Source organism: Molothrus ater, chromosome 3, assembly GCF_012460135.2.
Source record: "Molothrus ater isolate BHLD 08-10-18 breed brown headed cowbird chromosome 3, BPBGC_Mater_1.1, whole genome shotgun sequence".
Taxonomy (NCBI): domain Eukaryota; kingdom Metazoa; phylum Chordata; class Aves; order Passeriformes; family Icteridae; genus Molothrus; species Molothrus ater.
This window is the reverse complement of record NC_050480.2, coordinates 9,254,127-9,398,305: the sequence shown is the minus strand read 5'-3', so window position 1 is coordinate 9,398,305 and position 144,179 is coordinate 9,254,127. Positions and strand designations below refer to the sequence as shown.

At 39.3% G+C, this 144,179-nt stretch overlaps 1 protein-coding gene across 1 annotated transcript; it reads left to right on the top strand.

Moving 5' to 3' along the window:
* Window positions 1-52,410: 52,410 nt before the first annotated feature.
* Window positions 52,411-141,322, top strand: SPTLC3 (serine palmitoyltransferase long chain base subunit 3). The gene is made up of 15 exons (XM_036380410.1): window positions 52,411-52,493; window positions 54,526-54,712; window positions 58,205-58,286; window positions 60,235-60,403; window positions 90,924-91,115; window positions 92,547-92,701; window positions 93,603-93,751; window positions 104,591-104,715; window positions 107,269-107,362; window positions 116,517-116,622; window positions 123,831-124,050; window positions 126,191-126,317; window positions 137,272-137,407; window positions 138,391-138,520; window positions 140,853-141,322. Exons 4-15 carry the CDS (start codon window positions 60,287-60,289, stop codon window positions 140,964-140,966), a joined length of 1,665 nt encoding a protein of 554 aa, XP_036236303.1. The 5' UTR covers window positions 52,411-52,493; window positions 54,526-54,712; window positions 58,205-58,286; window positions 60,235-60,286; the 3' UTR covers window positions 140,967-141,322.
* The last annotated feature ends 2,857 nt before the right edge of the window (window positions 141,323-144,179 follow it).

The window sequence follows — 144,179 nt, the reverse complement described above, 5'->3', positions numbered from 1 at the left end:
AATGAAATGTCAAGCACTGGAACACTCATTCTGGGGATGAGGGGGTGAAGTAAAACAATGCTGCATGTCACATACTGAGGGGAAAACTCTTTTCATCTGCAGCTTCAGGATGGGAATGATGAAATGATGGTGATAAGGGTGCAGTTTGTGGGGAGGACCAAATATGAAGCAGGCTGAAATTAGGCTGCTGGTCAGCTACCTATGCCATATGAAATAAGTATACATGGTTTTATAAGAGCTTCTGAAAGATATGCTGAACTAAGAGACGTTCTTGATGGTATGAAAATGGCAATGCAATTTCCTTCCCTTTGCTTCTGCCTTCTTCTTCTTGTCTCAGTTCCACCTCATCGAACGCTTCCCTTTTGTCGATCATGTGAGAAGCACCATTTTCCTAGCACCTACCAGCATATAAGCCTCTCTCACTTTCCACCTGCTTCCTTTAAGATTAGTTTCATGTTATGATCCACCAAAGTAACCCACCTAACACCTTGCTGCAGAGATTGCAGGAGCAGTTTCACATCGCCGACAAAATCCCATCAAAGCCGGAAATTGTTTTCTTTATGTGAGTGGCAAGGCAATTACCGAGCTGAGTGACATGAGTGAAGGAGTGCATTTACACCAGAAGCTATTGCTACAGCAGAAACTACTGGCAGGAAAGCAGTGACTGACATCCCTTGGCTTATTATTATGGGCCTTGTATAAATGGAATAGAAGCAATGACTGTTACTGCATTTCTAATCAACAAAGTGCTATGCCAGTAATTAAGTTTCGACTGACTTGCATCTCCTTTCTAGGCATTAATTGGAGGAAGATATGCAGATTGCTGGTTAATAATAGAATGTTTATAGTTCTATAATAATTTTCTTCATGTTTATCCATTTGTTTGATTGCTTGTGTGGCAAATATTTGATCCTGGATGTGTCTGTTTAGCCATCAGACTGTTTATAAACATCATTGTTTATTGTGCTAGTGACATCTTAAAGCTCTGCAACTTGCAGAGCCTAATAGCAGCAAATGTAGAACTTTATTTTGCCATATAGATGAAGGCCTTTCAAAGAAAACTCCAGATTGTCCAAGCCACATATGGATGTCAGAGATGGGAACAGTGTGAGCTGCATGCTGAACCTATTTTAAACTCCCACTCATGATTTCCAAATGCACTACTCTGTCAAAGTGTAGGCATAGAGAATTTTGGGTGCTACAGCACTCATGTAAATAAAGGCTCCAGAAATCTGTTTTGTCAGAAGTGTTAATAATGTTGTTACAGTTTGTGGTAATGCAACTAAAATTGGAACCTAATGTATAGGTGCAATTAGATTGTGACTAATTGTAAAATAGATTTATGATGTTTACTGCCCAAAGCCAAAAAATTGACAAAAGCATTTTTATTTTTTGTACAGGGTGACAAAGGGCTTTGTGGGGAGAGGAAATACCCATGTACACATAGTGGCAGACACATGCTTTATCCATTGACCCAAAAGCCAAATCCAAATGCATGTTCCCACACCTTTCAGTAGGTGTTGGTACAGGAGAGCAGCTCTGCACCAGCCCAGGTTTCTGTTTGTTCTGCACCCACTCATTTGCAGCTGTCTGGAATCTGCTATCACTGCATGTGAACAAATTTACTGTATTATTGAATTGGGACCCAAACATCCATTCCCTTTGCCTGGCTTTGTCAGTATATCAGCTTTGCATGGATGCAGTCCTGTCCTCAAGAGTTCTCTAAAGTGTGCCTAGTCCCTCTGTTCTAGTAAACCAAAGATAAAGTATTTGGCCAGAGAGACAGCCAGCCAGTCTTCTTATACAACAAACAGTGTTGTTTGGCTTAGCTAAGCTACTTCCTTGCACCTCCTGGGGAAAGAGAAAACTGCTTGGGAGCAATCATCTTTTATTTATACTGAAGGAAAACACTGTTTCTTATAATAGCAGAGTTCAGGATTTTACATGAAGCCTCTAGACAGTTCTTAATTCACGAGGCGACCATCATGCACAGGAGTTAGCTGGTTTGAAGTTTTGTGCCTTTGGGATTGCACAGGATGGCTGAGTGCTGCCCTCCAGCCTCTTTATCCAGCAGGAAAAAATGAACTTGCTTAATTCTGATTTTCCCCTTGTTGCATCTTTATACAAATGACTCTCCATAAACTTGCAGCTTGTTTTTAATTAGTTTCTGGAAATACTGCTTTGAAAAAACCATCAAGGAGCTCTGGAGATCAAGTAAAAAGCCTTATAGGTGTTTGCTTTTCTCCTACTCCCCATTCCTTTGACATTTTAGCAAACAGATTAATTTTATATTTGAATGCCTGCTGCAATTTGCAGCATTGGGTGAAGTCTGGGTATACCACATTAGGCAGTGGCTTGGGACTGGTGTCAGAGAAGGGCCTCTTCCTAGAAGACCATCTGCTTGCCTGTAGTTCACAGTTGAACTTACAGCCATTATAAGTGCTTGTGACACTTCTTCATTTTGGAGGTACTCAGTATGGATGGGATGGAAAAGTCTCAGGCAGCTGCTTCTGCACTCACGTGCAGCTTTCAGTCTGGGATTGCATGTTGTCACACAGACACTTGGGTTTTGTGCATATATTGCTCCAGGTAAGCGCTTGATGGGGCTGGTAAAAGAAAGCAGATGTATGGGAAAAAATCTGAACTTCAAACAGTGGCTTAGGCTCCCACAGAGAAGTGTCTAGGCAGGAAATACTGTCAATATCCTTCAAATACACTTTAGAGATGATTTTACTTTTTCAGTCTTGTTTCATCTTTTCTGAAAAAAAGAGAACCTCCAAACTGCCTTTGTAAAGGCCTTCCATTATAGGTCACTCCTCTAAATTTGGTTTGAAATTGCTTCTTACTCTCTAGGAAAATTTGATTTCTCAGTATTCTTACTGGAGACAAAGGTTTGAGTTTGTAACTATCTCTCTGAAATCACATCCATGCCACAATAAAAATAGTTTCAGTAAAATACAAAAGCTAAACTAATGAAAGATCTATGTACTTTTATAGTGGTTGAATAGTGGAAGAATGAGGAAGAAGAATGAGGAAGAAGAATGTGTTTCTGAATTAATTGATAGGAGGAATGTGCTCTTGGACTTTGGACAGGAATATTCTCTGCTGCAATTCAAATCTCTTCCTTCTGTGATCCACCAATCTGGATTCCTGTCCTATGAATGCTTTGGAAGTACTACCTTTTTTTTCTTGAGGGTCATTAATTCCAGTTCTGTAGCTTGTGTTTTCTAGGTCTCTGTTTTCTTGACTCTCCTCTACACTCTATCCAGTTGAGCTATAGACATCTACACATAAACAAACCCACAACTGTGATGTTTGAAGTTGAAGCTGCTGAGACACCCTAGGAGATTGGCTGCAAAAAAATCTTTAAATGAGAATTCTGTCTCTGCAGAGGCTTAAATCACTGCAGGGGTAAAACTGATACATTTGTCTAACAGCTTTCAGAAAGAAGGAGCTACATTTTTCCAGGGTGGTCCTATTCAAAAAGATTTCCAAACTAGCATACCTGCAATTAAGCACAGACTTTCATGTAGGTCTTAATGATACTGAATGGTCTTTATAAGGCTTGTTTTCAAAATTATCAACATTCCTGTGAGACCATGGCGTCTGGATGTGTTGTGGTCTCTAAAGTAATATTCTCAAGGATAGAAAAGTACTATTATACCCTGGGAGCTGAAGCATCAGCTGCTCATTTAACTTAAAAGATATCAGTCAGTTTCCAGAACTGTCAGGGAAGGGGGACCACTACCTTAAAACAGTTTAGCCTGTTCTTTATTGCATATAATGAGCCTTGAAGAATTACAGACCTAGCTGAGGCATGCCTGTTGTTATCTTAAAGAAAAATCAAGGAAAAAATAGGGCTTCAGACTCCAATTGCTTCAATCATACATACATCTCTAGCCCAAGTCACTGGACTTTCTTGCTTCCACTTAATCAAAGGGAATTGTGATATAAGCACCACTACATGGTGGTGCTGCATAAAGAAACTGTAAAAAAGAGGGGACCATCTACTGTTGAAAGAAAATGAGTGGTTGTTCTGCTGGGTGTTATGAGGCCTGTTAAACTCAGTGGAGACCAATGTTTTAGGAGAGAAGAAACTGTTAACCTGCTCTCTGGCTAGAACTGGGAATTTTCATTGTTGTGAAAGGAGCTATACTGAAAGCACCGGTGTTTAAGGCTTTTATTCACTGGACGCAGAATTGCAGCAAATTTAGTGTTAAATAAATAAATAAAAAAACAGACTTTGACTGGTTGGATATAACTTTTTGAGCCAACAGACCTGAGCATCTTCTCTGTTTCTTCTTCATCCTTGCCATTAGCAGAAAACATAAAATTTATTTGTCATGGAGCCAGCCCAGCTTAGCATATGTTTAAAATTAAAGTCATTTTCCCCACTCATCTCCCTGACCCAAGTACAAGCTGCTTGCACCATGCTCTGGTAGAGGTAGGAAACACCCTCAGGAAATGTGTGTGCAAAGACAGGACAGATTGTTGATTAAAATGCCTGTGAAGACTTCAAAATGTTGGCCTGGATATTTCTGGTATCTCCAGAATATGCCAAAACACCTGCACATCCTTCCAGATGCAACATACTCTGTAAATGTTTAACTGTGTGATTTCTTTATAAATAACTAAGAAGACTTATCCTTCCTTTTCTCATATCTTCAAGCTTTCTACTCTCTTCCTGTTTATCTGGACTGCTTTCTTCTGCTGCCTGCCACAGTTGTTTGGTGTCATGTAACTTCCTTGCAGTTCAGAAGGAAAAAAAAGGATAATTCAAATATTAACACTTCTGCTGAGACCAGATAATATTTTAGCTGAAACAGCAGCATGAAAAAATTATCTTTATAGTGCAAATCTATTTCAATTCTAGTTTTTAAAGAAAATAAGCTTTCTTCTACTGTGAGGAAGACCTCAGAACCAGGGGAGGAAAAATGCCCACCCAGACCTTTGCCCTACTTTGCCTTTTGGTGTGCTGAGCTGCAGACACAAATAGATGTGTAAATATGAACCAGTCATTCTTTTTCCAAAATCATATCTTGTTTCAGCAGATAATTGTGATCTTCTGTTATGTATCATTTGGCATGTGCATATTCTCCTGTCACATTCCTTAGGTATTCCGGGTATGGTTTTGATGGATGATGTGTTTTGGTCTAGACTTCCCCTTTGATTGAAATTGTAATTCTGTTTTATACCAGCTGCTAAGCATCACAGAAGTAAAATTTCCTGAGTTTGGGTCATCTAAGTAATTTGGAGGGTTTAGTGGTTTACAAGACTAATGCAGGGTCTCTGCACAGGCATTTACAGGATTTACAGGAAGTGATTTTGTAGGCAAGAGTGCATTTGAAAGGTATTACTCCTAGACTGGGTATAAGGGTTTCTTTCTCTTTGCTGTATCTGAATGTTTCATATCTATTGATGTTTCATCTCTTCAGATCTCTGGACAAAAAGCTGAAATCTCTTGTGGTTTCTCTGGAGAGTAACTCGCTTTTCATGTACACCAAGGAGTTTCCTTAGGCTGTGGGTCAACAGAAATCTGCTTTTCAACTTCAAGACAGCTAAAAATGCCAGGGATTGGGGAGAAGCAAAATATTTTTTAAAAGCAAAGGAGAAAAATTGATTTACCCATTACACTTTTGTCATCTGGTCATTGCCTGAATATCTCTGACTGGAAATCACAAAATGGAATTATTTTCCTCATACCAAGGGAAAACACAATACCAAAGAACATTATTTTGTGTTTTGCTATTGTATTGCTATTATACTTTAGTATAAATATATGGATTGAGATGGAAGGTGCTCAGAAGATTCTCTGTCCATGGCTAAGAGTAGAATCTTAGTTGTTGACAGACTGCATTTTGCTGATTCAGAACAGATACATTTCTATAATTTCAGAAGTTTAATCTCTTCTGCAAAAGGCTCTTCCCCAGCCTACTCAGTGTCATCAAGACCTCCAAGGATGAGGCATCCTTCTTTTTTAGGTCCCATAAGTTAATCAAGGAAACTTGCTCTTACAACTCATTTTTAGAAAGGTTTTCATTCCTGTTGTTGCAAAATGTACTGTAGCAGTTTCATCTTTAGTCTGTTTTTCCCTTACATCCCTGAATAACTCTGTCATTCACATTGAAGTTTTGCAAACTTGGTAACTTTTAGAGCATTTACTGTTCTGCCTTGAGAGAGGACACAGATTTCATTCAGCAGAAGTTTAGTGACACCGCCGCAAAATGACATATCAACTTCTAGCTGGCACTTAGTCTTTTTTATAATACATATTTCTTTTACATCAGATGTGTAAATGCTGACATAACCTTCAGGTTTTGGATAATTTGGGTGTGGGTACTGGTGGTGGTGTGAGGAGGAAGGGGTAGTAAAGTCCAAGGGAATGGTTTCCATTGATGCCAGAAGGCTTCGCTTTCATTAACTCTGCTTTCAGTTGAAGCTTTTTCCCCAGAGGGGTGTATGACCTTCTGAGTGCTGCTAAACAGCTGCACTGCAATGCTAGCTGCCAGGTCTGCCTTCCTTGGGATGGACTGGTTGTGCCCTCAGTGTCAATGGAATGGCTTGTCTCTCTTTCCTGGGTTTTCCATAACATTGGAATACAAAAATGCCCTCAAGGCATCCTAAGCTTTGCCAATAGTAAGAGAAAAGAGGAAGGAGAAATTTGGTTCCTCTAAATAGAACTAAACAGTAAGAGATGTAGATGCTTTTACAGTGTTTCTCTGTTACTCTTGTAATTCTTTATGTCTAAAGTACCTTCCTGTACTTTAAAGAATGGCGGCACCTGGAATATTTTTTCCAGATTTGTAAATCTCCTTACAATTACTTCACTGACTTTTCTCTCCTATTTGATTTACCTATGACTTCCTGACAATATTTTTAGCTTGTTCTCAAGCTCACATTGATGTCTCTATGTGAATTAACTGATTAAAGTTTGTCATTCAGAATAAATATTTGCTTTAGGCTTACCTTTTCCCATCCTGCCAGTTTTCACAAACTGCAGCTTGTGTTTTGTCAGCTCAAGAACATAACTCCAAAAGCAAAAAAAGAGAAGAATGGAAATTAAATTATACCTCCAGTAAAAAAAAAAAAAAGAAGTTATTTTCTCAAGTTCTAGTTATCCTTCTGTGTGCCTATTTGTAGTGTGTTTGAGCAGTAGGAATACCCAAGATCTGCAAATTAGCCAGCAACAGCTGCTTACACCAGCAAGGCTGGTTTGTGGCAAGTGTGCTTGTCCTTGGCTGAGAGATGAATCACCACAGAATGGTTTGGGTCGAAAGGAACCTTCAAGATAATCTAATTGCAACCCCTCTAGCTTGGGCAGTGCTACCTTCCACTAGAGCAGCTTGCTCAGAGCTCCACCCAGCCTGGCCTTGAACACTTCCAGAGATGGGACTACTCACACAGTTTATAAATAAGTAACAACAAAAGACCACTGAATGGAGCTGAAACATATGAAAGACCTTATCACATTAAGTAAATGGTAGTGAAGTGCAAAAATGTCACATAGCACCTTGTTTGTCACTAAAGGGTATCCAAAGGACGCTCTTCTTTGTTTTTCATTCCTTCTCTGATCCCTCATTCCCACTAGGTGTTGAAGAGTCTGAATTAACTCTTCATAAACCTGTTTCCTTGGCTGGATAAAAGTGGCTTGGCAGTCAGCAGTCAGGTGGGGAAAGAATGATGTCTGTTCCCCTTTGGAACAGAGATCCTTCACAATGTACCATCAACTTCCAAGTCTCTTTTGGGTGTGGCTTTTTTCCCTGCAGGGCTTTAAACATTTTCATGTTGGTGAGATTTTTTTTTTCCTTTCAAGTCCTTGAGCTTGTAACTCACCTATCTGAACAATCTTAGCTTTGCCTACAATTTTACTTTTCTTACCTTGGACAGATCTGCTCGATTTGTTTTTCATGGCTTATTCTCACAACTCAGCAATTTTCTCAGAAGTTGGAGTCAAGGTTACAGAGCTGTGCTGTATCAGGTGGCCTTGGATTACAGACAGCTGAACCCTTGAGATTACTGGTAGCAAAATGAAGACAAGAAGTTAATTCAGCTTACTTCTAGTAAAAAATCCCAAACAGTTTGGGATGAAGAATCAGAGTGATTGTTTCTTTCCCAGTCATGCACCATCAAAATTCTAGTCTGATTAAGTCTAGGTAATTTGAAGAAGCATCTTTTAATGAATTAGTCCTGAAAAGCAAAAATAGGCCTCGGGTAATTGCTGTCTGATCCATGATCTAGTGCCTGTTGGTGATGCTTGAAAAAGATTCTTGCCTTGCTCAGAGCTGAAGGGGGTGCATAGAGTGGGACACAGAAGTGATGATCGTGGAGTCATGAGGATCCCCCTGTCATGGTTGTTTTCTCTAGGAACAATATATCTTTAAAGAACTGAAATGGATTATGCTATTCTTTTAAACTCTCAAGCTGTTTGATAAATCTAGGCTGAGATACAAAGGGACCTGCAGCAATGTTTAGGCACAGACACATCCTCAGATTAATTTACAGAATGTAGCTAATTACAATGACAGCTTTCTTGCTTGCTTTTTTTTCCTGTATCTTCTGTTTGCAGTAGTCTATGGCTAATAAAACTGTCAATTTTCTTTTACTTCAATAAAAGGTCACCCCCTGACAACAGCCCTGTGCCTCCTAACAGCTACTGCCTTTATTAATATTTAAAATGTACACAGTGATATTTCCAAAAGGTCAGACTTTTAAAAGACATAAAATGTCATCCCTAATTCTTTTCCCTCCCACCCTAATTCTCTGCCTCCTCTTCCCCATCCACCATTTATATGTTCTATTTTAGGTGCAGTATTTAGCATGGCTTGTGTTAAATCGGATAAACATCAAGTGTTTCCCTCTTGCAGTACTACAGAGAGGCAAAAGAGAAATTTGTCACTGATTCACAGTCCAACAAGTTGTGTATGTGGATTCCAATTCTGGCTGTAGCATAGATTCCCTTGAGTTAAATGAGTAATTTGTTCTGTCAGTTCCTGATTTAAGAATGCATTTAAGCCAGGACCTACCTTCAGGCAGGTAGGGTCAAGAGGGTATCAAGGCTTCAGCTGTGAATAAGAGCTTAAACTTTTTCCTCCCTGAGGCTTCTCTTCTTCCCATCTAACATGCAGTCTACAAAATGGAGAAAGTAATACTTCCTAACCTCAGCTCTCTTTAGATGGCAATCTCTCTATTCAGGGTCAGTTTTTCCAAGTATATTTATCTAAACAGAGCCTATTCTGCCTGAAAGAGAATTGAGAAAGGAAAGCATGAACTTTGTATGCAGGTCAGAAAATGGTCACTTTTTCCACGAGAAATATGATTATTAGGGCTTCAGAATGTCATTTGTTGCCTCCTCTGCCCAGAGACAGGATTAAAAAAATCTCTCATTCCTGGTAGGAGCTTGATCATGCTGTTACTTTTTAAATTTCTCCAAGGCTAAAGATTGCCTGTTTTGTGGTGAATCATGGATTCTTCACTCATATTGCCCAATAGGTAAGAAATACCCAGGCTCACAGGAGTCCTGGTGAATGGGTTGCCAGATTCCTTCTGAAATCCTTTCACAGAAGTCTGAATTGCAACTAGATGATCCTAATTAGATAGCAATCCCTATTTTTATTTTTTTTTGTGGAGGTTCTGCTGACACAATCTTTCATCTTCCAGACTGTGACTGGTTATAACATTGACCTATAAGCACTCAACAAAATTAATCTTCAGAACAAGATGAAACATCAAGGAGCAAGCTCTTGTTTTTTCCCACATGTTAGGATTGCATATGAAGATACTTCAAGAACTGATCCCTCACCAGTTACATCATATTTATGTCATCACTGTTCCTCATTCTATCACATACATTTTTTTTTAAATTAGGTTTATTTGTATAGCTGATTACTTTGTCATAATTAACAGTGTCCTGGATCAGACAATCCAAAAATAGAAGTGAAGGGCTGCTAATACAGTCTTCAGTCTCTGATAATAAATTATCCAGTGAAGATCTGTCAGTGCAGGCACTGGGGAAAAATGTGCAATGAACAGAGTTCAAGCACAAGGAGTAGTTGCTGCTGTTCCTTAATGCCCATGACTGATCGACAGCAGGTTGTTATTCAAGTTCTTCCTTCTTTCAAAGAATATGGTGAATTTTTCATGACAGTAGGAGAAAAGTACTTTCTAATGTACTAGGGACTAATGGCTAGTATCCATCAGCCTAATTTTCTATAAGATAATTTTAAGTCCAGCTGAGAGTCAAAAATAAGATTTTGTAAGCCTTCAATTTGGTTTTGGTTTGTTTTAAAGGATTAAGATGATAAAAAAAATAAATGCATTGGTTATGATAGTGTAGTTTAGTTAAAAAATAGTATTTCCTGCTGTGGTTTGTACCTAACTTTGAAGACTGTAAAAATGCACAGGCATCATGGCTGGGTTAAACATACTGCATACTAACTAGCTTGATAGCCTCATAGTTAGTTGTTCCTCTGCCCTGAATGGTGGAATACTGATTTCCATTAGGAGGGGAAAGACTGTTGGGGTAAAGGACAGGCCACCCACCTTGTGTGCAATACCAGATCAGTGCACTTGGTGACCATGGATTGAGAGTCCTGGATCAATAACCCCTTCAGGTGAAGGAGATTCAAACATACATTTCTTGGTTCCCAAGGGTGTGTCCAGCTTCAGGTCATAAGCAGGTGGTCAGAGACAGATGTGGAGATGGAAGGGCTAGGAGTAAACATAGCATTGCTCTCCCAAAATATGACTGCAGTGCAGTAAATGCTGCTTAAAAGACAGAAAGAGCTGTCAGGAGCCATCAAGTGCAAAAAGGATCTGTGAGCCCTTGTCCAACATGTGTCTTCTTCAGGCTACATCCAAGTATAGCAGGCTTGGGGTGTAGGGAGAAAAATGTCATTGAATTGTTAACATTCGCTTCATTTTCAGTTTATTAGAGGGCTTAGGCAACTCCCAGCAAGCCCTTCCTCCTCCACTGTGCTGACTTCTTAATACATTTTTAGGTGTTAAAGTCTTACTGTCCTTTTTACAGGGTAATTAGACACCTAGCTTGAATTGTGAGAATTGTGAGTTTTCCTGGGTGTCCATCATGAGCCTGAGCCAAGGAACTTCTGCAGTAGTTCTGGCAGTTCAGTTGTGGGTAGGTGTGGTGCAGGTTTACTTTGGAAGCAATACAGAAAATTATTGATCATGTTCTAGGGTATTTGGAAGTGATACTTAATGATTGGAAGCTCTGGAGCTTTGAAAATTATTTTGTGTTATCTTTAATAATGGATTACAGCATAATGTGTGAGAAGAAATGCTTTGTCTGTGTGAATTTTGGCCTAAAAGTACTTGGGACCAAGTGTTAGGGAACTGTTCTTAGTATTCCTTGGGGATGTTATAAATACCAGTGTGAGAATTTCAGGCCCTAAAATCTTCAAAAAAAGGAAGTGATGAATAGTGAGTAATGAGCACAGCTGGAACAAGACTGTTTGAAATCAGGAGCACAGTGATGTTTGATTGTGATTTTGGGGAATGTAATCTATTTGTGAGCTTAGCAGTTTTAACTCCCTTGGGTTTTATAGCTCTACTGATTTATCTTTAACTACTTTGCTGGTAGTACGGTTGAAAATATATCTCTAGTGATATGTTCCTAATGAAAGCATAAATAGCTGAGTGAATGTGGCTGGCATGTTCCAGGCAGCAGGAATTTCTGAGCCTGGTGAATGGTGGCAATGACTAGAACAAAGCAAATTAATGATTAGGGATATTTTTGATCAGAACTTCTTAAAGGGCCTAATGTGGCGACAGCGGTGCTTTCGGCAAATGTAATTGTTATTGAACTGGTCTCTATTTTAGGGAAGGAAGCAAGGAAATAGGAGTACCTAAATAGTCTGAATAGCCTATGCTTTATTTTTTTCAAAATAATGCTTGAGTTTATTTTAGCTGAACTGGCTTTTTCAAATACTTTCTTTAGCAAAGTAATGAGTTTAGAATTGTAATGAAGTGCTCCATTTAGAACTAATATTTATTTAAGTCTAATTTTGCACGTTTTACTTTTGCTTAACACTGGAACTTTTGCTTTGTGTTAGGTAAATTGGATTTTGTCTGTCTACCTGTGCTCAGTAAGCTGAAGTATTTTCTGACGAATCAATTAATTCCTCATTGCAAAACTCTACCCACCTGCTCATCAAAGCCCAGGCATTGTCAGGTAGACTTAGCAATCAGTACTGCAAAACTGTTCAGGATTAACAATTAGGTGTGATTAATTCTGTAATCACTGTACCATGGAGGTGGCAAACATATTTATGGCACTTCCCAGCCTGATCCAGAGTTACAACTCGGCTTGCCTTTGTCCCAGCTAAATACCTTTTACAGTAGTGTAGAAGGCCTTTGAGTTTAGCCTAATTGTCTTTCTGATTACACCATAAACTGTGCTAAAGACTTGCTGGAGCCTTAACCAGTGACAGCTTCACTGCACATGCACAGACTCAATCTTCTAACTCCCCTCTTAATCTTCAGGGGCTCTTTAATTCATAATGTATGGGACAGTAGACTAATGAGCATTATCAGAAAAACAGGCAATTGCTTCCTTTTCAATTCATGGCAGAGTTATATCTGTCTAGGCATCATTTTCTTACTTGGGTTTTTTTGCCCCCATACTGCTGCTTCTAAACAAGCATGCAGTTCACAACAAAAATGCACAATCTTTCAATTAAATCTACCAAGCAATGACCCACCTTAAGTGATGTGATTTTTATTTGCAAAAATAAAGTTCAGTGAAAGCTAAGGCCACCTGTCTGAATAGAGCAGCTGAGCCCATCTTACCTGTGGACAGATTTGGTCCTGCCTTTACTGTAGACCTCAATGCTGTATTTACTAGTTTGCCTGCAAAGCAAATTTATCTTGCAGCTATGCTCATTGCTATATAGTCAACATTAATGAAAGCAAATACAATTACTGCAGGGCTCCAGCAAAGGAAGGGCATACTCTTCCCCTTTTCCCACTTTTTAATTTTGCACCTACTAATATTTATTAAAAATAAACAGAACTCTTGTCAGCAGAAGCAGTTTTCTTATGTGATTAGGAAAAAAAGAGGGATCTAAGAGAAGCAGACCAGAATAGAACTGAAAGGTTACTGAAAGCCTATGTGCTCCTGGTTTTGAAAGCTAAGTCAAAATTTATTTTAGCCAGTCCATCTCACTTGGTGTACCAACGTGGAAAATGGATGGTGTTTGCTGCTACCTCCCCAGAAGTGTCTTCTGAGAAAGCCACTTGGGCAGGCACAGACAGTCACTCAATCCACACTCACACCACAGTTAGATCAGTGAAAAAGACAGAAAGGATCTCCTGTTTAGAGTTCCAGGGAGGTTGGTGACAAAAGATGAGAAAACAATGCAGCACCCTGGGTTAAGTGTGTGTGCCTGCAGCTCTCTTCACAGAGAGCAGCAGGCACAACCTTCCCAGGATTTCTCCTGGGGAAGGCAGTGAGAAAGCTCAGAGAACAAGGAGAAAACAATTCTTATCTCTGTTTGCTGCTCCCGTTGTTTGGCACAGGTGGAATGTGTTATGGAGATTGTTTACCAAAAGTGATTTGTTAATTGGACTCTGGTGATGGTTGTTTGGATTGATTGACCAATTAGGTCAAAGCTGTGTTGTGACTGTCTGTAAGGGGTTAAGGGTTTTTCTTTAGTATAGAGTTTAGTATAGTATATGGTGTAGTGTAATATCGTATAGCTTAATAAAGCAATTGTTCAGCCTGAAATCACTGGAGTCATTGCATGTTATTCCCTGTTTTGCACTTTATTCCCTGCTGCAATAAAGTATGGGCTCAGGGGCCAATGTCTGTGGGCACAGGGGCAGTACAAGGGCAGGGCAAAGGGCAGTGACCTATAAAAAACTGAGGTAAATTAACATAGTGCTGCAGAGCACCGTGGGAGAAGCCCCTTTGTCTCACCCTGAGCTGCAGCATTCTCATAACCTGCGGTAGATTCCTCCAGGGCGTTACCCTACAAGTTCCCCTAATAGGCTCAAAGGCCTCCACAACTTGGTGTCTCCTTTCATTGGAGATTATTACTAAAATGAGTCATTTCACTGCCCTATATTCTTTTATTCTACTCAGTCATGTTCCTTATAGGAAACTGTGAACAGCTGAGGGCAGAATGTGGGGGAGAATGGTCAAACTGTGGTGTGGTGATCAAGGGCTCAGGAAACAGTACTTTAACAAGAAGGAAGCCAAGCCAGAGAATGCTTTTGCAGGGCTCATCCCTGTTCCTGGCTTACACAGAACTGGAACTCCAAAAGTCTATATTATTATTGCTAAATTGAAATAACCTGACTGAAGCCAATTTGAAGATTTCTCTGGAGAAAAATTCCTTCCCTGCTCTAGTCAAACCTTCTGTGCTGTAAAGGCTGTCAGAAGAAGGAGCTTGCCCCTGTTGGATAAGTGATGTATCACAAACTCCAGTAATGCAGGAAAGTTTACAAAGGGAAAACCAGAGTGAGAGGACTTTGAAGATTGCTCATCTAAACAGCAAATACTTGTGCTTTGATTCTCTTTGTATCACTTGCCTGAAAGTCAGTCTGACTGAAAAATATCTAAAATAATGATCAGATGTGTAAGGTTTTGGGTTGGGGTTTTTTGGGGTTTTTTTGTTGTTTTTTTTTTAACTTTTGGGGCTTTTTACTTTTTCCTGTATTTCCTGATTTTCAAGGTGCTGCAAACTCGTGGATGATGATGAATTGTGGGTTTATTTATGCAGCTAAACTGGCAGCTCTCTAGGACTAATTCTGTTACTCTGAAATTGAGCTGGGTAGAGCTGCAATGTGATCCTACAGAGCTCTTTGACGAAAGATATTTGACCAAATTTATGAGATATTACTGTGGCATTTCCTCCATTTATAATACTTTGATTTAGTTATTAACTAATGTCTCATTTTCAGTGATTCAATCTAAGTTTTATTGGCAAGAATTACAATGCAGTTGCTAGATTGGGATGCACTTTGCAATAAAGGTAATTACATTCTGTTACAGTATAGTGTCATATATTTTGAGTTTCCCAGTACACGTTTATTTTGATTCCTATCAGAATCTTCTATTTTATTGCTGTTCTGCCTCACATTTTTTATTTCATATATTTTTTATGCTCAACAATTTAGTTGTGTGTCTGTAGTGTTGTCACTGGTTCCCAGATTTACTTTTCTATCCCGGGATATATCACTACACTTATTTTCCTGGTAGGAGTTCAGCTTTGCTCCTTAGTATATCATGGTAAATCACTGTGAAAGAATGACATTTTAGTGAAACTTATCCAGTCTACACATACCAAGTAGGATAACAAGACTTCACCAGCTACTCTGCTCCCTTTAGCTTCAAAACCAGTTCACCTTCTTTTCCTTAAATATGATCAGCTTGCATACACATGCTGTTGAATGATGGAATCTAGCACAGATCAGTCTCCCTGTCATTTATCGCAGATTCCAGTTTCAAGGTCAATTAAAAATTTCTTCTAATAGCTGTAGCAGCTTGGTGGAATTCAGATAATATCAGTTTGAGTTCTGTCACAGCCTTAAAATGTTGCTACCTCTACTTCACATTCTTCCTTTCCTGCATTTCCAACCTGACTTTTCCTCAAAAAAAAAAATTTTTTTGTGGACAAACCTATAGGTTTTAGTTTAGTCACAAAGCTGAAAGCTGGAAGAAAAAAACTTGTTCTGTCTCAAAATTCACAGTGCTTTGCATTTTTAAGAGAACTAAAAATTTAACAGGAGAATTGCTATTTATTTGAGGGTGACTAAACCAATTTATCTAAAAAACAGTTACTGAAATTCAAAATTATAAGAATTTAAATTACATATAAAATTATTTATTTAAATATTTAAATTGTATATTCATATATAATTTATGTTTATAATTTATTTATAATTATATATTTAAATTATATAATTTAAATTATATTTTTCAAAATATTACAAGTCACAATACAGAAAAAGGTTTTTTATTACTTTTTTTTAAACTTTTCCTACTCACATCAAGTAGAAATAGCAAGGTGCTTTAGATTAAGAAGCCCCATATTAAGAAACCCCAAATCATTGTTCCCATTAAAAAATATCACATATTTTCCCACATTCTTACTGTTATCCAGTGCCACAACCCACCTTATATGGTTCACTGTGCTTCTGGTAGGTTACAAGTAACAGAGTTTTGTGTGGTTGGGAACTTTGGAAAGTGAGACTGAGCTTGGTGGGTGCTCTTTCTCCTTTTCTTTGTTTTCATTTAAGCATTTTTAATCATTTGTCCAAGTGTACTGCTCAGAAAAGTAGTGGATCATCAGCTTGTACTGGAAACTGGCAAAATTAGTTTCATTGCTGTTTCATTGTCTGTGTGTAGCTCTGGTGGGGCTTTCACAGCCTGACCTATGAAAACTTTTTCTTCTACCCTGACCTTTTCCAAACAGATGATGCTGGCACACATAAATAGAAAACTGTGCAGATGGGCTTGGTTTTTCTTGAATAGACTGAGAGCAACAAGTCTAGTAAGTGGTACCTTGAATTTTGATTTGAAACTGAATCCCCAGGAGTGGGAAGGTTATTTGACTCCAAACCCACTGAAATGCCAGCTTCCTCAAGAAGATTAATTTGATGGAGGAAAAAAAAAAATCAAAAATCTGCTATTATAGCTTGAAGATTGAACTGAGACAGGCTTTGTCATCTGTAGCTGGCTAGGTTTCTTTCATGTTTGAATTTCACTCCTTGAAAATGCTGAATTAGCCCATCTGTTCACATTTAATTTTCCCTTTCTGCTGGGACTTGACTTGGTCTTCTTGTGTGTCACTCAGGCACATTTCCAAAGTGCCTACATGTAAAGTATTCATTGCTTTCTCCTGAAACAGTAAAAATGATGCCTGCTCTGCTTAGCTAACAACAGCCTCCTAGGATACTCTGTAGTTCAGGGAACATCTGTCCCTGGAATGTGTGCATGCTTCATCTGGGCAATGCTTTAGTGGTGTTAACTGAATTTTTTCCCCAAAGAATTAACTTTAAACTCTTTTCTGGGCAGTGTTGCTATCCCAAATTTTTTAGTTACGCTGAAAATATTCTCACTTTGTGTATTTCCTTTAAACAAAGAGCAATAAGGATAATCACCTGGAGCTTCCATGCACCTTAAACTAGGAGAAATTTTCAGCATCTACACTTGCCAGTGACACTGCTGAGGTGTCTAGGCCAAGTGTTGTCACAGTCCTGCCTTGTCTTCCTTGGGCTGCTTCCAGCCTGCTTTCAGAACTTGATTTGACTCAATCCCTTTGGTTTTAGGAATATTTAGCCATATGCTTCTCTAGGGATCCATAGGTTGTCTGTGGATAACTCTGTTCCCTCTGTCACCTGCATGCCTTACATCCAGCCTCCCCAGGAGCAAGTTGACAGCTTCAGTAAGCCAGAACTGACACACACCTGACCAGAAGTTCTTCCACACTTGAGGATAAGTGTGGATTGAGAACTGTGTGTATGTACACTCCGGCACAGAGTTATTCTGCTATCACATATGTTTCCATGACAGTATGACAAGGCATGTATGTTGTTCACTAGGTTAACAAAATAAGCCTGGGTACTCTGTTCACTTAAACTGTACCTTTAACTGATCCATGAAAATTTTCACCAGTGTCGCCCTGACTTTTTAAGATTTTTTTAAGCTTTTTGATGTTGACATTCTTGTAACGAATTTTCTCATACACTTTTTGTAAATAACTTATTGTTTTGAATTCTTTTATGGAGGAGGAGAAATTTGGACTGTTGGTTTGTCTAGTGTCATTGGAGAGGTGGCACTGTCACCCTCCAATCCACTGTTACCTTTGGAAATCTATAAATGTTAGAGTTAGAAAATAAACTTCCCTTTTTTTACCTTGAGAACAGCAGTGTGTGCACATTGTGTTATTTAGTATCTTATAGTGACACACCAGTTCATATCTTACCACATCCTGGATGTCAATATAATACCAGTTCCTGTGACTGGGAGTTATCTACCTCTACACTACTTTGTTCCTGGTAATTAGAATGACCCCTTGTCAGAGCAAATGCTCTTTTTCTGCTGCTTTTTTTCTGTGCTCAGGCAGACACTTGAAGCCTGGGGACTGTCATCTGGGTTTCCAGAGCTGTGCTGTCAGGAGGCTCTGTGCTGTGCAGTCTCCTGTGCAGACTGACTGCACATTGGCACTGAACCAAGACCTTCCAGAACTGACAGCCATAGTAGAAGATGATGTATTATACCTACTAATTTCTAGATTACTGCACAGCAGCTTACCTATTTAAATTCTTCCTTGGGACTGGGGACTGCCGTGGATTTCAAACAGCTGTTCCCAACCATTGACACTTTCAGGAGGTAATAAAGCTAGCTGCAAATTGACCATTGAATAGCAGGAGGAAAAAAAAATGTAGAAAATCAGCTGTCACTGTTGCACAGAAGGAAGCCCAGCATCCTCTGCCCTTAGTGTGAAGCAACAGAAGTTTGATTTCCTCCCTCTTTCTAGTGAGTTTGAATTTCTAAACTTCTCATGAGAGTCATAAATTGTAAATTGAATTTGAACTTCTTAACTCCAGATCTCCAAAGTATGTGAAGCAGAGAAGAAATCTTTAGGCATAGACAAGTTCTCTTTCCTGGCACAAAGCACTATTGAAAAAGTTAAAAGTAGGAAGCAGAAAAATCTTGCTTTTAAAACCAAAGTACTTAGTATCTGGGCTTTAGCTGTGTACTGCTTCCCAATTCCATTGCCATGGACAAAATGGGTCATTAGGTTTCTTTCTGCATTTGTTTCTTCTTTCTCCTGGGAAATTTTTTATTTCTCATTCTACATTTTTACTCTTTTTACTTACATGACACTTAACAAAGATGTTTGTGCCTTTTCTTCTCTGTATAGCACTGAGGAGAGATGGATTTTGTGTACCTTTTTATATATTTTGAATAGACCCTATCCTGCTCATATAAATTGCAAAACAGTTTTGTTGTAGCTTCTGACAACCTCATTAGTTTGTTACCAGAGGCAATTCATTACAAACCTCACAAAAAAGCAGCCCAAATATCCCTGTGTTGGTGCACCACTGAGAGCCAAAGTAAATGGGAAGAAACCAATCTCCTTAGTTTTTGGGTTTGGTTGGTTTTTTTTTTTAAAGTAGGAGTTAATGAGATAATAGAAGAGGTTATGCAAGAATTTGAAGAACATATGCATCTTGTGTTCATCCTAGTTCTATACATTACTTTTAGCTGAATCAGTGCATGCAGTCCTTGAAGACTGCAGGATCTTGTGGCCTGTGAGAAAAATATCTCCCTACACATGCACGTTTTCTTTGTGAATTCTTACTGGAGAGAAAAAAAATGAAGCAAAGGCCTGAGCTGTGTCTTTTACCAGTGCTGTTGTTTTAAAAGCCAGTTCTTGAGGAAGCCCTGTTGGTGGGATGAATGGGAGTTTAGAAAACAAGCATATGCTAATCAAACAGGAGTGTGAGGTGGATAACTGCCTACTTTTAGCAGAAATTGTAAGCAAAACATCCAGTTAGGATTTACTGGAATGTTTGATGAGGGATAAAGTGCTGTGCTAACACATTTGTATCCCAGTTTGTGGTGTGACGCGTTTTCTGACAATCTAGCCTAATACTTGGAGTATGTTTGCAGGGACATGAGGAAGAAGGTTACAAAAGAAAATTGTACCCTTCTAAAGGTTACGTGCCCAGGCAGTCTCTCCATCACTGTAGAAAGATGCTCCAAATTCCCTCAGTAAGGTTCTGTACAGAGAAATGCAGACAAGCATCTCCTTCCCTCTCTTCTCTCTCCTTCCACCTGCCCTGGGACAATAGATGAAGCTTGAAGAGATTAACCTTCTTAGTTTAAACAGAGCATGGCAAACAGTTCCCAGAACATTAAAGTGACAGAATTGGAAAAAAACCAAAAAAAACTATGAAATCTTCATAAATAATAATGAAAATGGTGAACTGATAATAAAGGCTTTATGCTTATGACTCTGAAGGCTGCCTTCTGCCCTAATGGAAAAGATAATTTGCAGAAGCTAATTTTCTGGGTCTATTTCCAAAAAAAAACCTATAAGAGCACTGATTATTTTTGCTGGTAATCTGTCAAACCACAACTGGAGTGAAATAATTACTTTATTTCATGTAGGCCATCAAATAGTTTTCTCCACATTAATTCTCAGCCACCAGTGATGCTGGTTACATCTGAATCACTGACCTGGAAAAGCTCTGAAAGTTGCTGCCAATTCCCCAGAGCCATCCAGATTCCTTCCCAGTGAGAGGCAATTGTATGGGAGACCAATTAAAATAGCATCTGTGAATTAAATAAATCTATAAAAAGCATCTATTTTTTTTCTGCAATGTGCATGGAAATTAGCGGAGTATTTTTAAATAAATGCCTGATGAACAAATAAGCCTCTCTGGGGAGGAGGGGAGTAGATAAATTTCCTGTATCAGCTTGGAATAATGAAAGAGTAAATGAATAATTGTTGAAGGTTCCACTTGGTATAATTTGAGATTTTTATGGTTAAGATTAATTTCAAATTTTTTACATAGTAAAAAACAAAAATCAAAATAATCTGAATGTCTGAAGAACTAAACTGGCTTTTTAAAATGTCCCTGTTAAATTCTTTTGGTATAATTTTTGCATTTTCCACTTCAATTTGGAGCATCCAAATTCTGTATCATTTGAGGAACAAAAATTCCTGTTTCCCCACACAGCATTAGAGATCTTGTCATTACTTCCAGTTAAAAGAATGATGAATGGTGTCATTACTGCTTGATAGTAGTTTAGGATGGATTAACCTGCAGTACTAAATCAAAATTCTGCTGACATCTTCAGAGATATAGATTCTTTCTTTCTTTTTCTTGTGGTGATGCCTTTTGATTGTTCCTTAGACTATGAGAACTTTTCTAGTTTTCATGTAGACTCATAAATACATGGATTTGATAATTTAGCATAATTTTACTGCTGCTATATTTTATCATCACTAGCCTTGAGTTTTATAGATTTGATCAACTGCTATCCAGAGGTAGGTTTTATGTAGTTTCTACCCAAAATAAACTGGCACAGAAAAAAAAGGAGCTTTGACAGGAAAACTAATCCTGTTCATACTCCAGTTTGTTTACAAACTAAAATAGGCCTTAATTATGTAAGTACTTTTACATAATTAAGTTATACAATTTGACTTTATATCTTGTAGCTCATATCAGTAATGATACAGGAGCAAAAAATGCTCAGTATATCAAAGAATAAGCTTTGAGTGTTCTGATGCAGAATTGCAGGCATGGAAATGGACAGTTTGTAGTGATTAGGAAGTCAGCTGGTAAACACAGGTGTTTCTGAAGCTCCTGCCTCTCTGTAGTTATTTGTCTTGCAACGGGCATTTGCCAATAAATCCATTTTGATGGTGATCCTCGCAACCTCTAATTTTCTTCCCTGCTCTCTTGCCATTTGCCAAAGATGCTTGGCCACTGCTTGCCAAGAGAGAGCAACGCCCTGCAATATGGTCATGTGTGTTATGCACCTAGAGCTAAGGCCCAGGCAGGTCTGGAGCAGATTGTCCTACTGCTTTTGGGGACTTCCAGGGCCTGCTGTGTGACAGATTTTCTAGGAGTTTGTCAGTGAACAGATTTGCCACCCACAAAAGTACAGGCGGCTTCATGCATGTCAGGTCACTTAATGTCAGATTTTGTGCTAGACAAGATGAAGGATAAATTAATAGGTTTACCTTGAAAACACCTTTGCAAATGTGGAAAACATTATTTTTAAACAACATGCATGTTTCTTTAATGTTAGATTGCAGATGCTCTAGATATTCTTGAGCTCTTAAGCTGATAATTGCACTCTACAAACTTGGAAAGTTTCAAGACATGGCACAGGCAACCTGTTCATTTTCAAGCTATTATTTAAGTAACTCCTCTATGCCCTTATTTGATACTGGTTCTGGGAGTATTGTTCACCAGAAAATATCATTCAGCCTTATAGATAAGAACTGTACTTAGACTATCATGTGGCCATTAATCTGCTAATGTTTATCCTTTTGGCAAAATGTGACTTTATCTCTGTTCTTTGCTGTCACATCCCAGTCTCTTTGCTTCCATCAAGCTCTTTATGGCACTCTCTAACAAGTTCTTAACTTTAACAGACATTGGGTCTTTTTCATGCATCAGAGCCCAAAAACTTGGCACCTGTTTAGGTACTGAACAGCACTCTTGGAAAGCTTTGCTCAAGAGGAGCACAGTGAGCTGCTTGCAGCCTGGCACTGCCGTGGTGCTCTCTGGACGTGGGTGTTGGACTCCCAAGGTTGGCAGTGTAGACAGGGAACTGCTGTGTTATTCTCATGGACCTGCATGTGCAAACATGTGGCTTTCTGTGTGATAAATTGCCTCTCTCTCATTCCATCTACCTTGGATGGAATTATCCATGAAATGCACAAAAATTTTGTGCCTTTCTGGCAGAAGATTACGGTAGTAATGCAGTTGGGGTTAAACATAGAAGCAAAATTAAAATAATAATGAAGTAATAAAGCTCTTTGCTTTCTGGCCCTAAATCACTACAACCCTGTATCTACAGTGATCAGGCTCTGTGTTGTTGTCCTTGTGTATTTGTACATAGAGAATACTAGTATCAGCTTCTTGGTTATTCACATTTATTTCCACAAGTTGCAGAGAACTGGAAATGATCCAGTGCTTGCTCCCAACAATAGCACCTTTAACCAGTCTCTATTTGAAGGTTGGCAGTGTAGACAGGGAACTGCTGTGTTATTCTCATGGACCTGCATGTGGCAAACATGTGGCTTTCTGTGTGATAAATTGCATCTCTCTCATTCCATCTACCTTGGATGGAACTATCCATTAAAGGCACAAAAATTTAATGCCTTTCTGGCAGAAGATTATGGTATTCCTGATGCAGTTGGGGTTAAACAGAGAAGCAAAATTGTAATGAAGCTCTTTGCTTTCTGGCCCTAAATCACTACAACCTTGTGTCTGCAGTGAGTTCTGGATCAGGCTCTGTGTTGTTGTCCTTGTGTATTTGTACATAGAGAATACTAGTATCAGCTTCTTGGTTATTCTCTTTTTTTTCCACAAGTTGCAGAGAACTGGAAATGTTCCAATGCTTGCTCCCAACAATAGCACCTTTAACCAGTCTCTGTTTGAACAGATTGTATCTCTGGAGTTTATTTGCTTTTTGCAGACATATTCTCAGTTCTTTCCAGGTCTTCATAGCTAGCATTTGAGAAAGAGGAAAAATAGAAACACATTTTGAATACAGCTATTGATCTTATACTTTAATCTTTGCTGCTCAGGTACAGGTATGCTTTGCATATTCCTTGACAGACACTGAAGATTTATGGAGCTTGAAAGAGTTAACCCTAAATTCAAGCACTTTGTATTTTTTTTCCTCCTGATTTAGGGTTTATTTTATTATTCAATGGATGGACTAAAACTCGCTCCCTCAAACTAGTTCTTAAGAGCACATGTATAGAAATAGACCTATCATCCTATTAACTCAGGGATGAAATCATATTAACATTAATACTTCATAAGAAAAAACACATTCGATGCACAGGTTATGTGTTAGTGCCCTGAATGAAAGGTAATTTTTTTTCCCAAGTTTCAGAGCAAATTAAAGCTTGTCCATGCTTACTATTTTTGACTGATAGGAAGCCAATAGATATTTTTATAGTATTTCTGAAAGAGTTTTTCATAAAGGATTATATATTCTGTAGGGGTTTGCTACTTTTCCTGCAGTATTGCTTGTTATTCCTGGCACTTTCCCCACCACATTTTACAGAGGAGAAGAGAAAACACCTTGTTTTGTGGAGGGCAGTGAGAAAGCTATGGGTGGCCAGAAAGAGGGGGAATGCATTAATTTTGGCCCTCCATTCAGCCCTGTCTTTGTCCATTCCCCCTGCATCTTTGGAATCAATAGCAAGGCTCTTGGGTCAGAGCTATCACAAGAGATCTACCTTTGTGGAGTCTAAATAAATTAGACTCATGGTGTGTCATTGCTTGGGCAATAGGGATGCCACAGTACTACAAATGACTCCTGTTCATTGAACTGCTGAGTCTTTTCTTTCACCCTATTCCTAGTTCTTCTCATGGGACACAGTGATCACTCACTGTTCAAATAATCCATGCATAAAGTTAACATCTAGACTTATAGATACCAGTATGGATTCAGCTCTCCAGTGACACAAATACCAACGTGCTTCCAGTAAAATTTCCTGAATAGACAGTCTTCATGAACAATCTTCCCTCCATCATTCCTTCATGAATTCCTCAACCTTCATTCCTTCTGTCAGTGGAAAAGTCCTTTTTATGTAGAGAAGTAGTTAAGACGTGCATGTGTTGTTAGACATCCATGGATCTTGATTAATTAATTCCCATACTATCTGTCATCTCTCATTCCAGAAATAAATTTCACAATATCAGCTAAAGGACCCCAAAATAGCAAACGAAATGCTGAAAAATGGAGATAAGGAGAACCTTTCACTCACAAAACTTGTGCTGTGTCAAGTGGTGGAGTGCTGTGAGAAATGTGTGTGGCAATTAAGAATTGGTAGACTGTTATACTGCCCAAAGAAAAATGGTTTTAATTAGCATTATTCTTCAGTATTTTTTGAAAAGGGCATATTTGAATATTCCAAAATATTCATACAGTTAAGTGCCTAGAGCCCTGACATGTTTAGAACTGATACTACACTCACATGCAATTTAATCTCTTTCATTTCAAGTTATCATTGAGGGATGTCATGCTTGTGAAGCCAGCAAAGTATGTCTGCTGTGGCCTGCAGGGTGTTGAGAAAAAATGTATATATTTCATATAAGTATGTATGTATGTGTACATATATTTCATATAGAGATATGTGTGTATATATGTATATATATTTTATATTATTATATGAAAGAAATACATAAAATATTTAGCAGGAGCAATAGGAAGCTGACAGTCACCAGTCACAGATGTGGTGACAATAAAAGGTACTAATATTCTTTGCCAGAGGTTTGACTTATGAGAATGAGTGCAGATATCTTAGTAGAACTTCGAAAATTCCAGATTTAATGCTATTGCTCCTGTCTAAATTGTTGGAAGATATAGGTTTGTATGCTGATCACATTTTTATCTTTGTCATTCTTTAATAGTTTAGAAATTCCAATCAGTGATCGCTTTTCTGTTTTTCAACATCTGTTTTTTTAATTAAATCCCTGCATGATTTACAACTCATTCCTGATCAGCTTATCCTCCAAACTGTTGTCAAAACCAGTTAATCTGTTGCCATGTGTAAATAACTAAAGGGGAAGACAAAAAGTCATAAAGCTTTTTTAATACTGTTTGATATGAACAGGTCTAAAACAAAACAACACTACTAAACCTACAAACACTGGTAGTACTGTCTCTTTGCTTTTGATGGCTCTACATCTCAAACCCGTTGGTTATTCTTCCTAAGCACTGTACCATGTAGGCTTAATTTCCTTGTGTAACCTGAACCATTAATCTAAAAAATATTAAAATATTTCTTGCAAGATCATGTTTGAGTGATAATGTTGGTCAGCAGAAACCCCAACACCCAGTCTGATTCATTCCATTTCTTCTTCTCTAAGCCTTTGTGACAGGCTTTGAATAGACACCTTTGAATAGCAAAAATGTCTTTTCCAGGACAGCAGAGGTAGATAGCCATGCTCCAAAATCACAAAAGATTTTGTCAAGAAAGTGTACAACTAGCTAGAGTTGAATAAATACAAGTATATAGAGAAATGTAGAAATGCTTTGCTTTCAAACACAAAGGCATTTCATCTCTTTGCCTTCTTTAATAGAAATGCTGTGTCTCGGCAAGATAATTTTTCTGTTTGTTTGTTTAACTTCTGCCTGTTGCCAGGGATTTTTTTCAATACCCATTATGTTTGTTTTCAGATTGTATAATATTTCTTTTTGCATTAGGCTGTTCAATTATGGCAGGCACACAACAGCAGTACAGGAAAACAATAAAGAGATTTTTACAATGTGGGTAAAATATATGAAAAGAAATGCTATTTTTCTTTTTAGCAGCCTTTTATTAAGCCAGAATTTTCCTCCAGGGGACAGACAAAAGAGATCCTCACAGTCTATTGCAATGGGTATTAGTTGGTTTGGTTCATCTTTCATTTTGAACTTGCTGTGGATACAAATTGAAACCTTTCCAAGCAGCCTGGAATCTTTCAAGCCTCCCAAGACCTGAGCCTCCATCTGCAGCTAATTTTGCAGATGATTCATCTCTTGTCTTCAAAGATGATATGGGTGCAAATTATAATCACATCAAGTCATCTCAGCTTTTTGAGATGTTCAGCTGAATACATATATGCATCTGTCTTCTTTACAACAGAACGAACCAAAACTTTTAACACTTAATCCCCGAGCTCTCAGAATACTGGGTGCTCTGTAGTTGTGAAAAACAACCCAGTCATTTCTGTGCTTTTCCATAACTCTTGATGTCAATACTGAGTGCCAAGTCCATCACAATCGCAATTTGTCCAAGGGTAGAGCATTACAATTGCAAGTTATGATGCAAAAGAGCGTTCAACAGATGCCCAAATTACAGCCAGAGCTGAATCACAGTTCTGAATAATACTGAGCCTACTCTGTGTCCTAGATGGTGAATCTTTGTCTAACATTGGGCAATAGCTGGCTGTTCCTTTGGACCAAGAGAAAGTTCCTTTCACATGAGGAGGAAAAGGGTGTTTGCAGCTTGGTCTGCAGTACACTGCCTTTCTTAACCTTGCCTTTCTACCACCTTTCCAGTTTCCCCTTTCATATTTAGTATACCTGCTGCCCCTGTCTCACCTGTGCTCTCAGACATTGGCTAGGCAGAAATATCAGAACAATGCTTATGCAGTTTTAATGCCAAGTTTAGGGTCCATGTCTGCACTTTTAAGCAGGGTGAATCTCCATTGATTTATTTCATTGTCAACAGTGCCTGACCAGACCATTTAAAATGTAATTTTCATTTTCAGCATTTAGTTGTGTCACCTTCCTGTGTCAACTCTATTACACGCCACAGAAGCTCTGAACTCTTCCTCTTCCTTTCATTGTCACTTCTTGCAGGGGCCTTCCTCTGCTTTGGAGCTGCTCTTTCCCACAAGCTCTGTGCCCTCCTCAAAGGTGTGTCATGGACTGGCTCTCAGGGGATGGGTCACCACCCCAGCCTTCACCAGGGCACAGCCTGGTGCATCTGACATCTCTCTCTGATTCTGCCAAAGAGCAGCTGCTGGTGGGTCACTTCATATGGCTCTGTTGAGAAACTCTGAGAGGTGTTTAGTTTCTGTTGTAGGATAGCTTTGACTCTCTGTGCTAACTTTCAGGAGCAGAATGTTTTCAGCTGCTTCTTCCTATGTAATCTTAATTTTACACACTGCTCTTTTTTTAAAATGCTGTGGATTTCTTCTGTGTTGTTGGGGTGGTTTTTTCCCCTTCCTTCTTAGCTTTTCAGCTGCTAAAGATTTCCTTCACCTCAATGCTGCAGACAGCAAGATCCCCTTTAGTGGTCATCAGAGAGTTTCTGGTCCCATTAATCAGGGATAGAGACTCCATATCAAACTGCCCTGTTGATTTTGTTAACACATCGATGGCAAGATCTCAGGCCATTTAAGCAGTCAGGTTGTTGCTTTATCTTGTTTCAGCTCCCATCTTGAGTGAGCCATTTTTATGCCAGGTTGTTCATTTACAGTAAATCATCAAAAAGTGGTTGGGACAAAAGAGATTAGCATGGAAACTACAGGATGTGGGTTTGAAATTAATATTTTCTGTACAATCAGCCCTGGCATGCTGGTCATACCTCAGTTTTAGCACCTTGTTGTCAGCTTCAAATAATCAAAAATCTTTGCATTTCAATTGTATTTGTGTGTACTTTTGTCTTCATATATGCAGAAATATATCTGTTCTATACCTTATGCATGTTAGAGTGTGGCAAAATGATTGTTTCTCTTTTAAAAACATCATACAGGAAGTATAGAAATATACTGATTTCACATATCTTGGTAGTTCTGTATAAAGCTTACAGCTAGAAAGCACTAGCATGTAGCAGTGAAATCAGAATGCAGAACAGAAACATTTTGTATTAACTTGTAGATTAAATTGGTTGCATAGCAAATGTATTGCTGAGCTCTACATCTATTTGTGTTTCTGCAGTACAATATAACTTCTTAATTCACTCTGCCTCTGAGGAATGCCTCGTTCTACAGGAAAAATGCAGCACTGGATAGTTAGTCTTGAATCTGCTGTTGAGATCATTGACTTAAGGGATAAGACAAAGGAAAGGAGAGGGACCAAGGTGCTTTGGGAAGGGACAGAAAGGAGAAATAGAAAGGGGGCAAAAGTTACTGATCTATTGCTCACTGCAGTTTGTCCTGTATTCTCAGTTATCTCAATTTCTACAGGTCTTGCTGGGTGAGGGGCTCTGTTCTGAGTGCATCTGTGTGTGCAAGGGTGTCTCATGGCCAGAGAGTGGAACTGGACCAAACAATGGGCTCATGTGCCTGCAATGACATCAAAAGGACCAATTGTGTGTGCATCTGTGTATGATTGCTAGTGAGTGTAAGACTGGATTATCAGTATGAGAGGCCTGTGAGCTGGGTTTCAAGGCAACTGTGAGCCTGGGTCAGATAGCAGTGAGACCAGGGGGGCCTGCAAGTTGACTCTGGGAGGGTCCCAGAAGCCCACAGCTAGGGAGACTAGAAGATCCATAAGCTGGGAGTGGGATCCATTTGCATGTGAGTGTCTCTTTGTGAAGTAAACAGAGATTGAAGGATCCAGAGCAAGATGCTGGATAGGCTGAGTGCCTGTGGCCAGTTACTGGAGGGGTATCTAATGTGGATGGAAGAGTGTTTGTGGGCCAGCAGCTGCAGTGGGGATGCTGAGGTGCTGCAGCTGGGGAAAGCAAGGCTTGGGGGCAGGCTGGTGGATAGACTGTCTGAGGCCAGTTAGATACAGATGTGTAGATACACCTGTTAATATGTGTGTGTGTGTGTATTTTCCATCAACAGACTTTTATCCTGTTCAGCTAGAGAGGAAAGCAGCAGGAAGCTGTTGCTGTTGGTATGAGTGCTTGGTGTTTCTGTCTGCTGTGAGCTGTATAGCTGGCCATGTGCCTACACATCTATTGGTCATACACCTGTGTTTTAGGGGCACCAATTTGGCATAGACACTACCTGTGTTTTATGGGCACCTATTTGGGATAGACACTCAGCCTCACTGCTCATGGAACCTGGGAACATGGAGTGCAGCAGCCTGGCTCTATCTGGCTCGTGCATTTGACAGCTCCTAACATGTTTGTCACAAACTCTATGAATGCTAAAAAGCAAAAAGGTATTCACTATATATTTTTCTATTGTGATTGCTGAGAAATAGCAGTAGGTCTTTACAGAAAAAAAAATTGCATAAATTGCTTCAGACCTCCTGCAGCAATAATTTGCTGCACTGTTTGGTGATCACTGAAAGGCTAAGCCAGAAAACAATATTCTGTTCTGTACAGACAAGAACAGACTGGATTTTTTTTTGTGTGTCATAACATCCATTTTGTAACAGGCTGGAAAAATCTGCTGGAAAAAAAATTCTGATGAGGAAGAAAAGTTTGTTGGCTGAAAAAAATGTTACTGAACAAACACACACTCCATTTTGAAGCAAGTTCTTGTGCAGATGATAGACTGCCCTCAATTGGTACACTTAACTTCTGCTGACAGAAGCCCTGCTGCAACTTGCTTATAAAACATAGTGACAGAAGGCTCAGAACAGTCTTCCTTGTTAACCCTAGTGAGTATGTGATGTAACCCCACCAAACCAGCATGACGTCATTTGTTCTGCATTCTCTATTCATCTGTACCTTAGTTCACACAGAGCTTATTTGAGGGAAAAGCTTCCAAACCTCTTACAAAAATCTAGACAGCAGCTCTTGAAATAGGGCTGTGAATGTACTTTACAGGACTCCATTCCATTCACTGGCTTTGTTTTTGTGATCTTGCTGTTTGGTTCCCTTTTGAATAAAAAGAGGAAAATAAATTGATATTTCCAAACCACTACAAGGTTTAATCACACACAAAAAAATAATATGTTGCCATCAGAAGATGAACACCTCACAGAGCTCACTTCAGTACTTGACATCTTCTAGACAAGCAGCTGAAACCTTTGAGATGAGCTGCTGTTTATGCCAGATCTGAAGCTCCTCCTCCCTGCTGTCAGTCTGATCAAGCATAAGTAATGTTGCATCGTGTCTTCTGCAGGGGGTGAAGAGTTAGAAAATTGGCTCTTCTTGCACTGGAATACATTTGGTTATGATCTGTTTCGAGCCTTACTTATTTTTGGGAATGGGCCATGACTAGCTGTAGGTTAGGCAATAATTTGCTGACAGTCTGTCTGTCAGAATAATCTGTAATTATGGCTGTCTTGGCCTGACTCTGATGTCTCAGCAGCTACTGTCAGGACCAGCCTTAGGTAGACAAATCACTGCTGTTGCACCATTGAAACCATTTCAAGTAACACCACTATTACACCCACAGCCTCCAAATGATGATACTGAGTGTCAGCAGGAGGGTGGCTGAGGAGGCAATTTGCATTTAGGAGCATTTGGTTGCTGCTTCTCAGGAGAGTCCATTGCTATACAGACCCAGGCTCCTCCTGAAACCCAAATTCAGTATGTTCACATCAAAATATTTGTTTAGGAACATTTCAGTGGTCAGATAACAGCAGTTGGGTTTCTCTTCTATGTTTCCAGTGTGTCCTCTCATCTGACATTTCTCATAAAAAACCTTTTCCACTTACCCAAATCAAATCTAGATCTAAACACAATCCCCATCTGTCACAACCTCAAAGCCTGGTGTATCCTCCTTACTCCCCCTGTCTCAGAATGGGAAGATCCAACTACATTGTGCCAAAGAATATTTCTCTTTCTTGACGTGTCCCTTCAGGCTGTGATTTACTATTGTTGTTGTTGTTGTTATTGTTATTATTATTATTATTTCTACTGCAACATCTGCAGGCCTGGCTGTGCTGGGAATTGTAGTAATAAGGGTGGTGGCTCTCACCCTTCTAATCTACTGTCAGAGACAAGATAGAGCACACAAGCAGGGAAAACAAAAGCCTGGGGTTAAGGTGGGATGAAGAAGTAAAATTAGGTATTTGACAGTGCAGTACTTGCCTGTTTATTTGCTCAGCTTTAATACTTTTAATACTCACCAACATATACATAATGTTATGAAGGCATAGGGGAAAAGGGAAATTCACTCAACTGTTATATCTATGAATTTTTAGTAATGTTTCATAACTGTAAGGACTTTGTGGTGATTGATCAGTATTGCCTGAATTTTTTCCAGGTGTCTCTGATAGGCATTTGCTGAATGATTTTTATGATGATGCATGTATAATTCAGCTCAGACATATTTTGAGTCTGCCGTTAATCAGATCTGGGGGGAAAAAAAAAGAGCAGTATTGCTTACTTCTAAAATTAATTTAAAGCTTTCTGAATGCCTGGATCACAAATATTCCATATCTAATTACCCAATGCCCTCTTTCAGTGTGTCATTGTCTTACTTTTTTTCCTCTTTTTAATATTATGGAAATGTAAAATAACTTGACCTTGAATAGATACCTTGTGGGGATTCCTTTAATATATGCAGTGAATTAGATGAATGCCCGTTGATAGCTGAAAGAATTTTAGCTCTTCTATTTTGTAAGAGAGCTTTGCACTTCAGAAGAGCAAAGTTGCTGATGCTCATTCATTGAATTTTTATTAATTTGTAATATGTCAAATGAATAAGTGATCTCTCTTACTTCTGCTGATTAAAAAGTTCCATTAAGAACATAGATGATAAATATATATTATATGAAATGAACTGAGTTATAAATCCAAAATGTAGATGTAATGTAATTAATAAACCCACCTTTTCTTCCAACATCATACTCCATTTTTCTAATGTGTAGACACCTATTGTCAGCTTAATTATTGTAAGGTAAGATCAACCTTAATTAATCAAAGGAGAGTAAGACTGTCTTTGTAATAGTTAATTTTTAAAAAGAAGGGGAATAGATATATCTATAGTTGACACAATGCAGATAAGTTCAGATATAAGAAGACAAGAAGATATACTTATAAACTGAGCCAGAGTAACCAAGGATGTAGTTGGGGTTTATGCTTCCTTGACACAAAGAGGGATAACTTGCTGTCTTCATCTCAGAAATAAACATCACTGTGTTGGCTGCCAGATGCACCCAGCAGAAAGCTGATTTAATGACTGGTGTGCAAGGGAGGAAGAGGAGAGGGATGCACCCTAAGATTTCAGAAAAATGGGCAGATGTCAAGCTTATTACCAATTGTTTGAGCTGTCTAATTCCTGTGTAAAAAATTCTGAAATCATAAGCCAAGCCCAGCCACCATGTTAACCAGTTCAAGCAGTCCAGCATCATCAGAGTGTTAGAAGAAATCCAAAGCTTGCTTTTAAACAGATCAGGTTTTGTTTGAAGTGTGGTGTTTGGGCTATGGTTTTTTCTTTGATGGATTCAGACCATCTTGATCCAGGGTCAGTTTCCTGTGAGTGAGAGCACTTTTAGGAAGTCATTAATTAAGCTACAAGCTGAGTTCATTCCTCCGTGTGCAGGCACATTGGCTGCTGCTTTGGATTTTGTGAGATCCATTGGGATCTTAGGACTTGCACCCCATGCATTTGAAGTTCCTGCTTATTCCCACATGAATTCTCCACATGGGGACAAGCAGGATCCACAAACTATGGCAAGCCTTGGAAGAGAAGGCCAGTGCTGGTAGCACCTTCATCCAAAAGCCAAAGGAAGTCTTTTACCTGCTTGATTTGAGAGCCTGGGCAAGGGAAAAGTAAATTCTGCAAAGGGCCCCAGCACCGACTCTGCTCACACCTCATTATTCCCATGTTCTTCTGTCTAGGAGATGAGGTGGGACTGGCAATGTCATGTTTGTGTCCCCCCCTCACTCAAGTGTAGTGTGCTATATAAGGACTTTGGAAATGACATTCCACACCTAGAAACAAATCAGTTTTAAATCCAGGATTGGTGGGAAAGATCTAATTTTCCCTTTTTCAGTGTGTGTATGTATATTTGGGGGAAAGGGATGAGGAGAGAGGTCAGTAAATTCAGACCTTAATGTGGTGGGGATTTTTTGTGTTGCAGGTATTCATATGTTGGTGGTGCAGCCCTCATTTACTCTTACCACAAATCTGGCTGATTCTCTTTTCCTCAGAGTTGAGCTTGATTTATTTTATTTATTATTTTTCCACACAGCTCTAGTGCAGTGTTTTTGTGGCAGTTATGCAAATTATATGTCACACCACCACATATTTTCCACATAATTTGATTTGACCTTTAAAACTAATAAGGGAATTATCATTTTTATGGGTAATTTGTGTTTCATGGTACGAGACAGCGGGACAGGGACTGATGGGAGGAACATCAGAATGCAGGAGTCGTGCTGCAGATAGTACTGGAGAGCTGTAAGTAGGTATCCAATATACAACTGTGGCTGCTGTGAGCTCCTAAAGAGTAGATTAGAAGATACATTGTGGAATAAACTTCCCAGAGGGGAATTTTCTTTCCAATAACCTTCAATGAGCTCTGGGCTAGCCATTGTACTTTTGGCTCCTAATTGTTTCTAATACCTACATTGATACCTTGTAAAATATACATGGATGTGACTAGGGATGTATTTCAGGTAATGTAATACAGGATATTAGTCTTTCCATACAAATGTTGATGGCTTAAATGTCATGTGCATGTCTAATCCCACTTAATCACAACAATATATTGCTATATTTTCCTTAGTTAATCAATTCTGCTGGGTAATCATACACTGTGTAATTTTTCACTTATTTTTGATGCTGCTATAGTCAACTTTTCTATGCATCCACCTGCTAAACTACTTTGAAAAGCAAAATGCTAAAAGCAAACAGAATTATCTATATATTGTCTGTAGAACAAGTGTGATTGCTAATTCAATCACATTAGGCCCATTACCAGTATTGTAACACTCTCCTTTCAGCCTCCTTCTCCCTCAGAAAAACCTCTGGAAAGTTCAAAGTGTCAAGAAAATTGTTGCAGAACTGTGATAAGGCATGACATTCAAGCAGTGAAGACTTCTATAACACTGGCTAAATGCCTTATTAATCTAACTTGTGTCAGTAAGATTTTCTGTGCGTTTGGGATGATGCCTGGCAGGAGCGTAGGATCTTCTGTGTGGGCTGTAGTTTGGGAAGAGGGAGGCAGAGCATTCTTCTCCTGACAGAAAATTAGTATTTCATATGCACTCAGCTGTACTGGGAAGTACCTGTCTACAAAACCCTAGGATGTGATGGGAGGGCTCCCAAAGGGAATAATGTACATCAGTGTTTTGACCGCACTTATCACTTCCCAGCTTCCCTCATTACTTTTATATGATATTTTCTCCTCTTATTGTTTGATTAGTCATCAACAATTTTATTGTGTTTTGTTCCCTTTTTGCCCTCTCCCTGTTCTTCAGTTCCTCTCTAGACTTCTTTCTAACAGATGTTTGCTTGTACTGCCACATTTTGGGTGGGTGGTTCTGTGTCCCACCGCAGCAGAGCCATGTGGAACTTCAAATACTTGAACATGAGGTTCTGCTCTAAGCTTATCATGCAGTGAAAACCAGCCTTACAGTGTTAGTGTCAGATCAGAAATCAAACTAAAGTAAAAAATCACAAGGCATTTTTGGCATAACCTGATTAATTTTGCAGTTACATAAGACCTGTGAGTATCCTGCAAATACTCTTCTCACCTTGAAAAGAAGATTGCACCTGTTCCTCCTCATCTTGCAATGCATTTGGTTCTTTTCCCACGTTCTGCTTCTTTCCTTTTCTGAGCATGCTTTCTCCTTTTCCTTGACACAGCATTATCTTGAGGCTTTTCTTCACATAAGAAATGAAACAAAAAATATGAAAACCATCTGACTGGAACACTGAGGTACCCAGAAACTTCATGCCAAATTCCAGTTTTTTCAAGACAAATTGCAAAAATGCTAAAATCTTGGTAACTATAGCAGCACAAACACCACCGCTACAATATGCCGCAACAGATTGTTCATATGTCATTATTTTTCCAAAGTTCCTTGGCAAACGTTTCCATCAGTAAACAAGTCAAGTGAAAGAATTGTAAAATGGCCAGCAAACCCCTTAGATCTTCTCTAGGTAGTGAAATAAAATTCTGCTACTTATCACTGTTATTGTGTTCCTTAGCTCCTCTTCTTTCACCTGTGCTGACAGACTGCAGTTGTCTTTGTTTCTGCCTTCCTAATGAGGCTTTTGCCTGTCATGTCACCATCTTCTTTATACTGCAAGTTTATCAAAGCAATGTCATGTCTAAATGTTGGGTCACATTCTCACCTGGGGAGGAAAGGTACACAGATCCATTAACTTTGTCAGAAAAATGACAAATTGCATGAACTGCTGAGCTGGCACAGCATGTTGTATGTAGCATGGCAAGCATCAATGGAACTGAAAAAAACATTAATAGTGCCAGTTCACTAAAAAAATGATGATTCATTTTTTCCCATTATCTATTTTTCTTTGCTGCTTAATGTGCTGGTATCATCAGAATTTATTGTTGAATGAAATGCCTGGGGTATGGGCCAATTTATGCTGCGTCTTAACGATAGGCAAATGCTAAAGGTTTGGGAGCTCTTAATTGATTATTACTGGAATAATCTCTTGAAGCTGAAAAATATGTATTTCTACCATGCTAGTACATATGGCATTTGTAAAACTAGAATTGGAATATTGGTGAGTTTATGGAAAAAGTAATCTGATTAACCAACGTTTGAAACTGTTCTCCTGGTTAGAAATGGAGGGTTTTGCCTGACTATAACTACCTGGAATTTGAATGTTTCTTAAAGCTATATAAAATCACAGTAGACTGCACTGGAACATTTGCCTCTTCATGTATTGAAATAACCTGGAAAACTGTTATATTCACTGAAACCAGCAGAAGCTTTGTCATGAGCTTTGAAAAGAATGAATTTAACTTCCAACTCTTAATGGTTTCACTTAGCACATAAAACGATGTTCTCGCTGTGCTTTGACTTTGGCATTGTCTGGAGTTCAAAGTGGCAGGGATGAGTGAAAAAAATTATGTAAGAGAAAGAAATATTTCATCAAACACCCTATGTGATTTAAAAAACCTGAGAGATAAATGTCTAAATGTGTCTTTTACTGATGAAAGGAACAGGAGATATAAGTGGCCACAGATGCAAAATATTATGAATGTATCAATAGAATGTATCTTTAATAATAGAAAAAAAATTAAAATATCAAGATTATGGAGGTCATACAGAAGAAAGGAAGGAGGATTGATTTTTTTTTTTTCTGGGCATGTGAGAAAAGTCCAAGATACTTAGCTATGTTTAATCAAAATGTATAAGCATGACTTAGGACAGGGACTGGAGCACAACAGCCCTTGCTTCTTCTTTATGGCCTCCTCAGTCCTGAATTCTCCTTTCATGCACCTTCTTGGGATGGGGCAGTGAGTGCCTGTGGAGCTGACTGCCAGATGAGAAAAGCTTTTAGATTTGGGAGGGTTGCATCCCTTTCCCTCCCAGTCCCAAAGTAGGAATGGATTTAGTGTTCCATTGCTCAGGAGGTGGTCTTTTGGATTTACTGCAGTGTCAAAGAAATGGGCAGTGTTGCTGAGAAACAGATCTTCTTGTGAAGCCCAGCTGTAGTTTGTACAGGGCATGGGTAACTTGGCATTCTCATAAGCCATGATGTATATCAAGTTGTGTGCTAAAAGAAAATGTATTTTCTTTTATTTCCCTTCTCTGAAAGAAATGTTATTTACTCCAGAGTTGACTTTAGCTCTGTCCCCTGAATTAAAAGAGTGAGGGGGCTTGAGGGGCCTCTGTTGTTCCCACTTGGCTGGCTACAGTGTTTTATCATAGCAGTATCATAAGCAAAAGAAATCATTAAGTTCAAGTCCTAGGCTGTCCCCTCATCCATTTTTAGCAATTTAACACATTCTTCACTTGCTTTTATGCCACCCATCCTTGACTTAGCAAATGTAATGGACTGCTCAGCCAGGCCTTTTTATCAGAGCTTTCAGAAAGCTCCATCCATCCATCCATCCATCCATCCATCCATCCATCCATCCATCCATCCATCCATCCATCCATCCATCCATCACCTTCCATGTGTATTTCTCTGAGTGCCCTTCCGCAGTGCTCATTTCTCTCCGTGCAGCATCACAAAAGCTGTGCTAGGTGAGCTGAATTCTGGGTTGCTGAACTGGTGTCGTGACCTGAGACTCCTGCCCTCACTAGCCTGAGTTATTTATGACATGAGCAACAGGACTTTAACCCTAACTTTCTTCAAGGAGCTTACACAATTCACACGTAATTCCCATAGTGAAATTGAGTTGAACAGCCTGGCTTGCCCTCTTTCCTGCATTTATTCCTGTATACGAAAGCAGTGAGTTCCCAACAGGCTTAAAAAGGCAAGAGTACAATACCAACCCTTCTGTTGATTTATTCTCATCACCCAACAGGTGCCTCATACAGAGTTCAAACTAATAAATGCTGAAAGACAAAACTAACAACCTTACAGTGAAATGTTGTCAGGGACAACTTCTAATCCTCTCTGGTTTTATAGCAGTGAAAAGATGAGAGGGGAAAAAAAGAATAGGAAAAGGAGGGGATGGGCGACAAAGAATAAAATTCTGAAAAAAGTTAGTGCCCCAGAGAGCTGCATAATGATGAACAATTCTTTTTTCAAATTGTGATTCCTTTTCAGTCCTGGAGAATAGAATAGAATCATAACTTCATCAAAATTACTTTGAATAGTCCCATTAATGACACGCAGACTTGGTTTGTCCCTGCCTCAAAGTCTGATAATATTTTCATACCTCCAATTGAATGTATGTTTAGCTTTGTCCACGTCATTTGCACAATGCATTCATACATATCAAATAATCTTCTTTTGTTCTTTGATGTTCAACAATTCAATCTGATGTTAACAATAAAGGGGGGGTAAAAAAGGAGGAGGATAAGAAGAAGGTTTCTTTTCAGTTCAAGCCAGCTAAACAATGGAAAGGAAAGTGTATTATATGATCTGTAGAAAGCAGCCTAGTTCATCCAACTCTAGCTGCAGAGAGTATTTAGAAAGCATCGGCCTTAAATATGATTTATTGTAGTACAATATTGCCTTCATTGCACATATTAGAGGCATTTTCTCCTAGAATAGCTGATTAACAGAAGAAGCTCCCTTAAGAACAGCTGCACAGAGTATTCCTGTCAAGCCTCTACCTTGTACAAATATTTTTAATTAATAGATGCTTTCATCAAATACAAGAAAAAATTAAGCACTAATACTCACCAGAGACCCTGCTATTAGAGTGATTATTTTAGATTTAGTTTCATTTGCAGATGTCATTAATTTATTTTTAATAGATCGCTAATTTAGTTTTGTCTATTTCTTGTTCAGTTTTTGTAGATATTAGCAGGCTGTGCTTCCTTCAAAGCTTTCCCCTCCCTCTTCCTCCAGGCTCTGTACTCTCCACAGTGCATCTGTGTTTAAATTAGCTGGACTGCTGCAGGCTGAGATAGCGATTAATCTGCACATCTGCCACAAGAGAGAAGTTAACAGTCTAGCTGAGGGACTCAAAGCAAAAAACAGCATTACCACTGCAAGTCATCTGTTCTGTTTGGCAATGCAGTAGTTGTGTCACCCAGGAGCAGGCTGCCCTTGAAGTATCTTGTGTTTGAGTGAGTGGCAGTGGTATTGTTGTGCAGTACATAAACCTCCTTTTGTCAGCTTGCATTAACCACAGAATTGACTTGTAAGACATTTGTACTTGGGGAGAGAGGGATGAGCAATGTCCTGCCTGTAACAAAGGAAACATCAGTGCCACAGCACAGAGCAGAGATACCAGACCTGGTTTATTGGAAAACTACAGCAGCCTGTTCAAAGTCCTCTCTTGCTGCAGCTCAGCTGCTTCTGCTTCATAGGTGTTAAGATTTAGGGTGTCTGTGCAAATGGACAGGATGAGGTGAGTCCCAGAGCAACGTGTCCAACAGCTGCCTGTTCCTAGGAGCTCAGACAACCCTTTTCTTGGTGTCAGTCTCAGCAGTTTTAGGCTTGTGCACACAAGAGCACTTCATTGCTATGAACAGGCTAAGAAAGTTGGGGCTGTACATCCTCGAGAAGAGAAAGTTGTGTGGAGACCTCAGAGTAGCTTTTGAATGTCTGAAGGAAGTCTACAAATCAGCCAGAGAGTGACTCCACAGGAACTGTAGTGATGGGACAAGGACTAATGGGTTCCAACTGAAAGGGGAGATATAGGTTAGATATACAGAAGAAATTCTTTACTGTAAGGGTGTTGAGACACTGGAACAGATTCTCAGTGTTCAAGGCCAGGTTGGATGAAGCTCTGAGCCACCTGGCCTAGTGGAAAGTGTCCCTGTTTACGACAAGGGATTGGAACTAGATGACCTTTAAGGTCCCTTCCAACCTAAATCATTCTATGATTCTATGTTTCTACAAATACGATGTATAGGATAGTAAGAGATGGAGATAAATCTTCTTTACCCCTTTTAGGCTAATATGAGAAGGGAAGAAATGGAAAGTTTCTTTGCCTTGGGTTTGATCTGACAATTCTGATTCAGAGGGATGGCATGCCTTCTGTTTTTTTTTTCACTCACACAGGAAATTTAAGAAAGAGCTATGAGATGAATATAGACCTTCTTTGTCCTAATTCTTTGTTGTTTTATTACACGAGCGGATTTCCTAAAGGGCAGTGCCATAGTCTGGTCAGCTCTGCTCCATTGCAGTCAATACCACTTTATCACTGACTTTAGAACAAGCAGAGCACACAGTCAACTACAACAAGACAAGAAACTGCTGACTTTATGTTGATTGAGTGAATATGCTTCTCCAGCAGTGTGTCTCAGTTTCTAGCTGGGGCTATCTCTAGATTTAATTTTAATCAGATCTCTCCTAAAAGGGATTAAAGAGTACTACATTTTTGTTTTACTTCTGTGGGGATAATTTTGACTGGTACCATTCTTAGGCTGAATATGCACCAGCACCTGTAAGATTTAAGTGTTTTTCCTTGTCAGTTTGCTGTCTCAGTCAGGAAACTGAGAATGTTCATTCATAAACTTTTCCAGTAAGTGACTGGACAGAGACAGGTATTCAGAATCATTTTACACATGCTATTAGTACGCGTGTCATAGTAAAAGAAGACTATGAATGAATATTAATGAAATAGAAGAAGTAAATTAGGATTATTGTCTCCAATCTCAAGATAATACTGGATGTTTTTTCTGTCATGTGTGTGATTTATTTTTTACTTCCATACAGTTTTCTCTTTTTCTTTTAAGTGTATGAAAGATTAGGGGTTTTTTAATATTAGTAACACTACACAAAATATGACTTGCTTAAAGAAATCTTTATGAATATACTCCATTTAGAAAACCAGGATGTTTTCTCCAGCTGCATTGTTACTTCTTAAATGGTTCCTTCACAATAAATATTTTCCTCTCCTGAAGAATATGAAAGCAGAGATCCAGAATGATTCCCCTGTTTAAGGAAGGATAAGTGTTTTATGAGATTAACCAAACTGGGTGATCTGTGGGATCTTCCTGCACTCTAAATTACCTCTCTCCTATGATAGCTGTTATTATCTCTTTCACACAGACCCTCTGCTACACAATTCCTGTAATAACCTATGCAATCTTCATCCACTTAGGTATTGCCAAAGATCTGTTGGATTGTGGCACCATGAGAATCTTCCAAGACCATTTTTTAGTCTAGGAACGAGATTCCTGTGGTTTGCCAGTTAATCTGAAATAGTCAAGCATAAGTACATATAGAAAAAAATCTACTCATAGCAACCTAATCTTACCAACACTCCTAAAATGGAGTCTGCACACTTATCCCTAAAATAGGGATAGGTGTGCAGACATGAAGCCAAAGCATAGTTGCCCCTTTTGTGTCTTTTAAGTCAGCTCCAGTGACATTGGGATGTTGATCATGAAACTAAATCGTGATGAGGGCGGAGGTCAAGGAATGCAGTCTGTGCATCCCCTACATCGGCAACTGTGAAAGATTTCCCAATAGAAAGCTTATTCCTGGGCAGGGCTGTGCGTGACTGCAGGAACTCAGGAGCTCTGGGTGTGAGGAGCACTGTCTTACAGACTTTGATAGAGGATGAGGTGTTCAGTCCATATCTAGAAATTTGGTGCTAGTCTGCTGACTTGCAGGCCAGCAGGTCTCACTAGCTTCAACTCAGAAACATAAAAAGTTACAATATTGTGAAGCAGACGGGAATTTGGCAAAAAGGGATGGAGACTCCAGGGAAGAATTGCAAGTTCTAGTTAAAGTGATATGAAAGCAATTTAAAGTAAGAAGAAAAGGTTTGACAGCTCCATTATGAATGCATTAGCTGTAAATATGAAATGCAGCCTGCTTAGAAGAAGCTGTGGATAGTGTCCATCAAGACTGGAATGAAAAGGTACTAATATTGATAGGGATTTTGGGAATATTTCACAGTGACCTTTCCAATACACTTACAGGGAAGGATGTTACTTTTTTCTACTGCTAATGCCACAAGTTATTTTTGGCTGCTAAGGATTTTAAGTTTCATCTAGATGCCAAGGTAACCTTGGAGTATGCTAAGGAGACCTGGCTGTAGTTGTTCCTCTGTGGGTGATAACTCAGCTTCTGAGGAGACACTGTCAATCTCTCTATCAGCCCCACAGGGAGATGAGTGTCTGTGAAGAAGTTGTGCAGCTTCAGCAGAACCCAGCAATCTGGACAATTCCCATTATCCTGACTGTGGAAAACACTTCTGTTTAAATAAATAAGGTCCTACAAGAAAGAGCATGTTGTATGCAAGATAATCTATCTCCTATAAGCAAGATAATGAGACCATAGATTTTAAGAGTTGTTGAGAGTCTGAAAAGAACTTGGTTCTTAGCAGAGATGGTGTTGGTGTTTGCTTGGCGAGTCCCCACTGTGTATACAATAAAATTTGCCTTAGGCTGCAAGCCGTGTCAAGTACTAGGCCAGGAACAATTTTCCTGTGGTTGTTCACCTCACAGATAAACTGCTCTTTAATACATTCTTCTGGCATATAAATGTGGGCTACATATTTTTCCAGAAAAAAACCCTGCTCATTGTTTTCCTTTTGATGCTGCACAAAAAATACTTGCCCTTTTATTACTGCAGATTACTAACCTGCTCACAAAAAATGCACCGCAGTAAACACAAGATTGTATGCATTTGCAGAAGAAATGTGAGTTTCTTATTCCCTCTCCTGTGTCCAAGTGTTGTTGCAGGGTGAAGTGTCAGGGTGGATGGAACCAAAAAGACCTCAGAGTATTGTGAATGTAATCAGTGTCACATCCCTGCTGTTCTGCCTGTTCTTGCTCTCCAGCATGTGAATGTACTCATCATCCTCCTCACAGTCTTTGGCAAGTTTGGGAGGTTGGACTCTAGTGAGACTCCACACAAAGATATTCTACAAAATCATTATCTGTCTCTTCCTCCGATTCTGAGCTCATGCTCATGTTTGACCTCTACCATGTCAAAAAAGAACCCTTCCCAACACTGAGGGAAAAGACAAGATGAGGATTTGATACCATGTGGGCTCTCTCCAAAGTAAGTAACTGTAGATTTTTATTTTCTATCTTTACAGAACCTTTTGCTTAACCATCGTTGCTCTCTTTCCCCTGGAAGCCCAGTTTTGTAAGCCTAGCAACTGTATACTGAGAAACAGTGTGTTAAGGGAAGTAGGGAACAGCAGAAAATATGTTTGATACATTTTAACTTTTCCTTTCTCTTGTGACTTTAACAGTGGTGTTTCGCCAAGCATATTTGTTTAGAATGATTACCTGGGTAACTCTGAGCTATAAATTCCTTTCAACATCTGTTCAGGGGAGTTAATAATTTATTTGATGTGTTAGTTGAGTGAAAGTGTTTCTGTTCCTTAATGGCTGAGCCATAGACATTTTTATCAAGATTCTTGATTTTATCCTAGAATAGTTAATATGAAACTATTTTTCTATGTAGATTGGGAATTTCATTCTGAAAATGCTGATTTATTGTAAATCTTTAAGCCCATTATAGACTAGAAGTGTTCAAAATTATTCTTGATGAACTAATTTTTTTTTCTTCTGTTCCTGAACTGATCAGCTTTTCTATGAATGCCTTAATTGCTCAAAAATTCTAATATTTCCCACTTAAGAAAAGAGGAATTGTTATAAAGTCTTTTTATAAATCCCCTGCTACTGGTTCTTTACATATCTGGTAATTTTTTCAGGCATTTGATTTGTCTGCTTACTCAAGTCTTCTGTTTCTACGCTATGATTAGATAATTTAGTCTTCAAATGAGAAAATAATCTAAATATCTAACCCATAATGACTTGCAATATTACTTTTCAACATGAATAATTATTCACTGACTATTTGCAAAGTATTTAGGATTCATAAACATCTTCAGGGCAGAAAAACATTTGTCATGCAGATACGCATATGCAGTCATTAATAATAAGCCACAAGTAATAACTGAAAGAGCTGACAGTGCTTCTGACAAAATTATTCACTATTTTTTGTGGTATTCAGCCAAGTCTGCCTAGGCTTTATAAATAACTGCTGACTTAGAGATTCTGAAGGCCAGGCAGAACTACTGGGTCATTTTTTTATTTCCTAGGTAATATTGATCAGCTATTTTTATTTCCTAGGTAATATTGATATTCTTCCCTAATTGTGCTGGATGATGATTATATCCATGTGCATTTATTGTTTTAATTCTGCTGAATGTAGATAGATTGAGAAGTTTTAAATAAAATTTAAAAAAATAATAATCTGGCATAGTAGTTGATGAGGCCTAATAAGAAAAAAAGAATCTTTAGTACAGCAGTCACATATATAAATACTGCAGCTCAAGTCATAGTTAAAATATTTTCCATATACTAGGTAGAATGGTTTAGAGACTTTCTTATTCCTTCTTTTTGCAAAATCGTGTAGAATCCTGATGGGAAATAGATTGCAGAGAGCAGTGACAGTCATTTCTCTGTAGCAAATGTGGTTGTTAATGGAAAGAAATGCAAGACAGCCATCTGTTGGCTCGTGCAGAAACCTGTTTGGCTCCCAGTCCCAGGGCAGGCTGCCTGCAGCCCAGGCAGGAACGAGAACGGTGCTCCCTGCAAGGACAGGTGGTGTTTGTGCACAGCTGCAATTCAGGCTGAGCACCAGTGCACCGAGAGGGAAATGTATGCCTGTGAAAATGGGTCCTGGGAGCGCTGCCGACACCTGGGACGCAGGCAGGGCTCTGCCATCAGCACCTTACCAGTTGGACAGAGCATTTCTGCATCTTTCCCCTGATATCTGGTCTCTTCCAGCCAGGTCTTATAAGCTCTTGGAGATTTATATCTCACTCAAGATAGCTCAGCTACCTTTGAAGGCATAAAATCAGCAGGGTGGCTTCTGTGGTAGTGTTGGAAACAAAAAAGTTTTAATGAAAGGCAAAATAACAAAACTTTTTACAGAGAAAAACTGAGCTCCATGCAAGAAGTTGCCCCTGGTAAAAGATCTCACAAAAGCCATTAGTTTCTTTGTTCTCTTCTTTTTCTAGTAAATTGCTTAAGCAGGACTTTTTAGCTCCTGTCCAATTGGCTATCCTTAAGTTTAAAGTGAAGTCCTCCAAGTCCTATGAAGTGTCTTTTACCTAATCAAAAAAAAAAAAAAAAACAAACCAAAAACTTCTAAGCTTTTTTCCTTTTTAAAAACACAAAAGATAGTTTTGTCTCTCCATCAATAAAAAGCACATTCCTATATTTCACAAGCAGCAATTCTGTGCTTCAGGACTATGTAGCCAGGTGCTATCAAGGGTGATGGACTCAGCACTGGTGGCCTTCCTGGGGAGAGCAAATGCACAGCTGATCTCTAAATGTGTGGCAGTGTAGAACAGGAGATTTGCTCATCCCTGGGCTTGTGTGACACCTTCAGATCTACATTGTAAAGAGCACACAAGTGAAAGTAATAATTTATCTTTAAATACTCAGGGTTCTGGTAAAGTTTGAAATAGGTATCTTGAATCTTTATGGTTTGTAGGCTACTGGCTTTTATTAAAAACCTTTTTCATCATACAGATCATTAAATGAAACAGTTAATAAATGGGTCTTTGACTGTCCCAGATCTCCTGACATAGATTTACACAGATAAACAAGACTAGTCACATATCATTGCCATTTGTGCTGAGGGGCTGACCAGCACATCATCTTTCCCATCTGAGATACTCTCCCAGGCTTATATTTTGAACTGGGACTATTTTGAACTATTCCAGGATCTGGGACCATTTAGGTGGGTTCAATTCTCAATAAAAAAGAGGTGACTTTAGTCTGCTGTCTCTCTCCAGATTTTTTATTAGATACAGACAAAATAGTGAATATACTGGCTCTCCCTCTTTCAACAGTATAAAGATTGAGCAGGTTAAATCTCTTTCAAGTGACAATAACATGAGGGAGTGCTCTTGATATGGTACTGTGGTGCTGTGTGTTTGGGCAAGGATTTTGTGAGCCTCTCACATATTGCTGCTGTCAATAGCCAATACAGGTGCATGCTGGTACTCAGGATTAAGCTCCAATCACAGCAATTTCGATGGAAATTTTATCAATGTTCTTATCTGGCACAAACCACAATTTTCTAGAGGTCTCTGACTTTGCTTTTTTTTTTTTTTTTTTGGTCCCTTGGTCCCTGCTGTGGCCAATTACAGTTAATGGTAGGAAAAGTTGAGCCACTGTTGAAAATCACACCCTATACATTTCTGAGCACAGATAGATTGAATTTCAATAAAAATTAGAGTGAAATAAATGGCCCCTTGTTAAATCTAATGTAATTTTAAATGGGTGTAAATTCATTTTGGGGGTTTTCTTCTAAGTCCTTCACATATCCTTTTGTAGATCAGTGAAATCATAAGAAGGGAGTACAACCCTTCTTGTAATCACCCATTGATGTGGCAATATACCCTTAATGCACAGAAATGTTCTCAATATGTACAGGAGGTAAATCTTGTACGAAAAATTCAGCTGGAAAGGCATTCCAGTCTATGTGTATGCAACTATTAGAATAGGAATATTCCTCACATCCTCACATTGCTAATAGAGCCCTCTTAGCTGAGCACAAGGCCCCTGAAAGAATGGAAGGAAAAGGTTTACATAGTTTCAGGGGAGATGCCTGGCAGATTATGTGCTGGATTTGAGAAGCTGGTATTTCTGCTAGGTAAGGTTTTACTCTTGCTTCATCAGCAAATTGTGACAAAAAAGGTCTAGACTGGCTCTGATTTTGTTATATTTAATATGAATTTCATGACTTTGCCTCCATTTTAATCTATAAAGTCTGGATTTTTCCCTTTAATTTAAGTGACCTGGTTTTGAAATTGCTGACTGCAGGTCTCTGGGGGTATTCACTTCCAGAAGCTTCTGGGGAAGAAGGACTGATCCTTAATGCCAGAGGAAGGTACAACTGTTATCCTGCATGAATAACTTCATTCTCAGAGCAATGTGGAGTGGGATGTGGGAATTGATACATCGTGTTTGTGTTGACAGCAAGGGAAAGGTAAGACAGCTTTGACAGACATGGTGATGGGGGCTTTATGTTTACTGAAAGCTAAAGAAAAACTCTTAGAAATTTTGGAACAAAACCAAACCAATTTCTTTAACAGAATAGAATGGTTTCCCAGGAATTCTGAATATGTTTGATTCTGTTAATAACCTTATCCAGCCTTTGCCTTTGACCCCAAAACCAAGATAAGAAGAAGGTTTTGTTGCTCAAGACAGATGAGCTTGTTAGAGCAAGCTAACAGGTGTGGATTATGTCACTACAAATACAGAAGGGGAAGGTGACACTTGAGGTGTTTGCCTCTGGCTAGGTGTGTGAGGCCAGTGCTGTATTCCTGCTTTCTGCTTACCTTACAATAAATTAAACTGACTACTTGTCACTAGGGTTGAAGCAGCTTTTTTTTCTTTTCTTCCTTCCTTTCTTTTACCTCAGGGTAACTAATATACCTTTGTTTTCCTGTGGTAAAGCATAGTGAAAGCAAGACACTTCTGTTTATAAGATCCATGCTATGCATCTGCCTAAAGCTGACATACCTCCCAGAGAAACTGAAGTATTCTGACATTGCTGCTTTTTTTGTTTGTTTGTTTTGTTTAAAAAAACAAAACAACCCTACAACCTAGTGTGTGCTAATTACAGCATCTTGAGCAATGAATGCATTGGTTTAGGTGCAGAATTCCTAATATATGCTGGTGTGGAGGTTCCAATGCTGACAGTAGAATTTCTGTCTTGGAAGTAGTCAATCTCTTCCCATAGGCAAGCAGTGTTCCTTCATTTCCTGGCTGTTACTCAGTTGCATATTTCAATTTGATTCACTCACCTGGCATTCTGCTCTTCTCCTTCCCAGAGGTACCTGCTCAGATTTAGTCACTTTTAAAGCGCTTGTCCAGCTGTGAGCTTCCTGTTTCACTGTCACCTGCTCTCCACTTAAGCAGATATGATTAACTTAGGACCAGCATTTGCTGTCTTTGCACAATTTATCCTTCCACCTCAGAGTGGCAGCCTGAGATTTGCTGGTTTCCTACACTTAAATAGACAAACTCCATTTCCCGTGATTCTTATTTAATTGTTTCTCTTCTCAGAATTAATAGGTGAGATTTTAGCCCTATTCCTGTGCCACTCAGCTTCTTCATTTCACTGCACAAAGGAAAAAAAGTCTGCATATCAATGTAAAAAAAATAATTTCTTAATTCCCACTGCACTCAGGATTTCCTGACTATACTCTTAAAGAAGTTATACAGGATTATTTTAGATACTTTCTAGCACATAGTCTCACTCTTGAAGTTGCTGCTCATAAGGCTCTGTTAAAGGAGAGGCACAGGGTAAAGCTCTAGAAATCCTCAGAGTTTGCATCAGGGACAAACACAAGGGAAAAATCTTGTCAGAATGAAGTCAGCTTCTCCCTTGCTCCCTACCCTTTTAGGTGGCCCAGGCTGGTCCATTCCAGTAATGACAAGGTAGTTTCTACCATGCTGACAGTGATTTAAGTACAAGTGCTTCTCCTGACTTAGCAGTCCTAGCAACTGGATCTTCTCTAGTGTATTGTGAACTCAGCAGCTGTGGAAATTGTGACAGTAATTTTTTTTTCATGCTCATGTGTTTTTGTTTTCTGCCTTATGAAATAACTTATAAAGAAAAAATAAGGTGGACAATTGTTTTAAGAAAACATTATTAGGAAATTTCCAAACACATGAGACAGAAAAACCAACTTCTCACTGAAAATAACTTCTTGGTTTTTGCAAACACTTGATAATACATATTCACCATGCTTTCAAAAGAGAATGGTGATGCAAAGCAAAAAGAAAAATCCCAGGACTCCCTTATAAATAATTTAGTTTCCACCTCAAAAATTCTTCCTTCTTGTTGTGTCACCATTGCTTTAATTAGAGCACTGGAGCTCCTAAGGAAGCACAAATAATTGCAGGACCATGTTTCATGCACATTCCCAGCCATCAGAGGTCAGTACAAGTTTGTTCATCCAAGCAGCTTTAAGGTCCTTTATTCCTCCAGTTTTGCATAGCAGGTTTTTGCTTATCACACAAATGACCCTTCACATCTCTAACACCTTGCTGGGTAGCAAGGTTCTTGGGAACAGAAGCTGATGAACACCAAATACATGCTTAGGCAAATGTCTGGGCTCCATGCAGTGTCCCAGGAAAAGCACCACTTCATGTTTGTTCTAGTTTTGGAAGTCTAACTCAGCAGTTGACAAAGGACTGGAATGGGTGGAATAGCTACACCCAGTGCTCTTCCAGGTTTTGGTTAATTCTTGTGCCTCACTGAGCTCTCTGTTTGACATTAATCCTGCTGGTTATGAAGCTTAAGGTGCTAAGAGTGGCCCCAGGACAGCTACAGCAAAGAGCCTACACCTTGACTTGTATTATTTCAGTGGCTCATTGGAGTCCAGTACTAATGGATCACAGTGAAGTGCACTTCGAAAAAAAAATCTAACTAGTCTTCAGCTAAAGAACATAAAGGTTCAAAGGCCACCTTCTGTAGATTTAGAAGTGATTTTAAAATATATTTATTAAAAAAAAACCAAAAGCCCATGCTATGAACTGCTAAAAATTGGAAAGCTCTGAGGTAAAAAAAGATTGAGGAAGTTTTGAATTTATTTTCCCAAATTAGTGCTTATTTCTGTACCCTTCTGCATCTGTTTCACTGAAAGATGTTCCCTAAGGGAATGTGTATAAAATTTTATTTGGCTATAGAGACAGAGAGTGAAAGTAAGCAGTGAATTTGGTGGTTTAAGTCCCTGGTGCAGAAAGAAGCTGAGAATCTCTGTTATGAATCTGGCAGAGAATGAATTTGAACTTCTTTCTCTCACTATAAAAATGGTCTATCAGTTAAGGGATCTTTGCCCTCTAGAGACAAATTGAAAAGGTAAAAAAGGGAAAAAAAAAGGCAACTAGAGTGGGATTAAGTGTTTACGAAAAACTTGCTAAACAATTTTGGGTTTGTCCCAAAAGAAATATTGAAACATATGAAAGAATTTATGAAATATGATTATTCATTCCCTGGGCAGCAGAAATAATAATGTGAACTGCTTCTTATCTCTAACTAAGGTCTGAAAATGAAATCCAAGTGTCGAAGGTCAGTTGAAAATTAAAAATGCAGTTTATTAACTTGATTTTGTTGGAACACTGAGACTCGGTCTCAAAGGATCATAAAAATTACAAAATGCTGCACAGCCAGAATTACCAAGGCTTCAGGTTCAACATGGGTCTCACTATATTGATTGTTTATTTTGAAGCCTAGTTCCCACAGCTATTTATCATCTCAGCTTTCATTATAATATCATGATTTTATCTCTGTGCCTGTAGAGGACCATATGAAATAGAAAAAGCACTGTACTGAAGTCAGTTTAAAAGAAAAAAAAGTGCTACTAAAATAACTAAATGTAATTTAAAAAAAAAAAAAAAAAGGCACTACTCTCACAAAGTTCCATTGCTTCAGGAGCTGGATCTACAGGAAAAAAACATTAGATCCTGTTAGACTACTGATAAAACTGTGCCAGTTGGAATGCTGAGTATGGGGACTTTCTCCCAGTATCTAGCTCAAATGTGAGTCCAGTAAATACATTTTAAGAGAACTAGCTTTGAACTGACTAGAAAGCCTTCACAGCCCTGCTGAATGATTTGGGACATACCAAAATCCTGTATCTAATAAAATACAGTTCAAACATTATTATGTATGCTGTGAGGTTGGAAGAGAGACTTAGCATGGCAGTATCCTGAGTTTTGTTGCCACATTAGCTCTGTTAACCGAAAAGTCTTTGCTTTTTGCTGGTGTTCATTCAGTAATACTTACCTGTCTCATACCTTTAGGAGATTGCAAAATAACTTGTATTTTACTGACAGTGAGGCTGAACGACAAAGGTACAACATGAGGTCTTAGGAAGGTCATGGCAACCCTGGAAAGAAAATCCCTTAGAATCCAAACTGTAACCACATTTAATAATCATGATCTGAGGAGTGTCATGAGAAGGGTCAGGAATTTTGGTGTAATTTATAAACAGTTATTTTCAGCCTTAACTTCACACTGTCGACAGCTATATTGATTTGATTGGAAGTGTCAAAAGTATGTATGGAACTGTAGGAGGGCAAAGATGTCTGCAGGAAAAGCCTTGGTGTGTGGAGTGACTGGTTTGGTAAAAAGACTTAAGTTAAAGGTGGTCTGTGTTATCAAAAGGTCATGATAGTGAGCAGTGGTTTGAATTCTTGTGAAGTCCACTGACAGTTCTGATTAAGCTTGTGTGGGAAGGAGCAAATGTGTAAATGACTTTCTTCCTGTTCTATAGTATATGAAATCTGGGATTTATCTTTAATTACTTCCTGAAGTTAATTAAAGTATTTCCCTAAGCATCATGTGTAAGGTGGGTTTGGTCTGAGACTTCTTGTGCTTGGTTTCAGGGTTGATATCTAAGTTTCTTATCAAGTTCAGTAAGATAGTGAATTAAATAGTAAGAATATAAGCAAATATAAACTAGGCGTAGATAGACCCAGGTATAAATCTTTATCTGGACAGAGTGCCTGAAGTCAGCAAAGTCCTGTAGAGGCACATGTGTCTTCTTAAGGAGAAGGCCATGACTCACTGCAAGAGTGATTAGAGGATTTTTTTGTTTTCTCTCTAAGATTTTGGTTTTAGACAGAACTAATAATTTTGTGTGTGTGTTTGTTCATTTGTCTTAAACATCAAAATCTGGTCCTGGGTAATTTTGAACATGTTGCAAAGGTGTTACATTTCCCACTCTTGAGCAATTCTAGTTACATCAGAGAATTTTCCTGAGAGATCCTTTAGTCAAACTCAGATCACTGATAGAGCCCCAGGCTTTGGTCTAGAAGAGTGCTACACTGTCTGAGTAAAACTGTCCTAATCTTGAATTTAATTATTCTAATCTTGAATCTAATGATTGTCAGTGTCTCCTGGCCTCAGAAATCCAGTGATAAAGATGCAATTAATTGTCACACTGCTTTAAAAGGCTAAAAACAGTATCATAATTCTGAAATTCTTCCATGACAATGAGTAGCACATCCTGTACACATGTGTTGATGTCAGTTGGCTCCCAGGGCTGTAGAAACTGGTCCCCATGAGCAAGAGCTCCTGCCAGATCTGTTCCACCACTGCCTTACACAAAGAGAGCAGTCCATGGCTCAGCTGTCTGCATCACCAGGACCAGAAATCTTACCAGCCCAACTGGCTGCTAGGACTGGCAAAGGTTGCAGTTTGAAGCATGGCAGATGCCGAGGGAAGGAAGGGAGGAGTAAGGGCTTTTCCCTGGCATTTCTGTCACAGAAGTACAATAGTAAACCTCAATCTGGATAATTTCTCCTGACAGTTCTCAAACCCTGCTCTATTCCTTTCCTCTATGCACCTGTTTTCAATGGCAGCAGTCTATTAAACCTTCCCCCACCCTGCTGGGGGTGATGCTGATCTGTCCTGCACAGACTGGCAGGAGTACCACAGCCATGCCCCGTGGTGAAGGGGATGAGCTGAAGCTCTGAACCATCAACCAGGTGAAGACCTTGCAGCAGCACTGCTTTTGCCATGGTGAGTGCATGGCACTGTGGAGAGGCTGGGGTGGGGGATCCAGCCAGGTCTCCCATGGTTGTGGCACAGTCCAAGGGGCTGAGGTGGTACCAGAAATACATCTATCCCATGGATGAACATAAGCAGGGAACCAGTTCAGGCAGTGGAAACCCTAGCAGAGCCTTTAGTGCTGAGTATTTAATTTTTGCCTGTCTCAGTCATGAGTCATGAGTCACCTCTGTTCCATTTTTAGCAGATAAAAAGAAGAGAAGGAAACCTTATGCAAAGAAATTGTAATGATACAGTAACTGCATGACATCAGCTGCTGTTTGCATAGCAGGTGAGGAGAGGAGCTACTCCAGGTAAGAGACAGTGTCAGATGTCTGTTAGCTGCAGTGAGAGTGCAGGAGCTAAGGGAAATGCACTGCTCTCAGAGCAAGCTGTAGCTGATCACTTGATGGCTTGAAATTTTAGCAGCATTGAAAAAGCAGCTCAGGACCTCTATCCTGTGTAGAAAAGATTGCTTTGAAAGCCACTGCAAGCAATAGGCTGCTAAATGTGGCTGTGATAGTTGCAACAGTTGCCTCCCCAGCTAAGGGATGAATGGCTGGATAGTGGAATGACACCTGTCTAAAAGTAATCTAAGGCTCAACTTGCCCAACTCTTCTCCAATTATATGAAATATGCTTCATTTGAATAGGGATTTGTTTCAAAAGAGAGCTGTAGAGACTGGAAAATAGTAACATTTGATTCCAATTCTTTACTGAGGTCTGACAAGCTTACTGTGCATAATATTAAAGTTAGAGATTACATGGAATATAAAAACAAACAAATATCACAGGAAAGAGACTTTAGTTTTCTAATGTCTTGGCAGGAGAGTTAAAAGACTCCAGTAAACTTAAGGGGGTTTAATGAAAATCTTTTGTGACTGAAGCTGTGTTGAATAGGACCTGCTGCTCTGGGAAACCTTCAATTGATTTTATTTCCTGTTATATGTACCAGCTTTGAACTGAACTCTTGGAGTTGTAGCTCCTGAAACGTGGCAGTGTTTCTGGAATACCAGACTGTGCTCTTAAAGTTTCTATAACAAATGTAGGGTGTTTCACACTTCTGCACTGAACCTTTAATGCAAATAACTTCAAATAGGGAATAACATTTAATCTTGTTGTTAAAATGATAAATATAAGTCTTAAACCAGGTTCAAAAAACACCTTTCTCAGAACTCATGGATTTAAAAAACTCTTGAGATAATTTTGGACAGTTGCCCTTCCTGCATTTGGCAACAATTTCTGGAATGAATTTCTCAATTCTCATTCCCCCTTTTAGTCTCCCATCTGATACTTGGTGCCTCTTCAGAGCTCCATTGACTTCAGTGAGGCATGAAATTGAGAAAGAATTGCAGTGAAGTCTGCTTAAAACAAAATTTCAACTGTTTGTGCCAAGCCATAGGGAGACCAAACTCTCAATAGTCAAAAGAAATTCTCCACAAGTGAAAATAGAAAAAACTTGATCTGAAAAAGCTTTTGAAAGTTTAAATGTTTATAGTTAAGTAGGTAAAGTGAACAGTATTTTGGTTTCTTCCATCTGTTTGACTGTGTAGGGTAAAAATATCTAATGTCAACGTAATAAAGTATCATGAGGCAACTGAACAAAAAATATAAAGTTTTTATAAGGCAACACACCTACCACCCCTTTACTATAATTGGCAAACACAGGTTTTGGAGTTTTGTTTGGGTTTTTTTCTCTCTCAACCTGTGCTTCCCTCAGAGATAGGATGAACAAAACTGAAATGGTGAATAACAGAACTATAGGCAGTGACAAGAGGAAACAAGTCTCCAGAGAGCCCATGTATGGAGTCACATTTAACACAAAAATCTAATTCTGTGGCATGTCTTGAAATGATTTGTTCACTGGCAGTGGGGAAGGCAAATAATCTACTGTATCATGTCAATAAGTTTAGTAATGCTAATAAAAAGGTTTTGAAGCATAACTACTACTTGCATGGGTAGGGCTATTGACCTCACTGAGTCTAATTCAATGAAGTGCTTCAGTGAATGAGTAAGAATTGCAAAACGGAGCCACTTGTTAGATTAAAAAATGGGGTATTTTGCAATGCTACTTTTTATTTTTTTCCCAACTGAGTAGCATTACGAGTTCTCATCTGGGCCTTCATAAATCTTCCAGGCTTCTGAAAGCACTGAAAAATTACATTACAAGAACAATAACCTATAACTTCTGTGTGAAATCACTTCATAATTTCCTGTTCAGAGACTGACATTTCATCATTAAACATAGGTTAAAGCTATGGCTGTTTTGTTCAGTTTTATTAGTAATAATAATAATAGTAATGAGATTTGTCTACCTGGTTAAATATCAATTGTCTTAATGTTCCAGATGTTTGTGGTGGAGAATGCCTTGTCTGAATCAACGTGGTGATGACACGGAGGAGGAACAGATGGCACAGAGCTGCCCCTGCTCCATTCATCATGTCCAGTGGAAACAATGACAATGCCATGCTGGTTCTCAGCAAATGACAGAGCTCTGCAAATTAATCAGCCTGACTGGCAGAGGTCTTGGAAAAGTAAATATCTTGAAATCTTCCTTGCATGGCTCTAGAGGTTACATGGCTAGGGATCACATTGCTGCTGAAAGAAATCAGTAGAGAAATGTGCCATGAAAGAGATTTTTCCTCTACCTAGTGCTTGTAACGCGTTTTTTTAGCCTTTGGCTTGACTGAGTTGTTCTGTTGGCATCACTGGGTCTAGCTATCTAAGCTTTTTTATTTAAGGACTAAGAATTGCAGGTTCAACTTTATGAGAAATTTCCACATAAGAGTGTAGTAATGGCATCAGCCTTGTAATTGCAAGAAGATAGAGCAGAAGCCACTCTGGGCTCTCTTGCACTTGCTGCTGGATTTTTGCAGCAGGCTCTTAGTTGCTATATGGTTATTTTTTGTCTCGGTGTGATATTTTTGAATTTATGTTGGTTTTATCTGATTATGACATTCTAGTCAGATTTATTTTTTTTTTGTATCAGAAGATAAGGACAGAACTGTATCAATTGTGCAATTTATGAAGCCTTAATCCTAAGGAGATAAAGGTCACAAGTTCTACAACTGTCCTCAGGTTAAGTACAAATTTCTAACCAGATTTGTGTATCATATATCAATCAGACACTTGTATCAGGCAGAAAATCCCAACAATTTCCTGCTGCTAGGAGTACTCAAAGCTTGTTGTCACCCAGATGCAGTCAGAAAACTGGTTCTGGTAATATTGCCTAAGAAACCAGGCTGACAGCATCTTTAAATGCTTAAGGTTTTCAAGCATTGTCTGTCATCTTACTGTGCCCCATGAAGAGCAAGGAGGTGCAGAGGTGTCGGGAAGCAGCTGTGCCAGCCCCAGGGCTCTGCAGGGGCTGTGTGGACCTGCCAGACACAGAGGAGCCCTGCCTGTTGTACCATGCCCTGCCCTGTTGCAACACTGGTTGCGTGTGTCCACCTGTGCCATGGCTCTGAGTTGCTCTAGATTATTCTCTGACCAATATCAAACTATTTTGTGTATCCTTCAAGCTGAGCAAGGGCAGTTGAAAGGATCTCTCAGTATCGGTTTTATTTCCAGGTGTAGTGGCACATCCCTACTCAATCCCATGTATGTATTACTAGATAGGGTGTAAAGAAACAAACACAGATGGGGGTTCTTCCATTTAAGGATTTAGGGAATTTAGTCTATAGCTGGTGCTAGTGAAATGTGGATGACTTAAAAGACACCCTAGGGTTGACTGACCAGCTGATGACTGGTACTTGCTTTGTTGTTGTGGTGTCTCCCCATTTCTTCATGAAGTCTTCTACACATCCAAGGCAGCAATTGCCTCCAACATCCATGTGTCCACATACATAAAATGTAAGTATAAGTCATCAATGGTACACAGAATTTATGAGATGGATTTCTGTTTTAAGGGAAAGGATTGTGAGAACAAAAAAGGTGGTTTTTACTGTGTACTTCATTACTGTCATGCTCTGCTGCCAATTTAAATGCTCCTAGAATCTTGGATTTTGACAGAGGAATAGATTTGGATTCCCAGTTTCTTCAGCTCTTGTTTGACATCAGTGTTTGTCCACTCAAAACAAGAATAAAGCTACCTGGTGTCTTTGCTTAGACCCTTGTTTCATGTAATATGTAAATGGGAATCTGTCAGGAGCTGAAATGATCAAAGTCCTGCCATTAGATTGCAAGACCATTTCACAACACTGCTGTAAGTAACTGTACTCTGGAATGAGCAGGAATCCTACGAAATCCTTCCAGCTTTTGACATGACAGTTTTCTGGGATGAGCTCTCATGCTTTCTTGCAACATTTTTTTTTTTAATTGGTAGGTAATGCAGTACTGCTATTATAAATGGGGACACTGTGAATCCAGTATTGTTATTTTAAATGGGGACATTGTGACCACTACAATGACACTGCATGTCTGACTGGGCCAAAAGTCTAATAGAATGTTTTGTCCCTGTTTCTTGAGTGCACCAGCAGAGTTCAGCCTTTTAACCTGTCCTATGTAACAATGGAATTTTTACTAGAAAAGTGATTTTCTTCAAATCTGAGAGATTTGATCAAAACTGAGAGACTACTTAGACAGAGCCCTACCACTCTCTGTTCTCTCTGCTCTGTTGCTAAATCTTGGCTAATTAAACTGCATATATTTTACTTCACTTTTGCACCATACTCCTCAGCAATTTGTCTCAGAGCATTTAAAAAGGACTTAAACCCTTTTCTCCTGATTTCAGTGTGAGTTAGCAAAAATGCAATGGTGTTAACAGGATGATGACAAAGCAAGGAATAAAACCTAGAACCTTGGGATTCATAACCTAGAACCTGGAGATTCATTTATGGTTTTCCTACAGATTTATAGTAATTGTAGTCACATCGTGGAAACTTCACTAGCATTTTTATAGAACATGGTGTCTGCTGGTCTGCTGGTAATCTTAGAAATTCAACATTGTCTTGTCAAGTATGAAGAATGACCAGTACCCAAGCCACTGAAGAGAAGTGCTCATACAATCTTAGTAGGATTGGTGTCCCCTGCAGTTAAATACATGCAGTTCTTGCACAGTCAGCACAGCAGATTATTTCCTTCCATTTCCCAGAGCAATAAAAATAGGGTATTGCTAGTGGTGGTTTTGGTATTGCAAAGCAGACAATTACTGAGTCCTTCCTCCGGTGTCCAGCACAGATCCTCATACATTTGAGTAATAGATTTAGATGCAGGTAACAGGTAACATGATAGATATGTGTATAGAAGTCTGAGTAATAGATGAGATGGCTTTGAGTAAGATAGAGTTCTAAAGGGCACAATGATTTTTGGTTGTTTTTTTTTTTTTTTTCTGGTTTGATTTGGGGTTTTTGGTTGGTTTTCTTGGCTATTTTCTGCCTTTTTTTTTTTGTTTGTTTGGTTTGGGTTTTGTGGGGCTTTTTGTTTGTTTGTTTGTTTAGGTTTTGGGGGAGCTTGGGCAGGTTTCTTAGTGGGGGGGGAGTTGTTTTTGTTGGGGTTTTTTTTTGTTTGTTTGCGGTTTTTTTCTACAGGAGAAATACCAAATTCAGTTTACAGGTAATTTTTGTGTGTTTGGTCAGACTCATCCCTTCTATAAATCTTTTCCTCTGAATAGGATCAGGGGAGGAATTTTAGTCAGCTTCTAGTGGTATTTGTTTTGTGAACCCTGGCTTTTAGGTCATGGTTAACAGATATCCAAATGGGCAGCTCTTCTCCGAGTTTATTTTTTTAATTGCTTATTAAACTCATATTTAAATGTGGCATTTTTTGAAGTTCTATTTGTTTGTTATCTTAAATAATATATACATTGAAAACTAAAATTACCATAACACATTTAACTTCCTATTTTTTTCATGTAAGGACCGTGGTAATTTCATGGGTCTTGAAACAGATAACAAACATAGACCTAGAGCCTTTGCATTATCTGAACTGTTGTTTTGACTGGAGATTCCACTTCCCTCATGAACTTAATTGGGGAGGAAAAAAAGACACATATGATATGTTAATTTTATTGCTTTGTGCCCTGAAAGGTGTAGAGCCTGTTGGGAAGAGCACCTGGCAGAGGTGCTGGCTGGGACATGGGAGGCTGCTAAGGGGAGCAGCCCTACTCTGGTGAGTGTCCTTGTCTTTATCACACCAGGGGGAAGATGATCAGTGACTGAGTGAGCAGATGGCTTGTTTTACAGGAATTTGGTTTGCTGTGACAATCAAGGACACAATTCCCAAAGGAAGAAAGCTCCTGGATGGGAGAGGCTTGCCAGTTGCAGAGAGAATTCCTTGCATTACCTTGTTCCATTTCTCAGCAGCCCATAGGGCATAGGTGTGCAGGATATGTTACCAACCATTTTTCCTGCAGGCTTATCCTCACTTCAGTCTCCTTTTTTCTTTGCAAATATGAGCTCTTAGCCACTTAAGACCAACGATCCATTTTGCCACTATATTTGACATTATTATATTCACAATTCATTTCTTAGTGAGCTGTACTTACAGATGCCTTAATGAAACCTAAGAGAAACTGATTATACAGAAATTAGGTATTCTTGCCTAGGAAAAGCACCAAAAAGATAAAACTTTAAAAAATCTGATTTCTAATGGTGAATCTTGTAAAACTGTGAGGCAAAATATTTTGGTGTTTTACTGCTTCTGTGTCATTTTAATAATTTAAGGGGTACTTTATTTCCCCCCAAAATACTACAGTCTTATTAATTTAAGTTTAGATCACTCTTAAGCAAGACCCAGAATTTTCTAGTACATTGATGATATCTCACTTTGCAAATTACTTCAAAGGAAATATATTTTAGCAACTTAATGTGTGTCTAAGATAAGTTTTCAGAACCAACACAGTGTATTTCCCTGTGTATTTTCACAGTGGTTTGTTTAACATTTCATCTCCTGCATTCCATGTACTCAAGTTCTAGGCTGCTCTTTCTGTATATAACTTACATTTCATTGCCAGGATGCCATAGCAATTTTTTCTAGTTAAAGAACTTCAAGTATTTTTATTTTCCCAGCCTTTCCTTTGAACTGTTTTTCAAAATTGATATAATAATACAGCTTTCCTTTAATCTATCTCCACACTAATTTGAATTATTTTGGGAGGAAGAGATTCTATTAAATGCTACCAGAGAGGTTTCTACGTTTACTTTTTGTCACTAAAATCTGAAGCATGAGAATTTGAGTCAGCAAAGACTGTATATGCATTTTTACAATTAAAAGCCTTTTTTTCATGAAAGAAAGGATGTATGTTAGTTGTCCTAGTAGTTTCACATGTGATTAAAGCCTGACTTGTTTTAAAACTAAATTAATCAGCTTTATAAAAATCCATTTCCCATTCATTGTAACAGCATGCCATTCATCCTACTACTGCCAAACTGAGTTTAAAGGGACAGTTCACTCCAGTGAATACTTGGGCACGTGTCTGTAGTATCTAGCTCCAGATAAATTTTCATTTTATTACTAAAATGCTTTCCATTTCTTTGCTGGTATAATGCTGTGTCTGTCATGCTGCTCATATAAAAAGATATTAAAATAAATTTTTTGAAGCGTTTCTCTGCTTTACTCGGGGCAATACTACTGGTTTTCAGATAAAATACTCTTAAGATGAACCGTGTAATTTTACAGATTACACTGTTAAAATTTTCAAAACATTTTGGTAGTTTCTATGGAGTGACCTCACGCTACGCCGAGCGTAATTCGGAGAAAAGAAACGAAGTTTCTCCCTTGGAGGTATTTAAGAGGTAATGTATCTTTAAGTGTCTCCGCCTCTGAATCCTCCCACTTCTTGATAGCTGCAGCAGCCTTGTTGACTCACAGGAGCCGTGTTCATGCAAGAGCCAGCAAGGAGCAGTAATTTCCAGAGATTTTAACAGCACACCTCCTGCCATGTATTTCACATTCTAGCTTGCTGGGGCTGAAGCTGTATGAAAGAAAGTTTTATGTTTTGAAGAGATTGCAAAAGATAGTTCCTCCTCTCATCCTGGAAAATCCTGACAGACCAGTTGGATACCTTTCAGGTCTTAACCAAGAACTTTATCTTCTCATCCCACTGTCTTTTTTACAGTAGAAAGACCCGAGACACCCTTAAGAACTGAGAATCTGACTAATTTAAACAGATGGCTAATCCCAGTGCTGTGTGCAATGGACATCTACATCACCATCATCATCAGAAACAGAATAACCTCTTAAAAAGTGGAATATCTAAGAAAAATGGAATCACTAAAGGAATGAAGGTAAGGTTTAATTGTTTACCCTAATTGCCTCAATATTGAAAACAAATAGGTAGTTGCAACATTACTTAATAAGCTATTTTTATGATCATCTTAGTGTCCATTGAACAGCTTGTATGGATTAGGCTTGTGTGTGAATTTGTAATCTTGGGACCTAACGCTGCTTTTGTCTCTCCTAAACTGCAGAGAGAGTTGGGAATGCTCATGCAAATGCTGTTCATCCCATGGACTGACTTAGTGTCTAGTTCATATCAAACACAACAAACACAAGTAGTAACTTCCTTCTAAAGCTTAACTGGTGGTGGACTTGACTTCGCAATGTATTAATCACTAGTGGAAAGCTGTTTTGTCAGCTTCAAGTGTGTGTGGAGTAGTTTTTAAAGTGTGATTTGTTGCTGTACAAATATAACAACAGAAGCACGTAGGCAGGCAAAGCTGCCTTTTCATGATGTTTACATTTATGCAGGGATGGCGTAGCTGACCCCCACACTTTACTGATGCCTGCTATCCAGCCTTGGACTGCTTAAAATCCAAGCCAGTTTACTTTCTGTTTTCTTAGGCTGTTCTCTTTGAAGCAGCACTTCTCACATACATGAGTATTTTGTAGAACTGTTGGCATGTAACATCCTGAAGAATGACCAGATCTAAAAGTATACTTTTACAAAAAGAGCCCAAATCTTAAAGGTTGTCTCTCTGTGATACCTGTTCTGACTCGGAGCTTGCTGTCTGTCTTGGAACGTCCTAATTCTGGCTCTTGATGTGATCATTAGGAGAAAGTCTTGTAGTGACTATAAGAAGGCTGGCTTTACAGCACGGTGTGGTAGTGACAGGGGGGATGGAGAAGGGTGCTTGTGGAGCCCGTGCACTCACCTAACCATCCCTGCTAGGTTAGGAGGCTTTGGACAAGGACTGTGGTGAGGGCTCTGCTGTTTTACAAATAAACTGCTATCTTTTATCTTTCTCTAAATGGGGCTCTCACACGCCTTAGCACTCTAATGAGGGCACGCCCAGTGTCATGCTTAATGGTTGTCTGGCTTTAGGTGTCTCCCCTGGTATGAGTATTTCCCAATCACTGGCTTGTGTTGGATGAGGAAAGCAAAAAATCTTGCACAATGATTGAAAAAGACTTTTCTTGGGTTCGCTTCCAGAAACCTAATTCAGTATCCTCTTGTATATCACCTACCCCTCCTTGTCATTTTGTACATTAGCTATTTGCCACAATGAGGTTCTAAGTCCTTGCTTTCCACTTGTGACAGATTTCAAGGACTAAACTTTGCCATTCAGTTATTACTAAATGCTGCAAATAAGTAATTTTGAAATCCCAGAAGGTCATTAATTAGGATTTCCTTCTTAATAAAAAAGAGAAGTAAACAGCTAGAGAAGTAATGACTAATATTACTGAGCATGAGCAAAAAAAAAAGGAAATAAATATTGGTCTGAAAGGGGTGGCAAAGAAATGAAGGAAATTAGATGCACCTACAAGATTAGTGAAGTCTTAGAAGCACCACATGGTCAGAGGAGAAAGTGTTTTACCCTGCTGTGTGACATCTGCCAGTAGCACTGAGCCACTTGTAAATGCCATCCATGGCTGAGGGAAGTGGTGAGGAAGTGAAGGCTTAGAAAGTTCAGGAGGCTTATCAAAGGCAGATTTGGTAAGTCTGGGTCAAGCCCTGTGCTCACAATTACATACTATTTCCCCTTTCTTCCTGCTCCAAACACAGAAAGAAGGAAACAATAACATACAGGAGTCCTGAATGAACCAGGAATCTCACTCCTGGCAGGAATCTCCCCATTCCTGTCTGGTCTGTTTCCCCGCCCCAGCTGCCTCACCCTGTTCAGTGCTTATGCTTGATGCTATTTTACAGGAGCAGATTCTGTTCCTTCCTCCCTGTGTGTTTAGGAGCCTCACTGCTGGAGGTGTGCACACACTCCTCCATGCACTCACACTGGCCACTCCTCGCTGGGGTGTGCTTCCCACTTTGCAAGCTGGGATCTGAGAGACAGGGAATATGGCAGCTTGGTGCACAAGGAAGCCTCCACAAGGCTTCCAGGTTTCTCTTAAATCCAGTCATTCTTCCTTCTTCCTCTTTTGCTCTTCAGCCACCTTGCCCCCATTTCCCCTAACACTGACACACACGTTTATATACTTTACTGCCCATGCAGTAAATTAATTGACCATTAAACACCTTATATAGCAGAAATATAGTGCTAGTATATTCAGGAGATGTGGCTGGTGATGCTGTTTCTAGACTTGTTATAGTTCCAAAACTTTTGGGCTTAGTTACAGCTGTGCTACTTTGCAAGGAGGGGAGGAGGGAGAGATGCTGTGGTTTGGGAGGCAACGAGTGCAGAGACTGCAGTGAGTGAATGGCACAGTGAAGGCTTCTAGGCCTATGCAATTGTCTGACTGGAACATCAGGCTTTGCAGCAATCATCTCTATAAACCCTTTTTTTCCAAGAGAGCCCCCAGGAAGCACTGACTTCAGGAAATGCTGGCTTTGGAAACACTGTTTTTGAAAACACTTGCTCAGGAACAATGTGTTTTGCATCTTAATGATGTAAGAACATTTTGTGTGTCTGTGCGTGCTTAACAGAAATAGAGAAGCAATTCTGATACCACAAAACCCCCTGGGTTTCTAAAGAAAGGATTTTGTTTAATGGGTTGGGAAAGGTAATTAGGGATGATCAAATGTGGGGGAGCAGGGAGGCTCTCTTTGCTTCTAGCAATCTGTGGCACGCCAAGGACAGAAAGGAGGTAGCTGAGTGATAAAGGAGCAGTGAAGCATCCTACCAGAAGAGAAGCTGTTCCTTTTGGGGAAGTGCTAGAGTGCTTTGGGGTGGGACTGCTTGTTCAGATAGCATCTGTGATTGTTTTAAGTCAGGTTCACTCAATTCTAGCTCATGGCACAGACTCTCGATGTACTAATGGAGACAGGCTTAACCATGTCCCCACAGCCATGCTGTATCCTGGTATTCTTTGGAAGCTGGGCCATAGTAAGGCCTAAACTTTGGGAGATGGGTTGTGGATCATGTCTTCTACTTTGTTCATGCTTTTAACAGAGGCAGATGCTTCATATTCTTCCAGAATCCATAGTCTGGGCTTGCCTTTGCCCAAAGCACAATTCAGTACATAACCTATTTATTTATGTAACTGTATTGGCCAGGAGAAGGTATTTTCCTAGTGATGGTTTCTTTGCTATGGTTTCTTTGTTATATTGCTGTTGATTGAGTACCAATAATAGGGGACATTGTATTTTTCAAACAATAAATATGTTTATCTAGTGGGAACTTTTTTCCCTATAAAACACATGCAACAGTTCAATTTCTTCAATAGATTATTTCCTTGGATGCTTTAGCCTCCAAGACATTATAAAGCTATTTGTAAACTCATTATTTTTATGTTCTGCGCTGAGAATGGCAGGGCTTGGAAGAAACGTGTTGTCAACAAGACTATAGGCTTTTCCAAGGATTTCAAGCTCCTGTGTGAAAGCAAGAAAGAACCTGGGATGAGATCCAACACAGTAACATCTGCCCCACTTATCTGATGGCCCAAAAATGTGATAGTCTCCAACAATTGGAAGGTCCAAAATTCAAAAGCTGTTTTTCTTTAACATCTGTTCTGTTACATCTGAATCTCCTCCTAGGTGTTCTACTTAGCTATTTGGTTTAATATTCCTGCATCCAGTCTCAGTCCCTTCCATGCTCTTGGCACCCTAGTTTCTTTCCTCTCTTTCCTGCTTTCCAATGTCATTTATTGCCTAATGACCATCTTAAAGAAAACATTGATTGTTTAGAAAGAGAGTCATGAAAGGAATATGCCATGCAACTGTTCTCATGGCAGTAAGTTTCTTTTATGTTGTAAAAGCCTCCTGTAATTTCTTTGCTCTCTCTTCACAAATGCGGGCAGCACTTCAAGTCCTTTTGCAAACCTGGTGTAAGTGGGGCATTTGAGATGCATACTCAATGTAAATGTTAAAGAGTCTGACAGGAACAGAAATAAACTAATTCCCACAATCAGAGTCAAGCAATAAGGGTTATTATTAATAAGGGGAGAGCAAGGAGAGATAGTTAAGGCTGACCAAGCCTTTCCAGCAGTTTGCAGCTTCAGTTGTGCAGCCGTAATGATCTACCAACATAATAGGATTTTTTCTGAAATATCTTCATATTTTGAGATTGGTTTGGGTAAAAACAATTTGAAAGGGAACTTAATTGAGCCTAGCCTGTTTCACTTGGAGCAGCTCAGCATTTTGGGCATTTTTCATTGTTCATGTGTTCATGGAAAATGCAATTGCAATTTTCCCTCTGGAAAAAGTTGAGATTTGATTTTCAGTCAAATTCTCTGCCAATTACTGTACCTGTTGCTTCAGCTGCACCACAGATATGATCTCCTCATCCTCAGCTCCTGCCTTCTTTTCTCCTTGGTTTCAAGCCTGAGAAATGTGTTGCTCTGCACCTGCCCTCTCAGATGATAATCACAGGTCTCGGATCCACGCCCTTGTTTCTGTCATCTGCCCTGCTATGTGATGAGCTCAATGCATTGGAAGCAGGAAACACTGGGGACATCTTTCTGCAGCCAAGGTGTCACCACTGTGTGGGCACATGTAACAGTCTCTGACTCTTGTAGCAATGCTTTGAGCGTGTTGCATGAGACTTTACATGCAAGGCTGAGATTTTTCACATAGCTCAATATATAAGGTTGGTCTGAAGTCATTACCCTCTTAACACCTGGAAACCTCTAAATGCAGGTAATTAAATTTTGGAAGGTAAAGCCTTTACAGAAATAGCAGATAGTAATTTACTTTGGCTTGAAAGATTCAGCATGTCGGGTCTTTAAGGTCAGCCTCCTCTTAGTACACTAACAGCTCATCCTTCTACTCATGAAAGCAATAAGTATGTTGGGAGACTGTCTTAGCTACACACACATAATTCATGACTGAGCTCCAGTGCAAAAATAAGCAGTATACAAGAGATAGAAACAAGAATGGCCTTTGAAAGAGAAATTTTGAAACATTCTTGGGGCATCTTTGGAAAGCCAAAGATCTTCTGGAGTCAACATTTGCAAGAAATATCAAGGGAAGCAAGAACAGATCTCACTGCTATATTAGTAGCAGACGAATGAACAAGGAAAATGTGTCCCATCAACAAATGGGGTGGGTGACTTAGTGACCACAGATGCAGGTAAGATGTACTCTGTGTTTTCTTTGACTCACTTTTCACAATCAAAGGCATCCAAGCCTCTGTGTTGTCAAACTACCAGCAGTGAAAGAAGGTTGATTCAAGGATCTCTTGAGAAATGGCAACCTGTACAAGGGTGTGGGATCAGGAGGGAAGCACTCATGTGTGGTAGGTGATATCACAGTGATCTCACACACTATCAGCTTTGGAAGCCTCCTGGTGTCAAAGATCCCTTATAACTTAAGAGAAATGTCCCACCGGTCTTCAAAAGGCAGGTCATTTCTAGCAGAGGTTGCTTCTGGGAGCACAGAGAGGAAGGTGATTTGGAACAGCAAGCATAGATGTACCAGAGATAAATAATGTTTGACTGACTGTCTTCTATGCTGAGGTGACTAGATTTTTCTATGAGAGGTAAGTGATAGATGTCACCTACCTTGACATTGGCCCCATCACCCTCATGTGCTACTTGGGGCACTACGGTCTCGATGGGCAGGCTGCTGTGTGGGTAATAACTGGCTGGATCATCAGCCTCAGAGAGTGGTGGTTAGGGTTCATACTTGCCTGCAGGCTGGAGGGGTTTCACATGTGTGGAGAGGGAGGGGGACTCAAAATATGGGTAACAGCAATGGGACATATGGAGCCTTTCAGGGCTCACCTGGGCAAAACCCTGAGCGCTCTGCTGGGAATTTGGTGTTGACCTGCCTTTTAAATATGAAGATGAAACAGAGGCCATCCAATCACAGTGAGTCCGTGACCTTTCAGTGCAAGGAGGCAGCATTTCTGTGGTGGGTCAGCAGAAGTGATCCAAAAATGGATGGAATTGATGCAGATCCTCACTTGGGCTTCTATGAATATTTGTCTGGCAAGCAGCTTTTTTGTTCACTAGAAGTAATTGGTAATAGAAAGCCATGGTGTGGCTAGTGCTATTGCCTGCCTGTTTACATCCCTTCAGCATGAGAATTAATTACTTTTGCAAGCTTTAAGTGGCAGTCTGGCTTTCAGAAATGAGGTGAAATGGAACTTCTACCTTCAATGTCAGTGAGGGATGTGACTGGATTGTTCCATTGCAGAAGCAAGTTCATGAATAATAAGCTGAATGATAAGATAATGGTTGCTTAGGGCCTGTTGGGGTCTCTGTGTGAGCTGGCATAAACAGGACCCAGGGATGACCACAGAACACTGAATGAAATGAGAACAGTTTATTTCCATTACCTTTTCAAACTAGGGATCCCCAAAGCAGCACCTAGGCAGACCCACATGAGCAGGGACACCAGAGAACTCAGTTCTTGCTCAGTCCTTGCTAGAGGATCTCTGAACCTGCTGTTTTCACCTGTATTTCAGGGGCTGTCACAGGTATAGATTACCTCCCTGCTGTGATCTTTTCCACAGCAGGGAAGGAATCTCAAGCATGTTTGAGTGCCTGTAAGTCTAACTCAGGCCTCTTACTGAAACACAGACATTGACCTTAGCCAACACACAAAGCTGAGCAACGATTTGTATATGTGTTTTTCTACACCTCAGCTGCAGATCACTTCAGCATGTTTATAATTCTCCTCAACAGTCTTCTGTTATGTTCCCACAGTTTCTATAAAATCTGACCAGATTTCATCAGAAAAATGTTTAGTATGATGCTGCAAAGCTTGCTCTTTGCATGTGTGCAGTGATGTTTCAAATCCTGGTTTATAGGATACAAGACAACCATAAAGATCCTAATTCATCATGATATGCAGGTCTGTTTCCTCTGCCAATAGACATATGAACCCTCTTGTGGATTTTTGGTTTTTCACTTTCCTTTTAAAGAAAAGTGATTTTTGTTGTGGCAAGGACTGTGGCATTAACCAGCAAAGCAGGAAATTAAATTTTCTTACAATGACCAGTGGCTCAGCCAGAGAATTGCTGCCATTCCTGGCAGCTAATTTTTCCACAGAAAATACTTTCGAGAAAGCGACCCAGCCAGGAATTTTGCAAGGCTATTGTCTGAGAGTTGTCATTGTGGGATGGATATGGAATTATAGGATGGAATATGGAAGAAAAATGCCAGTTAAGGAGGAGAGCAGGCAGCAGGACCAGCAGTGTTTTGGGCCAGACTGAAGAGGAACTGAAGTGTTTTGCACTTAAAGATACATGAATTCAGATAGATGACCAGAATATTCTGTGAGATACCTTCAGTATAAAACTGTGAGGTGAAGAGCTGAATTTCCAGGGTAGATGCCATCTATATACACCCCTGTCTTCAGAACAAAGTAATATTTAACCCATCCTGGCCAGGTGTCTTTCTCCCAGCTGAGGTATTTTGAATTTCTAGAACATCCAGTGTAGATGTAATATAGTAATGCCTTATCTGTTCTACTGATCATCTCAGGGGGTTTTTGGAAGTCATTCAGCTGTATCCTTGCCTTCATTCCTTTGATCAAGCACAGGCATGTGCTCTGTCATTTCCCCCTCTTCCAAAAAATTTGGTCTTCTCCATCAGCCTACCAAGACATGAGGGTTTATACACCTAAAAAAGAAATATAGGAAGACAAATTTGAGATGCAGAGCTGAGACTTGTAGCCGTTTCAGCTGCCATGATGCTGCACTCTGCTTCCTCCAGGAATTTCCATTTGAGTTTCTGCTTCCCTGTTGCTGCTGCTGATTCATACAGCCTAAAGAGTTGCCACACATCTCTCTATGTGACTCACATGTAGCTAGCTGAGACTTCAGCCTGCCTAATCTCACAGCCCAAAGCTGTCAGCTTACACCTGGTATCACAGCAGCATCCCAATTTATATGTTCTTGAGCTTCCCGGGCCTGTTCTGCAGGAGAATGCCTCAATCTAGCTTAGAATTTCCATTTCCTGCCCATTTGTTGTGTTTCCACAAAACTTTGCTTGTCTTCTGAAAGGAACACTTCTTCCCCTGTCATCAGCAGGTTGCATTTCCTGCAGGTAAAGGTAAGCTGCAGCCAGGTTCTTATGCACACTGTTGTGGGGGAGATCTGTAAAGAACAGCCCCACTGCTGCCCGGAGAGGGCAGGACACAGATGTTTCCACCCTGTCCCAGCAGCCATGTGTCAGTGACTAGTGATTTACATGAGACCTTGGAGGTCAGGAAATACAACCTGAGAAATGAATTTAGGACCACCTATGGCTGTCACATTTTACCTCATGGTCAGCCATTCCCTGAAAAAATCCCAGCCCTGTGATCAGATCAAATGCATTTCCTGCTGACCAACCTCAGATCTTTGGGCGCTACACAGGTCCCAACACCAAACTACAAAACAATTCAAATTGAACAAGATTTTTTTGGAAGGCATTTCATGGTCCAAGAAAGCATTTGAAAAGTCATGTTTCCTCTGCTTTTTGAGATCATATTCATGCAAGTTTCTGAGTTTGAACTTCCAACAATCTCTTGACATCAGTCATGCTCAGAGGGAATGTTTTATTTTGTCTCTGGCACAAAATGTGTGTCTGCAAGTCTCTTGAAGTCATCTCTTTTTTATAAAAGGGTCCTTATAAATTGCTCCCCTGTGCAATATTTTCTTCACATCATTGTTATATAAACAGCTTGTCTGTTTGCATATGTGGGTGGTAAAAGTGTCTGGGAGGTTCTAGCAGATATAAGGGTGTGTTAATCTTGAAGGGGGGAATCTTCTTGGCTTTTGATTGTTCTATTTTGAACAGAAACGAAACAAAACTCTTCATCAAACTGCTTTGATGCAATCTCCACCCCTTTTCCTCTTTTCTAATCACAGTCATCCACCCCTGTGGGCCTTATCCTTGGTTTCTTTCCACTTGCTTTAGGTTACAAAAAACTCTTGGGGAAATAAGCCTTTAAGTATTGGATTGGTGCATCTGTGGGTAAATAAGGAGTAAGGAGTGGTCCAAAGCAGATTCTCATTTCTCTCTGTGTAAAACCCAGTTTCATCCCAAGTAAGAAATTACTTTATCAAATTATCTGGAAAGAATCCCATGTGGCCAAGACTTGTCTGTTGTTACTTTTTGGCTCTCAATACATATTTTAACAATGTCTTTTCAGGTTGAAGTCAGAACCTTTGCTTCTTAAATCTGTTTCTTATCCATAACCAAGCAGGAAGTACAGATTCCAAAACAAAAAATATACGTTTGCCAAAATCTACAACTTTTAAAGAAAAAAGTTGGTCCTTTTGTTTTTCATTCTGAGATAAGTATGATGTTGATACATGCCAAGTCTAATTGCTTTTTGTTAAAATTTGTTTTCAAGTGTTAGAAAATGTACCAATTCCGTAATTTGTGTCTATTTTCAGATGTGTATTAATGGTGTGCATAGTGGGAAATGTGGGATATGCTATGAGCACTAGCAAGTTAGCAAAATAATTATGAGGTTGTGTCCAGAGACAGGAGACTTGTGCTTTGGGAATGGAGGTGCACCTTTAATAAAATCTGGTTTCACCTTGGGTTGAACCTATTGTCCAAGAAGAGGTATAATTTATTACCTCTCTGAAGAGGAATTAATTGACCTCCCTGCATCTCTTACTCACCAGTGAAAGGTAAAGAAATAAAATTGTGCACACTAGGATTTCTTGACCCAAAGATATTCACGATCAAGAAGGGCTTCAGGGAGGCTGTCCTTTGTCTACATGTCTATTGTAAGAGCTGAACAGACTGGCCCCTTGGTGCTCTAGCAGAGGATTTGCTGTTACAGCAGCAGTTTTCAGCATTAAAGTAATGTCTGCAAGACCATTCCACCTCCCTGCCTGTACAAGGTCTTCCAAAGCACACCAGGTCAGCTGTTCCTTTCCAACAAAATGTTCTCTGCACTTCATTAGCATCTTGGCTCTTAATAAATTTCTGTTGAGGTGAGAGAAATCTTTTCCTTTTATTGTCTTCCTCATCACCTCTATGATTTGGTAAAGAAATCACAGTAGGTTTTGCACCAGAGATAGATCTCTGGAGATGCAGATTCTTATGCAAGAATTAAAGTCAACAGGCACTCTACTAGTAATAGTAGGACAGTATAGTATGACCAAATATGACAGATCAAGAATGGACCTCTTTTAGCTTCCATCTCATCCCCAACCCAAAGTATCCATTCATTTATACTTTTGAAAATCTTGTATTAATTTCCTTATGCTTCCACACAGCATAATTAAATCAAGCAAGTCAGAAGGTAAAAATTAGCTTTACCTATCAACAGGTAGAAAATATTTTAAATTTGCAGAGATTAGGGGTAACATTAGGAGGTTTTTATGTCTGTGATTCAATTTAACAAAGACCTTCAGAATTCTTGCATGTGGGCTGAGAATTGCATGGATTTATTTAAGTAAATTGAAGCATGATTTCAATCTGTTTTTTTGGGATCATTATCAGAGACTTGGGCTTTTTTTACTGTTTCAATGTGTACCTGCTGAGAACCAATGTTGTAAGCTTGTGATTTTGTTATAAAGATGTTAACATCTATAGGAAACAAAATTTCAATCAATGGCAAGTTATGCAGATTCTTAAAACCTCAGGTAGGTATATTTGGTTTTATTCCCCCCTGAACACTTTGTAGGTGTCTGAAATGTATGTGATTGAGGAGAGGAGTGTTATATGAGAGGAAAAGCCCCACCTACATAGTTTGAGCTTTCAACATGGTAGCATTATAAAATCTTGGCTGGTTTCCTAAAGAAACAAAATGTATATAGTGATGCTATCTGTCTGTCAACTCCTTAGCAGCTTGTGAACTCATGAGCCATTTTCCTATCATCCACTCTTTGCTTTGAGCAGGCTTTTGGACACATGAGAAAGGCCCAGCACCTTCCTTTTCTGAAATAAATAGAAGCTGCAGTTTGAACTCATTCCTCCGGTGACCTGGGCAGTCTGCAGCAGGAAGGAGATTTGACCTATGCTCCAAATAAGAAAGAAGATTCTGTCAGTGTTCCTTTATTTTGCATGAAAGCCAACATGAGACACATGTAAAACCCCCACAAATTTATTATTCCCAGAGCTCACACTGCTCTCTTTTTTTCTGCTTGAACTTATTTCTGCATGGTGTGTATCTTACCATTGCATTTCTCAGGAATTCCTTTAGTCCATAAACTTTCTGAGATAAAGACACTTTATTTTGTTCTCTGCTTGTGAAATACTTGGTAAAGATCAGCGTCTATTAAGGGTACCTTTATTCACAGGGATTTTTATCCAAGTGTGCCACTTTTTCAAATATCAGTGATTTGTCAGTATTGTGTAAAGCAGTTGCCCTGTCTCATGTTCGAGCTGATGCTACTAAGTGAGAATGAAGCGTGTTTTGGTGTCATTTCTCATGGGACACTTCTGTTCTACCAGTCTATCTAAGAGATGAAACTTGAGTTCATGTTGAACATTATTGTTTTTCCATAATTCACTTCTAACCCAGTCAGGCATCAGTTCTTCATCTTTAGAGCAGTCTGATCCAAATCCAAAGGGGATCAGATTTGGAGCTTTGCAGTTCCAAACCCATCATTGTTGTCTGGGTGGTGTTTCTCCTGTTCTCAAGGGCTATGTGATTTCAGTTCACCTCCTGTTGATCAAGTCTCTCACCTGCTCAGCAGCACCATCCTCATTGGAGCTGTGTTTCAGGACACCAGTTTAAAAACAGAAATGCAAACCTCTCACTCTGTGAGAGGTAATTTGTGTGAGCTCAGGCTGGAGGTTGATGGACAGGCATTTTAGAGGGCTTTGAGTACTTCAAGCTTGAAATTAACATGACCATGACGAGAATATTTTATTTTTCAGGCACACAGAATTACTTGAATAGTGTGGAAAGACTCTTAGGCTTTAACCAGATATCCAAGAAGGCTTGTGCCTTTAAAATATAGCTTAAAGAGACTGACAGAGGATAGTTCTCAAACTATCTTCACTTTTCTTTTTTTTATTGAGTGATTTTTTTGCTGGAGAAGCTAATCAAAACATCTCTGCACTTCGACACTTCTCAATAAGTAACCACCACGGTTGACTGACAATAATTTGTTCTCAGACTCCACTGTTTGCTGCTTATTCCTATATTTCTTTTTTCTAGCCCTGGACATCTTCCTGATTTATGGCTACATTTCAAGGCTATATTTAATCACTACTGCACAGTATGTGGCATGCTTAGCTGTGCTACATCCCCACTTAGATGGCATGGCCAAAAAAAAAAAAAAAGGACATTTTCCACAGGAAAATGTGGAAGGGAATTGCAGGGTTTGCAATGCAATATTTCAGCAGAGGTAACAGAGATGGGCATCAATCATCTGTAACAAATTATGTTTGCCAACTGGACCTTGTTGGAATAAGAAACAGCTTTATCTATGAGATTATGGTGATAAAAATATTTACCAAGTCTGATGATAAATCTTCTGACACCATTTCCTGAAACTTGTGGTAGAGGCAAATAAACGAGTGTTACTTTCTATGCTTTTGGATAAAGGAATATTTTTCTTAACTTGAAGCAGATGCTGAGTCTTGTTTCTTTATTAGCTTCATTTAGCCATGGTTAAAACAAGCTGGCACACCTGTGCTTTATCTATTCACATTTGCAAAATTGAATAGGAGTTTTTGATTTTGGAGGGTTTTTCCAGTTGATATTGCTCAACATGTAAGGTTTAGCAGAGCTCATAAACAACAGTGGTTTTACAGTTGAGTAGGTAAAAGCATTAGCAGTACATTGAAACACTCTGAGTTTTGAAAAGAGCATTCAGTTGGGTGGGGGAGTTGGGAGGAATAAAAAAGTGCATATACATGCAAGGCTTTGAAAGGGAAAGATGTCTCAAACAGTGACAGAAACAGGTCTTTATCTATGCATACTGGTCACTTTTGCCTTAGAAAAATTAATTCTCAAGCTACCTGATATCTAATTTACCTAATAATGGTTAGTTTCACATTAAGGGTGATCATCAGCTGGATACAAATCTGCTTATGTTACAAGCATGTTACAACTATAAACAAACACTTTGGTTTAGGTCCCACTTTCTAAGTATGTCTTTCTCAAGCATGAAATGAGACACTCATGGCTACAGCAATTTGTAATTATTTTACAAATTATTTAGCATTTATTTATGTGGAAAATGCCAATTACTTGTTTTTAAAATTTTAAAAGTTTTATAGTAATAAAATGGTTATAAAAGTAGTAATATAATTAAAGTAATAAAAATTTGGACAATTAGGATTTAGGACAATATGAGACAATAGAAACAAAGAGTTATGGACAGTCCGGGTACCTCTTTCTGGGCAAAATCAGCCCGAAAAAAAGAACCCACGTTAACAGAGGATTAACCCTTAAAAGCAACAGCCTGTTGCATATTCATACACGATGCATAAATCCCATTCAAACACAGGATTCTGTCTGGTCAGTGTCAGCTTCTTCCTCTGAATCCTGACAGCGTCTTCAGGGCTGAGCAAAGTGGGAAGAAATTAGTTTCTCCTGATAATGGAGCAATAAATTCTTTTTCTCTGAAAGATTTAGGTGTCCTGGGGCTGCTATCTCGGTGTGAGTACCTCATTCCTCTCTTTAAAAAATGTATCCTACACAGCATAGTTTCTATTTTAACATTATAGTTTTGGAATTATCGCAAGTCTAGAAACAGCATCACCAGCCACATCCCCTGAATATCCTAGCACTATATTTCTGCTATATAAGGTGTTTAATGGTCAATTAATTTACTGCATGGGTAGTAAAATACATAAATGTGTAAATACACATTTTTCACAATTTTTTTAATGTAATATTTAATTATTCAGATGTCAATAGAGGGGACAAGGAATCACAGTTGAACTGTTGCAACTTGTGAAAATGCGTATTTTATGATTGGCTTTTCATGAATATTAAAATGATATTATATGTGTTGTGTTAGAAAATTATGCTGTCTTAATTTTCTTAAGCAGTGTGTTAAATATAGTTTTAGGTTATAACATAATGTTAAAATAGAAACTATGCTGTGTAAGATACCTTTTTTAAAGAGAGGAATGAGGTACTCACACGGAGGTAGCAGCCACAGGATGCCTAAATCTTTCAGAGAAAGAAAATTTATTGCTCCACTATCAGAAGAAATAAACTTTTTCCCACCTCGCTCAGCTCTGAAGGTGCCATCAGGATTCAGAGGAAGAAGCTGACACTGACCAGACAGAATCCTGTGTTTGAATGGAATTTATGCATCATGTGTGAGGTGTATGAATATGCAACAGGCTGTTGCTTTTAAGGGTTAATCCTCTGTTAACGTGGGTCCTTTTTCAGGCTTATTTTGCCCAGAAAGAGGTACCCAGACTGTCCATAACTCTTTGTTTTTATTGTCTCGTATTGTCCTAATCCTAATTATCCAAATTTTTATTACTCTAATTATATTACTATTTATAACCATTTCATTACTATGAAACTTTTAACATTTTAAACCCAAGCGATGGGCGTTTTTCACCAACTCCTCCTCATTTCCAAGCCCGGCTCAGCTCAATCTGCGTTGGCGAAGGCACGAAGAGCTCTCTCCCGGTGCCAGTGGGGCCAGGCCGGCTGGAAATGAGGGACTCCGATAAAGCAGCGGCCGGACCGGCGAGTCCGGCTGGCTGGGTCGGGCCGAGCTGCTGTCAGCAGCGCTCGCAGGGCGGTGGGGCTCGGCCGCAGGGAGCGAAATGCGCTGTGAGAACTGGGGCAGGGGCGTGCCGGCCTAGCCCCGGGCCCTGGGGAAAGGCGAGAGGAGGTGAAAGGTGGACGGGTTGAGTCTGCGGCGGGTGAGCTCAGCCACGGTGACGGCGAGGAAGCGCAGGGAGGAGTGGGGTGGTTCGAGGAGAGGAAGATGGAGATCTGCAAGCAACTGCAGCCCTGAAGGGAATTGTGGAAAAGGCGTGTTTTATGATTGGCTTTTCGCAAATATTGAAATGAATATTATATGTGTTATGCTGGAAAGTTAGGCTGTATTAATTCTCTTAAGTAGTGTGTTACATATAGTTTTAGGTTATAACATAATGTTAAAATAGAAACTATTCCATGTAAGATACTTTTTTTTTTAAAAGAGAGGACTGGCACCACGATAGCAGCCACAGGACACCTAAATCTTTCAGAGAAAAAGAATTTATTGCTCCATTATCAGAAGAAATGAACTTTTTCCCACCTCGCTCAGCTCTGAAGATGCTGTCAGGATTCAGAGGAAGAAGCTGACACTGCCCAGACAGAATCCTGTGTTTGAATGGAATTTATGCATCATGGATGAGGTGTATGAATATGCAACAGGCTGCTGCTTTTAAGGGTTAATCCTCTGTTAACGTGGGTCCTTTTTCGGGCTTATTTTACTCAGAAGAAGGTACCCAGACCGTCCATAACTCTTTGTTTTTTATTGTCTTGTATTGTCCTAAATCCTAATTGTCCAAATTTTTATTACTCTAATTATAACCATTTTATTACTATTAAATTTTTAAACCTTTAAAAACAAGCGATTGGCATTTTTCACAGGAATTTATTTTTGCTTTGTTTTTTGTTCTTCACAAATAGCAAAGAAATAAGACTGTGAAGTGGGAAGCTGCAGAATCACAAATAATTTCACAGCCAGCATGTGTATTGACTTGCATATAGTACTCAGAAATGAAATACTTTAGTGTTGACTGAAGGTTTAGTTAAAACAGAGCAGCTGCTACTGCCAGCTCTAGTCTATACTCCCATCAGGAATATTATAACTCTTTTGTAACTGTTTGCAATACTTTTCTTCACTTTGTCTGAGTCTGTAAAAGTGCTTTAATCCATTTTGTCATACATTCTTCAAAGATATACTTCTTAAAAATTTTCTTTCTAGCTCCAAAATCGTAGTATTTCTGGGGAAATGTGGTGTCCTTTGCAGTATGCCTCGTAAGATAGCAAAAGCAGATTTGAGGGCTGTGTGGGACTGAGATGGATCTTGGGAAATGAGGATAGAATTGTAAAGATTTGTGTAGGAATGCCAGGCTTCCACATTATTCTACTGAGATTTGTAACACAGGAAAAAGTTGTTAGCACTTAACTCAAGTTGACTACAGAGACAAAGGAACATATATAGAATTTCAAAATAATTCCACTCAGCTTTGCAAACTAAGTGGTCAGATTTTTGGAATGGCTCCCACAGAAAATAATTTCAAAATTCTGTGGTCTGTGATCCTCTCTCTTGACAGTGCAGGAATGCCTGTGTCAAATATTTTCCATTCCTGCCATGGATTTATTTCCCCAGAGGTTATGTTCTGTTTTAATGTAAATAATCTATATGGTGTGATGCACCTGAGAGAAGATACTTTAAAGATTTTACATTCCATTCCAGTCAAGACCTATGTAATAATCTGAACCTTAAGCATAATTATCTTTTCTTCCTGTGTCTTCCATTATATCTCCACTGCAATGTCTGTTGCATTTTCAGTTCTCTTGGTGTAGGAGCCAACTTTACTCCTTGGCTGATAGAATCCCAATCTGGAAGGTTTTTCTGGCTGATAGATACTCCTCCATTGGTCAGGTTTTTTTAAATGAAATTCTGATCTGTTTTGTTCATTTACAAATAACAGAGGATACTGTATTTTACTCTATGCTTTGGCTTACTGGAATTCTGTCAGAATAAAGCAGAAATGCATTCGTCAAGGCAGACCTTTAAGTAAAGTCCTTAAAGGTACTTTAAGAATCTATGTTTTAGAATATTTGATATGAAGTGATGTCATCTCTTGGCATGCTTTTGTCTGGCTCTTCCAAATTTGGCATGACTTTTTGCTGGTACCTTTTGAGGTCTCTTGGGGAAGCCATTGCATTTCACTGGACATTTCTGTATCATTTTTACACAACAGCCCCATGGATTGGCTGTATGGAGCACTGGGCTTAGTCTGAACTGCCTTCATCCAAAAGTGGAAACCTTTCATTCACTTCTCTCTTGACCTAAAGCTACAGCTCATAGAGCACTTCAGGGATTAGGCTCTGGAACTGTTTTTCTGGAAGCAAGGTTCATCATTTTCCAAAGTTTCTCTAGGGCCTTGTTCTGGTGCCCCCAGCTGTGCTTCCTGAGTACCAAGTCATGCTTTTTTGGGAGCTCAGACTGCCTTTAGCTGCATTCCCCACTGGGGCTGTGGATTTACCTCATCACCTGCTGGGGGGGCAGCTCTACCTGAGTTTTGTTCAAGGGCTTCTACTGTCTTCCTCCTAAGCAGAATGCAGGCAAAAAATTATGGTGTAGAAAGTGCAAATAGTATTTTACTGTATTTGCTATCTTCCAGCAGCGTTAAGAGATTAGCTTTGATCCATGAAAATAAAGAAAAAAGAGGGATGGAAAAAGAGACAATACTATCTAGTATGAATTTGGTCCTCAGAGGGGGATATTCTTGAATTATGACGGTTGTTCTGCATGTCCTGCTTGCCATTCTTGATTTTGTATCAACTGATATTTTTTGCACAGGCTGATGTTATTCCATTGGTCCATAATGGAGCTGTCAAGATGGGCACTTACAATTTCTTAATTATTATTAATTTCATATTGAGTATGAGAGAAGTGCCCAGCTTTCTCCATGGACTGGGAAAGAACACAAACTCAGGAGTTATCAGAGTATACTAATATTGTTTCAGAATTCACTGTAAAGCATTATGTCTGAAATCTCTAAATACTTCCCTACAGGAGTGTCTCCTTGAACAGATTTTGCTCAGAGTTTCTGTCATGTCAGGTAATTTGTTGGTTGGTTTTATTTTTCCCCTATTGTAGCTCAACCTTATTCATTCTTAATTAACTGATTTCTACCATGGAACAGGCTACTGGGATCATTTTGCATATGTGGACATTTTTCACAAGTAAATTATATTTTTCTCTGCTGGATGGTAGGCTGTAAGTATGTAGTTCATCTCTCAGGGGAGTTCCTGGACAAACTAAAATTGTTGGAACAAATTTGAGACCTCTCTCCATTGCAGTTGAAAGAGAAAACTGGGACCTTTTGTCATTGCTCATTATTTGCCTCTTTGCAGAAATACATTTGTAGCAGTCATTATAGAAGGGCACAACATTTCTCTTATGCTCAGGTTTGTATTTTGGGTTGTTTGGTTTGTTTTTTTTCTGATGTGGAAGGTAGAGGTAAAACATGAAGTCTTCTGAAAAAAAAGTTTCTTTATCTTCTGTGTGAACTTTTACAGTTAATTTGCTTATCATGTATAAGTTTCAGCAGTAACTTCTCTCTTTCAGAAGTAAGAGACTACTTTACTAGTATTTTAAAATCATTACATTTTATTGGGCTTTAAAACCACATTCCATTTACATGAGCCTTGCTTTTGGATTGTGTTGACAAGAAATCAGATTGGTGTCTAGGCATCTTCTGTTGCTCTTGAAACATATCTGGTAGCTCAGGAGAGTGTCTTCTTGATCAGAGCTTCTAGATCCTTCTAGATGACCCTGCCAGTCTTTGCTTTGCCAACTGTTGTTGCTGTATCTCTGTACTTCCCAAATTTGATTGATAAATTTAATTTTAAGCAGGAAGTCTGTATACCTGTTTCCTTCTTCCAGCATGTCTGAATCAGAGGTTCTTTCTATCTGCTTACATTTTACCCTCTGAAAATATGTACCAGCTGTTTTTGCAGTTCTCAGTCATTTCTGTTCCACATTTCATGTCATTTAGGAATGTGAGGTAAGTAGGAAAATAGGACATGAGGCTTAAAAGAATTTTGAGATGTTATCTAGTCTATTTCTGCAAATCACTTTTATCCGGGGCTGGTTTTCTACTGGAATATCTTGAAGGCTTTTCTGGAGCCTCTTACCTCATAAGATGTGTCACTGTGTTTTGGGGTTTTGTTAAGACTGACAGCACTGCTTCCTTCTGTCTTCTGATAGACAATATCAGCTTTGTCTTCACATAAAATGTCCCTACTAGAGGTTTATAACCACCTTAAACACCTCCATTGCTCTAGATCCAGATTTAACTGATATTATCAGTACAAAGTTCTTTCTAATATCTGATTTAGATCACTTTGGGTGTAATTTAAGCATATTGATGCTTAACAGAGCACAGATTATTGTCTTTCTTTTGCAGTTATCTTTTACAGGTTTGAAGACTCTTAGGCTGCAGTCATTAGGGTTTTCTCTTCTCTTTAAACCAGACAATTCAGATTTGTTCACTCTTTCCTCATAACTCACTTGACCAGACTTTATGCTTCTTTTCCCAGTCCTCTCCATCTGGTTCACCTTTTCTTTCTCAAAAAGCTGGATGGGCACTTCAGCTGAGACCTGCATTAGTACTGCTTAGTAGCTCTAGAGTGGTTTGTCCTTCTGCATTTAACATGATTTTCTTAAGAGATGGCTGTTTTTTCTCTAACTCCTTTCACTTTTAATGTTGCTTCCTATAGCAATACTTGCTACTTCTGGGTACAGTTATGCTCACCTGAAATCTGTGATTCTGCTGTTCCATTTCCTGCTTTTCCTAAGTCCCTTGATTTCTACCATTTTATGATCAGTATAAATGAAAACTTTGAGGTAATACACTATTAATGTCTCCTGAAGTTACTTCCAAAGTGCAGCAATGTTTTGAGTATTGCCTTCCAATTTGTCCCATGGCAGTATGGGAGGAAATAATAATGGAGGTAAGAGAAAGAGTTGTGAAACGCCTGTAAGCATTTTTTCCCCACAAGCAGTGATTTCATGTTGTTACATATCCAGCATCTTCCACCACCCTGGAACATCCCAGCTTGCCTACCACATCCTTTCTTTCCAGAGGGGCAAGAGGCAGAATGTGCTGAACTTTGTTCAGACCTAAAGAGATGCTGGTTCATGGGTTATTACAATTGTGCTTGTGTAATTCACTCCAAGAACGGCTAAAGAGCCAAGTTATTGCTGTCTGTCCTTCAGTTCAGGGATTTGGATCCCTTTGCACTGTCAAGATCACATTTTCCTGAAGCTTTTAGAAGAGTTGATATCTTGAAGGTCTAATCAGATTTAATTGACATTGCTCTGTGAGCTCAAAAGCTTTAGTAGATGGGTACTTGCAGATAGAGAGGTAACATGAGGGAGAAGGCCATTGCTTTCTTTAAAAAAAAAAAAAGGTTAAGAATGTTCAAACACTAATTTTCAACTTTTTTGCTATACATGTGAAAAGGTGTCTTCCTTTGCTGAAACATCAAAACACTTCAGTAACCCCTTTACCTCAGAAATCTTGTACCTGATTTTTGTCTCTTGAACTTCTCATGTGCTTCTTTTTCCTAACCCTTGTCTTTTCAGCCCAGAACCACAGACTCTAGGTGTTTACCTCTAGGTAGGCATTGATCCACTTGTGAAAATCGGTACCTGGTGGGGTGAGGAATTCCCTTTTTGTCTGTATCTAGGCTGCCGTAAAATCTGAGGAGAGCATTTCTGCAAATCTGGATAGGTACAGAAGGTTCAGAGGAGTGAAAGCCATCAGGTCTCATGTTCAGTGTTATAACTTAGATAATTACTGGAACAACTTAGAAAGAGCATTTCAGTGTATAATGCACTTAAAAAAAAAGCATCAATTTATTTCTGGATTTTTTAAATTGATCTTCAAGTAATTGAAGTAAAATGAAATTTTTTGAACTCTGATTGAATTAGTCAATTTAATAATAGTTAATTAATATAACAATTAAATAGCAATTAAGAAGTCATATAGGCCAAGATCATCGTTTCCAGTAGTACCAGGCAGAAATTGAAGTTGGTGGGAAGAGGAGAGAGCCTCTTGCAGAACTGCTGTACCTGGAGGCATCCAGTTGTGAGTTTCTCATAGGTGTAGGTGTGGGCACTACTTAACCACTTTTCCTGATAGTTAAAAAAAAAAAAATAGCTAGACCAGGATGTTACTGCTTCTGTAGATTTTTAGGTGAAAAAAAAAAAGGTAATTGGTTGTCACTGGTTAAACTATGTAGCTTTTCTACATTAGGGAACAAGCTGGTGAATCTGGGTTACTCTAGACTGGGGTAGTCTGAGGACACTTTGATGATAGGTGGGTTGACAGCCTTCATTGTGTCGTTAAATTAAATGGTGCAGAGATTTGATCACATGTACCGGTTGTGATGCTGGCTTTGGTGTAGGACAACTGGCTTTAATTAGCCATGGTCACTGCTACCAAGTTGCCTAATGATTGGCTAAATGAGTTTTTGTCTTCTTGCTTAAAACATCTTTTATTGTGTTTGAAGGTGTCAAGCTATTAATTTTCTTGACATGTTCATAAGGATGGGTATTGTCTTCACCTTCCTCGAAATCTTCTGTCCTACAAACCTATATGCTATGCCTTAACTGAATTTATTCCGAGTCTTTTTTCACCCTAGGGCTCTCTTTTGATGCTGAATTCTTATCCCAACTCAGAGGTGGTCCTTGCCTACCCAGATGGTCATCCTCCTACTGAGTTTTTAATCCCCCTGTCTGTCAAGCTAGCAGCACAAATTTGATTGCCTCTTTCTCAGCTGTTTGTGAGAAATTCTGCTTTCTCTGTTGGGGATTTTTGCTATGGAATTTCTTATCTCTCTCTCTCTCGCTCCTCTCCATCTGTGGTATGTCAAGATATTTGTATTTAAATATCATTTCAAAGTAGTTAATTACCTTGGAGGAGGTAGCATAAATCCAGCTAAACTGATTGCATTAACAAGATTGGCAATGACTTTCTCTTTCATCACATTTTTGAAATATGCTATCGTACTCCTTGCAATCATAGGAATGTCTTGGAAGGCACACAGTTTCAGCTTTACTTGTGCATAACTCTCAGAATCAGGAAAATAATGTGCAAATTATCCTGATGATATGCAGCTTTCAGGTAAGAAGTGTGAATACATTTGTCCTCCTTTAACAAGGTTATTGTGCCTTCCAGAAGTCTTTATCCAAACTGGTGCTATACTCTTAGGAGCTAAGAATGGCCTGAGACTGGTTCTGTATGTTTATTTGGCATGATCCAGCATCCATGGCTACTTCCATTCTGATAGGGAATGTGTCTTAAACTCATTATTAAATCTATGCGTGTGTGAAGCTGTTGTGCCATATAATGGGGAAAGGTCAGGGATCCAATGAGGGTTCATTATGCTAGTTACAGCAGAAGATGAAGCATTTTCTCCACAAGGGAATTTTGCATGAAGAGGAATCTGATAGGTAACTAAAACATTTTCTGGTCAAAGTCACTGTGTAGGAAATATGTAGGAGTTGGTGGATTGCATCATGTGGGTATTAACTCAGAATCCACACTGGGCAAAATCCCTAGCAATCTGGTTAGCATGTCTTGAGAATCTTTACACTATTACAGTCTTCATCCTAATAAACAGTTTCATATCAAAAATGTATATGATATCCATAGGATTAATTTCTAAATGCTAGATCACTTCTGATAGCAGATCATCACCAGTCATGCGCAGAAACTGGCAGCCTTTGAAGTGATACCACTTCATCATTATAATCTTGTTTGTTTGTGTATTTTTAAAGTCAAAGCCATAGGATTTGGATGATCAGGAAATATTCTGATGCAGCTAAGCAGTATAACTGCTGTAACTTACCCTAAGCCTTGGAAATCATAGCAAACACTGCAATTTGACACCACCGTGTGGGGATTGCTGTAACCCAGGTGTTTCATCCACTTCTCTCTGATTCCACAGGCCTGACTTTCTGATCTGTAATTGCTGTGAGGTTAGGAAATACCTTTTAGTGTCTGTAAGTATTTCTCTGGGTAGTGAACTTCATTGTTTTGTCTGTAATAATTTAAAATTATTAAGCTCCATCTTTGCCCTCTTGCCTTCCTATTTACATTGAGTCACTTTGAAGTTTCTGGGAGTAATAGGAGAATTACAGCTGTATAAGACAATCATGTTACTTTTTCTTTCTAGTGTTTCTTACTATTGCTTGAATGTACAAATGTAAAGCCATTGGGAAAAGAGTTTGCTGTGCTTTTTTTTTTTTTTATCCCCTGTGTACTGTTATATCCAAGTGCCTTAGTTATTTGGTATTGGGGTGTAGCTGTTATGGTTTACATTGCAATTTATGAACCTTGAAGTTCAGAATAGTGTTTTCTATGATTTTTCTCCCCTTCATCAGATTGCATTTTCATGGTTTGCAACTGGGTTTTGTCCTGAGTCTGTGTGCATCAGTCTAAGCTTCTGTGCTATAAAGAGTTACAGGTGGCTTTTCTTTTGACAAGCACTGTGGCCATTCTGCAATGTGCAGTTCTGCCTGCTGGACTAAATTCATGCAAGATGAAAACACCTGCTGATGTTTTCTGTAGGTTTTGCAAAAATTGCACACAGAAGGCAGTTTCCTAATAGGTGAAATTAAACATTCATTGATGGTGGAGTGCATGCTGCCTGTAATAATGTTTGCAGTGGTAGAATTTCTGATATATCATATAAGACAATTAATATAAATATCTTAATAAAATCATACAAAACTAAGATAAAATGTGTACTTTCTGAGTTCATATTTCTTCTTGTTTGGAACCCTTGCCACTGTTGAATGTTCTTCCTGAATGTTATTTATGAGAAAGTCTTCTGCATCCTCCCAACCTACTATATTGCAATCAAAAGTTTCATTTTACCATCAGAGTAAAGTGTTAGCCTGAAAATTATACCAAATGAGTATTTTTATCCTGATTACATAACAGCAGTTCACAGTATAGTCTAATGTGTTTGTCATCCACATCTGTATTTTCATAGTATTAATGTCATAGTCAGCCATAATCATTGCAAGACTTTTGTATTTGATGCTGAAAGAATTGCTGCAAGATTAATATGTTGTAGTTTAATTTGTGTTCAGCTGAAAAGATTAGGCAAGTCTGGAAGGTGAAGATCCTGTCTTTTCATACCTTTGTGGTGTTTGCCTCTAGTGTGCTGTCTTGAAGAGAGGCTCCAAGTTTTTAGTCAGCAATTAGATGACAGTTCATTAACAAATGAAAAGCCTGATGCTTGTGAAAATGTGGTGAAGACCCATCCTTCTAACAAACCTCAAACAGCAGAACAAGCAGCATTTAATAGCTGTTTACAGGGAGTGAACTTTTTAGAGTTTCTGAATTGTTAAACCCTAAATCTCTGCAAGTTCAAGAGTACCTGGTTTCCTAAGTTATTTTAAGGGTGTCCTATATTTCCTAAACCTTCTGGACTCTCTTGGAGATTTTACTCTTAGTCTTTATTGATTGTATTACTACCAGGTGTATATTTTTTCTTGAAATTTCAGTAGAAATCAATCATCAGTCTAAACAAGGATTCTGCAGGCACACTAATAACAACCAAAGCTTTTTTTGGCTTGGTTGCTACTTGTAGTTTGTGTTGTAGCCACTTTCTTGTGGCTTTTCTCACATTGCAAGAGGCAATAACCTTCATTTTAGCATTTATAAGTTAATTTTGAAGTTAGAAACTCATAAGTTTCACAACTACTTTTAATTTAAGTCTTGTTTTTATAGTTCAGTAATCTATGAATTCCCCACATAGCTCTTTTTGGTTTATGGTTTAGAAACTTGAGCCTATAAGATCTGAAATCTGTTGTTACAGAAAAGAAATCATTCATTTGAAGTGAAGGATATCACTGCCAGTAAGTGGGCAGATTTATGAAGTAATCTAAATTTGTGTCAGTAGTATATTCATTACAGGGAACTTCTGCTTTCATAATTTCAATTTCCTTTTTTTTCTCCTGGGAACTGCACACAGTCACCCAGATTCCTCCAGTGTCTAATGGATTCCTAAGTGATTTTGGGAAAATGTAGTAATTGTGAGAGTCAACATGGTGAGTTTGCAAAGAACCTGACAGTTTTATTCTTTGGGACCCAGCTCTCTGGTGACAGTGATCTGTAGGAGAGAGAATTGCACACCAGACCCTTAAAATTGTGACTGTCCAGTGGCAAGTGCGAAGTGGGATTCAGCTGGACCATGCCTTTCTTTGGCTGAAATGGAATCCTGTAGTGCTCCAGAGGATTACAGGCCTCTGTAGATCCTGTCACTCATTTATGTCATTATTTATGGAGATATTTATATTCTTCCCCATGTGGCTGTCTCACACATCCTAGGACATCTAAAATCATCTACATTTAGGGTCCTGTCCCAGATGCTCTTCAAATGCTGGGGGGGAAACATCTATTTAGAACCAAACTGTCTGCAAGCAATCAGATGTTGCATTAGCAGTTATGTCTATCCTCCCATGGGTTGTTTGTTTTTTTTTTTTTGCTGTAGGAGCACAGTGTCCTAATTTGCTGAAGATTTCACTCTCATCTTGTAGGCCTGTCAGATATTGGGCAAACATGGCTGTCACTGGGTTCACAGTTTTCAACACCTCTCTCTTCATATGCATATCTGTATGGGAAGCATTATGGAGATCAGTCAGCTTGCATTGTTTTTTAATAGATTGTATAAAAAAACTTGATAAAATCTGATCCAGAAATATACATAAAGCTACATCCACCTCTGGATCAGATTTTATTCCTGGCAGGGAACTTTTATTTAAAGACAAAGACTTTATTGTTCTTGCAGTAGTTTTATTTCAGGGATATACCTATCTGCACCTACTGCTGCTATATTGGAAGTGGATGTAATAGCAGGAGAATATTTAATTAGAGCTTGTGTCTCTGTAGGACAGATTTGCATGAAAACTTGGGGTTTTGGGTCTCAGTTTCTTTGATACAGCTCCACTCACCCAGCATACATGGCTGCCTCTTTGCTGGGGAGTTACTCATGGCCAGCACACAGGTTTGGTACTGTGGCACTCTGTGCTGTTCAATTCTTCATTCTCCCCTTGATGCAAATTTGGCTCATGCCAGTCAGCACAATTCCAAGGGCTGCAGGACCTGAATGCAATGAAAAATTATCTCCTAATTTTAACAGTGGTGTGAACAAATATTTAAGTATTATTCATGCTATTGCATAGCTGTCATTTTTTTCTTTGCTAATGAAAATATATAAAATGTATATTGTAGCTATTACTTGTAAAGTTGTTGCCAGAAGTGTGTTTAATAGACTTCAAGATGAGTTTGCATTATTGTTAGAGCAAACTATTTCAATTAAAATTGAAATTTTAAGTGTGTCCCTTATATTCAGTATTTTATACTGATGTCCTTTCTAATAGCACTCTGAGATTTGTTGTGAGAGTTGATTTCTCCATTTGAAAAACTGAAGGCATTTTGGAAGGGGTTCTTCATTAGGGGAGAGTTTTGAAATTCTACAGCTAATGGGAATATGGGAATCTAAGAGGTATTGCACTTAAAGCTGACTTTGCTGCTTTGCCATCACTCCTGTGGACTTCCTTGGCATCAAAATCTTGCTGCAAGGAATTCTCTTGCTGCAGTATCTCACTGAAAACCAGCTAAGCAGAGGATCAGGAGGATCAGCACACAAAAGTTGCATATCCTGATTGCACTTTTGGTTTCCAAGAAGCTGATGAAATCCTAGACTTGTAAAACTCCTTGGTAAAACATCCATTCTCTCTGAATTTCACCCATTGCCTTTCTGTGTTGAGTGTCTTTATGTTGCATTTGTGCCTAGAAGGTAAATGAACTTTGTGGCAGGCCACTGGGAAACTATTTTAATTTGAGATGCCAGCAGAATTTTTTAAAGCAAGCCAGTAAATTGTGGATTAATGTATCCACAAGAGGTATTTACTCAAGATTTTTAAAGGAAGACAATGATGAAGTTGCTGAGTAACTCTGGGCTGCTGTTTATGTTGCCCTTTTTGCAATTTTTTGAGAAATTAGGGGTTACAAATAAACAATTTTTTGAAAAGCTAACGAGGGAAATTCAGGGAATGGAGTCCCCCAGGGATCATTCTTTGGACATGTGCTCTCATATTTTCATTAGTGGTGTGGAAAAAGGGGTGAGGAGAAATAGATGACAATATGTGTTGACAGTACAGAATTCTTCAAGTTGCTGAAAAAATAGGTCTGAACAAGAAACACTGGAGAAGTTTCTCGTTGGTAGTTTGTATAATGTTGACAAAAGATCAGAAAAAAAATTGCAGGTGTCTAAATAAAAACCAAATAATTAATTGGAAGGGAAAATGGTCCCAAAAATGCACAAACAGCAGTGTTCTATTAATTTGGTCTTTTTGCAACTGAGGAAGCATATATGTAATCATAAGAGGTGAAACTGTAAACTGTGGCAAGGAGGCAAATAGAATGTCAACAGTCTTTAAAAAGCAACAGAAAAGAAGACAAAGCATCATTTGCAGATGTATAAATCCCTACTGTGCCCTAAAGAGGGGTATGCAATTTTAATTCTCATCCTCTCCATCTCGAAAAGGTTTTATTGATTTTTGCAGAGTGAAGAGAAAGTTGAGCATGAAAATATAGAACTTTTTTATTTATTTTTTGGAGTTTATATCCATGTAAGGACACGGAGACTGGACTAGAATTATATAGATTAGGATTTTTCTAGGTTGGGAAGAGACAACTGGAGAGGCAGAATTTACTAAAGTATAGAAAATTATGAGTTGTGTAATTGACTGAGTAGGAAAGCACAGCAGTCAAAGTAAACTGTCATGACACTGTCAGGTAATTTCATTATAAACAAGGAAACGTATTTTTACAGATGAAATTAATTATCAAAAGTCACAATTTATTTCCCCAATATTTTTAGGTTCAAAAATGATGAACACATTCATAGTTATCCCCTGATGACTGTTACAAGGTGATAAGACAATCTTAGAGTCATAAAACCTCAAAGCCACCAATTGCTAAAGTTGGAAGGATTTATATGTTTTTTAGAATCTTTCCCCAACCAATTGCTACAGTTTAAGGTATGGAGTAGAAAATGTTCTGTCTACTGCTGGTGTTATTACAGGTAATAAGACATAATTCAGCAGAGCAGCTGCTGTGTAATGGTGTGACTAATGATCTCTGAATGGTTTCAGGCATTTGTAGGAAATCTGCTGTATTTGATTTCAGTGCCAGCAGCAGTTGAATTACATCTCCCTTCACTGTATAGCTGCTGTTCTAAAGCACAGTCTACAAATCCACCTCCTTCCTCTGAGATAAAACTTTATGATAACATAGAAAAAGTCAACAGTAAGGTAGTGCAAAATGACAGCCATTGCTTCACTGACCAATTCAGCCAATTTAGACTGGCTGAAATTGAACATCCACGTGATATTCAGTCAGTCACTCATGACTTGGATCAGAAATGCTGCACAAAAACATCCCCACTACCACTCTCCCACTCTCCAGAAGCAGCAAATCCACTTGTTTTGATTATTCTTTCTTGAGACTCTCTCTTTAGTTATTTGTGGGACTCTAGGGTTGGTTTAAATACTCTTTGTTTTCCTCACTTTATTTTTAGAGAAGGTGTCACTGTGTTTTCTGAATTTGTTCTCCCAACCTTATACCAACTGTTTGAAGACTCTTGGGTTTTGTCCTTCGTGGTCTGAAGAATGTGAGTCAGATCTGGCTGCACACTCTTCGTGCTTCACTGCTATCTATGCTTGTTCCTTCCAGCTGTTTGTGTTCAGGACAGTGAGAGTGGTTACCTGGTTAAATACTGTGTCACACTGACTGCATCAAATGGCACCTGCTAAAATGAGAGTTCCACAACAGCACAGTTTTATTGTGGAAGAAGGATGTTACAGTGCAGAAGTCTGATAGGAGCCTTGCTGTCCCTTCACCAATAAGGTTTACAGCAATGAAGTGTTTCTTAATAAAATCAATGAACAGAAACATCATAGCTCTCTCCTCCGGGCTCAGGTGCATTATCACATCATCATAGCTTGATGCCAATTGATTCAAGAACATCAAACTACAATGCCACTTGAATTTCCACAGATGACCATAAACATGCTTTTAGCCCATGGCAAATGTAAAGTAATAGGACTGAGCTTAATCCTTTCTGAAATATTTGCTTTATCTCATCACTATGTGCACACAGCTGTTGTGACTCATGTGAAATTTGACTTCACCATGTATTTAACTCATACTCATAAAATGTTTTTCATGGTAAATAGGTTGCCCTAAAAGAGCAATTAGCTTGAGGTAGGAGTGCATGTGTATTATTTCTTCAAAGGTGTTCCCTCACATGGTGAGAGCCAGTCCTGCATTCCTTCTCCCTTGCAGGGCAGTAAGTGTTTCCAAAGTCTAAATATGTTTCTGTTCAGCCCAGCCAGCATTTTTTTTTTCTTTTTAAAGTTTCCTTAACAGCCTTTCTATTTTTCTCTTGTGCCCAACAATGCTTCTTTATATTATTATTATTATTTTACTTTCTTTTTCTCCTCCAAAACCATTGGGCAATCCAGTGATTGGACCAGCAAGTTACAACAGAAATCTAAATCCTGTGAGGGTAAAGACATTTTAATGCAATATGAAGATCAATAATATTCTGTCCTTACAAGTATAGTGAATTGGCAATTGTCCTTGATATTAATATTCTAGTTCAGCTTGCTACATTACATAACAAGGTAATCTACATTTTTAGTTCATCCTTCCCACAGGCAGAAATGTGTTAATGGTATTTCTTCATATGCTGGCACTTTTGCTTTATAATATGTCAAAATATATGTCGTGGGTATTTGTTTGGTTGGTTTTGGCTTGTTTTAACAGGGCACTATTTTTTTTCTGGATTATGTTTTGTTAATTTTGGATTAGCAGATTGGCTGTTACTAGACAGTAACTGTAAAGGCTATCATGGTTTTGCAGAAATAAGGGAGTTACCACTCTTCCAAAGAACAGTCTAATGAGCCTATTGAATATAGCAACTGAAAAACTTAGCTTCTTTAATTTAAAAAATAAAATCTTGATATATTTTAATGACAAAATATTTTGTCCACACACTGTTGTAAATTTCTAGAATTTGCTCACAATGGGATCACTGATTCCAACCAGCAAGGCTGTCTGTGTGTCTTCTTAGGTTTTTTTCTTTACTTTTCCTCTTCTCTATTTTGTTTTAAGTAGCCTTAGAATTAGGGGAGATGTTACTGAAAATAGGATTAAAAGCATTTGTGAAATCAGAAGAGAAACAGAAGGCAGGGATCATAACTGCTTTGGTTACTCTCTCAGGTCTGGAGAACATCACAGCAAAGCTGCCCTGGTTTAGGCAGGATTTGTTTTATATAGGTTAGTTGCTGCAATGGGTTGGTTACTCAAGACTTCCAGAAGCAGTCAGGGATAGTGTAGGTGAGCTTTTAATGCTGCCCTTCCCTTTTTATAGCGCTCTCTTGCAAGACAGAGTATTGTGGTTTCCATTTAATCACCTTTGAAATAATTGTCCAATTGCACAATAATACACAGCCAATCTTTCATAAGTTTCATATGTTTCAAAATAGACAAGGGAGTGGTGTTGAAGACACCTGCAGCTGAGGACATGAGAGGAGGGAAAATGGAAGATACTTGTAGTGGTCAGTGGCAGCTGCAGTGTTAAAGGTCCTCCTCTTTAGCTGATCTATAGTGTGAGGTCTAAATGTCTCTCCTTAGCACAGAAAAAGCTTTGCCCCAAGGTCAAAGCTTTGATGAGATTACATGTATTAATCAGAAATTTCTCTTCTGTTTTTTCAGAAGAATGGAGTATCAAACGGAACCCTCTACAAAAAAACATTTATTGAGCACTTTGAACAGGCACCAATGTATGTTGCAGTTTTTACTTTCGTGGGGTTTGCAGTGGGAACAATATTTGGCTACCTGCGAGATTTTATGAGAGCCTGGGGACTAGAAAAGCGTAACATTGCTGCGGAGAGAGAACAACAAAAAGTATGTATGAAAAAGTCATTCTGTATCCACAGCTGAGTTTTCCTCTGGTTGTAAGTGACTTACAGCAACTTGTGAGAGTTACAAGGCAGACAACTTTCATTTTACAGAGCATTGCGCAGGGGTGAGAGGAGTGACACACCCTGCCAGTGGAGTTGTATGCATGTGTATGATTATGTACCTACTTTTATGTAAAATCATCATTTTTACCCAGGGACATGTTCACCTCATTCTAAGAGTGCCATAATACTCTCAGCAAAACAGAATCTCAGTTTATTAAGTCAATCCACAGAAAAAGAAAATTCATAAATGCCTTCTTGTTTAATATATCATCTTTCCAAATCTCTTCAACCCAAATTTTCCTTTGTCCCATCTGGCTATCTTATGCTGTCTTTCACTGTGAGTAAGTTCTAATTTTGTTATAATTGAATTCTTGTAACTCCCAACATTTTTTCACCCCATACAGTTCCAAGTGAAACTTGCATTTTAGCAAGATCAACTGCCTTCCAACTTTGCTTAAAATTTTTTGTTCCTCCTCCTTCTCTGTGCAGTTTGATTCGTCATTTATGGTAACACCTGGCATAATGAAGGAAAAACATGAGGAGTTTTACTGTTTCTCTTGCAAATAAAACTCCTGAAATTGTTTCCTGTTTTAGATTTTGAAATATCACTTTCAATTCACTTCATGATCTGGCCATTTGTTAATTCCAGTTGTGCCAATTAAATTTTTTGTCCTTCACTATGGATTGCATGTTTATTTAATTTTCCCACATATGTTAACTGCGTGCCATGTTATTTTATCTGTTTATTGTATGCAGTGCTCAACATGGATATATATTGCTGCTTCATATAAAGAAAAAGCTGCGTTTAAATTTAATTTCCAAGTAAAATCATGGATATTCATTCATTCTCAACCAACAAATTGTCTTAAGTGGATCTCCACCCTAGGCCCAAATCACATATATTGGACTAGCTTTTGTCTTATGTATCCAGCATTTCATGAAATGTAGTGTGTTGTTTATCCTACTTTTCTGCAACCTGATCCACACATAGAAAAATGCTCAGTTTGAAGCAATTGGTTTCTTTAAGTGAAAGAATCTTGATTTTTTTTTTTCTATTTCCAATTCTCAGTATATATAGAGTTAGACCAACTTGTTTACCTAAAAAAAAAAAAACAACTGACCAACCAAAAATCCCCCAATCTTTAAACAGAAACAAAATACTCTACCCTCTAAGAAATACAACATTGTGTTTTAAAAGGATTATAGTAAGTAGTCACTATTGCTGTTTGGAGTTGTAAGTGACACAGGACCATGTGGCTGCTATGACTCTCTGTTTATTGATGAATCAGTTTTTCCTTGTTAATAGGAAAGACTTAGGTACAGAAGGAGATATTTTCACAGCAACATAACCCTGTGCATGTTTTCAAACCAGGATTTTGTGCCACTTTATCAAGATTTTGAGAACTTTTACACCAGGAACCTCTATTTGAGAATACGGGATAACTGGAACCGTCCCATTTGCAGTGTCCCTGGGCCACAGTTTGACCTCATGGAACGTGTTACAGATGATTACAACTGGACATTTAGGTGAGTCATCTTACACTCTGCTGCTCTCAGCCTCGTGAGCATACTCCTGACACCTCTGCAAAGCACACAAAGTTGTGTCCAGATCCTTGTCTAATATCCACCAGCATGTTTCTTTCTGCAGTCAGCACCATGCTGACAATCTGACCCTTTTCTTCTGAGTATTTGTTTGGAAATTCAGCATAGATTTCCAACTCAGTTGCAAATGGGTTTGGCTGTGTCAGCACAAGACTCCTCACACACCATTTATAACAATAGACCTTGACTCTGAATATTACAACAAAATTGGTTTTGTCCCTCATTTAGGTTTTATATCATAATTTTTTGCACTGCATGAATGTGGCTTCTTGCTTTCATTGTGAGTCTTTGGCAGTGGGTTTTAAGCAGATTGAAAGTTTTGGTGTAATGCAGCTGAATTACACAGCTATGGGAATTCACAGCGTAGACAATGTGTAGGTCGGCTATATTTGAGCTTATTGAGAATGTATCATAGTGTTTCCCATATTTTCAACAAGTTTAAGTTCTGTGTGTGTGTGAGAAGACTGGTGACTTAATGAAAGCAGTTGACAATTTGCTTGAAAAATGAATGTCTCTCAGTTGTTCCTTAAGTAAAGTCATAGGTTTGTTTGTTTATTTAAATCCATAAAAGCAGCCAGTGATCCCACACCAGTTTATTGCCATCTACAGTGTGGCTTCTAGAAAGCACTCTGACCTTGAAGTACTTAGTAAGGAAAAGAGGAAGGCTAAAAAAACTTTTGGGCTGTTAGAATATGAGGATTGTCAATTCACAAGTAGGAATTTGACACTGGAACAAAATTTGGTGGGAAAATTTTGGGATTTTTTTCTTTTCATTTGGGATTGGAAGGAAAATTGCACTGTTGTTCAAAATTTGCTTTAATTACAGGTTTACAGGAAGGACTATCAAGAATGTAATCAATATGGGTTCTTATAACTACCTCGGCTTTGCAGAAACAGATGTTAATGCTTTGAAAACTGTGACCATAGAGTTAGAAAAATATGGGACAGGAGTCTGCAGTACCAGGCAAGAGATGGGTGAGTAAACAGCAAGATGGCCACCAAAGGTCCTGTAACTAAACTCTTCTTCTCACAGATATCTTAAAAGAATTGGATACAGAGAACTTTAATCACATCAGCAATTACTTGTTTCACAATTAGAAGAAATGCTGTGTTTTATTTGTTCTCACATGGGTTTTTTTTTTCAAAAGGAAAGTTACTATTGATTTTTGGAAAAGCTAAACCAAGTGTGTCATCTGCTGGCCTGGGATTTTTAATGATGGAAACACACATTGAGATTTCAACAATTTTTCTGGGGCAAATTCAACTGCATCACAGATTTGTATCAGTTACCACACACAGAGGTTTCAGATTAGTTAAATGATCTTTTGCATAATGTTTTTAATCCCATGTTCTAAGAATGTATTGGAATGTTTTATGAGATACTACTGGCACAAAACAGAAATTTCTAGCTTGCCATTAGCAAATAAATTCAGGGAGGTTCCATTTGACATTTTTGCTTTTATCTGTTATGATTGTCTGCTTTGTTAGTTTGTAGACTGCATGCAGTGTTACCTTCAACACAAAGCCTTGCATTCCTTAGGGTACAATCATCTTACATTTCAAAAAAAAAAAAAACAAACCAGTTTCAAACCAGAGAAATGCAAGGGGAGGTTTCTCTTCAGGCTTTATCTTTCTTGGGAGTATTAAAAAAAAAGAAGGCTTCCCAGAATGGAGAAGTCTATAAAAAATTTATTTTTTGTAATCCAGCAACCTAAAAAAATTACATTTTTATCTCCAATGTAAACTATGTTCTTCCATAAAACTAACAGAAAAAATTATATATATAATTTTTAAATTATATAAATTAAATAAATTTATATATAAATAATATATTTATTATATTATATATTATTATACTATTATATTATTATATATAAATTATATAAATTTATATAAATTATATAAATTAAATTAATACTAAATTAAATATATACTATATTTAATTTAGTTTTTATATTTAAAGTCTTCATTTCAGAAGAAAAAGTAATGCAAACTTTATGATCTGCTTCTTATCTTGTCATTGTGGTTTGATTTGCCAATAATAATTATGCCAGTGACACCATTCAGAGAGGGTTTACAGATTGATCCTACTTTCCTTGTGTAGGTGACCCATCTGGTGACTGCAATATATTATTATTTAACCTGAATTTCATGCTTGAAAGTGCTCACCATTGCTAGTCCTTTAAGGTATTGAAGGAAGCTTTCTCTCTTTTTCTCCCAGATTCCATTTTGTCTAAGAACATTTCAAGTTGTTTTCAGGACATCTAAGATTGTGGCTGGTGTTCCTTATTCTGTAGCTTTTGCTGAATTTTTTTACTGGAAGATTCATTCTTAAAAACAAACAACAACAAAAAAATTAAAAAAAAAAAAAAAAAAAAAAAAAACAAAACAAAACCAAAAAACCACCAACCCAACTTCTTATTAAAAGAGGATTCTGTGTTCAAATATTAAAAATCTTACTAAGTAACTTCATCCCATCTATCTGAGAGCCCAGGTATAGAGATCTCTAGGATATTCTCTTCATCTGTTCTGTACTCAAAGTTGTCTTGACTGATTGAGCAAGGATTTAGGTTCATTTTAATTGCCTTCACAATAAACAGTCCCATGAACTGCATCAAGACTCTTCACAATGCAAGAATGGGCTGCAGATAAACAGCATCCTAAAAGCCTTGTGAATCTCAGTCGTTTGGAAATGGATTTTGGAGAGCAGCTTGGACAAAGGAAAGCAGGGTGTTTAGGCCTGGCTTAGCTGGTGTAACTGAGCAGTCACAGCAGTTTATCCTGGGCAGGCAACAGAGGGGCTGTGTTTGTGTGCTCCATGGAGAGAGGTGGCTCCACAGGGCAGCACTGAGGAGTGGCTCCTTTGTTGGTGCTGGCTCTTTGGAGCTCTGTCACCAAGGTCTGTATAAACAGCCTCTAATCCAGAGTGGATACCCTCTTTCCTTGCTCCTTTGTGTTCTTTTGCTGCATTCTCATCACAGTAGAACAGAAAATTTCTGAGTTAGATATATTAAAGAGAGAGACAAGGAAGGGTCTGAATGAAACATCTTACCTTTATCATTTCTCATCTTCATCTTAGATAAAAGGAACAGGATGAGTTTGTCTCTGGGCAGATCACATTTAAAGACTTCTGTTGTTATTGTGTGTGGAGCTAAAGTGTTTTGAAGTAGAAGTGCAGTGAGCTGCAAGAGCCAAGGCTGCAAATTGCCTGTAGGGTTCTAATTCAAGAGAGCACTTGAACATATTTATATTTTCAAGCTAATTCACTTTGAAAGTACTGTTCTGCTTGTGTGCATTTAAGTGTCTGGCATGTCTGAGTTTTACCAAGGTCTCTCTCCAAGCAGTAGTAGCTCTCTTTCTGAGAAATCATTCCACTACTTTCAGAGGATTTCAGATAGAGGGTAAAACAAAGAGGACACAAATAAAAGTAATATGAGTGGTGTTTGAAAGGATACATGATGGTAAAACTGTCCTTTATGGTCTTCTGCCTACACTCCTCCTCTTAAAACTGTGGAGGCTGTGGAGAGGGCATACAATGCTGTCATACCAGAATGCTGTTGCAGGTAGTTTCCTCTGAGAACAGGGTTAAAGCTGGTGAAAACAGTGGCTGACCTTCCAAGGCTTATCCCTCATAAAAAGATTTAAGGCTTTTCAATCCATTTTTAATTCCATGCTCTTCTTAATTATAATAATCATAATAATTAATTTCTTACCATAACGGTGTCATTTCAGACATGTTTCTGCAGGGTTTGTGGGACTTTCAACGTGAAATAAAAGTACTTTCCTTTTTTTAAGACCAAGCTAGCTATTAGCCCCTAGGAGCAAGATTTTGAAGTTATGAGGGGTACATCCATGGAAGAATTAACTTGCTGTTCCATGATCAGAAAGCAAAACAGACTCTAGAAATTACTAGGAAGTACACAGAAAGCCAACCATAGAGCCTCAGTACACTACTGCATAAAGCTGCTGTTTGTTGTTGTCTTGAGTACCCTGTGCAGGTCTGATCAAAAATATTTAGCAAAACTGGAAAGTGTAAGAGAAGAGCCACAGGGATCGTCAAAGACCTCAGACAGCTTCTGGGTGAAGAACTACTGTGCTGCTTTTCTCCAGCTGTCACAAAGGCCTGTCATCTGTCTCAAAAAAAAGAGCCTAAGGGGAGAAATTATAGACATTTTCAGCATAATGTGTGATGTGGAAGAGTGGTCAGGATTCACTGTCCTTTCCCACTACCAGATGTAGAGGGCATTGTATGAAGCTGGTAGAAGGTTTTCACCTAAGTGCTGGAGGCTGCCACACCTGAGAGCTCATCACTGCTGTGAAAAGCATGTTCATTCTCCTGTGAAAACATAAAAAGTTTAATAAAGGACAGCAGGAGACAAGGAGCTTGGAGCAAAGGTTATTATGGCACTCAGCCAAGAGCACACTGTCACCTTTGGGGACACCCTTTAAATACCTTATCCCTTACACCAGCCTGTTGCATATTCATAGAGCCCTATGCATATTTATAAACTAGTTTACATATTCTGGGAGCTATTTTACATGGCCCTTCCTTGGGTCTGCCTTTTTAGAGCATGCATGTTGCTTGGCTGTGATTTTGGCTCCTTCTTTTCACTTCCACTTTGGGCCTTGGTCCACTCTGTCTTCAGACAGCAGATGCTGATAGTTGGCATATCAATAGCAGGGTCCTCATCCTGTGTTCATTGGATGTTATCCCATCCCAGCAGGCATTTTAACACAAGCACAGCTATTTCACTACCCTGTCTAAGCTTAATTAACAACAGAAATAAAAACTATATTTTTATAACAAAATTACTTTAACATCACACATAAAAAATCCATTTTAATATTTGCAAAAATGCAATATTATAATATGTATCCATAACACTGCAGATATCAGAACTTCTGTCCCTTAGAACACACACTCTTGTGTGTGTTCTAAGGGACAGAAGACAGACACTCTTGCACACTCTCCACGTGTGCAGAGGAGCACTCACTGATAGTTACTAGAAATACTCAAACTGTACCTGATTCAGGGGGTCCTTATGAACTCTGAGAGATGCCAAGAGAGGATACAGAGAGATCTGCACCTACCAGATCTTAAGGAGAAAATTGACCATGGGTGTTATTTAAATTAAAACAGTTTTTGTCAGCAGCAGTCTCTCCTGCAGGTTCAGGAAAAGGTAATTTTAAAAATTTCTTTACCTCATTTGTTATACGTCAAGAAACCAACTGGGACATAAAAAGAAGTAGGAAGTTTTGTTTTTTAGGTAGAAATGTTGGGTCTGAGAAAATTACTCTTGAATGTTGAAGGATTTAAGTAGCCATCCAGTAACTCAAGGTGGCTACAAGAGAGCTTGAGAGGGATTTTTTACAAGGGTGTGGAGTGACAGGATAAGAGGGAATGGCTTCAAACTGACAGAGGGTGGGGTCAGATGAGATTTCAGGAAGAGATTCTTTCCTGTGGGGGTGGTGAGGCTCTGGAACAGGTTGTCCAGTGGATGCCCATTACTAGAAGTGTTCAAGGACAGACTGGGTGGGGCTTGGAGCAACCTGATCTAGTGAAAGGCGTCCATGTCTCTGTCCAAGGCATTGGAATGAGATGATCTGTAAGGTTCCTTCCAGCACAAACTATTCTGTGATTCATTCTGTGATTCCATAAGTAACTGGCCACCAACTGTTCAACTAACTGGAGTGTTGGGAATGTTAGGGCATTCCATATAAACAAAAATATCTCTACTGTTATATGTATTTTAATTTTTCTCTCAAAAGTGTTATTTTTAGCCTAATAAAACTGCCAGCCACATAGGAACCTAAATAAATATGACATAGCAAGTGTTCCCTCCATATAGTAAAAAAATATAAAAGAATGACAACTTGAACTTAAAGTCCTTTTTTTTAATAACTGGAGTGGGAGTTGGCTACTATTAAAGGCAGATCCAAAAGCCTTTTCTCTGAGCCCATCCTGTTTTTCAGTGTTTATAGTCAGCCTATTCTAAGCAATGTGACTGAGAATTATTGAGAAACATGCAAATTAGTTGCCTGCTTGCTGCTTGCAGATAACAAAATCAGCAAAGTTACACTCTTTTTTTTAAGATAAGGCAGATTATCATGCTCTGAGTGCTCCTAGGGCCAGGCTGGTGACAGGACTCTCACATGGACAGCCAGTGCTAACAATTCTCTGTTTATCTAACTCCCCAGTGTTCCTCATGGAGATGACATACGCGAGTAACCGGAGCAAACATGTGATTAGTGCTGCTTAAGCAGCCAGGCAGGATTCCTGCCTTTTGAAATCCTTCTTCTGTGATTATGCCTTAGACCAAAAAACAAGATGGAGCCTGCACAGAGCACTTGCAGGGTGATTCACTCTGCAGGGCATGTTAGGAGATTACCCTTTAGCACCTAACTTGCACTCAGTGTTAGGGCTTTTTTCTTTATTTGAGGATTTTTTTACGCTTGACTGTGATCTCATTTCTAGAAAGCAGATCTGAAAATCTGTGCCAACAATTAATATACAAAAGTAGTTCAGATTCATTCACCTCTTTCCACTGGGTTTTAAGGCCTAATGTGAATTTCTAGCAGCATTTCAAGAAGATAAAAAGTAGTTATTTGGCCATTCTTTCTTTTATAGTACTTCAAAGCTTTAATTAGGGCCAAGGCTCATTTTAAACATAATACTGTACAAACATGAATAAATGTTTCATTTTTCAGTTTGGAGAAAGAGATAAAGAACTGAATGTCCCATAATTTACAGTTTCCAAGTGGGATTTTAAGGAGAAATAAAGAAACAAAAATGAGAATTTGTGTGCATGTATATATATATGTGTATAGATACACATATTTCATAATCTTAGCTATTTTCTGATAGGGTATGGTACAAATTAGGAAACAGTTTTGTCACGTTCACTAACATCCTTTTCCTTTTTGTGCCTACCCTCTCATAAATAACTAATCCAGCTTACAATCAATTTATAATCACTGGGTCAGGTTTGTTCCTTGTATTTCACCATTGCAAAAGTGTGGTTTGCAATGCAAGATTAATAGTCTGGCTAGCCCATCTTCTAGCAGGTGGAATTGAAGGCATCTGTAGGAATTAAGGGTTGTGTGATTGTTTAATACCTAAAGTATCTCTGATATATGATGTTATCTTCATGCAAATATTTCGATACTTAAGATGCTGCCATTCAGGCTTTGGCATGAAGATGCTGGATTTACACTGGAAATTTTAACTTTGAGTTTTTCTAAAGGCAAAAGAAAAAAAAAGGAAACAAACCCAGAAGATCTAAATTCAGCTGGAAGTTCAGTTAAAACTAATCTACTTTTTGTCTGAGAATCACTAAATTACACTGGTACATTATTAGATTTATGACACCCACGGCATCTTTGTGGTATGAAAGCCCAGTCAGCTGGTAGCAATGTTAAGAAAACTTGAGCATTTCCTTTCTATCAGATGATTCATCAAAACCCCCTTATTTTGGGACTCTTTTCTGCACAGACAGTGTTAAATGAGGCAACTGCATAACATTACTGTGTGCTTTTCTCCTTCTTTTTCCAACAAATCTTATTCTACAAGTTGAGGCTTTCCTCTGCTAGTGGGTCTGTAGGACAGACATCTGCACCATCTGCTCTGGTAACATGGTGTCAAGAATTAATATAATTTTCACAGCTTCTGTTTCTTCATCTTGCTATTAATAACTCATCCAATCTTGCTTTTTGTAAAAGCATGTATGTCTTTCAATTATACAGGTTTTTTTCATCTCTGACAAGCATCTTACCATGCAGTGTATTCATCTTACCAGAGTGAGTTTGTGACCTTAAGTTTCAGCTGTGACAAGGAAGTTCAGATGTTTTGTTCTGCTCCCCACCCTCCCAAGGATGCTGCTGACAAACCCTCATTTCCATAGTGTAATGGTTCTCAGTCACCTTGGTGAGTCACGCCAGGGATGCACAGGGTTCCCAGCTGCTCTTTTTTCTTTCAAGGCCTTGTTGCTTGTATCAGTTTACTCTTCCAGCTTTTGTTTAACCTGAGGGGAGCAGGTGTTTCCCTGTCTTCTTTGGCTGTTGGAATTCCAAACATAAAATTCTATGACAGGATACTGTTGCCAGTGTTGGCAGTTCAACCAGTCTGTGTCATTAGTGTATAAGAACCTGAAAGACTGTATTGGGCAGACTAACCAGTGGCATAAACCACCTTGTCCAAGCTGAAAATGTCAAACTAAATAATGACTCTGTGGATCATGGGAAGTCCATTTTCCAGCTTTATCTCTCTAGTAGTCTGGCAGTGACTTTCAGCCCAACAGCATGGATATGAAAAAACAGCAAGTGTATGAAAAAGCCTGTGTACTTCATGTTCCCTGTCACCAGAGTGCAGTGGCAAGTTAATGGAGGGAACTGGGTCATCAGATTTTGAAAAGGAGGGGATTTGCTGTGAGAAGTGTGGGAATCTGTGGAGGTGGTTCCCATTGTGAAAGTCCACTTTTGATATGATCTGTGATCTTAATACCTCTACAGTCTCGGATCACAGTAACTCCTGCTGTATTGTATTACTTACGGCTGTTCAGCAGGGAAGAATAACTTTCAAAAGGATTTTGTCTCTTAAAGATGCAGGTACCTTTCTCTTTTTTTGTCTTAAATCTTTCCTGGTGATTTGGTGTACATTGCTTACTTGTATCCTCATTTGTTGGGTCAAGCTAAGCTGTAGTCAGTCAGTGGGAAAATTCTAATGTCTGTTTATAGGGCAAGTGTGTATACAGTAGATTAAAAAGATATATCTAGTATATCACTTTTAATTCATCAGATCATGATACTGGTCTTGAATCTAGCACAATACAAAACATTTTAAGGGCCAAGCTAACCTTACTTGACATCTCTAAGGTTGTATTTAATGAGGAGCTGTGTAATTATTGCCTTTGTTATGTAGCTTGAGATGCTGAGATGTTTCAGCTTGTGCCAGTTCCTTTGGATCAAATTTGCATCTGTCTGGCAGTGCTGTTTATACTTGTCATGGTGGTGGCTGTGACCAGCTGGGAATGCTAGTGGACAAACTTCACCCCAGCAGCACATGACTGACCCCTTGTTTCTTCCAGTGGAGAGAGGTGATAGAATTGATGCCATTTCTACAGTGTCCAAGGACATCCTGTCTAGAAATATCTCCTGATATGATTAAATAATTGCATAATTATATGCTTTTTCAATTCTGTTCAATGTATACAGCTGCCATGAACCTCCCACTGACAGTACTGGTGTGTGTTGTATTGCTTCTGCAACACCTTACTTACCACCAACAGTATTGCCATGGTAATTAACATGATTCAAAACCAGGGCTCACTTTGCAAATCTTTGCCATTCAGGATTTTGTTTTGCTAACCAATTTCAATTTGTAGTCCAGGATTTGTAGGCAACAGTGATGTACAGTATCATCTGCGTTCGCACTTAGGATTAGTAAATAATAAGTAGGAATCGGTCACTATCGAAATGAGTCATTCTTCACCATGATAAAATTAATAAAAATAGGTGCAAAATGTGCTGTTCTTTTGTGGGTCATCTAATAAGAGCTTTAACAGAACAGTCTGTATTGAGTCAGGCCTTTCCTGTTTATAAAAACAGAAAACATGTGATGCAACCCCAAAAAGCAATTTAACTCCACCCCAGTGTCAGACTTATCCCTGGAAGAGTCAGAGACAATTGTGTCATGCCTTAAAATGCCTGCCTCGCAAAGCACACACTGCTTGTTTCTCCTGCTTTCACAAACCTTCTAATTCAAGCTGTGACCATAATGTGCTTGGCTTCGAGCTTCCATTTCAGATTTCATCTTCTTTTGGTGTGCTGATAGCCCTGGAGTGACAAAATAACATCTGCAGGGAGCACGAAGGCAGCTGATCCTCCTGGAACTCTTAGTTGTCCATGGGTGCTGTAGATTGAAGACTAGATGGGCCCAATTTGCAAATAATACAGAACCTCAGAAATAAATGCTGGGTCCTGCTGGGTTTTCACCTTGAGACAGATTCTTACCCACATTTCCAGTGAGCAGCCCAGCTCTGAAACTCTGTTTTGTATTTCATGGAACCTGGGTACTAAACAGTGGCTGTGTGCAGAGCCAGCTCATATCCTCATGTGTCTTGGGATGTACAAATTCAAAAAACTGCCATCCTCAAAGAGCTTCACACAGACTCAGCTCACAGGTAGTGGAGTTTCTGCAGAGCCACATTTTCTGTGTCACATAATCTCATTCTCAGGGCACAGTGACAACCCAGTCCCAGGTACACGCAGTGTGATACAAGGAGTGCAGAGACACTCTTGAAGCTCTGCTGGAGTAGGCTCAGGTCTAGCACAACCCAGGAAGGCTCTGGCAGAATCTCAGCACTACTGCTGTTCTTTACTGTCCATGTAATCCAGGTTTTTCAAGAAGCCACATGATCCTTGCTCCTTATCTTCCTTGATAGTTGAAAAGTTACCTGCCTGCCTGATAGATATTTGTCACATTCTATTTCCAAATGGATGTCATTCTTACTTTAGATATTTAATGAGAAAAAATAATGAAAACACTCCTTCACTGTAACCAGCTGATTTATTGCTATTGTTGAAACTGTTCTCCTGACATTTATATTTGATTTTTTTAATGAGCTCTGCTCCATGATGAAGGTAAGATCATCTTCCTGACTCATCATTCTTGTTGAGACACTCTAGCCAAGCTTCTGCATTTCTTCCACTCATCTGCCTTTTGTCCATCACAGTGAGCACAGCTTTCTTGTTCCATCCATTGTAATTCACTTTATGTTATTGTGCCATCAGCTTGTGCATTGCAAGTGAGGTAACATATTCACTTGCCTAATTTTTTTCTTCTGTTCTCTGATTACAGCCTTATTCATAGGGGAAATGCTCTCTCAGAATCCACAGACCACTCTCTTTTCTTCCCCACAGATCACCCTGTAAGAGTTCCTTCTGCCTTGGTCCCTGCAATGCACAGCCAGGCAACCAAAGACTAGAGAGCTGGCAAGTTGAGATGATTCCTTACTGTTCAAAGCTATCTGTTATCTCAGTCTCTTAACACCACTCTTTTGTTTGTTTGCCTTCTGTATTTTGTCATCCTTCACTGTGAATTGGCAAGAAGGATATCGCTTTTGTTGGATAGTTGGAGAACCTTACTTGTTTGGAGACTTCAAGCACTAATATGAGATAATTAATATGCAATAAAGAGGAGTCTCTAGTGTTGCATTATCTTTTATCTTTGCTGTTGAGAGGAAAGAAGGAGCAGAGTTATCATCAGTTATAGGGACTGGAATAGCTTTTACCTTCCAAGGCAGAGAAAAATATGGAGAATGCTTTTGTTTTTCTATCCATATAAAATCCTAATTAAGAATTTTGTACACATATATCGACAGACAATAGAAAAGGAAGAATTTGGTTGTCACCCATTTTTGTTTTCACATCTGGAGAGAACTCAAGAATGCGTAAAATGTTTGTCGCACATTTCCTACAAAAAGAAGGTGTTTTTGTCCTCACTGCAGGGGAGAGAAAAAGACAACAAATTAGTCTTCAGAATAAACTATGTCAAAAGTTATTGTGGGAAAAGAAAGCTTTTTTCCATAGCAACTGCTTTGCTGCTCTAACAGCAGCAGTATTTGTTAACATTAATCACAGCTGGTTTGCACCTTTTGCATTAGCCCACATGCACAGGATACAAATGGAAAACCCTCATCAGAACTTAATGTCACATAGCTTAATGACACACTTCTAGCCTGTTCTTTTGTATGTTTTGTGTCATAATAACTTTCCCAGTTCAATACGATTTAATATTCCCTGTGCTTATTTCTGCAGGCACCCTAGACAAACATGTAGAACTAGAGAAACTCGTGGCCAAGTTCCTTGGTGTGGAAGATGCTATGGTGTTTGGCATGGGCTTTGCAACTAACTCAATGAATATTCCAGCCCTTGTTGGAAAGGTGAGTACTCCCTTCAGGAACACATAGAACAATCATTTATTGTTTTAACTGCTCTTGCAGTACTCTGGGCTTTCAGTGAGTGGAAAGGCTCGATCGAGGAACAGAGCTTGGTATCAGGAATGTGTGAGTCATAAAGCTGATGACCTTGTGACTTTGAATATGCTCCTTTATCACCTGTGCTAGCACTGAGTGTTGCTATCACTAACATCTGCTGAAGGATCAGTGATACAGCTCTCTAGCTCCTCTTAATGAAGTTGCTTCTCCTTAAAAAGTAACCAAATGTTGAATCCCATGTCCAGGTCTTGTGGGATGAAGTATTTAGGCTACTTGCTGAGATTTTTCCCAGCTGCCTGTGATGAAGATGATGATTAGGATAGTTTTTACAATACTTTGAGAAAAGGAAAAGCACAGTGCTTTGCATTGCTGGGGGACAGAGCTCCAGCCAGCCCTGCAAAGAGAGCTGCCAGCAAAAGCAAGTCTAGAGCTGTGATCATGTTACAAAAGTTGGGTTCTTGGTGCTGAAGGGACCTCCTCTCCAGTGTGGAGTACCTAACTCAAAGGAGATCCATCATCCTGGTAGCTATGGACATCAGAAACAGGTGTACTGTGCTGATAGCTGGAAAGTGGGTAACTCCTCCTTGGCTTGTCCAGTGTGGGGGAACCTTGAAGTGTGCCATGCAAGCACCAAGCATGACCTCCCTCTTGGTGGAGGTAGAATGAATTAATTTTGTGGTGTATGACCAGGACTTCTGAAACACCAGCATAGAGGTGAAGTCACTTCACTCTCTGTTGAAGATGACTGCAGCTTTTGTAAGATCTCTAAAATACAAGTGTTGGGCAAGGTGAGTTGCTTCAGTTATCCAGAACTTCAGTCTGCAGTGGTGCTGGAGAACTTGTCCAGCAGTTTCAAGGGGAACAGATACAGAGAATTAATGAAGGTAAATTTATGAAATTGGAGATATGCAGTGTGAGACACTTGTCTTAGCTGTGTAATAATTTTCCCTCCCTTACCTGGCTTCATGTAGAGATTCAAGCCTCTGTCAGAGGTAGGATAGATATAAGTGGCACAAATAAAGATATTAATGTATGTATTTTTAATAAATAAATATATGTATATATATATATATATTTGAAAATTCTGTATGTATTATTATATGTATTACAAATATTATTCAACTACTCTATGTTGAATAATTACTCCTATGTTTTCCTCTATAATTAAGTCTAGCAGCTACATTTTCTTGTCAAGCTGCATCTACACTTATTGTTAGTTCTGCAAACCAGTCTCCATGGAGATTGTTGAGTCTCTCTCAACCTAGGCCTAATCTATGATTCCAGAATAAATTTTTCCTTAATTATATGTTGCACTTTGGGTAATGAAACACAGCAAAACATGTTCAATAGAAAGCAGACCTAAACAAGGCTTCAAACTTGAATTTCAGCTGAGTCCTGCCCCTTGTTAATATAATAGACAGGTTTACTTCTCCCACATTTCTATTTTCGCTTCTAAAAACAAAAGGAGTTCTCAGCTGAGTTAATTAATAAAAAGTATACTGCAGGTCAGCTCTATATGCATTTACCAGAGAAAGACTCTGGTTCCTAAACTTCACTCACATCCTAATGGAGGTGGAACTGACAAGGTATCAGTCTCTCCTCATCTCATTTCTGCAGTCCAAAGGGCTGATGCCAGGCCAGCCTCAGTCTTACTCCTCCTTACACTACTGCCATGTAGCCTTTATATGTGGGATGGTGGTTGCATTTTCCTTACAACTCAAAATGAGCTGTAAAAAGGTGATAGAGGAAGCAACATTACCTGATTTTATATAAAGCACTCAGTCTTGAATAGGGTTATTTGCTGCTTTCCAGTTACAGGAAATATTGGGCCCCTGTGCATCACCTGGGAATGCCTGAAAATCTGATCCCACTATTTCAGCCTGCCTTTGCAGTGCACCCCTGCAGGAATGTGCCCCTTGTTGACAGAGTGACAAAACTATTTTTTGTCTCTTAAAAAAGGAAAAAAGCTTAGAAGTTTCTCTCCTCAATTAGGTAAAAAGACACCTCATAAGACCTTGGGGACTTCACCTCAAACTTAAAGAGAGCCAACTGGACATGAGCCAAAAAGTCCTGCCTAAGGAATTTACTAGGAAAAGAAGAGAACAAAGAAACTAATGGTTTTTGTGAGGTGTTTTACCAGGAGCAAGAACCTCTTGCCCTGGGTTGGGGCTTTTTTTGTCATTTTGCCTTTTACTAAAACTTTTCTGTTTCCAACACTACCACAGAAGCCATCCTGCTGATTTGATGCCATCTGAGGTGGCTGAGCTATCTTGAGTGTGATATAAATCTCCAAGAGCTTATAAGACCTAACTCAAAGAAACCCTATATCATATTCTGGCACCTTCAGGAAAGCAGCAGAAAATTAATTTAATGTTTAATCCTTACAGCTTAACTGGTGCAATGCTCTATCACAGACACCTGTGTATGCTGGCACACACATGCACACGAGTCTGCAGCCTCCCAGTTCATGCAGATGCTCACTGTACTCCTTCTCCACAGGGCTGCCTCATTCTAAGTGATGAGTTGAACCACACTTCTCTCGTTCTCGGTGCGAGGCTTTCAGGCGCCACTATTAGAATCTTCAAGCATAATAGTAAGTATTGAATTGGAAAACTTTACAGACAGAGTTTTTCACACCACAAAGGCAAGAATAATTTCTTTTAATGCTTATTTTGCTGTCAATTGCCAGATGATGCTTTTGTCCAGGCAGGAGGATCAACTGTTTAATATTAGGAGTGGTTTCTGATGGGAAAAATTAATAGTGCAATACAATAATTGCTATTGTGTCTTTTTGACTTGCTGAATGACTGTGTGCTGCCACAAAAGTTTGTTATTGTCATTGTAGCCCAAACAGTAGAAACATACTTACAAAAACATGCCTATTTCCAGCAGGTTCAGTGAAACCAGAATTACCTTAACATGGCATTCCTTTGAAGCAGTTAGTCTGAATTCCCAGGGGTCTAATAGCAAAGATGCAGATGGTTATATCAACAGCATCATCCCAAATATTTTTTTAAATAGTATTTTAGTGTAGAAATCACACATTAACTTTGCAATTGTAAAGTTCTTCTAAAATGCTCATGCTCTCTTACTTTTATTCAGTTAGTGTTGCTGTGGTTACTGTGAGAGACATTAGGACTGCCTTTGCTGACAAGAGCTTATTCTTTTCCCTTATTCCGCATTAGAGTTCCCTTTTCTATCTTCACTGTTTCAAGCAGGCAAGAAAGGTTTAGAAGTTAGTGTAGTGGTGAGAAATCAGAAGAGTGGTTTGATTACCTTTCTTAATGGCTAATACAATCCCTTGTCTTTGCTAAGTGTTGCTTAAGGGAAGCAAAAATGAATTATGCATATGCTGTAAAAGGCCTAAGGAGGAGTTGGAATGAAAAGAACACTATAATTATACTATAAGATGTTGTTATAATTAATATCAGTTCATAATTTGGGCAAGAAGCAATTTCTGAAGATCATTCAAGGATTAAAGACCATCTGAACATGAATATTTTTACAGAATTAACTATTCATATAATAACTGTAGCATACCCCAACTTGGTCCACGTCCACAAATCTGGAAATGCTAAGCATGGTTGCCACACCAGTCTTTTCTCAACTTTTGCTTGGTTGTTCAAAGCTTTATCCCATTCAGTCAGATTGCATCACATCCTGAATGTTGACCTCTTACTACCCAAATCCAAACACTCTCAGCCTCTCCACCCACCTGTGCTGTGTGTAGTCCAGCTAGCTTGTGTCCCTTCCCACATCATTTTAGAAAACATTTCAGTTTGAGGAGTATGTTACTCTCAGCTGTGAAGATATCACCTGGAGCTGTCATGCTCGCTTTAAGGAATTCAGTCTAACCATTCCTCAATATCTCATTCCCCTCCCCAGAACCTCATACCTAACCAGCTTCTGTTGCACTGACGGTAAATTAAAGCTGATGCTGTTCTGAATAATAGGTGAGCCTAAAAATAATAGTGAGCTACCCAAACAGCACTAATCTAGCACTGGAAAATGCAGACAGTTCCTTTAAGGATCTTGTCAAACCTCAGTGGAAGCCCATCCAAGTTGCTTTGGAAAAAAACATTGGTTTCAGAATTAAAGATCTTATTTGCCAAAGACAGCCTTATATGCCATTGCTGGGACATCACCTTAGCTTACTTTCAAAATGAAACTTTGGGAACTTTTGCAAGTGATGGGGTCTTTGGTGTCAAGATGACTTTGAGGTGTTAGAAAGTCTCTCAGCTTCAAGACTGAAGAAGAAAGCAGAATTTTTTGGCTTTCGTTTTCAAGGTTGTTTCTTGGCTTATATTTAATACATTGTCTGACTTGCTGAGATCTGTCTAGCACGTCGGTTTATGGCACACTGACCACCTTGGGGCGGTGTTATCTTTTATACTAAAAATTATGTGTACATTATTTACAATAATTTTCTAATACTTATCACTAATGTTAGACAGTTTGTCTTTAAATTAATTGAAAAGTGTTACTACCACAGCAGAAGATGGAAGCTAAGCAGAAGAAGGAGAAAGACTGGGCACACTTAGATTCTTCTATTTTGTTTCTTGAACCCCCATTCTAAAAACTTTAAAATTCGACATTTTCACTTGGTGATTAATTTACTATCATTCTACTCAAACTCTTGTGGCTTGCAACTCCTCGCACAAAGTTGGTAATTGTTTCTAAGGGTTAAAATCAGAGGCACAGGTGTCTTTGACTCCATGCCAAGGTCTCCGAGCCTCCTGCCAGGGTCTCGAGTCTTCTAGGCCAGTCAGAGGAATTTCTTGGGTTCTGACATGCAAGTACTGTTTGGAATTGGGTGTGACAGCTTTTATTGTCACAATTTTGTAGTCTTGACTCTAAACTGCATTTAGAGAGAACTTCACATGCCCATGCTTTCTCTCAGCCCACTCTGAGCCTCTCAGCTTGTTATTTCTATGGTTAGAATGTTGTGTCTTTTAATATTTCCTTAATCATACCATGAATTACACATCACTAACAACTAAAATCACACATGCAGAGATGTATGTGAGTGCCTTTTGCTTTGGGAGAAATAAGATGTGTTTTGGGGGAGATAGCAGTGAAAAGCATAACCCAGCAGGGCTGCTGCCTTTGTAGGATGCATGCTTTCACCCAAAATGGAGCAGACAGCCTTGTGCCCTCTGAGTCTGTCAGGGAAAAGTGCAATACAAATCAGTACAGCATAAAAATTAAGGACCAAAACTGTATGAATTAAGTAACCAAAAATTCCAGCTTGGTTTGGGAGGGTTCTTTTCATTCAGATAGATTTTGTTTTGTTAGATCAGAGCTGTGTTGCTTATGCTGCCAGAGTCATTCTTGCTCATGTTGTGGGTATGTGACATACACAGGCATGCCCAAATTGTCAGACTGTGCTTGTGCTGTTGTTGTCATGCCTAAGAATAGGAGAATTGAGCCATGCTCCATGTCACAGTGCTTGGTGTGACTGCAAGGTTCCTTCTGCTGGATTGGCCCTGTGCAGGAATAGAAAACTTTGCACTTTGAGCTACTGCTTTAAGATCTTTAATAAGCATTGATTTCACCATCAGGTTCTAACAAGTGCAGAAATCTCTCTCCTCTTTACTTTCCCTGCTCTGTTATGGAAAAACTCTCTGTCTAAAGAAAAATGATACAAAATTTTGTTCTATGATAAAAATATTTCACAGAAAAGAAAGTAAAATCTAACATTTTAAACTTGCTATGAAGTACCTTCATCTTTCAAAGGCTGAACTGTAGCTAATTCTGTAAAACTATTACTTTATCTCAAAGCATGAAATCTGTAATAGAGGATTGATTTGTCATCTTTCAAAAGTAAATAATTATTATTTACTTATTAATAGAGAATTATTTCATTTGTAAGACGAGAAAGAATCTCTACCTATTTCCTTAATTATGTATCATGTAGTTCTTATTCTTATAGAAGTTAAGGAAGTTCTATTTCAATAAGTGGGTAGCTCTCTTAGACATTACACTTTCCATAAAATTCTGTATAGCTTTTCTAGAACAGACAAAATCCTTAGACATCTATGCTTTTCCTAGGTGAAATAAAAGGCATCTGGAGATCTTTCCTTTTTGACAAAAACATTGCATGGGTGTATGAGAAGGTTTTCAAGCCTTAAAGTCAATAACAGAAAAAAAAAAGTGCTGTGGACCTATAAGTCTGTTTTTATTTGGACATAGGAATGTGCCCTGCATCCTGGCTGCCAGTGAACAATCCCTTCCTTGTAAAACAGACAGGAATTTACAGGTCTGGGCTGAGAGAAATGCACAGGCACACACACCTACAGGTCATCTGTGTGAGAGAAATGGAAGAGAATATTCCATCTTAGCCCCATAGCTAAAATCTACTGAACAGGGCCTTCCCTTCCTGTGCACTCTCATTAGCTCTGTCTCTACTCTTCATCCTGCTAAGGGCATAGCAGTATTGGCACATGGGTTTTGGCCTTTGAGGGAGTTTTCCTGTGTCGGGCATTTGTGAGGTTTTGTTTGCAAGCAGCAAAGTTCAGCTCCCTGAAGCTCCTGCTCTGAATCATAGGTCTAGGGGATTTTAATTTTTTTTTCAATTTTATTTTAGGGTCTAAGCAGTCCTAAATGTATGCAGTAGTGTTTTAGTGGACTAAAATCATTCTGACTTGCCCACAAAGCACCTGCCTTTTGTCTCCCCTGCTGTGGGGTGGACACCACTCAGTTTGCTGTTTCCTAGGCTGGGATTTTTTGGGGGAAGATAGGAGAGAGCTGCAGTGCTGCACTGGAATTCAGGCAGCAGCAGTGTGCAGTGGTAGAAGGTGGGATGCTAAAACATCTCTCCACCATTGGGGCAGTGGTGGCCTGGGCTTGGTCAGGTTTTTTTTGCTAGAAGGTTTTTGATTGTTACCCTTCACCAGCTTTGGTCTCCAGGTAGTCTCTCCCACCTTCTCCAAGTGACAGGCTTGGGGGTCCCTCAGTTAAATGGCAGCTAAACTCAGATGTTTTTACTTTCTGGCTCAGGGAGAGATTGGCTGGTTTTGGCCTTTTTTTTCTTTTTTTCTTTTTAATTTCTAAGGCAATCTTTTACTGACATGACACATTTAAAAGCCCTTTTTCAGGACCTCTGACCTTTATCTGGTTAAGTATTAGCCAAAATCCTTGACCCTTCCAATAAAACCTGAAAAGCAAAACCAAATATTTAACCATTAATCAGCCTGTGATTTTATCAAGGTGTTTCTCTCACAGCAGTTCTGGGTCTCATACTGGTATCAGGTGTTCCTTCAGTGAACAGATGGGGGTGTTATGGACTGATTATATCCAAGTGAGTTCTGTTCTTCCCAGCCTGTAAAAGAAGGCACCATACAAGGCTTAGGGTTTGTTTATTCTTTCTAATTCTACTACATTTTTCCCATGTAGCATCAAGCAACTGAATTGCAGTCCTGTTTTCAGGTTTAGATTTGCAATTGCCTGAAAAGTCAGTGGGAATGTTGTGACAAGGCACAGAACTCAGGCCATGGGGGAAAAAATATTTGCAGTTCTCTTCATTGCAAGGGATTGCAATGCATTGCATTCACTGAGCAGTCAGAACAAGTGATCCTATGAGGAAGGCAGGAAATTGCAAAGCATAACCAAGCACATTGGTTAGGTGAAAATCCAGCCTGTAGTCTGGTGCTTGAATCTGCATCTGAAATGGCAATCAGGGCAATACATTCCTAGCTCCTCCTTATGGACCTTTTCAGTGTTGTGAAAGTAGTAAGGGATTTTTTAGTTTCTCACAGATCAAGTAGTTGGCAACAATTGTGTGAGGCAGGTGTGAGCTGTCCAGGTTTTCATACAAAACACAGTTTCCAGCTTGGACAACAATTGTGAATATATGTTCATCCAAACTCTGGCATTTCTCAGCCTACTCAGTCAAATTACTGCTTTGCTGTTCAGATACAGGAGCCATGAGGACACCTTGAGAATGCACAGCTACCAGGAGGAGCTGTAGTTAATAATGAGGGAACTTCTAGGTGGCAGAAGGCCTTCACCTTTCAGAGAAAATATATTCTATAGCTAAAAAGAAGGAAATGAAAGGAAAATTTAAAAAAAAAAGTGGAAACTAAGTACAACTAATTAAGCAAGCAAATAAAATAGAGGGGGGGGGAAATGCATGAAAGAGATAAGTAAGCAGGTAAAAATTAGAAAGAGATCTCCTTGGTGGCAAAACTCCAAGAGTTTGTGGTGGCTTAATACAAGATGGTTCCTTAACTTTTAATTTTTTTTTCCAACTGTGTAAGTAGCCCTTGAATTTCAGAAGAGAGGGCAGTGTTACAGCTATTACAGAGTAGGATGAAAAGCACATTACCCCCTAAGATTTTGTGCTCCTTGAAGCCTCTGGCCACTATCAGAGACAAGATTGCTGCCCAGATAGGTGGACTGCAGCCTAATCCAGCTGGGTGTAATTCCTGTGACACACACAGGCGCTGCCAGGGCAAGGAGACTGGTCTGTCCTGCTCCCTGCATGCTGTGGCTGCCTTCCCCCTCTCTGCCTTGAGAAAGCCACATCTGACTTGCCAAGTGTGCACAGGGAGCTTTCTTGAGCCATTGCCCTTTACTTTCAGAGAGATTGGTATTTATTGAGGGGCAGGGAGGGGAATCTCAGACTGTTGCTGTGGCTGCAGTGATCACCACTCCCACGTTCCAAACAAAGATATTTGTGTGTAGCCACGGGGTCCGTGCCACCTTGCATGAGAGTACAAAAGGGAGAAACTGAAAATCAGAGTTACAAGTGCAAAGCAAAAAGCAGAATGTGACAAGAGCAGCAGCAGTCTGTTTATTTTAATTAAACAGCATTCAGCTGACATCACACAGGAGGTTTCCAGCCCACACAGGGGAATGGTGATGACATCCCCAGCATTGCAGGGTAAGGATGAGGGGTGGAGACATCATGTCTCCCTGAGCATGCTGTGCTCCCTCCAGAAGCCTGCTGTCCCACCTGCACTGCAGGCAGCATGACACTCTGCCTGCCCAGGTTCAGACTTGCTCCAGCCCACTGGCAGTTTGTGTTCCTGGTATTGCTCTTGAATTAACTATGAGAGATCTCAAACAAGGATTATGCAAGTCCACCTACCCACTGATAGATCCACTGTCCCCTCTTAGGAAACTTTATCCTCCATATCTGGGGAATATGCTGTAAGGAGAAGGTGGAAAGTGAAACATGGATAGATTTGGTTGTGCTTTGACTGATTAACCAAGTCAAATTCTTAACACCACCTCCAGGGCTGGTGAGCAGTTGTTGGTCATTGCTGCTGCAAACCCTGGGCTGGTGATGGTCAAAGGAGGAAGGACTGTTATTTTCTCTGTAACTGGTTATTCAAGATGGACTCGTGCAGCTCATCATCTTAATATCCTAATGTCTCTCAATCTAACTATATTTAATGAGTAAATAATTTGATATCTGAAAGTCATCTGAGGTTGTGCTGTTGTTTTTCCTGGCATTCAGTAGATCCCACTTTCTGAAAAACTTAAGCACAAGCACATAGAGCACTGTTTTCACCTTGAAGAACAGAAGAAGCATTTTGTGGGGAATACTAAAGATTTTTTTCTTTCTGCCTATTTCCCCTTTCCAAATGAGGCGGTTAATAAATCAGTAAAATTCATTTGCACACGAACAAATTATGTGTTGACTATTACAGGCTTCAGAAAGGGTCACACATACATGTTTTTCAAAATGAGACATCAGAAAGTGACATGTTCTGCAAGCAGACATGTTCTTAGCCTGTACTCCAGCAGGACTATATTATGTGTAAAATCAGAGAACCTCATCCCTTGGAGAGGTTCTCCCCAGTCTGAGGTCTCATGTTCCATGGTAGTTTGGACAGAGGACCTATTCACAGCCATGTATTTTTAAATACAGAATTATATACATTTCACTTCATTTCCTCTTTCCTTTTTTTCTTCTTTTCATGTGCATGTGCTAAAACAACAAAATCTTCAAGCCATGCTTTTAGCTCAGAGGCAGAATGGCTTTTCCTGAAGTCAAGAGCCAATCTGGACTGACACATAGAATACTGAATTGAAAAACCCTGTGTGATTCAGAAAAGGGGTTCAAAGGTCCCAAAAGGATTTAGAAAACACTGGCATCAGTAGGGAATAATTTGGTGGAGAAAAGAGGGTGTCCAAATTTTTTTTTGTGAGCTGCTCTCTGTCATCCTGAGGGTGCTCTTTAAGAGGAGTTCTAAATATTATCTACTTGAAACAAAAGAGAACGCGAGCAGCTGCAAATTCTCAGCTTGGTTTTAACTTTCCCATATAAAGCACCAAAGAGCTTTCATTGCCTTGATTGCCATCTAGTGGAAAGTGTGCTGTCTGCATTGGATTATACCTAGCAGCATTCTCCATCTCAGAGCTCACTGAGGTGTGCAGGCCATTGCTCCACTGAAACAAGGGGCAGCTGATATTGTCCATGCCTATTTTGTGCTTTGTAGAGTACAGCAGGGACTTGCTAGGTCAGGTGCAGAGTGGCAACTTGGTTACTGAGAACTTCACCTTCCACCAGCATCACTGAATGTTCCTAGGAAGAGGTGAGGCATCAGGATCTGGAAGGGCTCAGGTCATAACCTGGCCATCTCTCAGGGCACAGGTTACTCACAATGGCCAATTAATGTGCAGATGGCTCCATTCCCCTGGGGCAGAAACCAAACTTTGGGTCAATATTAATATTTCTAAAGTGTATTTTTTTTCCTCAGGACAATTCATTTTACACATTAACTTTGTGCTATTGTAGAAGGTCATATCAACTGTGTTGTGTTGCTGAAGCAAATGGGGTTATATTGGGGAAAAATGCCATTGATTTTCTCAGCCCATGGTTTGAGTTGATCTGTAGTGTTATTTGGATATTATGAGACTCTACAGAATGTTCTTGGAAGACATTTTGAAATGCCAATCCAGATTCCTGAAAAGCACCTGATTAATTCATTTTGAAGTGTCCATTCATTGGCAACACCAGAATGCTGGTGCATTGAGAGTCGCTTTTGGCCTGACCCTGATTTCTGTGGTCTATTTTCTTGCTTCTTCCATCTTCTTCAAAATTTCAATGGCTTTCCTTCAAGATGTTTTTTGATTACCCACACTTAGCCCTTAAGGAAGCAGCTCAGGATCATAACCTTGTTCTAGGCCTCCTTATATTGAAGTCCTGCCAAGCATTTAGGCATCAGATTAGTGTATCCATGCCATGTGCTTGTATCCACCTGCCTCTTCCTCTCTCATCAGCAACCTTCCACTTGCTTTCCTTCTTGAGGAGGACAAGACTTCTCTTGCTGCCATCCTTATGTGCTTCATGCAGCCTTGTCAAAACCTTTGCTGATTGTTGTTTGTGAGCTTGTGGTTGGAAAGCAACCAAAACTCACAACTGAATCCTTGATAAATTATGAGTATCAGCAGCCCCTACACAGAACTGCTGGCAGTTAGCCTCAGTACTGAAGCAAAGTGATTCCCCTTTGACTTTAAATACAAATGCATGCTGAGTATTTCTAGAAGTTTCCCAGATCAGGTGAATAACTGGATGCTTTTCAGAACTCTGCTTGTCACTAAATTGCATTCACACCAATGAAAGGAATTGTTTGGTCTTGCCTACTAATAAAAGAAGTTTATCTTTAGGACACTTTTTTTTTTTAATGTTGTCTTTTTCTGACTAGGAAAAATAGCACCCAAGAGAAAATTGAAAGTTCTTGACAAAAAAACTGTTAATGTTTTTCCTTCCTCCTTTTCCTTATTTTTAAATAAAGATATGCAGAGCCTCGAGAAGCTGCTGAGAGATGCAATAATATACGGACAGCCTCGCACCCACAGAGCATGGAGAAAAATTATCATCCTGGTGGAGGGCATTTACAGGTATGTCTGTGTGGTAGAAAAATGAGTATTCTATCATTCCTTAGGACAGAATGATTAATTGAGTGGGGCAAACTCTGACTCTAGGTATCTGAGGGAAATCTTAATGAGAATGGAAGTTGCACTAACTTTCTGTGATCTCAAGAATATGTTGATTTCCATCACGACAGCCTGAACCTTGTATCCCATAGCTACAACTAGATCCTGTACATTGTTCTGAATGTTGATTTAGAAAATCACAGTGGAGTGGGAGGTGTACTGAGAGCAAGACCGGTAAGGTGATGTATATTGTGACAGATGTGATAAAGTTTGTGGAACTATAGTTGGTGAGGGGTTCTGCTGAGCAAGCCAAGCTTTCTGGAGTTGTTTGTTACACATGGGCAGATCAAAAGACAACTACACAGAATTGATTAAGCTCTGCATGCCCACTTCTTGCCCAGCTGCTGAAATCTTAAGCTAAACTTAGGTTAAGTGATATCAGCACCTTTTCAGTAACTAGTGCTGGATGTAATAGACTCACATTTTAACAGGAAAATTGAAAGACTGGCTTTCAAAGAATTATATAGTGGTATTTAACATAGCCCAAGTCCTGGAGGAATTCAAATGAGAGAAGTGCCTTTGAGAATGCATCTGATAATAGCAGCTTCAATAATACAATGTAATTATAGAGCACCTAAGTCAGATAGCTACACAGTGTGGTGCAGCTTACACCCAACCAGAAAGTCACTGGAGTTGAGCAGCGAAGCAGTGGCACCAGCCAGGCTCATCATCCTGGGCTTCATCCTGGCCACTGCTCCAGTCTGGAGAAGGCAACCAGGGAGCTCATGGAGGAGGAGCTACTCATGGGCAGGAGTTGGAGCAGGGAAGTGCTGAAGAAGCAGGAGTGTGAACAGAAAGAAGGTTTGCAGGGATGTAGGCAAGGCTACTGCATTGATGACAGGAGATGGGGGAGCAGGATAAGGGTGGTTTGGGGAGTATCAACACCTGCCCCAGAGAGAAGGAAAACAGAATCACTCATTCACAGGGCACGAAAGGGTTTATAAAAGTGCCATTAAAACTTTATATGTGGGGATTGTATCATGTGTTGCTGAAATACAGCCTGTCTCAATGGGCAGTCACTTATGCCATTTTGCTGCAAAATGCTGCCACAGCTTAGCCAATTAGCTTTTTTTTTGGTAAGAAATCTTCTAGGATCTCATGTCATCACAACTTCATAGTTGTCAGTGCTTTCTTTTTGCCTAACGTTTTCCATCTGCAAAGAGACCAAATCAGTCCTTATCTAAACACCTGTCACTCAGAGGTGAAACAGGATCAGCAAATCAGCTGATCCAAAGCAGGCTGAACGTGTTCTTTCAACCAGAATAAACAGAGCAAAACTACAAATAAACATTGCTTGGCACTACTAAAAGAAAGCTTGGATTTAAGGGCTTTGATCATGCAGAAATTAAGTGGACCACCAACATTTTACTGACAAATGTTCCCTGGGTCGCATGGCTGGCAGAAAAGGCTCCAGCTGCTGAGCTTTGTTCACTTTTAAATCCTTTATCTTGAATATTGATCACTAGGGAAGAAGGTAGACTGGTAACACAGAGGTGTGGATCAATCCAAGAAATGGAGCAAACCCACTGTCAGCTGTTTATCTATACAAACTTATAACTGTATTTCCAGATTTATGTTTGCTGTAGAGTTTTCTCTTCCTATAGTTTTACAGTTCATTCTCAAATGAGTTTTAATTTCCCAGAATTCAAAAACCTTCTGTTGGAATGCAAAAAAAAAAGCACCTTAAACCTCAGAATACCTACTTAAAGGAACCATAAAGTCCCTTCAGCTCCATAAAGGCTAAATAATATTAAGACCACTCATACCCTGAGTGTTTATGCTTCTGAAAGGCACAAGGTCCTGAAAGAACAAAGCTCAGGTCTCTAATAATCTCTCGTTGGAAACTATCCCCAGCAGTAGCTAGGTTGGTTGGTTGGTTGGTTAGTTAGTTAGTTAGTTAGTTAGTTAGTTAGTTAGTTAGTTAGTTAGTTAGTTAGTTGTTTTCACAGTCTAAGGAGATCAGAAATTGGAGAGTGTGGCTTGAGGAAATTAAAAAAAAAAAAGGCAAAAAAAAAGAAAGCTGGAGAAGGACAGGGTAGAAATACCCTTCCTCTTTTCATGTGTATGTTCTTTCCTTTCTTGGCCCGGGTTTTTGAAAGACTAAAATTTTCCAGCCCCATATTGGGTAATGATAGTTTTCTTGAGGGTTTGCCAAATGCCAAATTAACATTCATCAAGAGGGTTTAAGAGGAGTTAGAGTGCAGTTAATGTATGCTTCTTACAATAGTTAATTCCGCTTTTTATTTTTTTTTCCTTAAGTTATGCTTCAGGGACAGCAAATATAGAATTTAAATAACTTGGTCAGAGCCATTCTCCAAGTTAAAATATCTTGATTTGCAAGTTTGACCTGGCAAATTTTTACAGAAATGCTTTTTCCAGAGATGTAAAAGAAAACACTAAGCTTTCCTTCTTTAAAAAAAAATACTGTTACATGGGACATCATAGCCTTAGTATGGTGAAGTTTATGGTATGGAAAGAAATTTGCCTTCTGTTCCCATTAGGAGTATCTTAAAGTGTTTACACTTACCAGCTGGCAAAATTTGAAAAGGGTCATTGTTAGCCAACATGAGCATTTCTGGAAATCAGACTTGTGTTTGGAACCATAAACCACAGATTTTGCTTGGTTTCAACTGAAGGCAGAATTGGCCCCTCAACTTGGGAAGCACTCAAGTTACATGTCAAATAAATAGCATTAGGTATATTTTTGTTTGCTTTTTAATGTCTCTATTATCTTAAAAAGAAAAAAAAATCATCAAAAGTAAATGTAACTCCTAGTGAAAGCTGGTTTTTAACTTGGACCTGCCTAGGAGCAAATATATTCAGTTTGTGTTCCAAACTGAGGGAGACCATCTAGCCATCAATCTTGACTCCAAAAAGCATGAACAAGTTTTGGCAGTAACCAGGGCACAAGTTAAACTGACTTGCTAAATAATATTTTTATTATTTGAATTCCAGCTAATGTTTTTCTTGGCTTCTACCATTTCCAGTTCAGGATTAATCAGTTTCTGTGTTCTTACATGGTTTGTGGTAGGCTTCTGCTCTCTTCCATGCATATTTACTTAGGAGTCAGATAGGCCAAGGCTCAGGGCAGAAGTTATGGAGAATCAGAAATTGATCGAAACAGATTGGTTTTCATTTGTTTTTTCCTTACTTTTAATTTAATTTGTGTATTTTCCCTTCCAGCTAAGAAAATAGCTCTGATCAGTTAGATATTGTCCAATGCCTTTTCATGTGCATTAGAAGTTCCTTGGGATTCAATGCCAATAGTGTAGGAAATTTAGCAGGTTTTTGCTTCTATTTTTATTTCCTGGGATTAAGTGACTGGACTTCCAGAAAAAAATGAGGTAACATTTAATGTCTTTGGCCAAGGACCAGCATTAAAGGTTAAAATTTCTATAATTTCAGTGTTGAAATGGAGTTGTATTTGAGGGCAGAGTTGAATGATTTCCTTAAAATTATTACTCTGAACTACAAAACAGAGATTGTTGTATGAATGTACAAAGTTTATGTAAGAAAACAGTACCTAAAGTAACTGTTAAAGTGGAATGTATATGTCTTGTGAGTAGCAGGCCAGGAAAGGAGGGATTTTTCCCAATTACAAACTGGCCTGAAAGGGGAACAGATAAACTCTTCAAATGTTGAAAAGATAGTGGTACTCTCGGGCATGTTTAGAGATGAAGTAGATAAGAGGTGGAATACCTCTTTTTCCAAGAAGTTTCAAGACCAAAAACCCCATCAATATCATGTCAAGGGCGAGCCTGTATTCCAAGTGAAGTGACCAATCCAAGCACACACCTCCTGTCTCTCAAAGCACCTGGATCCACAATTCAACACCTGCATCAGGAAGAACATCAGTGCTTTGATGGGGATTGAATCAAGTTCCAAACGGGAGTGTCCTGAAAATTTAGGATTATCTCCTCACTTCTGGAAGTACATTCAAAATGAATGTGTACTGACCCAAGTTTTTGTGCCTGTCCACCACACAAGGGAGATGAGAGTCAGCTGCAATCTGGAAGCTTTCCATCCCTGCCACCAAGCTAGGAATTTGTGCTACAAGACAAGATGTCATACCATGTAATGAGAACACCTGGCCTGGGCAGAGCCAGCTTTAGTTCATCTGCATCTGGGGGTTTTTTATGTGCCCTGTGTGCTTGAGCAGATCTGGAAACAGACCAATGCATTTGTACACAAAGCTAAGAGGCTCAGCCAGAGTGAGACAGAACCAGTACAGTTCACTTCTGCTCTTTGGTTTAAGCTCACTTGATATAAACATTTACTGGAGGATTCAGTATCCTTTCCATTTGGGCTACTCAAGGGGTTATGTGGAGCTTTATCTTAAAGCAATTTGAGAGAGAGAGGTGTGCATATCACTAACCATCTCCCAAGGTCAAAATAGAGACCAAGACCAGAGCTGGCAGCAAAACACTTCTCATCTCTGTCATCAGGATGGCTGAGATCTGTTGCAATGGCAGCACAGAACATATACATGACTCCAGCAGCACTTCATCTGTTCCATGGATGCTTCAAGGCCACATTAGGACCTCTGTTAACTATTGTATTTATGTCAGCCAGCATCTTTCAAGAGCAGTAGATCAAAACTGAAACTGAATACAAGTGCCTTGTTTTGCTAAGCAGCTTAGAGTTCCAAGAGAAATCTCCTACTCATATGAGAAAGAAAAGTTTTCATTAAATCTTCTAGATGGTTAAATCTTGCATCAGCCATGTACCAGCTTCATGTATTCTGGGATTCAGCACAACTTTCCTTCCATTACACTAATACCCAGCATTTTTAATTTACCCTTTTTTACTCTTTTTGAAGTTAAATGCTGTCTCTCCTGCCTGACTCTCCATTAGCCACCAAGCCTAATGATGACCATATAAATGTGGAAAAACTGTTATTGTCCTTCTGTGCCTGGCTATTGTGCTCAAACATGCAGGAAGGTGGAGGGTGGGATTGCAGTGTGCAGAGGTGCTCCTTCTGTGCCTGGCTGTTGTGCTCAAGCATTCAGGAAGGTGGAGGGTGGGATTGCAGTGTGCAGAGGTTCTCCTTGGCTCTCTCTCCCTGCAGACCCACCAGACACAGCTGAAAGCTGCCAAGCCCAGCACATAGGATGGTGCGCGTCCAAGCACATCCAGTGCCTCAGTGTCATTTTAGCTGACTGATGCTTTGACTCTGGGCTATGTAAGGACTGTGGGCCCTGCCCTTGTATTCACTAGGAAAATAGCTGTGGTGGTTTAAATTTCTTTTCCCCCAGCTGCCAAGTACCATTTGGGAAAAGTGAAAAAGCCCAGTCCTCAGAAGCTTGCAGTACAAGCCCACTCTTCTTTGCTGCAAGGGACCGTGGTGCCAACACACAGTCCTACAGCTGCCTCTTTGATGGCTGGGCAAGACAGAAGGACATGATTTGCCAGCAGTCAGCAACAGCCAAAAATATGCCTCCAGGCACACACAGCCAGGCTCTCTGAACCTCCCAGTGTGAGCAGCACAGGCAACCCTTGTCCATAGCTACTCCCCCATGCTGTTACACTAATGGAGACTTGTCTTTGGGCAGGTCTCCTGCAAAACTGGAGACCAGTTTCCAAGTTTACTCAGGAGACCAAAGGATGAAGAAGGACTAAAACTGTGAGAAATTTCCCGAGTGCTAAAAACACATCGTGCTCCTTTTGTGGTGCCAAACTTCCAGCTGCACAGTACAAGTAAAGTGGCAACAAAGCAGCCTGTGAAAGCCATTGGTCCAGGATCCAAAAATTTCCAAGACGCCATTGATTGCACTTCTCTTTTGTACTTGCTATTTGGGACCAAAGTCCATGTTTCTGGTCATCTGAAACTCATTGCATTTGCAAGTGGATACACCTTAGCTGTGGGCCTTAGCCACAGAGCCCTGATTTTCCTGCCCCACAGACACTGAATTTGTGTTTGATAAGAAGTTTTTAGCCTTTAAAGACCTGCTTAGTAGAGCTAGTGGAAGAGAACATGATTAACTCATTATGAAATTAATACTGAGCGCATCTGAGCATATCAAAGCATAGCTGTGGTCATCTCACAAAGGTTTTCAAGACACAAGTCTTCTCAGCAATGCTTTGCAAAGGCCATCTTTATGGGATCAGAGAGCATTTCTTATTTATCTCCCTGCACTTTCATTTTGCTGGACACCATTTACTGACATGACCGCCAACAGTGCAAAAGATCATCTCTTCCCCTTTCTATAAATCTCAGTACACCATTAATCACAGAATCATGGAATGGTGTGGGTTGGAAGGGACCTGAAAGCTCATCTTGTTCCAACACCCCCTGTCAAGGACAGGGACATCTTCCACTAAACCAGGTTGCTCAGAGCCACATCCAGCCTGGCCTAGAGCACTGCCAGGTATGGGGCATCCACAGCTTCTCTGGGCAACTTGTACCAGTTCCAAATATTTCATTTTTCAGCATGGCTGTAAGAAAGTAAAGAGAAAAGGAATGGAAACTTTTTTTTTACTTTTGATTACTAGGTAGCAGGCTACATTTCCTAAAAAGTTCATATCAAAGCAAAAATTGGCAAGACTGGATTTCAGCTGCCTGTTTTAATCCCTGATTTTGTGAAGACTGGGAATGCTTAAAGTTTATGGCACCAGCTGTGGGTTTCACATGGCCCATCTCCAGTGTATGTTGGACCCAGCTCCTCTGCACCAGATGAATTTGCTCTAGAGCTGTTATGCCCAAATATTGCCACAGTAGCTGACAATGAAGTAAGCAAGGACCAGACTGAATTATAGCTGTTCTTTATAATATTTGTTTTGTAGAGATGAACTGTAGTGTGCTGCTTAGGGTAAGTATCTCCGCCTTGCTTTACACCTTTCCTTCTCCCCTCTCACACGTTGACAATTTACAAACATCCAAAGACTTTTTGACTGGTTTTCAATGTTTGAATTCTAAAACCATTTAACTCTTTTGTACTCACGTGCAAGTGGGAATGGGTTGCGAGTTTGGGGGTTTTTTTTGGCTTGTAAGTAAAAATTGAGACTCCAGAAGAACTTTGGTGGACTAAGGCAATCAATGGCTATATTTCCCGCCAGTATGGAAAAGAGTACAGGGATTTTTGTTGTTCACCCCTGATTCTCTCCATGAGCAGCATGGAAGGATCCATCGTGCGCCTGCCAGAGATAGTCTCCCTGAAGAACAAATACAAAGCATACCTCTACTTGGATGAAGCTCACAGCATTGGAGCAGTGGGAGCAACAGGCCGAGGAGTTGTGGAATACTTCGGGATGAGTCCCAATGATGTTGATGTATTAATGGGAACATTCACAAAGAGCTTTGGTGCAGCTGGAGGATACATAGCTGGCAAAAAGGTAAGAGGAAATCATAAACAATTTCACATCAAGGGTGTGGGAACTGCTTTTGTATGATGTATGATATTTTTCAGTATCTTTTTGAACAGACTGCTTAACACAAGCACTGTTCTAAAGTTAGCATCATTTTTGCTTGGATCCCAAACGCACATCAAACAGTCAGACTTTCTTATTTTTGTCTCATGTTCATATTATGTAATTTGCTTGAGTTGTATTATTCTGTGCCACTCTGATGATTGTTGTTTGTCTTGGAAATGTTTGGACATGTTGTGGTTGGCTAATATACTTCCCTACATTAATTTGCATGCTGATTGCTCATTACTTTTTTCACATTTGTAAACAGTATGTGAAGCAATATTGAGAGATTGAAACCACAGTTTCGTCCACTGATAATAAAATTCCTAAAGAGTTGTGAATTGACATAGTTGCATTTTTTAGGAGAATGGAGAAAGAGGTTACTGGGGGCCTTTTGCAATAGTAAATTCTGTGTCCTCAGTTGCTCCACATACATTAACAAAACAATCTCTTGCCAACAACAGATGTCAACAAAAAGTAGAGCTGAGCTTGCTTAACTGGGGGTGTAGAAGAGAAAGCATAATCAGCACCATTGTGAAATGTCATTGGTTTTGTTGCTTGACAGAGAGATCAAATGGCTGCTGATTATTTTCTCTTTTCATACCCAGCTGAATGTATTTTTTAAGCAGTCTGCTGAATGAGTGGGAAGCCTGTTTATTCAGCCCATATGGTTGTTGTCAGGATAACATTAATAAGGGTAGCCGTACAGTAGAATAAAAGGGCTATAAGGAAGTATAAACTGTGTATTTCTTACTGTCTTTTTTGAGTTTGCCCCTGGAGATCTTAAAACCGAGCATCATAATAGATCAATAATCAATTTTCTTTGTTTCCTTGGCTTCCTGAATTTGTATCTGTACATTTATTTCTTACCAAAAATAATGTGGGTAATGTAGCTAGAAAGTATAGAAAGATTAGATCTGTGAAAAGTAAACTCCCATGTAATTTATCCTCTAATCCTTGGGAGGTTATTTTGAGTGAAAACAGGTCACTCTTTTCATGCCTATGTGTATCACTAAGTATTGCCTCAGGCTTCTCAGCCTTGGAAGGCTGGTCACCCATTCACCCACTTATGTTCCTTTCTGTAGGCAAAAACTCACAGTGGTGCTGTTTATTCTGCATCAGCTGGAGCCCAGAAGCCTTCTTAACTTTTAACCAAAACCCTTAGGAATACAATTGCAGTATGGCCATGCACAACCTGTGTAAGGTTAGGCAAATCTTTATCCTCAGCACTGGAGTTACTGTGTAGATTCATACAGCATTTTGGTAGTGATTTGTGTTACTCTCACTGGATTTTCTTTTCTGATTTTATTTTTTTATCAAAGTCAATTTTCAAGCAGGCCTCATTCCTTCCTCACTAACACGCACTCAATTTTTAGTGTGGTAACTGTTACTCTGATATTTTGTACTAGGAGATATAAGTTGTTATAAAAATTATGATCTTAGTAAGATCTGAATTCCTACTGCATGCCTGAATTCAGGAGAGTTACTGGTGTTTTAGACATGCCTACAGTATATCAGTGGTTTTTCTAAGAGGACAGATTGTGTTCTTAGGAAATGTTAAAGCAATTATACCAACTCTGACATGACTGTACCTGCCACACTGATTGAAAGTTTTGATTGAAAATTTATGTCCTTATAGACAAAGATAGATCTCAGTGAGGTTGTTTTTCCTGGGCTAGGTGATGTAGCAGAGGACTTATACTGATGTCATATAGGCCTTTGTTTCATTACCAGAGGGGAACTGAGCAGCATTATTTTAAGTGCAGCTGTGCATTGGTCTTGAAATTATTTTGGCTACTTTATAATAAGTCTGAGCACAGAGGTAAACATTATTCTATTCCAGACTTTTGTTTCAGCTGTAATTGTCCCACTTACATGGTAAAGCATTTGGACCTGCCTGATGTTCCTTCAGGCCGTGTATTAACAGTGGCAGTCAAGAATGCAATCCAATAGCTGGTGAAATGTCCTCCTGCTTCTGCACATTCCCACTCCTGCAGTAGTTAAGAGGGAGATCTGCTGTTTGGCCAGCTCAAAGCTCATTCATGCTCTGTTTTGCTTGTGTAAGGACCTTGTGGACTTTTTACGAACTCATTCTCATAGTGCTGTGTACGCCACATCCATGTGTCCCCCCGTAGCAGAGCAAATCATCAGGGCAATGAAATGTCTCATGGGACTGGACGGGACAACACAAGGTAAGCCTCCTTCCTTCCTTCCTTCCTTCCTTCCTTCCTTCCTTCCTTCCTTCCTTCCTTCCTTCCTTCCTTCCGCCACTTCCGCCACTTCCGCCACTTCCGCCACTTCCGCCACTTCCGCCACTTCCGCCACTTCCTCCCTCCCTCCCCTCCCCTCCCTGCGAAACATCATCCAGCAGCAAAGAAGTATTGCAATAGCAGTGAGAATGAAATCCTTCTTATTGTAAAATTAATACTCAAACCATCATACTTCTAAGTACTGTAAACCCTGGGGATTTTTCCATACTCATCCACATGCAGTAGAGATGGAAATATTTTGGAGTTCTGGCTGTGTAGTTGCCAGCCCATCCTGCTTTACAGCAACAAATTGAAATACATAGATTTCCCTTGGAGTATATTTTCTGACTTTTTAGTGGGTTTCATAAGGATATGACTTCATTTTTGGGCTAGGTGCTGTCAGTTTAGCTTCTTTGTAAGTGTAAACCTTCAAAATGGCAAGCAACTCAGGCATGGTGCAGCATTTCAGAACAGGTATTGTATGTTAAATAATAGTACGAGAAGATGATTATAATAATTCCTACCTCACTCAGGCATCAATTATGGTGTCCTGAGCCTAGTTTTGTACTGCAATTTGTCCCAAAAGAATTGACTACTTTGGTGTCCTCATGAATAATTAGGTGTATTTCTATTCATCTCTTGAAGTTGCAGATGCAGCTACTTTCTAATCCTCTGTGTGATGTTTTTATCCATGTGATGTTTTATCCTCTGTGTAATGTGTTTCCTATACAACAAACAACAAAACAACTGTGACATACCTATCTATTACTGTTTCAAAGCAATGCTGATATGTTTTCAGTATTCTAGGACTTAAATCCCAACATGGAGAAAAAGTGATGGAATTTGTGTAGTTTTCTTTCAGGAATGCGTGAAAGTCATGATATTCTTTAACTTGCCGCTGAAGATACAGACTCTGCTCTGAATTGCCATCTCTTTTATACTGGTCCAGCAGTGCTATTTTCTGTTACAGAATTAATTCTGTATTAGTCCTCCCTGATAGAAATGACTGGGATAAAGTGGGAATGGAAGAGATAAAGGGTAGATGAGAGCAGGTAAGATACTGCTGTGCACTGTTCCGCTGCAGTGCCCTAGAGGGCTGTTTCGAGAGACAAGGCTATTAATGAGGCCACAACTTACAAGACCCAGAGTACATGAAGGAGGGATGGAGAATCCAATCCCAGTTCCAAATTCTGCTGAGTGCAAGGACAAAAAGCAGCAAAACTCCAGCGCGAGTAGAAAGCGATGCTTTTGTCATTTTCGCAGAGAAGCCGGAGCATAAAAAACTGCTTCCAACTTGAAATTTGGCAGGTCCTGGTTGCATGTGCTGATGCCTGCATGTGTTGGGGATAAGAGACGGTCTCTGACATCTCTCTCGTGGCTCCTGCGCTGGCGTTACCGTGAGAGGGCGGTCTGACACTGAGCCTGCCCGGCTCTCGCTGACTCAGGCGCTCGCAGATGCTCCGGGTAAAAACACGAAACACGCAGAGCATTTCCCGGCCTTCAAAGGCTGTTAAAAATGCTCCTCAGCTAGCGTGATTCTGCATGCAGTTCAGTGCAGGATAACAGGAGAACTGGGTTCAAGATGGAGTATTTGAAGATGTGCATGTCTGTCTTAGGTCTAAGAGTTTGAAGCATTTTCTCTTCAACAAGCAGTGTTGTTTAATGAGACAGTGTTTGGATTTCTGCACAGAATAAGAGCTTATTAAGTCTTCTGCAAATCCGTTATGAAGTAAATTAGTGTTCTGTCAATTTTTTTTAATTGTCTTGTAATATGAAATGCAAATGAGTAGAAAAACAAATGAATAAATCATATATACAACTTAGACCATTGCACAAAGGCTAGCAAGCTGGCTGTGATGTGTAAAAATGTTTCTTGTCCTTCTGAGCCAGACTCATTATTTTAGTCTTTTGGGTTTTCTTTCATGTGGGCCTCGCCTCATTAGGCTGTCTTGTGGACTACAAAAAATGCCACAAGCCAAAATACAGGGGGAAAAAATGCTGTGCTGGACCACACTACATAAAATGCATTGCTTTGGCATTGGAGAGAGGAAGGTGGTGGCTTAGAAAGGAGCAAGGAACAGAAAGAAGGGAGAAAGCACTGTCTCTCCTTAGATATTTTTCATTCCAAGGCAAAGTTCTTTTGGTGCACTGTCATGGAAGGTGGTGAATCCTGCATGCGAGTCGTTCTTGTGAGAGCATGAGATGTGGAGCAGAGAAGTTTCAAGTAAACTGAAATTGCTGCAGGGCAGTGTTGAACATGTGTTCTCTGGAAGCCTCTCTGATCCATAGAAGGAGTTTATTCTGCAATTTTTTTCAAATAGCATTCTCTTCCCACCGGACAATTTAGGGAATCCTTTATAAGGAGAGGTCCACTAAGGGCTTATCTTCCAGAGGTTATTTCTCTAGGGGGTGACCCTTGCAAAAATCACTGGGAATGTGTTAGAAAATAATGAAATTAGAGTTTGCTAAAAAGTTCCATGTGAATTAGAGGGTGCTTGTTGGAAAGAGGATGAAATAAGGGGACAAAAAATGTGTTGACCCAGCATGTTCTTATATCTGAACTTTGTGACTCCTTGGCAGATTAATAGATAACTAGGAGAAGGAAAACTGACTTGGTCATTTAAGTTGCCACTCAGAAAAATCCATTTTTTTAGTCTTCTTTATTTTCCCAGATATAAGCGATTATAATCTCTTTAATTTCTTGCTGGTTATTCTCCACTAATTTGTTAAGCAGCTGACTTAAAAAAGAGTAGCAAAGATGCAATTATATAGTAGGTAATGCCAGAGCCAGAAGTGCAGATACTGCTTGTGTATCCTGATGTGCATCCAATTGATTTTGTATTTCCTTCTTTTATTTTCAATTAGTAAGAATATGGTTGCTTGGAAAATGAATCAAGATGGGCATTTCCAGGATAGGATCTGTTTAGGGGATGCATGACTGCAGGATATGAATAGATGTTTATGGGCCCAGGGAGTACTGCTTCATCACAAGGAAGGAACAAGTTAGCACCTTCAGAATAATTCTGTGAAACCTAAACTCTTCAGCTGGAAATTACCCACAGCCAGTGTCTGTTCCACACTGAAGGGTATAAACATGTGGGTCTATCCCACATCAATATTTGTGATAGTTGTGGGACATCAATATTGTGATAATGTCACTGGGAGGATATTACAGAGCCCACAGCCAGCTATTACAGTTTTATTTATTTTGCCATGTTTTCTGTGGTGACTTGAGAAAATGAAGGGTGAGAAATGCTAATTTAGGAGAAGAAGTAGCTCCCTCAAAACTGATACTCAGCATTGTTCCTACCTAGGAAGGAGGAACAGGTTGAGGTCAATATTACTATTATTTCTTGAGCAAGTTGCTCAAGAAGAAACTGAAACAAAATATCTGAAACTGACTACAAAATATGCAAATGTGATATCAAATTTTTAGTGGAGTAAAAGTCCTGTTTTTCTCAGTGCCATGTTTTACAGAACTCTGAAAATTGATGTCTTGTAGAACAAAACACATTTGTTCTTAGTGCCATAACATCATAGACACTTTCATAGTTCCTATAATAGAGTTGTTCAAAAGTGTATGAAATTCTGGCAGCTGTATTTCCTCTTGTAATGTCATAAGGCAGCAAGTTCTGCAGTTCGGCTCATGTAGTCTATTAAAAAAAAAAAAAAGAAATTATTTTATCCCTCTTAAGCCTTTGTGGCCTTTTCTTCTCAAATGTGTCTCTCCTCATTTATTAGGAAATATGGGAAGCAGAAGTTCCCATGGCATTTACTCTTTATAATTCATAATATAGACATTTTTTATGTGTTTTCCTCGTGGCTTTCTCATTGCACCACTGGAGATACCTCAGGAAACTCAGCAGCTGCCTTAGTGGTTTTTTATCCCATGATGACACTGGAGTTGACTCAGAATGTTTGGACCCCGCACAAATTTGCAAGTACACTTACTTGCATGCAACACAGCCCCTCCAGCTGTGCCCTCAGACCTTTTCTTCCTCCCCACTTTCTGCATGAGAATGCTGAAAGCATATTTTTACACTTAAATTTGATAGGGATAAAATAGAACCACTAGGCAGACGGAGTTAAAACTGCTGGCAAGTCCAAAGCAATTTTTTTGATGACTAATAATAGATTATACTGGTGAAAAAAGCAAATTGCAGCATTTGTAAAGGAAACAGTTTTTTCTGTTTAATGCATGGGCAAACAATAATCCTCCAACAGAAGTGGGCATTTTTTATGTTTTTATGGGATGCTGAAAGATTTAAAAGCTTGTCCTCTGGAATCTACAAGTAAAATATGTTTTGTTAAAAGATAATTCCTGAAGTTGTTTAGATTGTGTTTCTTTAAAATGTTCATTTACTTTGCCATTTGTGCTGATTGGTTTATCTTTTTGGAACTATTTGTTTTCATTTGTGTTTTTAGCAAACTCTTGAGTTCTTGCATTTGAGCTCGTTCAGACTGTGAGAAATGGCAGAATGCTGCTTTCTGTTTTGGTTTGGCATTAAAGAAACTGTTTTTAAAAGGTTCCTTTTAAAGATACTTCCATTAGCCTTAGATTTTTTGTATAACTGGAGGACCACCTCCTTAAAATCAGTTTCCACCTTCCTCTGCTATCTGTCCTCAATAGTCTTTTGAAAACATTAGTTTTGCTCTGTCAGGATGCTCTGTAAATTTGGAAACCTTAGTTCCACATCACTATGACCTGACATGAACCAACGCTGGTGCAGGGAAGTGCAGCCTTGTCCCCAATTTCTCCTCGCCCTGCCTATCCCCTTTCTTGTGCCCCTTCTCCCTGTGCCAGTGTGAGTGTTCATGCAGCCGTGCAATGAACTGAATCAGAGCATTGATGTAGCTGAAAAATAACCAGCCCTCCCACAAAATGGTTAGCCCATGGCTAACCCAAACTGGCTCCCAGAGCCAATCTGCCAAATGGCTCCATGAGTGCCACTGTCAGGACTTGAGCAGCTGGAGCCAAGAGGAACAATCCATTTTGCAGCAAAATAAATCTGTGCCAGACTGGACTGATCGTGAAACTATTGCTGTAAGCTTTAAATCTGCAAGCGACTTAGCAATGGACCCCTTGGACCTGCTCAAAACAGTTTGCAGAATCAGTCATGCTAAATAAAGCCTTTTTCAAATTCTCATTTTGCTGCTTCATTCAGAGGGGATTGCTTCTCTTAGGTCCTTAGCAAGCAGAATGCTTGAACCCTGGCTTAATTTAAAGTTAGCATTCCCAGTAAGGATGTGGTTACATTTCAAACACTTAAGCACATTTATTCCCTGTTTGCACAGCACTGGCTCCATGACTAGGGCTCCCAGTCATGACTACAGTGAAGAGATTAGTGATGATAATATGCTGCCACAATTATTGTTTGTCTAAGGTGAACATCACAGTGGATGATGAAACAGAGCTAAATTCTGACATCTTTGCTCAAAATGAGGGAGACCTGCTGTTCTAGCGCAGACACTGCCATGTGATCCACCTGCCACAGGACATCAGATGTATCCATGGAGGGTCAGTGGATCTGAACAAGCAGGGCCTTTGGGCTAAGAGTGTTTGCAGTGATGTGCAACATCTCTGAGGATTAATCAAATTCTGCCTCATTTGCAGTCACTTTTTTCATATTCAAAATTATTTCATACTCAAAGTTAAACCAGTGCTGTTATCCTCTGGTAGACCCTGCCCATGGATAGATGTTCCCTGTATCCTGACATAAGCATCAGCAGTGGGATGGAGCCCTCTGTGATTGATCACCTGTGCTGGGAGGAAATAGGGCCCAGCCAAGGCTGTCCCTGCACTCTGTATTTGAATATAGATAAAGTGCTGGGTAGGCAGATCTGACTCATTCGAGAAATAAAGTACAAATGACCAAATCTTTAGAGTTTTTCTCCTTTCTTCTTCAAGTGAAATTGCTATTTTTCTTCCCTTAATCTTCTCTGGAAAGTGTTTTACAGCAGTTTACAGTTAAAATAAGTCCTTAAGGGATTATTTAGCAACTGAATTAAGTTGAAATTACTAGATTTCTAGTTAGCATTAGATTGTAGAAGTAAATGTCTTCACTTCTCCCCAGTTCATAGCAAAGTTATTTTTATGAAGATTGTTTTATCTGAGAACATATTTCCTTTAGGTGCCCCACTTTTATAGCATTCTATTTGTGATTTAATGCACATGGAGGTACATGTGTGTTACTCTTACAATGGAACCAGAGGAAAAAAAAAAGGAAATCTGTCCATCTGCAATAGTTTAGTGGGAAAGAGCTATTTTTTTCCAGGTTTTTTCAGCCTATGGAAGATTGCTTTTTCCTAGCTAGTTGCTAGTAGAGGAAGGCAGGGAGTTGAGTGCTCCATCCAAGGAACACTGACACTAGTATGTTCAAGCTCAATTGTGTAACAAATTATCTAGAAAGACCCTATGGAACAACAGCTGGAGAAGATTAAAGCAGGTGGATTTGTGTCTTGAAGAGTCCCCTTCCTGCCAAAAACCAGCACGGTGTGGGGTTAGCTTTCCTGGCTTGGGTTCAGGAAAAATATCTCTCCTTCACCTCCTACACCTGAGATCTTGATATGAAAGGCTCCAGGTTGCTTATTCCTCTTTTCAGTCGACTGAGTCACAACTTCCAAGCGTAGGAGCCGACAGGAAGACTTCAAAGGTGGAGTGTTTGTGCAGGAATTGGATGCAGGCAGCTTCTCTGCTCTTGAGCATTTTGCAGGAGGCAAAAGCAGACATCTCTGGAAGAGGAAAATGAAGTTTTGTTTTAGAGAGCTGATAGTTTTATAGCCCCTTTTGCTGCCAGGATAAGGTCCTCAGCTGGCATGAACAGCAGAGTTCTATTGAAGTGCGTGAGGCTGTGCCAGGTAAAGCCAGCCTCAGATCAGGCCCTCAGATATGTAATCAGAATGCCTTCCTGATGTCAGGTGCCCTGAAAATGTGTGACAAAGCTTCTGCCAAGTCTGTTACTCCAAGTGGCTCTCTTAAAATGTTGGTTGCTTCAAGGAAATTATGAGCTACTGCATTTTATTATTTATCTCTCTCTCTCTTGCCTTCTTTTGGTATCTTTCTTTCAACTAAACCATATTAATTTTGAGCTATAAAACCTTCTAAAAGCCTGCATAAATTAATGAGCTAAAGCCAGCAGTATGCAATGATCCATGTCACATAAAAATATAATCAGCATTTTTCCCAGAATTGCCGACACCTTAGAACTTTGCAATAAACCAAATATTTTTAAAGTGGTGCAACCAAATGAAAACTCTAAATTTGCCAGCAGAAGGTGGATTGCTGATGCAGTAAATCTGCTTTTCTTGTACCATCCAGGCAATTAATCCTTTATTTCAGAAAAATCCCCATAAACCACCTATGTGTGCTCCCAGCAGCCTGAAGATCACTTGTGAAATTTGGGAATTGTTTATTGTTCACTTTTCTCTCCTTCTGTCCCTTCTTAATTTAACCAATAAGAAGGTATAGAGCACTTAATAAAGTTATTCTCAGCCTTAGCTGAATACTCTGGAGCATTAGTGTGCTTAGTTTCAAATAGAGGAGTGTTGGTCTTCCCTGTCCAGGCTGGTTTTTTTCCAAACATATGCTGTGTTGTGGTTCACATATTTCATGGAATATAACTCTCTGGATATGCTGCATGCTGTGCTATAAGCTCTTTGCATAGACTGTAAATCCTCAAGGATTTGGCAAAGTAAGAATTTTGTAACAAATATTTACTGTCTAGGGACCTGATCCTCTAATTAGTCCCATACAGGTAAATTCTTACACTTACATAGACGCAGGCATATTCTTTAGTTCAAGTCTGCTTGGCAGATTTTCCCTCAATAAATATTAAAGGATGCAAGATCCCAGCCTCAGGAATCAAAGAAAATGCTTCCTAAATGTGGTGCCTTTAGTTAAACATCCCACAGTGAATTTGGATTAAGACCTGATTCTAAACTGAATTCATCACTCTTAATCTGCAGTGTGGGGACAAAATCAGGCCAGTGAGACAAAAATAAACATTTTGCTCAGATCTGCCTCTTTATCTGATGTTGGAAGGTCCCATAAAAGAATGAAAAAGAGTGTTGAAATCCAGCTACAAATTTTAATGGTTTATTGCTCTTATTGGGACAGCATATAAGAACTCTGCATATATGATGTGTGTCTGTTTTCTTTGACCACAAAACTTAACATGAGAAAGTGTTGACATTTGGTAAAGAAATAGGTTCCTCCCAGCCACCCACCCACAAATACAGAGTGTGTAGCAATCGTCTCCTAATGTGCTTTTTTTCCCTCCAGATATATGTGAGTGCTCTGATCTTTTATTTGGCTCTTTAATGCATCCCTGCAAATGAAATTAGTATTCTGGGATATTGCTAAAACATCCAAGTGGCTCTTTTGCATCAGCACTGGCTGGCTTGAAATGAGCTACAGAGGGAGCCTTGAAAGGGGGGATCTCACATCACAGACTGTTTGAGGATATAGAACCAGGAAAGGAAGATTAGAAAAGGAAGAGGTGTTTGACTTTTGGGAGGTTGCCTGAACCTCCAGCTCTAAAGTTTCCTTAGCTGGAGTCTAAATTTCCAACACCAAAAATAAGTGGAGACAAAACTGTTCAACTCTGGGTCCTGCGCATATGGTTTGATAAATAGCGAACAGCACAGCCTGGAATCCTGAGTGGCTCACACTGTGCTTCCAGCTCTGTGGTAAACACATGAATAGAAAGGAGAAGGCAGCAAGGCTTAAGCTGCACTCGCCAAGAACATCTGCATTTATGAAAAGCTTTCCCTAATTGAAAATCTAGTAGTTTCAAATGCTTTCCAACTGAGAGTTTGGAAACTCGCTCAGGGGCTGCTAAGATAGCAAGAAGCAGCAGTGGCTTTGAGCACTGAGTTCAGGTTACTCCCCCACCCTCCTCCTCATAGCTTGGACATTGAGGAGGTGCTAATAACGTCTTTACAATTTCTTACAAGGGAAAAATTCTCTCTTTAGACTTCAACCACGTTATTCTGTAGTTCTTTAACTCCCTGTCCTTACCATCATCTCCCTTTCCCTTCTCCTCCTCCTCCTCCTCAATACTTCCTCCTGTTTCTTTGAGATCTACTACACCAAAAATATTTTTGGAAATACCACAGACTATTGTTTTTATTAGTGACTGGAAAGCTTTGTAGTAGGATGCTTTTGTGTTTCATTTGTTTTCCTTGCTCTGGCACAGCTGTTTTTGCTTTAGCAGCATTAGAGAGATAGTTAAACTATTTGTGGCCTTTTCTAACCCAGCAGATCTCTTCCACTGAGTGCTTTAAACTGAATGACTGAGATTGTCAGTAACAGGTTGTCTGCGTGGGCAGTTTTGTGCATAAAGTTACAAATGCACTGTTTTTATGAGATCTCTTAATTTGTTCAAGCAAAACACCGAACACTGTGAAGCAAGTCCCAGTTTCCCTATAAATTTCCCAGCCAGAACACTGGCAGGACCTTGACTCTGGAGGATACAGAACAAATGAAGTAGTAGATCTTGTTCAACCCTACACATGTTCAGAAATATTAATGTAGAAGAGGTTTGTGTAAGTGTGCTGATGCCCCACTTCAGGCAAGAGGGAAAAGGAAGAAAAGCCAGAGCAGATGTTGGGGGCAGAATGTGGTCTGAGGACAAATCTACCAAAGGTAGCATGTAGCTGCTACAAGTGCCTTACTGGCCACTGTGATTACTCAGAGCAAGATGGGGAATTAGGAAGCTGGCATCCAGTCAGAGAATGGTGACAGCAGAAAGCGGTAAATGAAGAATGAAGCCAACAAAATGTAAAGTAAAATGAAAACATAAATGGAGAGTGAAAACATAATATCCGTGCAAAGGCAAAGGGAAGAGAGGAAATGAGTTGCACTGGAGGTTTCAGTGTTCATGTCTGGTGACATAATGTAAGTGAAATTGAAAGTATGGGCTGATGAACAGCAGGAAAATGAAAGTTGAGAGTGTAACTGTGTCCTGCTAACTCCCAGTCTTACCACACATTCTCACCACCTCTGCTGGGCAGACACAAGCTACTGAACAGTGATTAGGTTTGGAGACTCCATCTGCTTAAGGGTGCCTTGGCAGTTTTGTTCCTGGCAAGGTCAGGCAGATGCAGACCTGGCTCGATTTGGCTGTGTGAACTTGAGCTGGCACTGGGCAGGCATGTGGGTATGGAGGAGGTGGCACCATGCCTGTCAGCACCTCACAGCAGTGCAAAAGCAGCACACAGATCAGCTCACTGATTAGAGATAATGCAGGTGGAATGGTGGAAGGACATAGCTCCTACTACAGTAATGTTTCTTGCCTCTTTATGCAATGGGTTGGGAAGCAATTGCACTTGTCAGAAACCACCTCCTTTGTGGCACTGCAAAAGAAATGGCTGAAATACCTTTTCAAGCTCATTTTTCTTTGCTGTTTTTTTGTCTTTTTCCTTTATTAAAAATAATTGTTTTCAACTCTTCTGTCAGTTTTGCTGGGGTCCCATCTGTGGAGCCATGGCTAAATGAGGCCAGGGACAATGCAGAGATAATAGTCAGTTATGTTGAGAAAGAAAATACTCTATTTCCATGTCCTGTCTGCACTACTTCTCTGTAGGTGTGTGTCATCTAGCAGGCTTTATTAGTACAACAAAGTCCAGGGAATTGTCCACATGTCTGTCCCCAGACAGGGACTGTTTCTGTCCATGGGAAGGCACCTCACAAGTACAGGAGTATCAGCCATCCATCCTATACAATGCCATAATAATCAATGCAGCTGCATTTAGCTCATTCCATGTTTTTCTTCTCAATCAAACAGCAACATTCACATTTCAGCCAAACTGTTATCCCCCAGCCCTGATTCTTACCTGTGACTAGACTCCAGTTATGATCTTTGCACTGACTTTTCTCCTGACTGGCTCGTTTCAGGGCTCCAAAGAGTACGTCAGCTGGAGAAAAACACAAGGTACTTCAGACGAAAACTGCATGAAATGGGCTTCATCATTTATGGCAATGATGATTCTCCTGTTGTTCCCTTGCTCCTTTATATGCCTGGTAAGATAGGGTAAGTACTGAAAGAACCTTGCTGGCAAAATAAACACTATTGAATTTTGTGGGTTATTTGGTACACACTGCAGAAGATGATGTTCTCTGTGGTAGGTGCTTCCCAGGGGAAACATACACTGTAGTTTGAATCTGTCATTTAGTTCTGTTTTCCTTTTGGTCCTAGGTTTAATTTTGAGTTGTTCCAGATGTCAGAATTTTAAAATTTTTCTCTTTTCCTTTTTTAACATGGTCTGGAATAATACTTTTGATAACATTTTGAATTTGAATTTTTTTTTATTTTGAATTTGTAATTATTAAAGGAGGTGCATTGCCTTTGATGTATGAACTGGTTCAGAAGGATGCTTTTTTTTCCCCATCTGATCTTTGAATGCTCTTTACATGTTTTATCATTCAGTTCATCTCAAGCATCACTTGTGCACTGACTTGGACACAGAGACCAGAAGTCAGAAGTAGCATAATGGGAGTGTTGAGCTGTAGGAAGTATTTGTAGGTAGCTTAGGGTGGCTGTGGGCTATAGGTCATACATGCTACACAAGCCTTCCTAACTAACAGATCAATTGTGAGAGCAAATAAACCATCACACAGATTGGTTTATTCCTACTGGTGTTCAGGAACCAAGAATTTATACCTTCCACAAACCCAACCTCTTCCATCCTTATGGACTGTGAATACCCACAAGGTTTGACTTGCACTCAGAGACTTTCATTGACATAAATGAATCATGTCTACCTGCAGAGCCCTCTGTGCCATCACATTTCTAGTATTTCACACCCACTTGGCTTCATGAGCTGCTAAGCAGCAGAGAATCTCAGTCCTGCTGGTAAATTTCTGGCTTTTACAGAAATCAGTGGGAATATTCAATGAATTGAAAACAGGATTTTACCTAATGTTGCATTATATGTGAATGTTTTCTGTCTGTGTTCAGTTTATTGGGGATAATTTATTTTTGATTTTTTCTCCTTCTGCTTTTTCTCTCCTTAGGGCTTTTGCAAGACGCATGTTAGAAAAGAACATCGGGGTGGTCGTGGTTGGGTTTCCAGCTACTCCTATCACAGAGTCCAGGGCTCGCTTTTGTGTGTCAGCTGCACATACACGGGAGATGCTGGACACGGTGAGTGCAGCACATGTCCTGCCCAAATCAACTTCAGGTGCCAAGGAGACCAGGAGAAGCTCTGCCTCTGTTACTTTGAATCTCAATAATTCATTTCTACGTTTGTTTTCATGGCCTTGGCACTTGATCTTTAAAGGCATTTGAGCCTTATACATTTTATTTTCTGAAGTAAGTTATGAGACAGTTAACTTCTTATGTTCTTCTATTTCTAATAGTGACCAAATCTGTCATCACTAATAAAAACCTACATGAAAAGCACAGCAAGACAAAAGTTAAATGCTATGTCAAAACTATCAGAGTAGGAAACCTGAAACTATATGGAAATAATTGAAAATCAAGTTTTCCATACCCATAGTTCCATTCCATATTTCCATCTGTTTCTTGAACTGCAGAAGTATATGGGACAGCCTTGGGGGTACAGGTGGAAATTGCAAACAGTTTTGGAACTGTTTGAACCTCATCAAGTTTAATTGGTGCTGTCTGGAAAGTTTCAGTTCTGTATCTTTCTCTGATATCAGAAATATCATTAAGACTGTGTTGAGACTTCCATCATAAACCTCTGTTCCAACGTGGAAATATGTTTAAAATAAACTCTTTGAAACTTTTCATTTCCTTTTTTTGCCGAAGGTGTTTTTGGCCTGGCTTGAGATACTTTCATTCTCAGAATAAGCCAACTTAGAGGCATGAAACAAAGAGGCTTAACAATAAATTTCAGGCTTTGCTTTTCCTCTCTTTGCACGAGTGTTGATGGTCAAAGCAAAAAATCCTTGAACATGGAAATGCATTTGGGTTAAATGTGCCACTGGTTCATGCAGACAAGCACTGGGGTCTGCAGAGAGCTCCTGAATCTCCTTTTGCATCCTGAGATACACGTGGATATGGGGGCTGGAGCCCTGTCCTGCTGAGCAGCTCCCATACCAGTGTAGGTAGCTTTAAAACAACATCAAAAACCTGCTTTGCATGTGTGCAGTGTAAAATTCCTGTTGCTTTTAAAGGTTCAGTAGTTATTAACAAGGTATAATACCAAGGTAGTATTTTGTAGAGCAGAGCATAGCTATGTTCTTGCGTTGGTCCTTACCAGCTTTTGCTGTTTGACTGTGAGGATTTTGGTTTATGTAACAGGCAGTGAAGTTGATCTGAAGATTTATCTCTTGAGGTTGCTGCTTTGATTTTTTTCCTTTCTCCCCACCCCCAAATGTCAAGCCCACCTCATTTTTGGGCCATCATGGTGCATTCACTTCCTGCTACCTGCACCTTGCTGCTTCCAGGGAAGGTCTGGCCCTCCCCAGCCATCACTGAACATGCTGTGCTTTTGCCACAGTACTTGTGGCTCTCTTACAGCATGGGGGAATGGAAATGCCCTGGCTTTAATTACTTGCAGAAAGAAAGCTTTTAGGACAAAACACTTTGTGAGTGTGCCTAAACCCAGGGTAACAACAGGTAACAAGCACAATGAAAACATTTCCCTTTAGTAACTCAGCCTGCAACTAAAGAGAAAAGATCTATGCAAGGGCAAGCTCCCAAGAATAACTTCCTTAATGACCTGGAAGCTATCTTTCTGCATAAACCATTACTAAATTACTTCTTTTTGTTCTAAATTACTTTTTGTTTATGAGCTTGTTTTAGTGGCTTAACAGAAACAGGCTTAAAATCAAAGTTGCTGTTTCCTTCTTTGATGCCAAAAAGTTGGCTGCTCTTGAATGGGGGTCAGATGCTGCAAAACACTGAGCTGCTTCCCTATGGTACAGAGTTCCTCAGCTACTTTTTGAATCCACTGAGAGCTGGGGACACAGCTCAGCACATTGCATTACAGTATTAATGAAGAAAAATTTGTCCCTGTGATATAGAAAATAATGACATTCACTAAAATCGTCTTAAACTATTCAGACTATTTATGCTGACTCTGCTCAGCACTGTGAGCTGAGTACTACCTAAGAAAATGCATTGGCAACCCCAGTCTTTGGGAGCTATAGAGGAATACTGAAGTATAGCCTCACACATTTCTGTTGCACATGCAAAGATAACTTTTTATCTTGGTTGTTATCTCTCTGTGCTTTTGGAAAAAGTAATTTTTTTTCATCTGTGCTCAATTAATGTACTTACTAATAAACCATAACCTACTGAAGGAGTAAATTCCTTTCTCATAGATGCTGTTGTACATCTACAACTGCACTGATGTTCACTGTTGTTGACTGAATGCAAAATTTGCCCATTTGTCCTTTAAACGTTAATTGATTTTTTTAAAATAATCTTCTTGTTCTGCACTAAAGTAAAAGTTAGTAGAAGTTCATTTCTTTTCCAATAGAATTGACAAAGTATCATGGTCTTACAGGTTTTGAATGCTCTGGATGAATTGGGTGATTTTCTACATCTGAAATATTCCCGGTATTCCAAGTCATCTCATCCTGAACTGTATGAAGAATCTAGGCTTGAACTTGAAGATTAAGTTTTCCACCCATGAAAAGAACATTATGATGCTATGAAAGGGCGGAAAACCTGAAAACGAAACAATACAAATGCATTTCTTCCCTTCTAAGGACAATTTTTATTTCTCAGTTAATTGAAAGGAGGGGAAGCTCAGGTGTTGCATCACGTTGTATCAAACTTCTGTATTCAAGAGACTGAAATGTTGATACAGATTTGCCTCCCCAGGAGATCTGTCCTTCTTAAGGTATTTTTGATGCAGAATGAATGCATCCATTGATCCAGTTGGTAACGTACAGCTTTTGATATGGCCCTTTTTTATGAAGAGGCTTCAGATAGTCTTAATTGTGACTGAAATAATAAAGTTTAAAAAGTTAATAGATTCCAGTGTAATATAGCTGAGCTTCATCAGTGAGACTGATCTGTTAAAGAGCATAAATCGAGATGCCGGTGTGGACTGCTACAAAGGAATGAGCAGAAAGTGATTTCTTTAACTAAGTTGCACTATTATTCATTTCTCCAAGGACAGAAAGTGTTAGAAAAAGGCTAATGCTGAGAACAAGAAAAGCAGCCGGATGAGATCATGTATTTCTGACAGCAGGTTATGGGAAAGGGAAAATTCCTCCTCTCCACAGACCTTTTCTCGGTCACCTAAATGCACTCTAAACTTTGAATTGTATAAAAATTTAGGCTTAAACATAAACAGAAATGCTTTTCTGCCAACTCATTTGACCTACAACCTATCACATCTTATCACTACCTAAGTTCTTCAGCAGGCTTGCTCCCTTTTTGTGGGGCAGTAGTAAATAATTTTAATAAACATTTAACTTTCCCATAAAAACCTTGATCAAAACAGTCAGATACTTGCAGTTCACAAACTGCAGATGACATTTATGGGCTCATTCCTAAGTTTCTTGAACTACTTATGGGCCTCATAAATTGACTAACAAGTACATAATGCTGAAGCTGTTAGTAATGCAGAATGTGAAGTTCAGGATACCATTAGCAGTTCTGCCACCTGCTAAACAGAAAACTCCACCATTTCTATACATGCTACAGTCATCCATGAAATAACATTTCTTGAAATATTTTTGTCTGTTTTATGCATGTCAGGGGTTGTTCTGTCCAGGGTTGGGGTTTTTTTTTGGGGGGGGGGGAGGGGGTTTGAGTCTTTTTTTTTAATAATTATTGTCTCTCCTGAAGAGGAAGATGCCCTTGTCCCCTTGTCTACTGCCCGAGTGACAAACGCTCAAGGCTACCTGAAGGAATTGTTCCAGCCAGAAGCTTCCCTGCAATGCCAGCAGCCACAAGCATCAGGGCTGTGTGGGTTGGTGCTAGAAGGAGATTGGAGGCTTTTTCTTATTTTTTTTTCCCCAGCGTTGAAAAGCAGTTCTGCAGCTTTAAGAATGAACTCCAAACAATTCCACGCTATCAAATGTCATTGTAAACACATCAGATGAGGGATGTTTAGCTTTCTGTTGCACAGATGTACCACACTTTCATGTTCTCTTGAAAGCTGTGGTGTAAACTTAACCCACAGCTGCAATATTAGATTTAAGAACAGAACAATTAAATTGTGGAGTACCAATTACACTATATTACTCCCTGCTTGTTAAAGCAGCTTTCAGGATATAACAAGGCTGACTGATTATGAGGGCCCATTTTTTGTTGGATTTTTGTTGTTGTTGTTGTGCAAGTTAATAAAAATCCAGTGGTGCTATAACTTTAAGAATTGATTACAACACATTCCGTAATCCCAAATGTCGGCTTTGGGAAATATTTATCAAGGGCTGGGGGAGGACTAAGTGGTGTGTCATGTGATTCTTCACTCTGGTAGATGGACTGGAAAAGCATTGCAGAGGTTCAGGGGAGCTGTGTTTGTGGATAAGAGCAAACTCACTGTATAAATATATTTCAATACTAGAGCACAGGACAAGGAGAAATTAGGAAACTTCATCTTTGAGTACTCTGGCAGTTTGTGGTGCACAGCTTTGTTACAGGGTGAGGGCACTTACTGTGAAAGGATGGGTTGAGAAATTTCTGCAACCTGTTCCTTGAGGAAAAGTACTGGATTTGATATATTGCTTTTGGATCTCTATTGCTGAACTTCTGCGGCCAGATCCTCAGTTGACTTCTGACCTTCCATTTTGGGGTATACAGCCACAGTTTATATTTCAGCAAACATTATTACATGTACTGTTGCAGGCAACACACTGTTTCCCTCAAAGAGAGGCCTGAGAATGATTAAACTACAGAGTGATCACTTTCTGTACCCCAATAGGGGAATGTTTTCAGTCTAAAGCTGAATTCTTCCTGCCCTCAGAACATTACTCTCACTCATATTAAGGAGACAGGACAGCTATTTTTTAGAGACTGTCAGTTGATTTATTATGTGCTCTCTTCTGATTTCTTCCATCCCTTATACACTAGAGAAAGTACAGACTGACTACCCCTGGCCTTGGGGAACAGTTAGGGAGAAATCTCTGCTCCACTGGTGCAATAATAAAACTCCCAGGAACTTAAAGAAATCACTTTAGTCTTCTAGATTTTCCCCATGAAGTTTATAGTCTGGCACTTGCTTTTCTAACAGTGTGGAGTTTTTCCTGGCTTACTTCAATTTTTATAGATTTAGAGTTGATCAGCATTTGAAGACTCTATTTTAGCTGGTGTCTGAAAAAATCTGATGGAGTACCCATTAGGGAATTTGCACCTCTAGCACAGGATCACGTATTTCCTAGAATGTGCTCCCTCTTCAGGCACATGTGTTCTTGGAAAATATAGTTCTCTCTAATTGCTTCAGAAGGATTTGAAGAGCTGCCTTCCATAAATTTAAAAAATGCTCAAGTTGTCATATTTTCATCCAGTGGATACATGAAGTATAACTACACCAACTTTTTGTGGGCAAGCTGCATCCTGTTATCCTATGTAAAGTCTTGATTGACCTTTATGATATGGGAAAATATCACATAGCTAGAGTTTCTGTTTGACAGAGAAACTGAATTGTTTGCCCTTTCCTGCACCTTTATCCTTCCTCATCTTTTAGAAAGTCTTCATCTCCTGAGCTTATCAAACTTGTCAAGGTGGTTCTGTCTTTTTCTATTGTTCTCTCTGTTCTGCTGTTCTCTGTTGGGGGAATCAGGCAGCTGCAGTGGACCTGAGTGCAACAGTTGACTTTCTGGGCATAGCCTCACTGCCTGCTTTTCCTGGTATTCTCATCAGCTCTTGCAAACTTAAT

What these genes read in the sequence shown, in the direction of transcription:
- SPTLC3 (XM_036380410.1), top strand. Translation starts at nt 60,287, where the DNA reads ATGGCTAATCCCAGTGCTGTGTGCAATGGACATCTACATCACCATCAT. An exon ending in GAATCACTAAAGGAATGAAG is followed by an intron (nt 60,404 to 90,923) that starts GTAAGGTTTAAT and finishes CTGTTTTTTCAG; the next exon opens with AAGAATGGAGTATCAAACGG. An exon ending in CTGGTGGAGGGCATTTACAG is followed by an intron (nt 116,623 to 123,830) that starts GTATGTCTGTGT and finishes CTCCATGAGCAG; the next exon opens with CATGGAAGGATCCATCGTGC.